This window comes from Centroberyx gerrardi, chromosome 24, assembly GCF_048128805.1.
Source record: "Centroberyx gerrardi isolate f3 chromosome 24, fCenGer3.hap1.cur.20231027, whole genome shotgun sequence".
In the NCBI taxonomy this organism is placed as follows: domain Eukaryota; kingdom Metazoa; phylum Chordata; class Actinopteri; order Beryciformes; family Berycidae; genus Centroberyx; species Centroberyx gerrardi.
In genome coordinates, this window is record NC_136020.1 from 11,988,000 (window position 1) to 12,113,152 (window position 125,153).

Sequence of the window (125,153 nt, forward strand, 5' to 3'; positions counted from 1 at the left end):
AACAGTGAATACAACAATAGAAGCTGAAAAATGCATCCGAAACCATTGTGAGTGAGTAAAAACTAATATTTCTACACTGTATGCGTGTAACCAGAATAAGAATCCTACTTCGCCACTGTAACTTCAGGAACCTTCACAATAAGAGCGCCCCCACTGCTGGATAACTCTCGAGCTTTTCACAGTAAGAGTCCTCCACTACAAGTGTAGCTCCAAAAACTTCACAATACTTCCACTCACTGATGTTTAACTCAAGAGCTTTTCAGAACAAGAGCCCTCCACCATGAGTGTAACGACAGAACTCTTCACAATAAGAGTACCCACACTACTGTAACGTAAGAGCTCCATACTGTAAGTTTAAATAATATTGCATTGCAGCCGCTGAGCAGTAGGTGTTCCTTACATAACATAATCTATGTAGATAAGAGAAACAGCAAAGTAATATCAAACTTCCATCGTGGAAATCATTTGAGGCTCAAGCAATTCCAAAGTGAAAATCCAGGATCCTAACTTCACCTGGCAACCAAAACAGCTCCAGCGAGTAAAAGCAGGCAAACACACTCTGTCAGAAATATTATTCATCCTTCAGCTCTCGCTTTAAAGTAGAAAACTCCACTCCTCTGACAAAGCAAATGGCACTGAGTTGGTGGCATCATTAAAGTTAAAGACTTAATAATGTATGATGAAGACTATAATGATCATAACCGTTGACAGAACTAAAGCAAAGTGGCTCAATGATTATTCACAGCTTCAACCAAACTTGCCTAGTAGTAAAAATGCTGCATTAATCCATATTATTCATGAAAAATGAAAATATCACAAAAACAGGCAAAAGCAATGTTTTTTTTTTGTTTTTACAAACTTTACAAAGAAACTTTTTTTTGTATTTTTGTTGTTTTGAATATCCAGAATCCAGCACAACCGTCCCAGCAAAAAAGATTGAGAATCTCTAATGTTTTAGGTTTTGAAGTGAATATCAAGAACTTCTGTACCAGATTTGTTTACTGAGGAGTGAAAACAGAAAACAGAACAGGGTGTCAAAGGCCTTGAATCCAGGTTAGGTTGGCAGTCCTTGTGCCGGACGCCATTTTCAACACCGCCACACCTCCATCATCATTATCACCACTTCCATCATCATCATCACCACCGCATTCATCGTCACTAACACTACAACCATCATCATCTCCGTCCTCAGCACCACCACTCTGACTACAACCATCATATCCACCATCGCTATCCTTACAATCATCATAACCGCCACTGCTGTTACCTCCACCATCTCGGGTAAAAATCACATGGCTGCAATTTTCTTTTGCTTTCTTAAATCTAAAGTTTTACACGGCCATATATGTGAATGAAACCTGTTAAACCCCAAATTGTACAGCTTCAAAAACATACAGAGGGAACAGGAATCAACGCTCATTACTAGAAAAAAACATGCAGATACATGCTTTCTTGCCCAACAGCATCAATTTATGTTAAGATGAGGAGGCGTTTCCAGTCCACTCTGTTACAAAGTGACAGTGTAGCGCTGCTCAACACACCGGCCTGATAAATGCGTTTTGATTACAGGTCGTCTTGTAAACTAGCTGAAGTCTTTCCTAGTGAGCCTTTGGTTGAATTCAACAAGAGATGCAAGATGACTCATGTGAGAGTGACTCCTAACTAACACAGTCCATCTAGTTGTGTACCTTTGTAGTCCGAGCAGTCTGTGATTTTTATGCAGCTTCTGACACCGTAAATGTGTCGCATCTGCCAAGTCTGTGCCTGGCCTATCCATCCTCTACTTGGTCTATTGCTAAGTTATGGTAACTCTATTGCAATTCTATGGAAAGTCTATGAATGTAAGTTCCTGGGTAAGGGAGTCTAAAGGGAGCACTTTGTTTCTCTGTGGCAAACATTTGGTCTCACTATTCATTGTATAATAATAAAATTGTGCACAAAACCAGGGCAGGGAACTAACTGTTTTCATCTAGAGCCCGCAGTGCCTGGTGAATCCCCAAACTCTCCAGCCACTCGCACTATTTCACCAGCCGACTGGATTTTTTACAACAGAGCAGGAGTCATCTTTCCATTAAGCTCACTTCAATAGACGCATGATGGAGTGAGAAGTCATGTGAGCCCGAAGGAAATGGCTCCTGCCCCGTTTTTGTCCAGCTATTGTAGATGCAAAGTTTAAAGTATTGGGGCGGTGAGCTGAAGTTAGTCTTTTATCCCAAGAAACACAAACAGAAGCTTAAAGTCTGTTCTTTTGCCTCGTATTCACGTTTTGATGTAAAATTTGTATCACACTGCAGATGAGTCGACATCAAGAAAACTAGCTTTAGTTCACTGTACCGACACTTCCACTACTGACGTGATGCTGCATGCGGGTCAGTGCCTCTAAAGTACAGAGTGGTCCAAGCTTCAACTACAATCTTCAACAACTCCCTCCTTAAAACTTAAAAAAATGTCTTCCCCTTTTCCCCATATCTACATTTAAAACCCTGATTAAAAAAAAAAAAAACTGAATGGCACTGATAAACTCTCTTTCTTGTTCTCTCCATCTTTCCTTCTTCGTTGGTGGCGGACCCAGGCCTCGGACACAGTCGGGGCCCCATCCAGGTAAAGCACTGCAGACGCACAGCATGGGCCTCACTTCACAGAAATACACACACTAGACTTAAACGGTGATCTTTCCCATTCCTTCTCATTCTCACTGAATTAAACGGTCGCCTCCAGAGCTGCAGATAGCAGAGTTGGGGTCAATTCACTTTCTATCAGTTCAAAGTGCCGAGTCAAAATGTTCATTACGGAGAAATCATTCCCATTCAACGTGGGGCATAGGTCTTTTTTGAGAAAATAAGATTTGCAGTTTTTGTACTATGAAGAAAATACACTTTGTGAATGGGGTTGAAAGGAAAGAGAATTAACCACAATGCAGTTTACAATGGCAGCCGTTATTACTGTACCTCCACCATCCTACTGCTGCACCAACTCATTCCCACTGACCTCACTGACAACCATTTATTTCAACAACCGTGTGTCCATTCTACGTTATTACCTCCGCCAAGGAGGTTATGTTTTCGGTGCCGTTTGTTTGTTTGTTTGTTTGTCTGTTTGTCTGTTTGTCAGTTTGTCTGTTAGCAGGATTACGGAAAAACTACTGGCCCGATTTTCATGAAACTTCGTGGAAGGGTGTAGCATGGGCCAAGGAAGAACCCATTAAATTTTGGAGTGGATCCGGATCCGACTCACGAACCTTGGCGGAGGTTTGCGCTCTCCGAGTGCCCTTCTAGTATTTCTATGCTTCCGACACCCCCAAACTCCACACAGCGCTCAAGAGTACAATAACATGCCGTCAACTGTGCTTACGTTAACCCAAGCCCTCGATGACCCCCCCTCACAAAAAAAGCAACAGAAAGGATGCAAGGCACTAGTAAGTACCTCCAGTATTAAATAGAGGTACTAGGGGTCAGGGGAAGTGAGACCAAAAACAAAACAAAAAAAAGAAAATAAGTTTTTCAAGTACATTAAAATGGACACCATTGGTTTATACATTCACATTCATCTAACAGAACCAGAGGACAAAGGGAAGGGAAGGGTTATTTAAAGTGTCTTATATATAAGTACTGTATTAAGGAAAAAATAGCTAGCATTACTTTATTATCTAAATATCAACTATCCTGCCGTTCACTCCTGTTTGTCTTTTTAAATTGGGCTTGGAGGTCAATTTACTTTCAATTCAATGAATTGAAAAGGTTAAGTGCAGTTCATTGGTAGATGGTAAGGCATTCATTTTGAATTGCGTCCTTAGTAACTGGATACAAGGACTTCTATTGAAAAGGAGCGTTTTCAATTTTCACATTTTGATGAGGATCCATTTGCTGAATGAGTTGAATTGAAAGTGAATGGACCCCAAACCATTCTCGGTGTGTTTGCTTTTAATTCTTTGATATTTCACCTAAAACTAACCAAACTGTCCAACATTTGCTAATAATAAACAACAATAATCACAGTGTTTCCACATCGTACAGCGATGTGTGAGTATAACAGGTCCATCGACAGAACACCTTTTTGTTTTTGTTTCTTTTTAAATAGAATAATAATCATAAACAACAATAATGATGATAATGTACATTTCAACCGTTTCAAACCAACCATTGAAACCAACCTAATGCTGACACTAAGATAAAGAGCTGAGGCATTAGTCTGTGAATCTATAGGTTAAATGGCTGCTACACGTCCCAACAATGTGTGTGTGTGTGTGTGTGTGTGTGTGTGTGTGTGTGTGAAGTACAGAGTCTGTGTATGTATTTACAAGAACAGAGTCTGCTCATGAGTGTGTATGCAAGTCTGTATATGTATATGAATGTTTTTGTGTTCACAACCACTGAGTTAGTTTGTTTGTGTGTTTGTGTGTGTGCATGCCAGAGAGCAAGCTGGGGGCAGCAAGCAAAACAAACCCAACAAAACAAAACAAAACCAAAACAAATAAAACAACATAATGGAATCATCATAGCTGACATTCTAAAAATAAACAACAGAGACACAGACTGTACAGGGACTCTGATATTATTCTGATAACAAGGCCACTTTTTCACGCTGAGTTCTCAAGCTCTCATGTTGGGGCTTTTTCTAAAAGGTTTCTGCTGTTATTGCATCACATGGCAACAGAGAGGTGGAGCGAGGGATGGAGGGAGAGAGAGAGGGATATATAGAGGGATGGTAAAGAGGTGTTTGGTATCCAGAGGGATCTGTCACACCCATGCAGCACACTATCAAGAGCGCACACAGCCAGTATGTTCCTTAATACTGAAGTAAACAGAGCAACAGGACACAGACAAGGTGTAATTCTCTGTAATAACATACAAATACTCTCAATTTCCATCCCTCCTTCCCTCTTCATCTCCTGTCTTTCCTCCATCTCCCTCCGTCCATGTTGGATGGTCTGTCAGAGTGAGGGGAGGATGGAGTGAATGTGACACAGAAGAAAACAGAGGAGTAGTCGTCACGTTTCCTCTCAAGCCGACTCGTCACAGCCCTGCCAAGCCCTGGACGATGCATACTCTAAACCTCGGGGTCGCGGTCAGCTCACCTCCATTTGACTCAAAATGTAAACGTACATTTTGCACATTCAAACTCGCAATGTGCATTCAATTCGTTGTGCTTAGAATGGATTTAAGAAACTTTTTTTAATGGTGAAACATTTCCACTTTTGGAATACTGAAGAAAAGCCACTTCCTGAACTGACGGAACTGAAAGTAAATTAACGCTCTTCTAGACATCTCTTCTTTTCTGCTCTCACTTGAAAACAAAGCTATTTTTCTGCCACCATTTGCATCCCTCCTAGTAAGCATTTGGTTTTAGTTGCATTGGGGATACAAAATGAGGCGATTTGCTAGCACAAACACTGCCACTGTTTTCTTTGATTTCAGAGTAATACAACCTCTCAAGCATTGGTGTGGGTAATGTGTAGCGTTTCAAGTTGAAACTGAGCTCAACTCTAAGCAAGAAAACCCGGATGTGACGGCTGCCTATGCTCCCCTCTGAGGCCTCGAGCTGTGTGTCCACCGGTGTCCTCTCTTTAGACTGCCGATTTCTTTTTCTCATTCAATTCAATGGAAAAGACGCACTGTTGCACATTCCCGACAGCGCTGAGAGCTTAGTATGTTTTTAGTGCTCAGAGTGAGTCAAAATATTTGAATGCTGCTGTGCTTCAAATAGATTGCCAAATAGATTCATTCAATGGCCACAACCAGCGCTTCTCACAAGCATCTGTAGCATTGCTAGCTAAAGAAGAGGTGCTTGGTGGACACAGGGGCTACAGGATGTTTTCTACAGGCTGGCCACTATACTCTTTCACTTCAACTTGATGTAACATCTCCCATCTACCACCATCTGGCAATGGTGACTGTGTGTTCTTCCAACTAAGGATCTGTTTCATTCAATTTAGAGCATGAAATGGAACAAGTGTGACCAAGCCATAGGAGCCTTTACACAACACCTCACACACATACAGTCATTAATACCAATCCCAAACCCTGTCAAAACCTCTTTGGCCTTGTAACATTGCACTCATGAGTCTTTTCCTTTGTCCTTGAGCGTTGGCTGGCTGTGACGAGCCCACAGTCAAACACAGCAGCAAGGGAGAGTGTGTGAACGCACATATGTGTGTGAGGGTGGGGTAATCCTCCCAGCTTCTCACACACACACATGGATGGAAGCGGAGGTGAGATGCATCACACACACACTGTGGAGATGGCCGTGTTTCAGAATCCTGACTTTTCTCTCCTGATTTCTTCTTTTTTCCTCTCCTCTTCTTTTCTCTTTGCACTTCTCGAACAGGTCAGCTTCTGTCATCTAACACTCCCACGGCCCTCCTCTCCTCTCCTCTTAGTTCTTCCATCCTCTCCAGCCCGTTACACTCCACACCAGTCCTGTCGGGCCGTGATTCAAACCAGCCCCGGTTCCCAGCCCTACGTGGTCCTCAGGTTGGGCCCTCCTGGGTTGCTGACCGACTTCTGCAGAGCGCTGGCCAGGTGGAAAGCCTGGAGCGGCCCTTGCCCCGAAATCTGGCCCTGTCCGCCGGCCACCGCGGGGGGGTAGGGGCCCAGGGGCTGGGAGGTGCTGACCAGGAGCGGTCCGGGCTGCGTGGGGCCCTGGTGGGGGGCGGACAGGCCGTGCGCCGGGCCGGACCACTGTGCGCTGTAGGCTGCGGTGGGGGGGTAGGGGATGAACTGGGGCGGCGGGGGCTGGGGAGGGGTGGAGGAGGCAGGCGGGTGGCACAGGGAGCCCTTGCGGACGGCCAGAGAGGTAGCAGTGGCGGGGTTGGTGGGGAGGTGGGCGGAGCCTCCCATGCTGCTGGGACACAACTGGCTGGGAGCCGAGTACTTCCTGCCCAGATTGGCTGACTGGATCACCTGGAGGGGTGAGAGGGTATTTTGGGTCAGGAGAGAGAGAGAGGATTCATTGATATGGTGATAACCATAGCTGTTCATTTTATTAGTATCCAGCAAATCACTTTTTTTACTTTTACTTTGTTTTACTTATGTTTCTACTTCATCTGATAGCTAACACCTTCTCTCATCAGTAGATAATGCAAGGTTTCTGCTGGAGACTGATACTACACCTAACAAAGTCATGTGTGTGGATGTGTGTGTGTGGTGTGTGTTTAGTCTAACCTCGTAGCTGTGTCCCTGTGTTGGGGCCTGCTGCAGCTGTTTGGCACTCCTCTTACCCTGAAAAAAATTAATTTTTAGTTTAATTTACTTACCAGCAAATACATTTATTAAACATAATAATAAATCACATAATCACATTCAAAAATAAAGTTTATTATTATTATTACATGACAAAATTTTTCTAAACATTAAGGATCGAAAAAAAAGAAAGGTTTGGGGTCCTCAATCAATCTAAGGATAAGGATAATGTGCTAAAAGTAACACATTGTTAGCAACTGCGTTCTGTGCTACTGTCTTGTCTGTGATGTTGCCCAAAAATTACAAAAGCTTTTGCCACACACACAACAAACAAGCCAACGAGTCGATTGTGATCAACAACAGCCAATGTTTCAATGGTTGTAGAAATGAATGGAGTTCCAGCAACAAGCCTCTGGAGTTACTGGTGGGGTAAATGCACAGTAAGAGTGGAGCCAAAAGGATATAGGACCTGGTTGAGGTTTGTGGCATCTCAGGCTAGGTTTGTTAACCAGCCACCAATTGGAGGTAAGTTTCTCTTCCTTTCTCTGTCTTCTTGGCTGGTGAGCTGATGAATCATTGTAATCCACAAGCCACTGTGGCAGGAAAGTTTCCTGTCCTGGAGACAACCTTTGCAATCAAAAAAGTTCAGCAAACCTGTGAGAGGTTCATGGCGTCTCTGGCCCAGTTGTCCACCAGTTTGTGGAGGTCATCAGTGAAGGTTCCTTTCCTCTGGTGGGGTGCTGACATGCTTTGGGGCAGAGACTGGGAACCCCCCTGGTTCTGACCTAAACCACCGCTCACTGCATTGGTGCTATTGGTCCCTGTGGAAAGAAAGAGTGAGAGAGAGGGAGAGAGAGAGAGTGAGTGAGAGAGAGAGAGAGAGAGGGGGGACCATAGATAGAGAGGGAGACAGAATGAGAGGGTGGCAGAAAGAGGGAGAGAAGGAAGGAGAGGGGAAACAAAGACAATTTAGAGTTTGATACAGTGAGAAAATGAAATGGATTTTATCTGAATGAATGGGAATGCACTTCCTGTCTTGGCCATCAAATGGTGACAGAGGTTGGTCAGGACTGGGCCAGAGGTTTAGGGCAGGTAGCTTTGCCACAGCAGTCTCAGAACTAGAGTTCTTAGTTGTGCTGAGGCAGATTACCATGATAAACCAGGAAGTGTCCACTCTGTCCCTTTGCATTGGAACATGGTCTGAATGCTACAGTATTACACCACAGATGGAAATATACTAATTCACATGATATTTATCTACTCCTCTGTAGTGGGAGCAAAGTTATATCTACATACTATGATACACAAGCAACATTTTGACACAAAGTACATGGGCAATTTTGCCTATATTTACGACAAGCACTGCTTTTAAAATTATACCATTGTTTCTTATAGAATATTATGCTACCCATGGTAATTTTGTCCCAGTTGCCAATTTCCATTCCTGCTGAAGGCAGCACTGTTGATTTGCAGTGTGTCAAACAGCTGCCCATGTGCCAGTGCCTTAGGGTGGTGACACACTGGTAATCTCTTGCTAGACAGGCAACATGCCCAGCAACATACTCCTACAAGATGCTCCTATGTGACTGAAGCAATGCTGAGCCAGCTCCTGGAGTGCTGCTGTTGACCAGAGTTGCCCTGTGTACCACTGATCTTAGGGCTGCAGTTCATTCTTTGACCATCAGATGGCTCTCATGCTCTATTACAGCAGGTAGATTGCTCTTCCACAAGCCTCAGCAACATGCCATCATCTCATCAAGGCAATTTCACTGCAGGTAGGATTAAGATGGCAGCTGGCTCAGAGTCAGACATCACATACAGAGAAAATCAGCCTTACATCAGATTAATCTGGGTGCCTGCCTGTGCTTAAATAGCCTACAGCCTCTGTTTGACATTTAGCACAACAGAGTGAGTGAACATCAAGTTCCATAATCATACCATGTTCAAATACTGTACTTTTTCATGTTAGTACCCGTCTATGAAGACAACAGGAAACTAATTCAGTACAAGCTGAGATGTGAAGTATGGAAGATTTTAAAATACTGCACTCACTGTGTTGGTGCAGAAACTGACACGAACCCTCAGAGCTAGTGGTTCCCCTTGTGTGTCTTTCACAAACACACTGTTTTATCATGTCATTTAGGCCAGTAAAAGTAAATTATTTTATAAGATTTGCAGTAGTAGGCGACTCTACAAAATATTGCATTCTAATTATTCAAATATTAATAAAATCCAGAATATAATTACAATGCAAGGAGTTGATGCATTTCCTTTGCAGACAAAATCAAATCCAAAGCCAAGATGAAAATAATTTGTTTGGATATGAGCTATTTCTATGATGTATTAGATTAGATTTTACATGAGAAAAAACATAATATGCAGAGATTAGCCACTCTAAACTAAGCATATGCTTGACAAAAACTGCCATGTCATGCTAACTAAAATGGAGGAAAGTAAGAATGAAGAGGCGCTGAGTCATGACTGTCTGCAGCAGCATGGAATTCTGGGGAATGTAGTCCAGACCACAAGCCATGACGAGGGAGGAGAGGAAAGGGAGGGGGCAGATGCAGCTTCCAGAGTGTTCGGGTATGTTTGTGAGTGTGTGAGTGTGTGAGTGTGTGCGTGTGTGTGTGTGTGTGTGCACCTGCACGTGCATGCATGTCGGAAGTTTCAATTCAGTCATTTCAGTGCTAAAATAACTCTTACTTTCCATTTGTCACTTGATTTCAATGAGGAATTTCCCTCTATGATAATATCCTGCAGGACCCTTGTATCTCTAAAAAGTTTCAAGAACCGAGAAAACCGTGTTTTCTATGCATTTTCAACAAATTAAAATGCACTGGTTTTGCTTGGTCCCATTGTCATGAAAAAATGAAGATACAATGTTCCTGTAGGATACTTATAATTTTCAGTTTATGAAATAACTGAATTGAGCTGACCCCTAATCTGGCAGGGGGTCAAATTTAAAATATAATGGGGATCAGAGAGCAGGAAGCAGCGTGGGGGAGAAAGTGCAAGGATGGAGGAGGGGATGGATGGAGGGAGGAAAGGCCAAAAAGAGAGATAGTTACTACAGAGCTGGTTGCAGGGGCAGACTTTTTTCACCATCTTCCCTGTGCGGCCGGAAGACAACGATTGGAGGATTGGGAGAGAGTCAGAGTTAAACCCCGCCCACAACACCCGTCAATCAAACACAATGCATTCTATTAGGACTATTAGAACTTGATGTAATCAACAAACAACGCTTTGGGTTGGGTTTCCCAAATAACATCCTCAAATTGAGATCAACATTTCCCCATTGGTCTATAATGGACCCTGAAGCTTGATGTCAGTACCTGTCACACAGTGCAAACTGATTAAAACGCTGGACAGCACGGTTACAAATAGAGATGCATGCATGTATGTATGTGCATCTTTTAAATGTATAAATTAAATGTACAATTGTGGTAAGCTGCTTTTTGCAGTGTCTTTTCATACATCATCTGTACGCTACACTGTGAGGAAGGCTGACCGAAGATGTCGAGTCACAAGACAGCAACTGAGTATGGATGCTCTTTTTGAAAAGGCCATGATATGTTGGCAACTTTCTGAGGTAGAGCAGACGGGCAATATCACCTTAAGCAGGGTTGGCTGGGAATTAATACATACAAATCAATGTGGATAACCGTTTAAGGACCAAAAGTGTAAGGAAAAACTGAAGGGTTTTATACCACAACGTGTAACATCCGTTCTAGAAAAAGACTGCTAAGTGAAATTCATTCATCAATACTTCAAGGCCACAGATGAGTCGATCCTAAACACAAGTATTTTGTAAGCAAAGGTCTTAAGATAATCCATGTTTAACAGTAAACCATATTGAGCTTTGCTTTAATGCCAACAATGATTTTGGACTATACTTTTTCAAATGGTGGATATCTTTCATATCTATCATTTAGGAACGAAGCTCTTTAAACACTGTTGGTCATAACTGCTGATAAACTTGCCCTTCTACACTGCCACAAAATGTTGCCCGTGTATCATGGCTTTAGGATGCTTTTGGGTAACCAACCCCTGGTTCTGAGGTGATTCTGAATCCTCTCTACAGCTCACTGGTCCGTTCCAGAACTGGGTCCAAAACAGGATTCAAACAGCAATCACACATTGTGTTTTAAACTGAAGATCTTTACAGTATCATGGATTTAGTGTTAATATTGTGTCACTTTACTTCCTCAGCTGCCTGTTTAACATGTTGTGAATCTCTCACTTAAAATCACTTGGTGTAATCTCATCCTAAGACCCAGGTCTGCCTCTCTCCCCTCCTGGCTACTGTGGCAGGGGGAGGGGTGAGGGAAAGAGGATGTGAGGGAGAGAGGGAGTTGAGGATAGGGAGTGAGGGAAGGAGGGAAGGAAGGAAGGAAGGGAGAGAAGTAAGGGTTTGAGCTGCAGAGGGTTCAGAAGCATTCATAAACAACCCTTCATCAAGGACAAAACAGTTTGCTAACACTACATATTATGATTATCTTCATATGACAGCACAGAAATTACAACGTACATAGTAACAGTATTTAAACAGAACTGTATTAAGCAACTGAATCATCATCATTAAAAATAAAACCAATTTCCTATTAAAAAACAACTTCATGACAGAAATCTCAAGTCATCAGGTCTGCACTTGTCTTTCCTTGTTAGTCTGCTTTTTCTCAAAGAGACAAAGATTAGGATTGGAAGCAGCCAGGACTTGAAATGAACACTAATGAACACACGCATACAAAACTTTTGTCATCTGTCCCTAGCTCTTACTTCTTTACCTAGCACTTCTCTATCCTACATGATCTGTCTAGAGAGAGAATATTGATTAAACCCATTTTCTGGGTGCTGTTTCTTTCACCCTTGCATTCCTTGCTATTTGTTGCTTACTGTGTCGGTTATCTGGGAACTGAAGTTTATTCTACTGTTGCCCTCACTGTAAGTTGCTCTTGATAACAGCATCAGCTAAACGCCTACAATATAAATGTAAATATAAAATGTAGCCACCAGCAAAACCGCTGCATATTTTGGCTGCGGTTGGTAAGTGTCAATCCTACCAGCCGCTATGGCAGGGAGTCAACTTGTGTTCACTCAGTCGTTTCTAGTCTTAACTGCTCTCATGGCTAAGAAATAGAATTGACTGGTGAAATTCTGTATCCTCTCACCACTGTGGCTGGTTGATGAAAAAAAGTTAGTTTCATGCCATGGAAGCAACGTTATTGAATGGCCATTTGGCTGGAACACTTAAGATGGCTTCCAGAAAGCTGATTATGTTGTAATGGCAAAGGCATTACAATTTTTCAGCTTTCTGAGCCTCATGCACTGTCCACACAGGAAACAATGTGAAAACACTGTGAAAACATGAAGCTTTCCTTGATAACATGACCAGAATCCTACAGCAGCCATTTAAGGTGCACATGACACACCAGGCTGTCCTTTCTATCCATTATAATTCTATTATTAGAAATGTGTTTTTGACGATGATATTTAATGCAGCCTGCAGGGCACGAGGTTGACACTGGATGTGAAGTTAGCGGATGTCTCATTTGCTGAGGAAGACTATGTCGAAAGAAAGAAAGAAAGAAAGAAAGAAAGAAAGAAAGAAAAATTGAAAAGAAACACAACTAAAGAGAAAGTAAGAGATAAATACAGAGAGAAAGACAGGAAGAGAAAGTGAGGACGGAGAGCTTGAAAGGAAGTGATGATGACGACTGTAGGAAGCTCTGGAATGTGAGGAAGATGATCTTTATCATTCTAGTTACTGTATGAACTAATCAATCAGAATGGGATAGTCAATAGCATAGTCAATAGCATACTACTGACTATGCTAGTACTGGGAGAGTGAGCTTAATATATTCTTTTTTTGCTGATGCCTTGTGTGCATGAATTCCACATTAAAAAAACGTAAGTAAATTAAAATAAAAAACAGCCAATCAACGTCTGATTTCAACTTCTACAGTCAGATCTACAGTAGTATTAGGACAGGGAGTAAATCCTATCTAATGATGTCTTAACTTCAGTGTTATATGAATTTAGTATTACACTAAAGTAGAGGGCAAAAAATGACTCTCTGGCTGTCTTTACTGGCTGCAAGTTTAAACCACATTAAAAGAACCCTGCAAACATACACAACTTCAGCTCAATGCCCCAGTAACTGCACTACTGACTACATACTGTTATGAAGAAATGTCTGCAGGTATGAAACAAAGCATCTGAATGATGTATATCGTCTGTGTCCTGTAGTAAACTCATATCTCTCATTTTACCCTTTGTCTTCTGTCCCTAAAAGCAGTCATCGTCTCCCACATGCACAATGAGGATGTATGGAAGGTTAACTAATACCAATTAACATTAACACCAATCAGCAGCTGAATATTGATAAATTTGGGCTGTGGCTGGTAACCAACAATAATTTAGAGGCCTTGTTCTATTCTAGAAATCTTGTTTGGTTGGTAAAATGGCCACTATGGCCGGTGGATAAAATTATTTTTTTCTGTCCTGAATATTGACAACACTTTGGCTTCAATGGATCATTTTTCTCTCAATAAATTAATTTTCAATGAGAAGTGGACATGTGGCCAGATTTGGCTGATTCAAATCCCTGGACTAACTTTTGGAAATCTGGGCGGTAAAGTGAACAAGTAATGCTCCAATCCTCAGCAACTACTGTCTACAGCAAGGTACTTCACCCCCGACTGTTGCAGTGGAGCTGCCCAGTGTCCACCATTAGAAGACTGTGGTTGTACTGGACAGCTCCCAGACGTGAAAGAGTGTAAGTGTAAGAACATGCTCAGCGAATTCTCCCTGGATGAATAAAGCTATTCCTACAAATTCCTGAAAATCTGACTTTTTGGAGACACAAGATTTCTGCAGGACACTGGTGATATCAGAAGCAGAGGATCTTTCTCCACCAAAGAAGAAGACCCACGGGAAGACAAGATGATACCGTGACTTGACGGATATAGGAAGAAAAAATGAGAACAAAAGTAAGTAAGGAAGACAGGTAAAAGAGAAGAGCAAAGAAATAAAGCGTTACACACAAAGAGCCAAGCAGGGCGTACTCAGAAAGCGCGTCCTCCTGCCGCCAGGCTTGAAGGCCAAACGCTCCGAACCCCAGCTGAACTTTACACAGCCTGAAGAGAGGGAGGAGGGAGAGAGAGAGAGGGAGGGGGGCAGGAGAGAGGGATGAAGAGGTAGAGAAACGGAAAGAGAGAGAGGGGGGGACAGAAATAAGGAGAGAGGGGGAAGGAGAAAAAAGGAGGGAGCAAGAGTGGGAGAGAAAGAGGAGGGGGGTAGAGAAATTTTGAGAGGAGAAGAGGGAATGAGAGGAGAAGGAGAGCAAGGAGACAGAGGGAAGAGAAAGAGCAAAACAGGGAAATGTAAGGAAAGAGAGAAAGAGACAGAGAAACCAAGGGATAGAAAGAGTGACGGAGAAAGAAGAAGAGGGAAAGACAGTGATGGAGAGGGAGGGAAAGAGACACAGGTAAAGGAATACACAGGAAGAATGTAACAGTCAGTTAGCCATCACACCGCTTAACATAGAGAGAGACAGAGAGAGAAACAGAGAAAGATAGAAAGAGAGGTGAGGAGTGTGTTGCTGTGAGGGAGTGAAGGTAAACCCACTGCATGCATTTGTCTTTGTCTGCATGCATGTGTGTGTGTTGTACAGAGGAAAGTGTTGTATTTACCGTTGGGTGTACAGAGCTTGAAAAGGAAGATGAGCGGTCTAAGCTCAAGGTTGAACATCGGTCGGACATTGTATTCATGAATTGATCTGTTCTTTAGGTATTTTTTGTGGTGGGGTAGCTACAGTCTGGGACTCGCAGAGCCAAGCCTACCTGGGGTGGGAGCGCACAGGCTGGGCACGGACAGCGCCGCCTCGCTGGTGTAGGCCGAACACAGGTTGTCGCTGGAGGGCGAGGGTTTCAGGGGCTGGAGCAGAGAGCTGCTGCCCGAATCGGCTAACCCTCCTGGGGTTAACAGAGCCAGCTGGCCGGGGTAGATGGTGGGGACGCTCTGGGCGGATAAAGTGCTGCCTGGAGATGGCACAAGGCAGAGGCAAGAGAGGACAGGACAGGAAAGACAAACCACAAAGAGGACGGACACACACACACAAAGAGAACAGACAGATACACACCCAACCACCCAAACACACACACAGACCCACATACCCACACACAGAGAAGACAGACAGGGAAAGCCGTCAGAAATCTTCAAGCTCCAAGCCTGCTCGAGCGTAAACCCACATGCATGTATAACCAAGCAGATGAACACACACACACACATATATGTGCACATGCATGCACAACACAGACACGGTTTAACGTTAGGGTAAATGTTTGATACTTTGACCAACCTGGCTGTAGTGGACTCATTTTAGGATTACATGCTTAGGGTAAGTATTTTGTACTGTGACCTACATGGCTGTGGTGAGTTACTGTTTAGACATACAGGGTTAGGGTTTGTGTGAATGTTTGGAACTAGAGCCTACCTGGCTGTAATGGACTCTTGCTGCCGTGTGTGGAGCTGGTTCTGGAGGATTTGGAGGATTTGCTCTTGGTGGGTCGTCTCCTCCTGCCAGCCAAGGCGACTACTGGAGGGAGAACTACAGCCGGAGGAACCTGCACACAGACAAAAGGCTCAGTGGTTCCCGTACAGATACTGAACTAGGATCTGATCATTTCTGATCAAAACTGAAACATACTGTACATAGTGTGCAAATAACATGTTAAAGATACAATGTATATGTCATGATATAATATTGTATTCTTAGGAAGAGTATAATCATCTTCTTAAACTGAATAAAGCCTCAGTTTTGATGTTTCTATGTGGAAATCCTTGACATCGGCCACATGCTGTTCCAGTTACCTTTCCCAGCCTGGTGAAGAGACAGTCAATCTCCTCTTTCTGACGGCAGTGGAGGGCCTGGATCTCACGCATGTGCCTGGTGGAGGAAAGAAAGAGAAAGATGGGATGAAAAAAAAGAGGAATGAAATATGGAAAGACAAAATGAAAAAAAAAAGACAAATAATAAAGGAGGGAAGAGAGGAAGAAAGAAAAAGAAAAGCAAAAGATTGAAGGAGAGAGAAGAGCCTACTTTTCTCAGAAACACTGAACATCCCTCTTCAAGGAGAGGAGAAAAAGAAGAGGCGAAGAGCTAGAAAGTGGAAGAGGAGGAGGAGGAGTAGTGAAGGAAAGTGGGTGGTTAACCTCATTTTTGAAGAACAGGAGAGGTGAAGAAGGAGAAGAGGAGTAAGTAGAAAATGAGAGCAGAACCTATTTTTCTCTTAGGCAGTTGACCTCCTTTAAGGAGTGGAAAAAGAGAAAGAGGAGGATAGGAGAGGGAAAAAGAAGAGGAAACAGAGCAGAGCCTACCTTTCTAGAGACGCTTAACCTTACTGAAAGAGAAAAGAGGGAGAAGAGGAGAGGGAGAAGAAAGCGAAGAAAGGAGAACAGAACCTATTTTTCTCCAAGGCAGTTAACCTTATTAAAGGAGAAGTGAGGGAGAGGAGAAGAAAAAGTAGAGAGGAGAGCAGAACCTAATTTTCTCTGGGGTGGATGGGAGAGAAGAAGAACAGGAGGAGGAATATGGAAAAAATAAGAGCAGAACCTATTTTTTACACCAACCCTGAGGCTGGGTGGGGAGATTCTTTCTTCATCTCCCTGCTGAAGGAGTAGAAGGGAAATGAGAAGGAGAAGGAGGAGGAGGAGGAGGAGGAGAAGGAGAAGGAAGGGGACTTACTTTTCTCTGAGGCGGTTGACTTCCCTTTTGAAGTCCTCATCCTCGAACTCGGAGTCGTTGTCACTGCTGACGTAGGAGTTGTTGAAGGAGTTGTTGTTGAGACTCGGCAGAGAGGCTTTATGAGTGGAGTCTGGACTCACGATGGACTCGGGCCCACTGGGTCCGTTAGCAGCCTGGGCAGCGGGTGCTGGGCTCTGCCCAGCCTCGGAGCTCTGCTCCTGGGCACGACTGACTGAGAATCTCCCCACTCTGGCCTCAGGGTTGGTGGTGACCTGGAATAAAAGAACAAATTATTGGATGAATTAATGGGTGGATAGAATGAGTGACAAAGGAAGGGGGCAGGAAGGGAGGGAGGAAGGGGGGGAAGGAAAGGTGGAGGAAGGGACAAAAAAGAGAAGTGAGGGATGGGGCAGGAAGGAAGGGAGGAAAGAGAGAAGGGAGAGAAGGATGGGAAGGAAGGACATAAATGAAAGGGTGAATATATGAACAAATGGATGAATAAATATATGAAAATACATGCATTATAATTACAAATAACAGAAACAGTTAGCTCTTACAGTATCTGCGTAACAACGCAGGTTCAGATGTTCTGGATTTGGTTTCACATTCATTGTACAGAGTACAGAGCCAAAACATCAAATCCAGATCCAGTCTTAATATTGTCATTCACATCATTTTGTCAACAAAGGTCTTCAGATATTTACTGTCCTTACTAAAAGCAACACAATTTGGTTAAATATTGATAGAACAAAATTATTTAAGAGTAGGTCACTTTTTACCAAATTGTGAATCTCTCAATTTGGAACAAATGTAATACTTTTGGAGCTCACTGCAACTTTACAGATAAACATGATATAAGCTATTCAATGGGTGTATTTTAAGTTTGGGTAGTCCGAGCGGGAATGAAACCCCTATCTGGCTGTTAGTGCTATGATCTACCTGTTAAACTACAGGAGCGGAAACAGGAAATACCTGAAAGCGTCCGATGGTAGTGGTGGGCTTGGGGGAGGGGCAGGGAGAGGTGTAAGGGGAGGGGTGGTGGGACCCCCCCAGAGTTCTTTGGGAGAGAGGACAGGGGGGTCCATCCACCACGTCTCCACCTCCTTCTCCTCCCCCTCTCAGAGGAGACAAGGAGGCCTTGTGCAGCGTGTTCTCCGGGCTGGAGAGACTGGAGGAGGAGGAGGAGGAGGAAGAGGACGAGGAGGAGGAGGAGGTGGAGGAGGATTCAGTGCAGGCGGGGCGGTGGACAGCAGGCTCATCAGCAGCCAAGGAGACCTAATCAGAGGGAGGGGTGGAGGGAGACAGCAGAAGGTGAAGGGGAGAAAAGGGAATGAGAGATAAACATTTTACTTGGCTGTTGCCATTGAACTGTTTAACAGAATTCCCAACGTAGCCCGGATGTAAATTCCATGACTTTTACATGACTTTCCATAACCGTCGGACAACATACATGACCTAAAATTGTATTCCTTCCTTTTTATACAATTCTCTAACTTTCCCTGTCTGGAATGCACTTCTCAAACTTCCATGACATTCCAAATGCAAACAAACAAATGCAAATTCATGTGAAAAAGTGTAAATATCACGAACTGACTGTGAAAACTTCTTGAACTTTTTCAGCCTGGGACGCAGTGAGAAATTGTGTATGTTTTATAGTGTGTATGTTTTATAGTGTGAAGAAAAAGCTGACTTTTACCTGAAATCTCCCCAGTTTGATTCCACCTGGAGGAGGAGAGGTCACTGTTTCCTCCTCTAGAGAGAAGGGAACTGAAAGACAGATGGTAGATACATTAGACAGACAGACAGACAGACAGACAGACAGACAGACAGACAGACAGATAGATAGATAGATAGATAGATAGATAGATAGATAGATAGATAGATAGATAGATAGATAGACAGATAGACAGATAGATAGATAGATAGATAGATAGATAGATAGATAGATAGATAGATTCATACTTGGTTGTCCTCCTGAAGGCATGCCAGTGTGAGAGGCCTGGGGATAAAATGGAGAGAGGAAAAAATAGGTTAGCAGGGCTGTCACAGTCTCAATCAATCAGTATACAGTATGTCAATATGAGCTACCAGACACACTAACAGTCTAACACAAACGGACATACACACACATACATATATGCTCTCTGTCTCTCACTAACACACACAAACACACACTCCCTATTAGTTTCTTTCTTTCTGTGTGTGTACGTGTGTGTGTAATGTGTGTGTTTACCTGTGTGTGTGTGCTGACAGGAACAGTCTCGGGGCTCAGCGCTCTCCTCAGCTGGGCGTCCAGGTCTTCTAGAGGCTGCTGGGACTGGAGACAGACAGACATAGTGTTAGATATTAGATATGCATACGCACTCACACACATAAGCGGTCTCACACGCACTTGCACACACACACAGACTTGTGCCAGTGCGTTTGAGCAGAAACACAAGCACAGAGCACCCACACACACATATGCGTAGACATACAAAGGTCAGTTTCCACATACGTCAATGTTTGCTCACATAGAAACACATTCATATGGTTTGAACTTGGCACTCATGGAGTCAGACAGCATGTAAGGTCTGTACTGTTATTCCCTGATCCAGACTACCATGAACATGTCATTCGCCACAAAAGATACAGGCACCCCTAGGGCCAATCAGTGACAAGATGCATCATCTATCCAAGTTTCATCAAAATTGGACCGGAGTTGCAGCAGTTATGGTCTTTCGAAGTTTGAAATTTTGACTTTAAATTATAGCGCCCACGTCAGGCCAATCTGTGTAATGTTTTTAAAAGCCAGAACATGGTGCCAAAAGGCATCAGCCCTCCAAGTTTTGTCAAAATCAGACCAGTGGTGTCTGAGATACTCCCACGCCACACATACACACACACACAGGTAAGATGGCGTAGAGGGCATACAGGGCTGTGCATTCTCCTGAGCATTTTAACTGCAATTAAAAAAAAAAATCATTAAAATCAAATCCTTTGTGAGCTTTAGCTACGACTGGATTATCTTAATCAAAGAGGACAAGTCTCTCCCATGTGAGTTACGTAAGAGACGAGAAATGACTGTCGGTAACTTGGCAGCTCAGATTTTTCGTAAGAGAACTACAGGTCATATCTCTATTGAGCGTGCTGTTCTGGTTAAATGGAGGGGTCTATTTTTAGATCGCAGCATTCACAGCCACGACAAAACAGTCTGGACATTTAAGCCAGCTTCAGCTCGCTGTCTCTCTGCCCTCAAGTACCCTGTTCTGGCAGCCTGTCTGTCTGCTCACTCCCTGTCTGCTCACTCCCTCTCTCTGTCTAATCCTGCTCCCATCTCTCTCCCTCGCTCTCTTGATCTCTCTCTGATTCTCTCTCTGCTGCATCCCACTCGCTCTTTTTGCCTCTGTCATTACTCCTGTCTAATATTCTCTCTGACCATCGCCTATCTTTCCCTTCCCATCTCTTTCTGCCTCTCTCAATCTTGCTGATCTCTGCCTCGCCTTCACTTTAAGTAAAGGCATTTCATCATGGTTTTATGCATTTGGTCGTTTTAGTTTTTATCCAAATCAGCGTCTTTGGCATCTTGATTTGTTTTTTTTGGTGGAGGGGGTTCTTTTGAGGCCAAATGGTTTTAAAGGCTGCTTGAGTTTTTTGTATTTGTTTTTCTTTCTTCAGTGTTTTATCATCCAGGGTTAGTTTTTATTGGATGTAGACATACAGTTATTTGTAACTGCTGTATGGTTAACAACAAAAGAGATACTGTATAAGCTGCAAGGTTTTTCTTAGCTTTTTGAAGATAAGATGAAAATTTTAAATTTAATATCCATAGCAAACTGTCTTTGGAATTTTTTATCTTCTGAAATCTCTGCTAAAATGAATGGTAAAAGCATTTCCTGTAACTTCGGTATAGACGGGACAGTGCTCTATGAAAAGCAAGTAAGCAGTAAGAAAGGCTTGATGTAATTACAAAAATCATAAAATTACATACGGCATCCTTTCTTGATTGAAATGACTGACACAATTCAGTTTTGACGTTTTAATCACAATGTGTACGATGAACTTTTAAGGTTATAGTTTATAACCTCATTTAAAACACCACTCTTCTGGTAAAGCTCATGAAGTTAATACTTCATGAAAAAGTATTTTGTATTTGTCAATGGGAAAATGAATGGGGATGGTTTTAGGAATGAACACATCTAGCAGGAGCGCTAGTCGTCACTTTCCCTACCCAGAACTAAGAAGGCTAGCAGCTCTATCCAAAAGTTCATAATACCTACTATTTACCATTTTCAGTATACTAGCTACTGCCTACGAATAAGTTATTATTTTCAGTATGCTATCTACTTTCTACTATTTAGAAATCTGCCTACTAGTTGAAAGGACTTAGAATAGGACTCAGAATACTAGCTAAGAGCATTTTGAATTTAACACTAATAAAAAAGAGCCAATTTCAGCACACACCATAACCACAGATGCTGATATTTCATTATCGATTAAGATTGATGATACTAGTTTATATTTATGTATTTCCAATGCAAGCTATGTAGCAGTATGCATTAGAAATATATAATGTAGTATGCTCTATGAGCTTTGACACATAGTGAGTCAGATAACAAGAGGAAAACAAATATCTTTGCCCAGGGCAGAAGTGTACCGTCCAATACCCATATTGGCACAGTACAGTATGCTTTTTATTTGTTTTACATGCAACTCAGTTTGGTATGGGTATGTTAGAAGCCTGCTATATTATACCAGGTACCATATATACAGGTACAAAATGGTATTGATACCGTACCATAACCATAGTAGGCTCAGTATGACTATAGTACTGTACTCATGCAATGGAAAAACTGAAAACTGTTAAAAAAGAGAAAAAAACACCTGTATTAGACAGGGTCCAGGGAAGGATGGCAGGAGTTCTGAAGAAGGAGAACTGGCCTAAACCCAGAGACATGAGAGAGAGTGAGAGCGAGAGAGCGAGAGAGAGAGAGAGAGAGAGAGAGAGAGAGAGAGAGAGAGAGAGAGAGAGAGAGAGGAGAGAGAAAGGAGGAGAGGTAGAGGAAGTGATAGCGAGAGATAGACAGAGAGCAAAGCATGATGTTCATTTAGGAAAATGTTAGAAATGTCCATGCCAGATGGGTTGATGTGAAGAAAGTTAGTAGAAATGGTTTGGAACACCTATTAAATAAGTGATAAACAAATTATCTGCGGCTTCTTAACCTACATCAGCCTCTAGTAAATACAGTGGAAGACTATTTGGCAAATAAAGTCTTTGATCGTTTTAATGTCAATGTCACTGGTCTGCTCTATGACAATAGAATGAAACTATTACTACTACTTGTGGTATTACTATATCTATAAAAATAATATTGCTATCTACTGCCAAACTGCATCACTCACCGGTACTCTGGATAGGGGGGTTTTGGATGGAGTGGTCTGGCCGTAGGATGAGGCAGGGATGACTGTGGAAATTGAAATTATGAAGTTTTATAACTGTCGAAAACATTGTTAGAAAAACACAGCCACCCTCACGCTGACACACACACACACATTCCTCCACCTACCGGTCTGAGCAGGGGTGGAGCTAGGTGTTCCAGGGCCCTGGATGGGGGCAACTGACCCCAACGCTAGGCTGGAGGGGGGCAGAGGAGAGCTGGCCGCTTGGCTGGAGCCAGGCGTGGCGACAGAAGTCGTGGAGGTAGAGGGGGGGCCGATTGGGGACGAGGTACCCGCCACGGGGGCTCCTGAGGCCGGGTCAGCAGCTGAGAGGTCTCCCTGGGCAGAGGGCACCACTCCACCGAGGTCCATGAAGAGGGAACGCAGCTTCTTATCCAGGGTGTGGATGTCGTCTGCTTTGCCCTGGGACTCTGTGGATGCCTCACACCTGATAATGATATTATTATTGACATTATTGTTATTATGGGTTGTGGATGGCGTCTTCATTGCCCTGGTATTGGGGAATGTTATTAGGGGATCTCAAATCAGAAAAATCTCCCAAATAGGACAAAATGAGTGCATGAAGCAGCTACCACAAAGCTACTGCATTATAACTTTTGTTGCCAGCATTAGAATACAAATAATTTCACTGATATATAATGATGAGAAAATACAGCATATTGAGTTGTAATTAATGATCATTAATGATTCAATTTTAGTACTTACTAATTTAGTCAGCCTAGTGAGAAATATATTGCCAGTATCTGTTTTCTGTACACACAGATAGATAATTGCCTTTGGACTGGCACATCATGAGTAAATGAAGACATCAAACACATCTCACCTTGCATCGCATTCCCCACAGTGGGTGTGGGTCTGCCCAGGCAGGGCTGCGGTCTGTGGCTGGGAGTGGACCAACGTTGGCTGCACCACAGGAGCACTGGTGGTCACAGGCTGGAGCCCCACAGAGGAGGAGGAGGAGGGGGAGGAAGAGGAGGGAGGGGGCTGGGAGGAGGCAGAGGGAGCGACCTGCGGGCCTGGGATGGCAGTAGTGGGGATGACAGCGGAGGAGAGAGAGGGAGGACAGGAGGAGGAGGGAGAGATGGAGGCGCCTTCACTCACCAGAGGGGTGGAAGAGGAGGGATGAGGAGGGGAGGTGATAGGGGGAAGGGTGGGGGTGGGAGAGGGGGAGGTGATGGGGGTTGCGGGGATGCTGGAGATGCTGGCCGGAGGCGAGGTGGAAGATACTGATGCAGTGCTGACAGCAGAAACTGCTGTTTGGGACTGTGGGAGGGGGCTCTGGGGCTGAGTGAAAGCCTGGGGCTGGATTTGTGCTTGCCCCTGGACCTGCGCCTGTCCCTGGGGTTGACACGCAGCCTGAACCCCTTGTTGTGTGGGTCCTTGTGACAGAAGGATGGGCTGATTCACCATAGGAGGAGGAGAGGAGGTGGACCCAGGAGGGGTGAGACAGACAGAGGGTACAGAGGCGGAGGTGGAGGAGGAAGGGGGAGGAAGGGAGGCATCCAACGCTTGCTCCTGTGCCTGGGTTAGATTAGAAGAGACAAGGCCAGCGGTAGCATCCACCGCAGGAGTGGATCCATTGGTTCCACTGGACTGTGAAGGGACAGAGGCAGCTAGAGGCTGTAGAGAAGGCAGGGTGGAGTGGATAGAGGCTGGGGCGGTGCTGGGTCCCGGGTCGTACTGATTCTGGCTCTGTTTGAGCTGGGAGAAGGCTTGCTGCAAGCTGATTGCTCCGGCAGACTGGGATAAACCCAAACCTTGGACTGGAGTCTGAGATGAAGCTGGAGCTGAGACTGGAGCAGCTGGAAAAACAGAAACACTGTTTGAATCCCCAAAGCCCATCCTCTGTCGTTGTCAGACAGTCCTGGGCCACAGAGTATCCACAAATACTTTTAAATATTTGTTTAATGTAGTGGTAAATCTAGATGGGTGAGGTTTGCCACATAGGACAATACAAGGACTGCCTGAGAATTAAGACATAGTACATAGACACGCACCATAGTACACCAAATGTTATTGTTAATAAAAGAGCTTATAAAGAGCCAAAAAGTCAAAGAACTCTTAACGCTAAATATGCTATGCATCTCCCTCTGTTTCTGTAGATCTAGAGAGTAATCAAAGAAAGCAAGATCTTGCCTCCATGTCATCTCTCAAACTGGAACAAATGTCCAACTGTTCGTAAGCGATTAGCTGTCTCTTCAAGGCTGTTTTCGAAGCCATTGCATTATTGCTTATTTTTAAGCAATAATGTTTGAATACCATGTAATTCAAACTCATGGCTGTCTTTGAAAACATGACATAACATGTTTTTCTAATATTTTGATACAATAATGGTTAAATTCCGCGTGAGTCACAAGAACAGATATTTATACTCCAGAAGATCCTATGGCATCAATTTAAATAAACGTCACAGTGTTATTGCATTTGGACAGGAACATTTGGGCATTTTCCTCTAAAATCATTACGGCTTAATCAAATAAGAGTGTGTGAGTGAATGTGTATGTGTGTGATTGAGTACACTGTGATTTAGTGTGTGTGTGTGTGTGTGTGTGTGTGTGTGTGTGTGTATTCCAAGAGCATTTGGCTGAGCAATTGTTCATTTCCTGCACCCAAAGCAAACTTAAAAGACTTCTTTGACATTTTAATTTTTAGCTAACTGTCTCTAACTGTCTTAGCTAACTGTGTCCTGGGATTTAAGGGAGGGATGCTATCGATGTGAGCAACAACAACAGCAGTACTCTTGTTATATGGGAACCCATCAGAAATAGAACGGCGACACATTTTGGATCTCAACCCATAGATTAAGAAACTCTGCTTTACCCAACTGTATCAGAAAAGTGGGGACAGGGGAGGTGTTGTAAAAAGGGGTTAAAGGATCTCACAAACACAATCCTTACCTGTATCGACAGCAGATGCTGGGACAGGAGAAGGAAAGGCGGTAAAGAATTGCTCCTTCAGCCTGGCTTCAGGTACTGGGCTGACGATGAACTTACGACCCGCTGAATGGACCACTTGGGCCGTGGCACTGGGAGGGATGTCTGAGGAGAGAGGGAGGGGACACAGCATCGTGATCTATCAATCTCCCATTGGATCATTATGTGAGCAGCACGGACCACAATACCCACTTTTTCAGGCCGGAAACCCCCAATTTGAGTTGATGTTGGTCCAGATAGGACTGGTGCTTTTAGATACAGGTTTATACAGAAGTGAGAAACTACAGGTGAGGAAAAGCAGTGGAAGAAGTGAAACCTACGATCAACTAATACTGATTCTAATAATAGTGCTAGTTCTACTACAACTACTACTGCTATTACTAATAATAATAATAATAATAATAATAATAATAATAATAATAATACATTCTGTGACTATACTAATTACTAATTATTAATTGCATTAAATAACAGTGAAATTTAACTATTCTTCATTTAGGTGGAGATCCCAAGGGCCACTGGAAGTCATAGACAGTTATGTTGGGAAACAGAGTATCTTAAGCCATGTGCATTTTTTGTTTTTACCTGGCATGGGGGTAGATATAGCAGGAATCTGCTGCTCCATGGCACCTGCCATCTATAGACCAATCAGAGAGGACATGTTACGTTTCGGACCAATGGGAATGGAATAGAACAGCGGTTCCAGAAGAAAGAAATAAAGAATCAGTCTGCTGTGTATTTACCTGGCTGTTTGTGTCTCTCTCCAGGCCTTTCTCATCTGCGTTCTCTATCACCTCTCTGACCTGCTCAATAAAAGACTCCCTCTCGCTCTCCAGGATAAACTCACTCTGGACCTGGACACACACACACACACACAGAAACACGAATGGATCACAAGCTGGTTTTCGGCACATCTGGGTATGTGTTTCTGAACGTGTATGTGACTGAGAGAGAACAAGGCCAGAAGAGAGGAGACAGTCAGAAAAAGAGTACATGAAGGAGGGAGGTAGTGAGGGAGAGAATGAAAAGAGAGGCCGTGTGTATACCATGATCTGAGCTATCTCCTCGGGGTTGTCTCCGTCCAGATCGAACCTGAAAGTCACCATCTTCCTGTTGTGAGTCTCCAGCTGACACTCTGCTACCCGGTCTCCTACGTTAGAGATCTACAGACACACAACACACACAAGTACACAGAGAGAGACAAAGAGACAGGGGGAGACAGGATGAGAAAGGGGGAGAGCGAGAGAGAGAGAGAGAGAGCGAGAGTGAGAGTGAGAGAGAGAGAGAGCGAGAGAGAGAGAGAGAGAGAGAGAGAGAGAATTAATTTTCACTTTGTCTCTGTGTCACTCATGTTAGAGATGAGGGAAGAAAGTCTGGTCTCATACTGTGAATGACTTATGGGGCACAGTTAAATTACCAGCAATATTACCAGTTTATTTTAATACCTGTTGGCATTATAGGGTTATTGACTTATTAGCAAAACTAAATTCTATTAAACAAAAGTTAAGTCTTGATTTACTGACAATCTAAAAGTGTGTGGTTTGGATAGGGATGTACAAACGTGTATGTTTATGCTTTTTTCCCTTTGTTTTCCCTTCACTTAACAATGACAAAGACTACAGGGGATTTCTTTTTCGATAATGAATATCTATGCATGTGCTCTTACATTGAGGACATTGAGCTTGGCCTTGCCGGTCTTCTCGTGACGTGATCGACTTCGTACGGAGCGTCTCTGGTGTCTTTTGGTGGAGCGGCCTTCGTGGCGACCTCCTCCTCCCTCATTCCCGTCACTCAGCCCTGACGTCTCAGAGTGGCCACTGAGATACAGGGTTGGAGGAAAAAGATAATAAGATAAAGACCGAAAAAGAGGCAGGAGCAAAATTGAATGAGAAAGGCACACAAAGATTAAGAGATCAAGAAATGACATTTTGTTAATCATTTGATTTCACTTGAACAAAAAGCCAATATCTAACTAAGAGAACATTTGAAGAATGTGGCATCAGCTTACTGTGTGTTTTAGCTTGTGTGTGTGTGTATTACCTCTCCATAGATGAGGGCACTTGAGGCGGCTGTAGCTGAGACTGGGACTGCTCTAGAAGCTGAGAGGCAGGCTGAAACACACACACACGCACACCACAATCAACATGATCGTCATCTCCGCAATCATCACCATCATCATCATCATCATAATCATCATCATCATCATCATCATCATCATCATCATCAGGGAAATGTTGAGGGAGGAAAATATAGCAGGAAAGCAGAAAATATAAGCACCAGAGAACAAAAGGAAGAGAGAATACTATGAATAGATAGCAAGTAATGTCTTCATGTCTTCAGTGTAACATGAACAGAACTGGGACCAACTACAGTAGAATTGGGACTAAAAAAGAATTAAAACTAGAACTTGGAACTACAAAAAGAACAAAACAAGAACTGCCACAAAAGAACATAGAAACTGTATCATATTCATAAGACTCACATCTCCAATAAAGGCATGCAACCTAAAGCACTTTGGCTGCAAATATGGAACAATGCTCTCCATAAAACCATAGTGAAACATTTGAAACATCAGCTGAAGGAAAATAACCAGTTACTCAGTAACGTCCATAGAATGCAAATGTGGCGCCAACATGGCTGCCATTGAAAACCCTGAAATGATCAAACTCTTAGGATATACAGGTAACTAAGTGACATGTCAGGTTTGAATCCAACTCAAGACTTTTGTGTCACCTCATTCACATTCTCCTATGTTCCCTTTCAAGTCCATCTATCTTAAAAATTCCATGAAATAACATACAAATCCAAATTCCTTTACTCAATGCCCCTAAAAAACGATTTCAAACAGAACCCTTCAGCATCTGTCTTATATGAATATGAGCACGGTGCGCAGGGACGTGACATGGGATTGGTGGGTTTGTCGGTCCATCACCAGTACCTGGGGAGGGGCTTCCATGGGAGGATCAGGAGGGGCGGAGGCTACACTGATGATTGGCACCACGGTGGCCAATGGCTGAGGCACAGGTGTGGGCACAGGAAGAGGAGGGGAAACATTAGTAGGCCCCGCCCCCACGGGGAGTGGCAGAGGAGAGGGAGGGGAAGCCACACCCCCTGTTGGCATGGTAACGGGAAGGGACGGCGATGGAGAAGGGAGGGTCACCAAGGAAACAGTAGAGGTAGACGGAGTTGCACTGGGCTGAGAAGAGGAGGAAGGGCAACAGGAGTAGAAGGAGGGAGAAGAAGAGAAGGGGGAAGAGGAGGAGGAGGAGGAGAAGAACAGAGAGAGGAAGAGGATGAGGAGGGGGGTGAGAAGGAAGAGGAAGGGTAGGAGGAAAGGGGGAGAGGAAGAAGAGGAGGAAGAATGTCAGAGAAATGAGGAGGAAGCATGAGAAGAGGAAGAGAGAGAGGAGAAGAAGCAAAAGGAGGAAGAGGAGCAGGGGGAACAGAAAGAGGAGGGGGAGGTGGTGAGGGCCATAGAAACAGGTTAGAGAAACCCAACAAGCTAGGTTTTCTAGTTGTGATCAGTTGTGATGAACACAGAAAAACTACAGTCAATGCTCTTGGTATTGGGACAGCGAGCTAAAGTTAGTCTTTTACTTAATTGTTGATTCATCTAAAGTAGGAGATGAATATGAGGGAAACAGACTGTCAGCATTTGATTCTGGGTCCTTATTAGTATCCATGATAAGCCATGTTAAAACAAGGACACCAGAAGAAGAAAAGGCCATCCATAGCTCACTGAGCCAATACTGACAGTATTGACTGTAGATGTGTGGGCTGACTTAGAGAACCTCAACAAACAACTAGAACAGCAAGGCAACTGGAACACAGATCAAACCGATTACCGACAACATCCGAAATTAGACAACAAACCGTGTGACAGGACAATGTGAAATACACACACGAGTCCGTGAAACAGAGGAAGACCATGCAACCACAAAGCAAACCTGGTAGTGGTAGACTAAGCAAATTCTTTGCACAATGTAGATGGGCAACACTGTCAACACCAGACAACAAACTGAGACACAGGGCCAAAAATCTATTCAAATGTTTCCTGTCAAAATATGTCGCTATGTGATTTAAGTAATGGTGCTGAGGCAAGTCTTTGGGCTCTGTTGCGCTTTAGAGTTGTCCAAAAAATTGCCCAGTGAATCGATGACTTAAGTCATGATACACATTTGGAGGCAATGTAGATGGGAGTGGCATATAGATCATGGGATGAGAATTTTTTACAAAGCACTACCATATACTGTCCTGAGGAAAATTCAGCACTGAAAATAGTGGACATACACAAGTGTGGACAACACCTTCACACACTACAAACATTTCAAGATACTTTTGTTTTAAACACCCTGCTGTTATCCACATTCACCTTGTGGAGTTTATCAATTCTTATTCCTGAAGCAATATTACCCATCTTCATTTCCTAAAAATTTGCCCATGTAATTGAGACCCATGCTTTTGATCAAATGGTTAGTTGGGGCATCTGGGGTGAACAAAGGGACACTGCTAACAACGGGCATCAACACACGGCAGATCTACACTCGAACAGGACAAAAACAAGAGGAGGGGCAACAGATTCTTCCAGAAATATTCTACTTCATGTTAAACAGATTCACAACACATAGGTTATGATTATGCACACAATTACTCAGTCAGATGCACATGCACACATGAACACACACACACACACACACACACACACACACACACACACACATATGGACACAGTTACCTACATCCACACCCACACAATTCTACCTGAACCAGAGCTATATGAGCAGCCTGGTAGAGAAGATAGAGGTGTTCTATACTGGGAGATGGACTGAGGTCACAAAACTACACACACACACACACACACACACACACACACACACACACACACACATATGTGCATACAATCACACATAAAAAATATGAATATACAAACAAACATACAAGCATACATGCATACATACACATACAGGCATATGAGTATGCATGTATGAACACATACACACAATCACACACATAAAAACAAACCCCGTGATAAACGCAGGCAGCATGCCGAAAGAAGGAAAGAAAAATAGAAGAAACAAATTGAGCTGAAGAAGAAGCAGAAGTTAAAGAAAAAATAGAAGCTAAAACATGCAATATTAACACATAATACAGATACAAGACCAAGAATGACAAATATGCCTATGACAACTATTTGGATAAACTGAATGGTTGGTTGCTGACTGACAACGTGACTAACTAGCTGGCTGAATGATTGGAAAATGAAGATACTGAATAAGTGAATGACTGGCTGGTCAAATAACTGAACGGATAACTGACTAAATGTCTGGCTGACTGAATTGAATGGCAGAATAAACAGCAGATTAGTTGACATCTGACTGAATGGCAGACTGAATTAATTATTGAACTGTTTTTGCCTGGGTGATTGACTGGATGTGTTGATCAATTGTGAGAGATGAAGTCGTCTTCAAGTCAATCAATCAGTGTGTGCGAGTTTGTGTGTGTCTATACGCCATATGCTTGTGTACAGTTTGTCAGTTTTTCTTCAGCCTGTCTCTGTGTGGGAAAGCCCATAAATTACAGAAGCTATTTGAAGTTAATGCCTCCCTACGATGTTTCCACAGACAACTGTAAAAGTAGTGCAATGTTTTCTTTGTGTGTGTGAATGGTTGTGTATGTGTGTGTGTGTGTGTGTATGATTGTCCATGTGTCAATTTAGCTGTCTATTTCTAAGTTGCAGAAAGTTGTTTAGAACTTGCATTAGCTTTGATGTGTTTTTATTGACGACTATAGAGCTAATTAACTTATCGCGTGTGTGTGCGTGAATCCGCATGTGTGTCTCTGTTTGCATCTGTGTTTCCATATATAAATACAAATAGTGTAGACTGTGTGGGAAGCAGGCGCTAACACAAAGTTGTTTGGAACTCACACAAACCCTGAGGTGTATTCATAAAGACTGCAGTGACTGTAATTGATTCAGCGTTTGTACAGATATTAATTTGGCTTCGCTGTGGAATCTATTGACACAAGCTAGGTGGGGCGTGAACTAGTGTTTGTGCATGTGGGAGAGAGTGTGTATACCTACTGTATGTATAAGTAGGTAGGTGTGTGTGTCTGTGTCGGCACAGATGAATGCAGACAGTTATGACAGCTCATGAATCAATCACCTGTGTGTGAGGCGCCAGCGCCAGCTTGTGTTTGTATTAGGAATGTATTTATTAAGTGTTGCTGTTTATGTATGTTGCAATTAGGGGTGTGTGTGTGTTACCTGTGCAGACCCCTGTGGCAGCAATGTGTGAGAGGGGCTCTGAACCGATGTAATGCTGGACTGACTGGATGGAATGACCTACAGAAAGAGAGAGAGAGAGAGAGAGAGAGAGAGAGAGAGAGATAGAGAGAGAGAGAGGAGGGAAGGAGAGTAAATAGCTAAACAGATAAATGCATACAGAGTGCAATTGACATGCACACCAATGTCCCATTCTGATTTGAGACATCCCAAGTGATATCCCAGGTACGCATCATTTCCTGTTTACAATAACCTGGATAAACTCAAATCCCAGTTATGAGAAAACCAAATAAGATACATAGATATGGAATATACCAACACCAACTGTGACATTCAATCTTATCTCATATTCTGTTGATTTCCTGATTTGTTGTTGGTATATGAAAGATAAATATATATATATATATATTTATATAAAAAATATAAATACAGTGTATATCTTATCCTAAATAATACCTAAACCAGAATATAAGCCATTATCCAGAATGCTGTGTGCATGTGAAAAGTTTTGTTCCAAAATGAGATATCAACCATTTTAACAAAGTGACAGCACTCTTACAAAATATTACTAGCACAAAATTAGAAAAATAATATTGCACTTTTTAAAAGGATAACAGGCAACATAAGACCTCCAACACTTAGTGATGAACTTAAGGTAATGCTTTTTTTCCAAAATGGGAATATAACAGTTTGGAATACAACTCTTCATGTAAACATGGCAAATATAACAATGTAGAAATGACTGTTTCACTCATTTCTAAAAAAAAAAAAAAAAAAATCCATGTCATTCCAGCCAAAACGTTTGATCTCCAATTAACATCCAATTTCATGCTCAATCAAATCAGTTTAGGGCTGCCATTAGTTCATAACAAGGTTTTGTGCTGGGGGCCAACACAATCCTTCAAAAAGACTGTGGTATCACTCTAGGCAAAGCGCCAGCGCCGTGGGACATCTTACTTTATGACTGGTTACCTTGAAGCTAAGGCAGCGACTTCAAAGAGAAAGCCAACTTGCTCGAGCAAAAGTTTATTATGGTATAAGCATAAAAACAGAGTTGAGGCATTTTGCTCAAACTCTTTCTGAGGCTTTTGACACCGCAGGAACATGGGATTAAAATGGTGAGAAAAGAGGGAGGGATAGCAAAAGAGATGAAGAGAGAGAAGGAGAGGGAGAGGAAGAGTGAAAATTGTGTTTGCGTCAAGTGTGTGAATATGTATACACGTCAAATGTGTGAATAACCTCCACACTAGAGAAAAAGAGATAGACAGAGAGATGCAGAGAGAGAGAGAGATACAGAGAGAGACTATTGTCATTTCACAGTCTGATGAAGAACAGTTGTTGACACCAATCGTGACACCAATCTTTCCTGTAGAATTTGTTGTACATATTTTGTACATTTTTTAGGGCTTGGGGTAATTTTGGTACCCAGGTTCACTCCTGGGTCCATTCCAGGATCAGTTCCAATAGATGTTGCAGTTTAAAAATGACTCTTATTTGAATATTTATATCATGATATATGAGCAATTGAGCAGCAATTGCAATTTCATTTGCTATTGTATTCTTTCTTGGTGGCGGGCCGATGTTTCTCTGGTTGTGAAAAAACACTGACTGGTGGTTACTGGGGTCTCCAGTTGCTATGGCTAGTCTTACCTGCTGGGGCGTCCCAGGGGGAGCTGGCTGGGAGGTGGGAGGTGCCAGTGGGGGTCCTGGACTGGGCTGGGGGATCGGGGCCTGAACCTGCTGCTTAGAAAGAGACCAAAAGAAAAAAGTACAGAAAGATGGACAGAGAGGAAGAGAGGGGGTATTGTAGGATAAAGAGAGGATGGAGGAGAGAGAGAAAGAGAAAAACACGAGAGAGAGAGAGAGAGAGAGAGAGAGAGAGAGGAAGAGAGAGATGGCCAATAAGAGGAGAGAGAGAGAACAAGAAACAATTAGAACATATTTCTAGCTCCTTGCTGCTGTGCATGTGAGTGCAAACACAAGGTACTTATTATGCTGCTCTCTAGTTTTTTGGTTTAGATTCTCATCTTGTGTATGCACAGATGCACGCACACACGCACGCACACGGACACACACACACAAATAGCTATTCACCCAGACATATGTACATCAATACAAACACACACAGTTTATAGTCTAGCAGGTACAACAGTACAGACACAGTACTGGGGTTAGTCAGGGTGTGAGTTAAATAGGTTTCCATGCAGGTCGAGCCCTAAGTGATTGGCAATGACAACAGGTGGATGTTATAACGGGTCAACGAAGCACACAACAGAAGCTGGTTGTGGTCTTTACAAAGGCAATACAAATCTGGAAAGCAAACATGAACTTAAAATAAACCTTAAACTTAAATTTGAAGATTTCTTTAAAAAAAAAAAAGAATTAAACCAGTGCTGTATTTTCCGAAAGCAGTCCAGCACATATCATCTTTTGATTTATTAGCTTCAGGCCTGGGTAAAATAATATTTGCAAATATTTGTTTCATGTTTGATTCTTTTAGCATGCTTTTAATGTCAGATGGGTGGGGTTTGCTACAAAGCCTAATACAATCACTACCACAAAGTTTCTTTTTTATATATACACTTTCTGTGATTAAGAACTTACCTGGCACTAAATGAACTGTCCTAAACCCCACCCATCTCGTACTCCAAGTATGTTAAAACATCCTGAAAATGATTTGCAAACAGTATTTAACCAGGGTTTGACTGGTTTAAAATAGAATAAAAATGAAGTAAGATTATTTGAGCTGTTAAACTTGAGCTTGTTTCTTTTCCATTGTCTTCTTTGGCTCCAAACCTATATATAATAAAGCTAAACTACAATCAGAAATGTACACTATAGAGGTACAATGCCTTTTTACTAGAAAAGGTAAACTAGTGCACTTACTGTACTGGCCAGAGCAGGAAGCTAACTTTTTCCACTAGACACAGTGGCTGGTGGATTCCAAAGTTTGTTAGCGCCTTTCACGGTTACCAGCCAAATACTTTTATAGAAAATAATCTCTGAAATATGGTTGGTACCTGTCAAAGTGGCTGGTTGATTGGATTCAAACTTAGCAGCCACCCACATATTTAATTTCCCATCCTAGTAAGGGGCCTGACAGGGCTGTACCTTTCCTCCAAACTACTTTCTACTTCTATTGTTGAACTGTATTGTTTGAGGAATCTATGGCACTACAGGACAACAGCAATTGAGCTAACAGACTAATAGTTATGTTCAATTTATTGTGAACCCTTAGAAGGCCGTAGGCAAGTTTATACTTGTCCCCAAGCTCTCCCTCACAAAGTATGGTGGGAGCTTACACAAGTATAGTTGCACCATACACGCTACCTACCTTCTTTTACCATCAATGCTCACAGAAAGTCACACAAACACACTAAAAAATTTCACAGTACGAAATTATAGAAGATAAATAAATTAAAATAAATGAAATGAAATAAAAATATAGGTAATGAAAGGTAAGAAACAAAGCTTGAAGAAATTAGAAGAAAGAGCAATGAACGTGGTTCAGAGCAAACTAAGAAGAAAGTTTGATTGCAGGGTGACACAGATGATGGCAGCATTCTAAGGGTTTAATGAATGTCAGCTGTGACCTTTGAACCCTGAGTAGGAAGCTTGACTTCCGGTCTGAGCGGGAAATGACAACACAATATGCTAAATTAAAGAACTGACTTAAAGCCAAGCTCTTTAGCAACACAACACAAAACAACAGAAAAAAATCTAAAATATACAAATGAATTGTCTATCTGCATGGTTACAGTGCTAGGTAAGTCTAAGTCCCCTTGGTTTTTGTTGTATGTTTCTGTGTGTTTGTCCATACAAATCAACAAAGTCACATGGCTTTATCTTGCTTACTATGATTACTTTCTTCAAACATATTTGTAACTTATGTCTAGAGATCTAAAATATAAGTTTGTATCTATATGATGGTCACCTTTCTAGGTAATTACTCTTACTTTCATAGGACCAAACGGACTTTGGATTTGTACGAGCAAAAATGCAAGTATACCACACACACAGTATACCCGCACAAACACACATTTCTCATATACAGTCATATATGAACATACAGACAAAATCTTACTTACTGAGAAGGACAAATAAATCAAAATAAAATACAACACAGAAAGACAGAAAGGAGGGGGCTTAGACGTTCTGCATGTAAAGCTTTCACACCAGAGAGTGTCTCAAGAGTACCGCCTTCAGAATGCCACCTTCAAAATAATTACTATTATTTGACTAACAGCACAGATGCAATTACACTGTGCCACAGAACAGCCTGGTGTCAGCTTAGGCTGATTTTTTAGATTGTTTCTTGAGAAAGGTTGAGACAATTTTGGATAGAAATGCATATTACAGTGAATTGTCTCAGTCTCAAGTATGGTTCTCGAATTTCCTATTCTACTTTTCATTTATTCAGTTTTTTATACAGCAGTAGCAGTATAAAGGCTATATTGTGTATTCTAATGGGGAATAAAGCCACATTAGTGTATCCGAATTTTAAATGATTTGCAGTACAGTATTCTCATGTTGGTCTTGGAATCAACTAAAGAGATTCTGGTCTTAGTTGTACCTAGACTCACTCTGGGCCTTGTCCTGAACCAGACTGAGGTGGTATTGACTAAAACCCTGCCCTTTACTTGCATTTTTAATTATTACCATGAATTCTAATCTGCAGGTAAACATCGTCAGAGGATGAATGATGTGAGACATTATGAAGGCAGACCATGAGACTCTCTCTGGAGTGTAGACATGGCTGGACGGGGTTAAAATCACAACCACAGGAACTAAATGTCTAGCCAAATCAGATAGTACGTCATGATAAATAAGGGTCAGCTGGGGCTGGCAGGGTATAAAAGATAATAGGGAGTGGTATAAGGGGCCCTGGGTCAAATTACCATTTTAGATTAAATCAGTTACTTTTCATGGAAGGATTGATTTTACCTGACTGACTGATGAAATTATTTCCTATCAGTCTACTCTGGCTGGTTGATTAAGAATAAATTTCTGTTTTTACAATCAAAGACTGGCAAAGTGCACAAGAAGGTGAAGATAAAATCAAGTCAATTGATTGCCTTCAAAAAGTAGAGGTATGATGACTATATGTGTAAAAATCTCAGCATAAAAAAACCTTGCCATTTTTCAGTCTGACTAGAAAGAATGAAAAACATAGGAATTACTGGGAATTCATGCATCAGTAGCTGTTTGTGGATCTCGGCTGAAAAGTAACTGAAATGATTTCAACTAGTAATTGACCCAGGTGGGTTTTTGGGGTCTAATCTCAGTACCAGAGCGGGGTTAGCAGCCTGCATGGCCAGCAATGACTCATGGTACGTCATATCGGGTTGGGCTGGTACCACCCCTCCGTGCCGGGCCCAGGCGCTCTGGATCAGAGACCCCAGCTGAGTCGACGATGCTCCCCCAAGAGGGAGCTCAGCGGATGGGGTGAGAAGGAGAAAGCTCTGCTGGGAGGGCGGATGTCCCTGTGGATCCGTGGTAAGCACTACCCCTGACGAATCATAGAGCGCGACAGAGGACGAGTGAGGGATGGACTGAGCGGCGGAGGAGGAGTCGAGTGGAGGGAGGAGAGGCGGAGGAGGAGGTGACTGGAACTCCCCTGCATCGGAGGAGGCCAAGGAGTCGCTGGAAGGTTCTGGGCTTCTGTCCCTTGCGGCTCCTCCTCCGTGGTGAAGGAGAAGACTTCCCGGAGGTAACGGGAGCTCGGGGCTGATGTATGTGTACAGCTCTTCTGTCACCGGCTGGAGGCGGCTGTACGAACCAGAGCCACCTGAACCGGACCCGGTGTTGTCCTCTAGCGGGAGGTCCATGGAACTCCTGCGGGCGCGGTAAAGTCTGGACGCCAAGAGGCTCGGGTCGCCGGCAGCAGCTGCAGCAGCAGCAGCCGCGGCTAAATGGAATTCAAAGACACTTCCGGGAGGCGGCGGGGTGTCGGCCATCACTGGAGGGGCGGAGAGAGGGAAGGAGGAAGGGGAGGCATGTTGGGGTGGAGGATAGCATCCGTCAGACAATGAAGAAGACACAGAGGCACCAGCGCTCATGGGAGGCAGGGATGGAGGTATCGGGCTGTGTGTGCTGATTCTTTGCATCATGTGTGGGTGCAAGAACCCCGGTTGAGGCGGGGGACCAGGGTCGTAGCCCAGACTAGCAGCCGCAGCCGCTGCTTGCATCTGCTGATGGAAACTCAAGTGACCAAGCTGGTGAGCAGTCATTGGGTATCCTCCATACGCCATTGCTTCGTAATGGTCCAATAGGGCAGCTTGGTTTAGGCTTAATCTCCTCACCGCTTCCTCTTGCTCCGCTCTCACATCCTTATATCCATACAAACTTGGGTCAGATTGTCCCGGGAGATGCAGGGGTTCTCCAACACCGAGTCTTTGGGCAGCTGCCGCAAAACCAGGGTTTACCATGTAGAGGGAGGGGGGCTCGACACCCTCCAGCCCAGAAAAGGGGTGCAGGCTGCTCCCATACCGAGGGTAGGCAGGCTGGAAGTGTCGGGTGTGGGCCTCGAGAATGGAGGTACTCTTGCGCCGCTGGGTGTTGTAGGCCTTTGGAGGGCCAGTGGGAGGAGGAGAGAAAGAAATGGGGCGCTCAGGGATGGAGGGGAAGAAAAAAGTAGGGGTGTCGGGGAGACCTCCTCCTCCTCCTGTGCTTGCTCCTCCGCTGTAGGGGTGTGGCATTGAATGCTGCTGCTGTGACAATGAGATACAATGGATTTAAGAACAAGAGACTGAGAAAGAGAGAAAAAAACATGAAATGGAGAAAATAGTGTCAAATAGAGAAATTAGAGCACCATTTCAAACAATAAGGAGAAAAGTGACACATTCTCCCTCCACACAACAAATAAAGAATGTGGATGAGATAAGACAGAAACTATCTAAAAGTTGTAGAAAGAAGTGAAGAGATGAGGGGAATGGTGATGGAAAGATAAAAAGATAGTGAAACAGGCAGACAGACCAAATTACAGACTGGAAGGCACAAAGACCAACAAGACAGACGACACAGAGAGACAGACAGACAGTAGGTAAAGGTGGGAGACACACTGATAGCTTACAGGTAGACGGAGAGTCGGGTATTAAATACGGAGAGGACAAAGACCAAATGCTCTAAGCTCAACAAAATCCTGATGCATCTGCAATCAGGAAAACTGTCTTTTGTTATAGGTTTCCCTTGCAGAATTTGAACCTCCTCACTATGTAGTTGGATTGCAGCTTGGAATTAGGAGATGCTGAACATGTGAACAACAGGGAGATATAGAAATGTACTTCATGTTTTCCTTATCCTTTTTTTAAATATGATATGATAATAAGGAATTAGTGACCAGAATAGTGACCAGAATAACCAGAATACAGTGTAACACACAAAAATACAATTAAAAGAGTTCTCTTGTGACCAATTGAGCCACATCATAGCACAATACACTGTTGTTTCAATCTGGGGAAGCGCTGAGGCAAACTAACATAACAAAATGTTCAAGTATTTAGTAAACAACTGAGGGCGAGATGAGGTAGAATATCTGGTCTAATATGGAGGACTGTGTTTGGTAAATATCCTGAGATGTTATCCCATTCATTCTCAATTATTTCTGCATATTTTGGATATGATGTTATCAAGCCCAAAGGTTTGTAGTGATATCATTGTGAAAATGACAATTTTGAAAATTCTGGCTGTAACGTGTATTTTTCCTGATAGCAGATGCACATTATAGCAGCTACTTGAACCACAGAGCAAAGTTAAGGGTCAGACCAGTCAATCTGTATTTAATGAGAACACAGGGTGATCTGCTCGAGGCAGAGAGAGGATGGATACAACGATGGGAAAAAACAGAGACTCGCACAGGTGTCTGAAAAAACAACAAGATTGAACAAACAAGATTTCCTGCATAGTTGCCATCTCAGCTGTTATCAAGATCAAAGTAGCCCTTAAATGCCTTAAGAAGAAACTCTGAGGTAGGATTTTTTCCACTGATTTAATATTGCATGATTAGATTTCAAGTCATCCTATTATGTTGCCCCAGACAAATTATGGTTGTTTCAAGAGAACTTGTTTGTATTTTACATGATCCCAGCATTGTTTGAATAACTAGGAAATAAAGAATATGTGAGCAATGGGACGGACAGATATATCAATATACTAGAAATAAGGCTGGGAAGGTAATTTTTGATCAGTTCAAGATATTTTCTAGTGTACATCTACCCTTTCAACTAATTGGTAAATAAATTAGATTTTCAGATTCTGCGTGGTTGTTTATGCGCTTTTGGTTTAGCTCCATATTGGTGTACAAAGCTGTGACAAACAACTACTTTGCGTCAGCATGGGTAATGTAATGAGCTAAGCAGTTTCATTGACAAGCCGTTCATTCAATCTGTGCCATTCACTAATTAGGACAAATCACTGGTAGATGTAAAAGGGACTCTGAAATTAAAATCAATGACATTTCAATATGCTATGATACTGGGATTCCTCAATGCATGATACAGAGAAATGTTTTAATTTAATGTTCTCTCTCATTACTCCTTACCTCTTACTGACCTTAGAGACAGCAACATTCCAAGGTACAGTAAGTCACTGGAAAACATTGTCGACAAGTTGTTCAGCAACTGCGAAATTTTTCATTTTCATCAATTGATAATCATTTTTGAAAAAAGTACACATCCTAAAATAATATAGTTTTATTTTGTCAGTGTTGGGGAACATGTTCAAACTTGATAAGATGCAGGTCCTAACACTCAAAAACAGGCATATTTGAACTTATCTATGCTTTCATCAACCCTTACTATTCTCAGGACAACTTAAAATCATGATGCATCTATTTGAGACTTTAGACTTGAACTTGAATGTCTTGCACATTACTGTGTCTGGCTCTTATGGCCTACTATATTTTATAATCTACAGTCACACCTGGGCCAAATAGTATTGGTTAAAACTTGTTAAAATTTGTGTTATTCTACCTTGGTGCTAGATGGGTGGGGTGCTATAAATTTTAACTTTAAGTACATCTACACAATGTTCTTGTTCTTGGCACAATTTTTTTTTATTGTGTTTTATGGTTTAATCCTTGCCAGCCCCAGTAAAAGAAGCTGATGTGTTCATCACTTTAATTTGCCAGAAAGTTTAGACGTAGACAAAGTATTTGAAAGACAATTTAGTGTACGTTTTTTTGTAACTTATGTTGCATTATCTGAATTGTCCTGATGCAGCAAACCCAACCAACTGATATTCAAAGTAGGTTAAGATGACCAGTAAGAATTATTGGCAACTACTTTTAAACGTAGGTCTCTAGTTATCATAAACCTATCTTCATCTCCATTACACATTTCCAGACACCAGTGATAGCCCCTATCCCCCATCTTTCTCTCTCCTCTCCCTCCCTGGTTCTCTGGAGGCAGAGGTTGTGAACCTACAGGGGTGGAGAAGAGGGCAGGTAGGCTGGCCCTCCGCTGCCTGGCCCGGGGCAGAGAGGAGGCCGAGTGAAGGGGCAGGACTGTCTCCAGGGCCTTGGAGAGACGCCCCGCGAACGTGTCCCTCTCGGCTGCGAGAGGAATGCAGGGGGAGGTGGTGGTGTAGGAGGAGGAGAGGAGGTCTGGAGGAGGGGTGGAGGGCTGCTTTGGAGGAATGGCCAGGAGCGGAGGAGCATGGGGAAAGGAGTAGGAGGAGGAGGAGGAGGGGACGCAAACGGACATGCTACGACTTCGACGACGGCGGAAGGCGGGCTGCAGGCAGGGAGGGGAGGGAAACACACAAACTGAAACACAAAACTACAAAACAATTTAACTGAACATAGCAAACAACAATAGTAAAATGACAACACAACCAAAGAACACATAAACAAAAACTAAACAAATAAATTAATAGTGTAAAAGGGAAGACAAATACCGTCTGACACACAACCAGAACAAAATACAAAAGAATGGTTTCATTCCAAAATATTCCAAATGTTATTCAATGTTCAGTGTTCAATAATAAAATTAAAAAGAACAAACAAACATGATTACATCTTCTAAAGGGCTCAGAATAAATAACTAAAGTTCAACAATATTCAATAGGAAATTTCCATTTAATGCTTCCAGCATTTAAGTAATTGTTGCAATTTTCCCAATAGTGAATATCTTTTTGAAATGAAACCTTTTGGATGTACATGTTCTATATCTTACAGTTAGAGATGTATAACAACGCAAAAAAATATGATAACACAAAAAATATGAATCAACTTGTGAGCAGATACATACATTACAGAGACAAAAACAACAGAGCAAATGAAAAGAAAGACAGACTAGAACAGAATGAAAGAATAACAAAAGAAAGGACTGCAGCAAAGTATCTAGTAGATATAATTTAATACAAAATGCAAATAAAATTAAACAATAATATCATTTGAAAGGGGAGAATTATAATGCAGGAAAGTGATCTTGGAGTAGCTACTTAAGAAGCTGAACCAAGCTGATCTATACAGAAAGTAGTTCTGAAGTACTTAAGGACAGCATCTACAATTTGCTTAGGAAAACTAAGGCAGTTTTTCAGAAAAAAAGTTGATTATATATTATACAGTATAGTACAGCAGTGTCATCTACACAGCTTTATTAATATATCATAAAGATAACCTGTAGTTTTACTTTAAATCATATCAATATTGAATGATCAATACTGACATTCCATCAATATATTATTTTGATATCAAATTATTTAGCACGGACTGTTTTTTGAATGATCTCTGAATAAGGTGGATTTGCTAAAACAGTTAAAGGGTTACTTTGTTCTTGGCTTGACTAAAAAACATTGTTGTCATGGCACTGTGTGAGTAAACATGTTGCCTAAAATGGCAGTCAATTGTGTTTTCCCCCTAGGGACCCAGACGCCTTTTTTTGTGGTGCAAAATTTACATGAAAAGCTTCTGGTGTTTTTTAGAGCCTAAAATCTTGTTATCTTCTAGACTGCTTTACATTGCATGGACTATGGAAAACAACATCACAGACAGTAGCTTTTGATAGTAATTACTTCATAATGATGTTGGAAAACTGTTTTAATCTTCCCATGACTCCCCTTTGGGTCCAAATCAGCCTTTGAGACCCGCAGGCCTAATAACACTGTCTAGTAGATTAAACTGAGCCTGCCTGCAGCCAGTGACTCATAGCAGATCAGCCCATCATGGCTTTGACCAGAACACACCCTGTGGTGTGTTCTGGCAGCAAACTGCTGATGCTCAGAAACACCAGGAGCATCTCAAGAGGAGAGCTGTGGACTGAAGTGTGTCTGAGACACATCCTGGCTAAACATTAATGTTCTCTTTCTTAGACGTCGGCTTGATACACAGTATCTGCCGGCTCTAAGAAGTGGACTTTGATCAGGAAATAAGCTTGAAGAGAAATGATCTGCGCAGTTTCAAAAGAAAAAAAAAACATTGCACACTTTCTAAAGGTATTAATGTTCTATTTCTGTGACAGAAATAGACTGTAACCATTTGAGCAGGCCAGAGGTATATAAGGGACATTTGGTGCATTATTATATTATTAAGAGCATGGAAAGTGAACAAATTGAATGATTATCTAATTGAACATGAATCAATGAATCAATCAGTGTGAGTGGTGGTAGCCTAAAAGTTAGAGAAGCAGACTTGGCCAGAAATTAGAAAGTAAGAGTAAATTAGAAAGAAAGAAAGTAAATGAGAAATTCTCTCCCCTCCCTCAATGACTATGGATAAGGTGCTCTTGCATAAGGGTCTTGCACTTCCCCGGGGTGAATGTGAGTAACTGTGTGAGTGTGAAGCAAGCTGTTGCTGAAAAACAGCATGTAGGCTCAGCAACCCCTCGCTGGATGAATAGAAGTTAAGAAAAGAACAAGATTTCCCCGGGCCATTAGAGAGTATTAGACCCTGCTGAAGGCCTGATAACACCAGACTACAACAGAACCAAGCTGATTCATACACCAACACAATGAACTCAGTCAACATTGTGATGATAACAGACAATAGATAACAAACAATGAATAAGCAGACAAATAAACAGCAACAAATGAAGGGTTTTCTTTGCAAATACTATATATCAATTTTGGAGAAAAAACTGTTACCTGATCTTGATTGCTGCATATTTAAACAATGCAGATGAACATTTTCTCCGCTGTCACTATTTTGCAAGCGAGCATGTTAAGATTGCTAATAACTTAAAGGATAAGGCTGGTGTTTTTTAATGCATTGCTTACCGTCAACAAATCCTATGAAAATAACAAAATCAACAATGCGTTTGCTCTACTCCCGTTACTTTCTGACTTCCCACGTACCGTTTTTAGCCGTCAACCTGGAAGTCATTGGCTCCAATTGTAAGCTAAAAACCTTGAAATACAGCTCACAAAGACATAGTTTCAATTTTAAAAATCGCTAACTGTTACCACGAAAAGTCAGGCTGTTGTAGTTATTACCAAATCAAATTCAAATGGGAACAAATTCTTCATTATGCCGGGGACTATTTTCGTTGCTATGGAACTACTTTCCTGAGATCGCAAACGTGTTTACAGCCGGCTTATTAAGTTGTTTGAGGAAAACGTCGGCTGGCCCGGTGCATCGCGATGATGAAATATGTTGCCCAGAGCAACGGCATGGCTCTTTGACGTGTTTTTAATCGTTTTTTTAATACAATGGAGTTCTATGGCTGCTGGGACATGGCTGCATTGGGCACCGGCTACATGGACGAGACTTGTTGGCAAAACAAAATCATTGCTGATTTTGTTATTTTCACAGGATTTGTTGATGGTAAGCAATGCATTAAAAAACACCAGCCTTATCCTTTAAGTGAGTTTTATTTTGAGCCAGAAATAAGTTTGTAAGTGTAAATTCAAATGGTGAATGTCTTCACTTTCAAACCCTTCATATAGAGCAAAAACAAAACGCTGAGCAGACTGCATGGATATTAACATCACTCCCAGGACATTTCACCTCACCGAAATAATGTAATGAATGAGGTAACTTAATTACACGTTTACAAGTAACTTCAATAAATGTTTTTGAAAAGAAAATGCCCTAATAAATGTTGTTTGAAATAACTGAATAAACTGAATACAATTTATTGAAATAGGTCACCAAAATGCCAAAAGGTGGCATGTGAGGGACAAAGTTCCACTTTACTCAAAGATCTCACACACATCATTTTACGCTTGTTGGCATAATCCACTCAGTGTGACGCTTTTGCATGAGCAAAGTAAAATGCATGGGGTTGATGTGTGTCCCAGGAAATATGCCCAGCAATCAATGTACAAAACAAGTTGAAAATAATATGAAAACAATGGAAAATAACATACAAAACAAAATAACAACTACAACAAAAATAACAATAACCAAATAAAAATACAAAGTCACAAAAACTGTGTAAAGAGGGGAATGGATGGTAACATACAGTAGGAGGATTGAGGAAAGGAGAGAGGAAGAAGGGACTGGTTGATAGGATGGAGGGATTGAGGGAAGGAGAGATGCATGACATGTGGGAGGCTGAAGAGAGAGTGACTGACAGACATCCAGGATGAAATACTCCAGAAACTGGCTGACTGGCTAGCTGGCAGACTAAGTGAGTGAGTGGTTGACTGGCTGGATGGCTAACTAACTGGCTGTGTAACAGATCGACTGACTGACTGGTTGACTTACTGACTGATTGACTGATGGACTGAATATCTGACTGACTGACAACTTAATGACTGACCGACTGGACGAGAGATGTGCTGACAGACTGACTGTTGAGAATAAGAGGAAGGAGAGAAGATTGTGTTGTTCTCAAATGTGTTGGTTTCTCTCTGCACTAGTTCACACGCCTGGTTGGAAAATATCAAATACCTGCTGGTACTCCTCTTCTTCAGGTCAAAGGTGCTCATCTCCAAAAAAACCAGCATGCTCTTGTGCATTTAGTTCAACACACACCCACAAGTCACACACACTGCAAACTCATTCCCACTCCAAAACAGTCACTTCAAACTGGGGAGTCATTTTCAACACATCTGTGAGTGTAGTTGTAGAGAAATGTAACACGAATGGGGGTGTTGTTAAAAAACACACACTCACAGATGCGTTAAACATGACCCATCCTTCATGATAGTGCATCCAAAACACATACAAACATATACTGCCTCATGCTGATGACATCACCACTCACCATTGGCTGCGGCGGCTGGGGGTAGGCCGGGTGCTGCTGTGGGACGGCTGAGGGGGTGGAGGGGTAGGGGGGCTGGGGCTGGGGAGGGGGCTGGGAGGAGGGGGGGCAGCTGTACGACATGGTCAGCTGACCCAGGTGGGGGGCTTCAGAGGAGAAAACTGAGGAACCCTGGCCGCTGTCCAAACCTCCTTCAGCTGAGAGAGGGAGGGAGAGAGAGAGGGAGGGAGAGGGAGAGGGAGAGACAGAGAGAGGGAGACAAAGAGAGAGAGATATCTGTTTAGGTCTCAGGATGGTAACCTTTTCTCCTGTCCCTTCTTATTCTACTACATGGAAGGATATGCAGAGAAAAAAAACTGTGTGGAATATGGTGATGGAGTGTTTTACTGAATTTCTAAAGAGCAGTACGATATGTCTTACATGTGTGTGAGAGGTTGGTCTGCTGATAGTGAAGCTGCTGCTGGTCCGCTTCAGTTTCCTCTGCCTCTGCCTGGACATGGGAACACAAGGAACAAACACAAGCTATGGTCAAACTAAGGGAAACTAAAGGAAGGGAAAAAAACTCCAATTTCAAAGGTTAGAAAAGCTATTTTTGATGTGTAGAACCAGCAGTGCCGAAATGTTTCTAATGGCTAAGGATTTCTTTTCTGCATTCATATACAGTATATATATTTTAAAAGCAAAATTAATACAAAAAAAAATTAATACACTAACAAAACTATCTAAAAAGTGTTAGTCCAGCAGACTAACACACTATACCAACCAATCAATCTTACAAACATACTAATTAACTCCAATCCAATTAATCCAATAGTCTAACAACCAGTCGATCTCACTTACAAGACTTACTGAATGACAACTGAATGACAAATTAACAACTGATCTTATAAACTTCCAAACATACTACCTAACTAACCAACCTGTGTGTGTGAAGGTTTGAGTGTCTCTTGTTGTTGCTGTTGTTGTTGTTGCTGTTGTTGTTGTTGCTGTTGTTGCTGTTGCTGTTGTTGCTGTTGCTGTTGCTGTTGTTGCTGTTGTTGCTGTTGTTGTTCCAGCTCTAGTCGTCTCTTCTCCTGTTCCTCTCGTACCAGCTGTCTCTGTTCTCTCTTCCTCCGGATCAGAGACACACGGTCCTTGATAGCCTTGGCCATGGTCTTATGGTCGCCCTCGGCAACATAGCCAGACTCAACCTAAAGGGTGGAAGTAGAGTCACACACACACACATATATACCCCCTTCAATAAATATCCCCCATGTCCACCCCATCAATCCCTTAATCACTCCTTTCCTATTCTCAATTGATCACTCTCTATAAAATTCCTCCCTCAATCCCTCCCTCCTCCCCCTCTCCCCTATCCATCTCTCCGTTCATCCCTCCCCTCCTCCCTGTGTACCATTTCCTGGGCCACATCTTCAGGGACGTCCTTGTTCAGGTCGAAGGAGAACTCGATGGCTTCGTTGTCCTTGTATTTGCCTAAAAACAAACACAGTTTATTGGTCAGTCAGCTGTTGAAGGATTTCCTTGGGAATAATAAGTTCAGTTCCATTCCTTCCATATTTACATGAATCATACAAAAAATGAATTGTTCCTTGCCTTTGAGCTTCTTGACGTCTTCTATCCTGAGCCAGAGTTTGATAGCGATCATCTCCCCATCATCCTCCTCTGCCAGCTCTACCCTGACTCCTGTCTCCTCCTGGAAGAACGCATGGTTCAACAGGATCTTTATAGCATACCTAGAGAAAAAACAGACAGAAAGATAGATAGTTAGATAAGAGAGGAGAGCGGAAGGGTGAGAGGGAAGAGGCAGAGAGATGTACTGATGGGGAAAGAGGGAGCATATATAAGAAAACAACATAAAAAGTTAACAGCATTTTCCTCTTTGCATGGTTAGGCAATATTGTTGTAACATACCTGGAGACAGATGAAAGAGATGGAGAAGAAGAAAAAGAGAGAGGGGTGGGGTAAAGGGGGAGAGGCGGATTTACTACTTGATTGACTGTTTAATGATAATAAGGTTTATCCATAACCAGCAGTGCCCTGTCAGCTGGATTCCAGTTGATAAGATAATAAGACAGACATGGTATTTCATTAAAACACAACATGTTGGCCACATTTAGCCCCAGTACACCCTTCCACATACACTTAACAGTGTTATTCAATCTGTGGACTGGGACCTAGAGATGGTTCTTGGTGGTGAGATGAAAATAATCAGCAGTCCTCTGCTAAAAAAAAGTGACTGATGGTGAACTATTATTGGATTTGGAAGAGAGGCCACCAATCAGAAGACACCACTCTGCAACTAAACAGAAGTTGAACGCCAGATTCTTTTTTCTTCCCTAGCCAAAATACTCGCTAGTTGTAAACAAATGCACAGGTTTTAACTGATAAGCTGAATGTTTTCAAATGTTTATAGATGAATACTGTGTGTGTGTGTGTGTGTGTGTGTCAGTATGTGTGTGTGCGTGTGTGTGTGTGAGAGAGAAACAGAAGCCACAACTAATACTTGTCAAACTTGTATTAAAGAATAATTGAAGCCACAATGCCAGTCATACAATCCTTCACATAACTATGAATCAGATGATGCTGAGCTAATGAAATCATGAAAAATGTAGCATGATTTAATTAATGTTTGTCATCTGGGTGTATCTGGATGTTGTGGCTCTGATTCTCGATCTAGGAATTTAAGGTTTCTACTGTTGCACTCATTGTAAGTCCCTTTGGATAAGAATGTAATTTAAATGTTTAAAATATAACTGCTAAAAGTAATTAGCCAAGGTCCAGCAGTGAAGAAACACTGGGTTTGGGGTTTGGGTCCTGGCCTGGAAAAGCTTAAGAGTTCCTGGTTAGGTGGTTTAGTTGGCAGACAGGTGGATATCATGCAGAAATAGTGAAGCTGAAAACTTCAAAAACCTTCATGGGTAAACAAAAAAAAGTCTGCTGGAACCCTTGCTGAATCTTACTGTAAGACATCAATCAAAAGCAATACACAGAAAAAACATGAAATATCTTGTGGTTCAGACTTTCTTTCAGCATCATATCCATGGAGGACCAGGTTTTTTGAGCAAGCGTCACTAAACAAATGCTTATGGGAAGATTCTGGGCTACTGCTGTTGCTACGTGACTATTGACAATCCACTTGAAGCACGTCAGTGCTTTGATAAAAGTTGAAATATTTTTAACTTCAGCCACTCAAAACTCTGAACGCTAAAAGCAAGCTAAGCTCTTAGAGCTGTGGGGAACATGAAACACTGCATCATTAAACCAGCGCTGTAAGGAGAAGTTCCCTGTGGACCCATAGCCTTAGGTGGCAAAAAGCACTTAAGTTGTCTACCTGTGCAGGGGAAAACTTTGGTTTCTAAAATCTGAACATGAAACACTAAGAATTATTCAAGCCATAATGCCCCTTGACACAGTCATACAAATAGCTTAAAAGAAAAATCCACCCTAAAACATGTGATGTACACCTTTCCTTTCTGAGTCCATTTTGATGTTTGGTGGTGTATTTTTCTTATTCCTGCTCATAACTGGTCAAACAATGTAACATCATGTTGAGATATTTCCAGCAGCTCCAATGGAGTTTGATAGCAGAAAATGTTCAACTGTCTAAAACAGCCACGGTAAACATCAGGCTTTGGTGTCAGTCCCTCAGAATCAAAGAGCCAGGGCTCCTTTCTAGACTCACCATTTTGCACTGACGTTCAACAATAATCCAGGTAGAAATCCATAATAGAAGAAGAAGTTATACCAATTTCTCCACCGACAGTAGCGACAATAGACCAGAAAGCACTGCTGCTAACAGCTTATATCGTTGTGGCACTGACATTGGTAGCGTATGAGATATTTCTTTGTAATTTGAACAACTGGGCATGGCACACTGCGACATTGCTCTGTACAATTTAACTTTTTCTCCACTGGAAAAACTTACTACGCTATTGCTATTGCAATAGTCATTCAATCAAAAGTCATTCTGGGAAATGTAGGAAAATCATCAAGTAAAAGTAGATGAGGCAGGTTGAGGGAAAGTGAGTACACCAAAACAATAAATAATTCTTCATACCTCAATACCTCTTGGAATGCACTGAACATCACAAATTGAGTGTAAAAGTATCCAAGGGTGGATTTTTCCTTTAAGTGTGCATCAGGTGATTATGTTTTGTGTCGTTATAATTGTGCTATTTTAATGTACTGTACTTAAGGGTTTTAGGGATTTCCCTAGATTAGGCATTGAATCTGTAAGTTCTGACCACACCAGAGTAGAACAGTGGAGAGCAACAGCCTGTTTAGAGCTGGTTAATTTTCTAAAGCAGAGAACAAGAGCAAGCGGCTGGATTTGGACACCATGGAAAGGGAGGGGAGGGGGGGGACGAGAGAGAAAGAGAAGGGTTAGACTTGGTTAGTTTTCTAAAGCAGTAGACAACAGGCTCTGGTGGATGTTTTGGCTGGCCTAAGGCATGCGGAGAGAGAGGAACACAGCTCTTCTTATCTCTGACCAAAAAACTGTGGAAGAGTTAGAGTAGGATTTAAGGGGGAGAATGATTTCTCAATTCTCTACTCTCTCTACTACTCACTCTCCGAGTTAAATCGAACAGGAAAAACTCACTGGAATTGTTCTCTTAGGTATTTTTGCATAGAGTGATGATAGTTTGATCATCTGTTTTATTTTATTAATCTCAGGAAGTGAACGCAAATCTGTAAGTCAACCAGAATTGTGACGGAGAGTCCATGGTACACCCAAAAATCCCAATAAGTCACATAATGGCATATTCAACTGACCTGGGTTCGGCTTTGATAGTCTGTGAATGTGTGTGTGTGTGTGTGTGTGTGTGTGTGTGCGTGTGTGTGTCTCACCTCTCATCCTTGTTCTGTCTGATGCAGCCCTCTATAATCTCCTTCACCTCAGGAATGGCAACCTTGTCAAAACTGCCAGGCTTCACTCCCTGCACACACACACACACACAAAGAGAACAATGGTAACGTCAGGGAATCTTTGAAGCAAGGCAAGGAACCCCACACACACACACACACACACACACACACACACACACACACACACACACACTGAATCTTTGCAGGAAGACAAGGAGCAAACTACACAGATAAACAGACACTCACAGTCACATTCAAACACACACATTCAAACACACTCTTTCTCACCAAGACAGTGGATGGGCTTACTCTGAAGCTGCCATCTATTAACACCCACACAAACATGACACACCATTTAGCAGCAGGGGTCAGTCTAGAGGAGAGATGAAGGAGACACGGGATCTAAAAGACCACAGTGGTCCAAGTCAAAGTGACGATTAGCCAGCTAGCCTTCTGTATAGACTGGACACCATCTAAAAACACACTACACAATGTCACACTGCAGCAAAACTCCTAACTAAATACAATAGGCATACAGATGAGATGTACTATATATTAACAAGAATCAAGCACTGTAAATTTCTTCTTTGAATCCATTAATGTAGACTAGTGTTTTTTTGTTCTAGGAAAAGTGAGAATGGAAGTGAATACTGCATGGTCCTATCCTGTTTGTAGGTTTTATTGTTTGCATCAGGCTATAGGTAAATGGAGGCTAAAAAAGTACAGGCTAAAATAGAAACATGTCAAAAAGATTTAACTGGCAGCTTTGACAAACTCCCATACAACTCAGCTGACTAATGATAATTTAATTGAAATAAACTGGATTAATATCAAGTTTGTGAGATGCCTATTTTTTGAGTGTTTTGCTCTGGCAACTCTGTATGTAAGTTAAACATCTGACCGACAAGTATTTCTGTTGATTACTATCATTCAGTGAGTAACCCAAGAAGACAAAAATAATTCCCCATCTCTAAGATGCCACGGTAGATAGTTGGAAACAGGAGACAGAAAATCTTTAAGATCACACAACTGTAGCAGCAGGAAGGCCCTGCAGTGAGAGAGACTGCATTGTAAACATTAGGTCCAAGGTTCAATCCTCCATGACCTCAACTGTACACCTTGGGGATCAGTGGAGAATCACAGCCATTAAGAGTAAAATAAAAATACTAGAACCTGTTCTGAGGGATAAAACTGAGAAAAGGCACCATATGAAACCCATTCTGAAGCTTAAAACTAAGAAAACACACTTCTGAAGCCAAATATTGGGAAAAAGCACCATTGGAACCAATTTAAAGGCCTAACACTAGGAAAAGGTACCACTGGATCCAGAGGCCAGGAAGCAGACAAAAGATCATATTTTGGAAGACTTGTGTTTCATATTTTTCATATATAAGTTCAAGTATTAGAAAACCCTTTTTAATGACTTTTAGTACAACCATTATCCAAACAAAGGTTCTCTAGGGTAGCAAGGTGCTTTTTGGTACTCCTTTCAGAAGCCCAACATTGAACAGAGGCTCTGTTATAGCGCTCGCTGGGAGGCATTTTAATGAACAGCCCATTAGTTCAATCACTGTTAGCCAAGGAATGAAATAGAGACTGAACAAAAGATGGGGAAGTAGGGAACTGAACCTAAATCCAAATTAAATGAGAGGGGGCAACAGAAAAATACATTAGCATCTTGATGTAGGCCTAAATTTTCTCTCTCTGTACCTCTCTCTTTCTCTCTCCATAATGTTGGCATGGACAGGACACTAAATGCTAACGAGCTTTCCAATCAGTCTTCCAATCAATTAACTCAATTTGCCTGTTCCCAAATTCAATTAACATAGATCAAAACTTAATTTAACAGAGATCAAACCTTTTTAAAACAGAAGAAATGAAGAGAGAGAGGATCTTCCCTCCAAAAGTCTGGAGATAACGTATCTTCTACAATCCCTATACCATACTCTACAATCCCTACATCAAAAAGAAAAGCACAAACATAAACCTCACAAAGATGAGTGCAGGCAGAGGGAAGAAGGGGGAACAACAACACCACCAAGGAAAGATTTGAGGGAGAAAGGGAAGAGGGAAGAAAGACACAGGAGGTAAAAGAGAAAAAAGAGTGTTTCCGAGAATTAAGACTGAATAACTGGCTGACTACTTGTTGGCCGGTTGACTATGGAATATAAAAATAGCTAACTGACAGACAGACAGACAGACAGACAGACAGACAGGTAAATAGAAGGTTTTTTTAATCAAATAAAGAGTGAGTGACTTACCTAGAAATAATTCAGACTAGTAGACTAGAAAGCTGGTTAACTAATTGACTTCTTGGAAGAAGTGTCAAAACTGGTTGACTGACTGACTGTCCGACTTGTCTGAGCCTGTTCCTCTCAGTAGTTCAACTGACCACCTCCTTCTCCTCCTCTTTCCCCCATGCCCTTTCTTCCCTACCTCCTTCCATGGCCTGTTTCTCTCCTGCTGCCCCCCCCAACTTCAACATTACATAACAACACCCCCCCCCCCACACACACACACACACACACACACAATTCTGAGATTCCAGGGCCAAACAAAGTTAGGACTGATGGAGGAAGTAATGGTATTAAATCTGAAAGCAGGAGAGAGAGAGGGAGATAGAGAGGAGATGCACAGAGCGAGAGAGAGAGAGTGTGAGAGAGAGAGAGAGAGAGAGAGAGAGAGAGAGAGAGAGACAGAGCGAGAGAGAGAGAGAGAGAGAGAGAGAGAGAGAGATCTTGCCTTAACAAGGCTGATTAGAACTAAGGAATGTTCTGGAGGGAGAAAAAGGCCATAAAGCGCGTCAACAACATTGTGTGCAGAGGTATTACCATGGGGTTATTTGACAGGGCATGATGGGAAATGTAATCCTCCTAGTTAATATCAACCTTCAAACGCTCGCCCCATCTCCCCTATAGATCTTATCTTAGAGATCTCAGCTTAAACAGTTTAAATGGAAGGGATAATGTTTGATAATATATATACTAGTACTGTAATACTGATAATGCCATAATAATATACAATAAATAAATATACCATTTTAGTTCTTCTTTATTCTTTATAGTTCACATAATTCACATCGAGGGAAAATTAAATTCTTATGTTACATTTGCCCTTCAATGAAAAGAGTTATTGGTTTTTTTTCAAAGGTTATTGATTGAAGACATCGGGCATTAATTAAGGCACGGGTCTGGATGGCTGGAATGTTGGGAAGATGGATAGAGCGAAGGATAAATGGAGGGATGGAAGGACGGGAAGCCGGAAGGATGGATTAGGCGGTGAAAAGAAAGGAAGCAGGTGACTGGGGAGCCCTGGGGCTGTCAGGAGTGTGTGTGTATGTGTGTGTGTGTGTGTGTGTATGTGTGTGTGTGCATGTGTGTGTGAGAGTGACAATAACATGTACGGACAGCCTATTACAAGCTGGTTGTTTGGCTAAATGATTTACTGACTGGTTAACTGATTTGAGAGGGAAACAGCCTGCAGTCTGCCTAGGATTAGCGCTATAGAGTAAGAGTGTACACACACAGAGAGAGAGAGAGAGAGAGAGAGAGAGAGAGGGAGAGAGAGAGAGAGAGAGAGAGAGAGAGAGAGAGAGAGAGAGAGATGTGAACCCCAAAGGCTGAGGACACTAAGATAATCAAACATGAGTGGTTCGATCAAATCAGGGATGTGGTTTCAATCTTGTGCGTGAGTGAGAAAGAGAAACAATGGAGGGAAGAGAGAGACAGAGAGAGAGAGAGAAAGAGAGAGAGAGAGAGAGAGAAAGAGAGAGAGTGTAAGGGTTAAGATGTGTTGGTGTTTTGTACTGATTCTTCAGCAACATAAAAATGATTTTATCGTGCCAACAAAGCTTGAATTGAATTGAGAGACGCAGAGACAGAAAAACATTGGGAGATAGAGAGAGAAAAGGGAGATATAGAGAGACAGACAGAGAGAGAGAGAGAGAGAGAGAGAGAGAGAGAGAGAGAGAGAGAGAGAGAGAGATATTTCTAGTAAATTCCTCTGGTCCATTAACCATCACTGTCAGCCTCCACAGAGCTGAACTCAGTCCCCAGAGGAGGGGAGGGAGACAGCTGTCTCATCTGCCTGTGTGTGTGTGAGTGTGAGTGTGTGTGTGATGGGGTGTGGCGTGTGTGTACGTGTGTGGGGAGGGGAAGGAGGGGGGGGGGGGTGATGACCTCAGCAGCACTCAGCTTAAAACACCCTCTGATTGCATCTGTTGTCCTCTCTGTCTGTGTGTCTCTCTGTCTCGCTCTTTTTTTTTCTCCGTCTCTCTCGACGTTTCCATCTAACTAAAAATCAAATGTGAAATAGGTGCATGTCCACCAGCTGGGTTGAAGTGAATAAACAGGCTTCCTAAAAGAAAAATGGAGAGTCAAGGACAGACTCTCTGGACTCTACTGGGCAAGTTATTGTTCTTTAGCAGCAGTTAATGTTGGTCATATTTCATGCTTTCATCCACAGACAAAAACAAAGAAATGTACTTGGCAATATGCTAATGCACCAACTAATGGCCATACAACCATGATGGAGACTGATGGGAAAGACAGTGGATCTGACACTTCTAGGGTTGTGGTGGACAGATATTTTACAGATGTTTCAGAACGTCCAGAGCCTTTTCAACTTCTGTACTGTAATGACACTGAACAAGCCATGCCAAGCCTATGTCATTATTTATTTGACAAATACTTTTCCATCGCCATTTATCACATCATTTCTTTATTGACGAAACATTCCCAATACAAGCAAAATTTTATTGAATTGTTCTGTCTCAATTCAGCTTTTCTAATTCAATAAAATATAATATATTAAAAAAAACAATACTTGGATGGAAGCCAGGCTCATGTGTCTCTTTGGTCTCTCTATATCTCTCTGTCCCTGTCCATCTCTCTCTCACTCTCTCTGCCCAGTATAACCAGTCGTCTGCCTTTGGCTACTGAGCAGCTCCACTGGAGCAGCGGAGGGTTAGAGTGCCTTGCTCAAGGGCAAGTCTGCAGTAATTGCTGAGGGATTCATTTTGGCCTGATTTGTGAGACAGAGCCTGCTCAGTATCACACTCTAGTGGTGGAGAAAAACAACAGCCAAACAATTCCCCCTCTAGAGACAGAGAGAGAGAGAGAGAGAGAGAGACAAAAAGATTAATTGATGGAAAAAAGAGAATCATATGACTGGATCTCCTGCAGCTCACGCCTGACTTATTAATACAGAGAGTAAACAAGTGGGTGGGGGAGGGGGTGTGTGCAAGTGGAGACAGAGGAAGATGGAGATTAGAGTTGTGGCGGTTGTGAAGGAACCACACAGACACACAAAGCCTGACTGACTGCAGTCTCTCTATAGTCTTCTAGCATTCACAACAGTCGGGCTGTTCAAAACAAGTAATCTCACTCTCTCTCTCACACACACACACACACACACACACACACATATATGTGGACTTACACTAGTAACTCGTCTGTAGATCTGGGCAGCATTCTGGCATTCAGAGTAGGGGTATTCTGATGTGGCCATCTCCAACATACACATGCCGAAGGCGTAGACGTCTACAGATTCATCATACTTCTCCTCATACATCTCCGGAGCCATGAACTCTGGGGTACCTGGTGAAAACGAGAGGAAAAACTATTACCTTATATTTATTTGGGGGATTTAGAGCCCTCAGTCAGCACATTACACTCTCCATCTTACAGTCTCTGTAATTTGGAATTTGTTTCTTCACATCCTCTGAGAAACACATGCATACTGTACATGCATTGCACCAGAAGCAATGGACACACCAGCTGTTGTGAGTATCAAAGCTTTGACCTTCTGGGTACGGGAAAGTCTCTCTGTAACCACCAGGAAGCCCCGTCTCCTTTTAGAAATCACCAAATAGATGGATGGACCGAAAACAAATGCTACATTGAGAAAAATCTTTGTTTGTCCTTCACATGCAATCAGACACTGCTGATTTTGACAAAACTTGGGAAAATGCATCTCACCACCACATTCCAGCCTTTTCAAAATCACACTGGCCTAAGGCGGTCATTACAATTACAGGTTAACACAGGTTGACATATTTGTTACTGATTGGCCAGGAGAGGAACTGCATCATTCGTCAGGGACAACATGTTTACTGTTGCCTTGTTGTATAATTATTCCTACATTATGATTATTAATTCATTATTTCTGAAGAGATCCAATTTCATATGTATAGTCTACTGTAGTCTATGCAGAGCAAAACTCTGTGAGATGTCAATATGTCAATTTTCACCAAGAAGTATTCATATATTATTTACTGTACTTGTGTGTTCCCAAAAGTATGATTTGCCTGTATAACATCAGTTTTTGTGATATTTCTGCTCTCTATTTTGTTCTAAATGTTGAAAAACTACACACAAACTGGACAATGTTGCATTTTTCATAACCTTGAGTAGCGCAGCAATAAGAAACAGCAAGGCTGTGATTTAATTTCCCTAGCAATACGGGCTCACGTGTTGCAGTGTTTTATCTTGGCCAGCACATCTGTTTTATAGCTTTATGTGAGACCTGTTCAGCTCTATTTAAGTCAGTTAAGCCTTATTTAACATGCACTCAGCAGTTATCTGGGAATCCAAGACAGTTGTTTATGCGTTAGCTGGCTAATGGGTTTCATATGGACAGAAACATTCACAGACTGGTTCTAGCCAAAATGGCCGCCCAGTATCACACTCAAAAGTATAAGGCACCTGAACTTTTGGTAAAATAGATAAATACAAATATAAAACAAAAACAAAATTAATATAATGAAGCTCTATTGGCTGAAGTTTCAATTTAAATAAATATGTAATTAAGTTGTAACAAAGCAAGTTCTGCATGTAGCCAGTACATAATCCATTATCCCTTGTGGGAATATTGGCTTGCAGCATCATACAACACAATAAATTCTATGGCAATCTACAATGTTTAGAAATCGACATCATACCTGACAAACCAACTGTCTCAGTCAGTCAAGTAATGCGTATTAAAATGGTTTGCACTATAAGAGGAGAAAACTTCACACTCTACACCACTACTCTGAATACAGACAGAAATGTAGAATTCTAAACTTACTATTGGTACCATGCACTAGCCTAAAAAAGATATTCTACTGCTGGCATAGTGAATTTTTTTTTGGGTGAGTGTGTGTATTTGTGTATGCATGCACATTTGTGTATGCATGGGCGTGTGTACATTTCTGCATGGCTCCAAATACCTGAGGTTCACTTTATTACTACCAAAAAGCATGCTACTGTAGATTTACCAAACATGTCACTCTTGCCTCAAATGCATGCATGTGTATGTGTGTGTGAGAATGTGTGTGAATACCAGAATAGCTGTGGTCGACTTTATTACTAGACAGAGGAAGCCAAGTTATTATACAGAACATACCAGCCACTTCTGACTCACTTGTGTGTGCATGTGTGTGTGTGGTGTATCTATGGTGTGTGTGTGTGCAAGAATCACACCTCCAGACAGCCTATTACCAACTTACTGACTGACTGACTGATGTGTGCCTCAGTGTGTCTAAATACCTGCGGTTTGCTTTTACTACTAGACATTTTAAAAGCAGTAAAATTAATGTATGTGTGTGTAGTGCAAACAGTGAGTGTGTGTGTTCATGTGCATATAGATGTTGGTGTGGGTGTGTGAAGCAGTTATTGTTGAAAATTTATAAATCATGTCGGTCTTTTCACTTTCTCCACCCTCACAAACCAAAACCCAAACATTCCATTCTAACATATTGCCTTGAGCCTGACTACCGACAGGTGTGTGTGTGCATGTGTGTGTGCGAGAGAGAGAAAGTGTGTGTGTGTGTTTGCCTGTCTTCAGTGTGTGTGTGTGTGTCTTTTACGGTTGTGGACATGCGTCTCCCTACCTATGACGCTCTTGGCGAAGGAGGCCCTCTTTAGCGTGGCTAAGCCCAGGTCTCCTATCTTCACCGACCCCGTAGGCCCCGTGATGAAGATGTTGTCGCATTTCAGGTCTCGGTGGATGATGGGCGGAGCTCTGGTGTGCAGGAAGTGAAGGCCTTTGAGGATCTGTCTGCACCACGAACGCAGAACCTTGATCTTCATCACCTTGAAACGCTTCAGGTAGCTGCAGGACAAAGAAAGAACAGGGCATGTCATTCAGCAGGCAAGATACAGTATACAAAAACATGTATAGAGAGCAGCGTAGTTAGAGAGACCATCCCAGAAGTTCACAGGTTCAATTCCTGCAACAGTCTATCCACTGCCATGTGTCCTATTGAAGTGGATGTACATGTTCACTCCTTGTAAATTGTTCTGTACAAGACCAATAGCTAAAAAGCCTAAAACATTTCCAACAACCGACGATTTAATCTTGCATTTCTGCTGTCAATTACACAGGACAATTTAAAGGAGCACTTCACTGACAAAAAAAACGAAGTTGATCTATTACATATCTCATGTCAAACATATCCCTCCACTATAAACAGTGCTGCACCACTATATTGGGGTTCAGGGTTATTAAGAGTAAATGACAGTTTCAATTGTTTTGAATTTGTTCTTCAGTAATGTCACTGCAGGACACTGAGCTAGTGTGTTGAAAATCAACCTGGGGGAATAAATTAGGAAGATACAGAGAGACAGACAGAAAAGCACATAGACAGACACACAGAAAGACAGACAGGCACACAGACAGTGAGATACAGACAGTGACGCAGTGAAGACAGATAATGTTTCAATTAAAGATGAAAGCTTTTCACAACCACAGTGTATTATAGTCAGACAATCCCAGCTTATACAGACGCATGATAAATACACACACAGCTCTACACACACAGATATGTGTACACACACAAACACATACGACAAAACGTGCACGTGCACAGGCACACACATAGAGAGAGAGAGAGAGAGAGAGAGAGAGAGAGAGAGAGAGGGAGAGAGAGAGAGAGAGAGAGAGAAAGAGAGGAGAGAGAGAGAGAGAGAGGGGGGGGAGAGAGAGAGAGCACTCATGCATGCAGACATGATGATGCATGGTTAGAGACTGCAATTACATGCGACCAAATAACCATTGGAACATAAGGAAAAACAGGAGTTACACTATTACACTTTAAACTCAATTGATCTCTTTGAAAAGAAATGTATTTGGCCTAATATGGATAACTTCAGACTGGAGGTGCTCAATACAAGAACAAAACAGTGGCAGAGCGAGGTGCAAAAGTCTCAAAAACCTGTGAAAAGTAGAAGAATAGCCGGCCCTCATGAGCTCTGTCTTTGTTCATGTAACCATGAACATTTTGTACAGATCTATTACTAACCAGCTAATTTGCTAGGTCCCTTATACACATACAAACACGCAAACAAACCCAGTAGTTTTAACTACTGTAACGCAAAAATACTATCCTATAGCAATCCCATGTCAGTGTCCCGTTGTTAGTCATTCTGATTGAACAGTATTAGCTGCACTACTGCCTATCCCTATAGATGTTACATATGGTGCATTAGTGTGAGCCATGATAGTGCAGATCCCCACATATCTTACATCTGGTACACATTAACTATATTACATTATATTTAGTGGCCTGGTCACATACAGTAAAATTCTTATAGACTCCTTATAGACTCCTTGCTGTAAATAATCTTCTAGATTGAAAACAACAAGGTACTGTTTAATATCATTGTCCCATTTAGGTTGTTTAGAAAGTCTATTCATTGTCTTTAACCATTTATTCCTATTCAGAGTTGGGGGTGAAGGCGATCCCAGCATGCATTGGGTGTAAGGCAGGGAAACACCCTGGACAGATTAAGGGATAACACAGATAGACAAACACTCAACAGTTTAGAAAAGGACTCTATAAAAATTACTATCTGTGAAATTGATTGACTGACTTTCAGTCAGTTAAATGGACTGTCAAGGCCAATAGTTAGCAGTATTTCCAGACAGACCAGTTCTCTTTCTCTATCAGATAGCTCCATAATAGCAAAAAGTTATACAAAAGTTGTAATATTATAATTAGTATTATTATTATTGGTCAAATAACATCCAATCATTTGATGAAATAGTTTCTGTCAAAACTGATTTGTTGAAGAGCTTGGAAGCTGGGAGCAACAGTATGGATACAAGTTGAACAGAAGGGTTGAACAGAATTTTTTTTGACTGTCACTGTCGATTAGTTCATTTAAAATCAATGTTCAAACTCTAAGTCAAATGTCTCCCATTCCCTATCAGCTGGGGACTTGTGTGACCTGCTCCCATCAGCTCTTCAGCTAAATTTGAGTGCAGAGTGAGGAGGAGACACAGTCAGACAGGAAGCAGGATGCACTTTGTCTCCCTCGACACCAGGAGTCATCTTCTGATCATTCAGATGATGAGGATGAGGATTCAGAGGAGGTCAACTAATCCATGACTCCTGACCATCAGGAACATCCCGTCAGATAAAATAATTTGATTTGAACTAATTTCTGTCAAGAATTATTTGTGAAAGTGCTTTGAATCTGAGGGCTCAAAATTCTCTGGTCTTCTCTGGTCTCAAAATAAATCTGCCCCACTTTCTCCCATCAGCTCAGCTGGGAGCTCATCTCAACTACTCTCCTCAGTTCTACAAATGAAATCAGAGTGAGGAGACACAGCCGCACAGCCGCACAGGAGGCTCTGAGTCGTCGTTTGTCAACTCTGCCTATGACTCTGATGAAGTGGTCCGAGCCTTCCTGGCAAATGACGGGCAAGCAGCAGAGCAGCTGACTGAAGCTCTCAGTGACTCTGCGATAAATCTCGTCTCCACCAGCACTGACCTCAGTTCTTCCGCCTGAGCCCTGACTGCTGACAGCTGCTCTCACGATGCAATAGTCTCTAGCTGCCCGGTGCAGAGCAGCACCAGTGAGTCTGGATCCAGCATCACTGGCAATTCCACTCATGCACAAATCCTGAGGGTCAACAGCTACTCTAGCAATGCAAAAGCCTACAACTGCAGCCTGTCTGACACAGAGCAGCTCCACAACTCTGGATTCAGTACGACGGACCGATCTGCTACGATCCAGATCTACACCACTGATAGCTGCACCAGTGGCACCAGTGGCACCACAGCTTATAGCTGTAACCCTGTGTCTTAGCCAGCACAGAGCACATTCAATAACCTGGTGTCCACACACAACACTCAACTCAACAGCTGTAGCTACTCTGTTGCCATACAGAACTGGTCTGTTCTGAACCCTAATTATGGCAACAATGCAATGGTAAAGAGCCATACTATAGGATATAGGGGCACCAAACTGGCCCGCAGCATCCCTGCTGACCTGTGGACTCATAAAGAAACAATATGCATTCTATAAAGAAACAATATGCACTCTGTCCTCAGCTAGTAGCTGGACTAGAATGAACCCTAGTCATGGTGGATTAGTGGATTTATATTAAAATGTGTTGTTCATGAAGAGATTTAGCTATATGTAACATCATACATCACTCTATTGCAGCAGTCCATGCAAATTAATACAGCAGATCAAGATCCAAGAAGTTCGAGCTCCCGGTCTTTGTCCCAAAGTTCATTTGCACACGAGAAGACGATTATGAGAGTTACGTGAAAATTGCAGCTAAGATGAGAAGATTTTAAGTTTTTAACTTTTCATAATAATACAACTATTAATTCATTGTATTAATTAGATACTGACTGACTGACTATTAAAGTTACAAACCAGAATTGATTTGACCAAATTATCTGTATGTATTCACATATCATCAGTTTGACTTAAGAAGATGGAAGACATTAACCGATTGGAAATAATGTTTTTGGAACTTTTTAAGACACTATATGCAGTTCTGCATGACTCCAATGTTCACAAACATTGCCTGTAAGTAAAACCTTTAACAGCCTCTCCCTCTTCATCCTCTTCATCCCTCTTTACATAACCTCTTCTATCTCTCTCCCCTTTCTTTCTCCCCCTCACATATCTCTGAAGACACAGCGCTCCCTTCAACTCTCCCTCCCTCTTTACCTTCCTTCCTTCCCTCCTCTCCTTTCTCTCTGTCCCCCTCTGAAGTCAGAACAGTGTTGACAGACAAGTTAAACCCCGGGGCGCTCAACGCTGGAATGACACAGCACAAAGCACCTCTCTCACACACATTCACTCATCCCCTCTCACTCTCAAACACACACACACACACACACTCATACGTAAACACAAAGACATACCTCCACACACTGAGAAATACGCATATATATATACATGTACATAGACACAAACAGATAAGCATGCACGCACATAGAAATATGGACACACATTCACACTAACATACACACACACAGGAGCAACACTAACACATGCCTTCCTCTGTCACTTTCTCTCTCTCTCTCTCTCTCTCTCTCTCTCTCTCACACACACACACACACACACACACACACACACACACACTCCCACACCGATAAGGGGCCTCTAATACCCTGAATCCACGCTGGTCAGTCTTTCCATCCTCTCCCCGTCTCCCACCTTCCCTATCACTCCTCCCTCTCTTCATCTATCTCTCTCTTTTTCCACCACTTCACTGTACCAGAGTCTCTCTCCTTTATAAGTCTTCAGCTGGACAACAGCCAAGTCTCTCTCTGTTGTCTTGGTTCTTTGCATGTATGCATGCGTGCACTAAACATACATGAAAACATGTATGCCGCGTGCGTAGAATTTATTTCCTACACATATCACCTACATGTTAAGCATGTACACCAATATTATAACAGTGTACACTCATGAGGAATTCTGTTTTTCAGCTATATACACATTACGTTGCTTGTTTGACTCTTATCCTGTTCATGGAAAATCTAAATAATATAGCTGCATTATCTGGCTTCTGCATTCTGAATAAGTTCGCTTTCCAAGGTCTTTTTCTGAATATTTCATTCCCTCATGTTTATTTCAGGAATAGCTGTCAGTGAGACATGACAGACGCATATAAACGGCTTATCCCAAATTGTGAGTGTGTGTGTGTTTTAGGTGAGGGGATGGGGGAGGCTGGTAAAAGGCTGTTTTCAAGGCATTTCTTCTCCGAGTGGCGGGGGGGTGACAGAGACAGATGTGGCTGGCGTCAAAATCTCTCATTTTACTGTGTGGTGTTTGCAACACGCTTGACTTAGTCGTGCTGCTCCACCCCCACTAATGCAGGATAGATGCAGGATGGGGAACTTCTACAATGGCTGCTGGTGTACATGAATTTACAAATTAAAAAATGATCTCAGTCCTCCAGTGGAGGGCGCTACTGTCCCAGAATGCATTGTGCTGCTGTCTAAATTATCTCACTGTGGTCACAGGTGGTTGATCAGTCTGTGTCAGACAGTCTGCCTGGCTGCCTGTTTACTGTGTATCTAGTTATCTGTCTATCTATTGATCTGACTATGTGTGTGTGTGTCTCTTTGACCGTCTGTGTGCCTGACTGTCTGTTGTTGTGACTGTCTGTTTCTCTGTCTCCCTCTCAGTCATTCTAAATCTGTCTGTATGCGACTATCAGTCTGACCATCTCATCTGTCTCCATCCCTTCCCCTCTCTCTCCCTCATTCTCTCTCTCTCTCTCTCTCTCTCTCTCTGTCAGGAATGAGAGGAATCTGCAGTAGAAGCAGCAGCTGGCAGGTGGGCTGATGTCCCACGATGCATTGCGTGGGGCACACGGTGCGCCACACTGGAGCGGCTCGCCCCCCATTTAGCTTTTTATTGTGGCAGGAGCTCAACAACCACACAGGCACACAGACAGACAAACAGACACACATACACACACACACACACACACACAAACACACCTATTCTCCACAGAAGAAAGACTGGCACGCGTTCAGGGTATGGACACACACACATCTACAGGCACATCAATTCTCCACAATAAATTATTGGGGGGAGAGATGAATAGAGGAGAGAGACTGACATGCACTCCTGGCATTGAGAAACACACACACACACACACACACACACACACACACACACACTTAAAAAGAAATACACAGATGTATATGAAATACATAGACAGCAGTCAGACAGACAGACAGGCACTCACTCACACACACAGATTCAATCACTTAGACACTAGCTGACCTACTAAGAGCTGCACTCAGCTTTGGGCTCATGCTGGGACGTGAAGTGCTTATGAAACTCTGTGAAAGGCCATTTGAATAGTTGAAAATAAGTCAGAAAAAATGTCTCTCGGTTTGAGAGGGAAAAGGATGAAACCTGTGTGTGTGTGTATGTGTGCCTGTGTACCCATGTCATGAAAGAATGCCAATCACTGTGTGTGTGTGTGTGTGTGTGTGTGTGTGTGTGTGTGTGTGCGTGGGTAATTTTCACATTTCAACAAGAAACTAGAGGTGACCCATCATCTGTAACGACTGTTCTCTGTATTTCTGCAGAACAAAAAGGAAGATAGCTGATTAAGAGTGTGTGTTTGTCTGTGTGTGTGTTCTGTTCATATGCACTGCAAAGAATGTCTATCTTATCAAGTCGTTTAAATTAAAAACCAAGAACATATCTGTCAACTTTCAGTTTTCAGTGATTGGCCACTTCACACCATCTATGTGAGTCTGTTCATTCAGGCGTGTTTTGATATAGATCATTCTATTTTTGTGCCCGCTTTCCCGGTGATTGGACAAATGGAGACTAGTGGTTAAAAAAAAACAAAACTATTGAATTCTGCGAACCCTTTTTTGATGAATAGAGGATTTTTAAATGTCACTGTTAACTCAACAACTAGTACAATACATGTTTTTCTCTTCATTGTGAAATACTGTTGATTCCCAAGGGGTAAATTTGCCTGTGTCGTGTGACGTGCTTGTGTGTTTGCACCCATTTATACATGTCTTCATGTATGTGTATGTATATGTGTCTGTCTATATGCACGTAGGAGTGTGTGTGTGCATTGTGTGTGTATTGTAAACATGCCAGACATCATGAATACACACATCTTTCCCTTGCTGTGTAGGTGTGCTCATAACGTGCAGGCGTGTATGTATGTTGTGTACTCACGTTTTAAGCGTGCCAGAGGTCATCAGCTCAGTGACCAGAACAATGCATTTCTTTCCTTTGCACGGCCCCTCCCAGGAGTCGTAGAAGCGGACGATGTTAGGATGCTGGAGACCCTTCAACATCCCAGCTTCCTCTTTGAAGCGCTGACGCTCCGACTTGGACAGCTTACGGTCCTACACACGGGACAGGAGAGGAGAATTAGTCATCACATACACAAAACTAAGAAAACTAAATATAGTGCAGCACAATGTTCAGTAGTGTAACAAATTAAATCAAGAAGGAAGAGGACGAGAGGAGAGGAGAATTAGTTTACTTAGTAAAGAAAACATAATGATGGTCCAACACAGTGATAATGAGTGTGATATAACCTAATTCATGTAGGAAGAGGGTTTGGGGGGGTGGAGAGGAATGCAAGCAAACAAATTATACGAGAGGAGAGGAGAAATGGTATGACAACCTGATTTCAAAGAAAGAAAACATAAGTCCCCTTCACATCTGACACTAATACCATTTACACGTCCTTTTAAAATCCCAAGGCACATTCTGAAACTAGATTCTGACTAAATAACGTACCAAGTTACAGAAAAACACAGCTGTAAACTCTAGAGAAAGATGTAGATATGGATACAAAGTGGACTCCGCTTTCATCACAACTTAAGGAAACTACAAACATCCATTAGAGTGCTTGAGACTGAATTTGTCCTCTCTTCTTTCTATCTGTACAGTACATCCCTCGTTGCTGGGTGAAGCACGTTCTTAATGTGTGTGTTGTTGGTGACTTCTAGTCTGTAACCTTAGCACCAAGCTTTAAGTGAGTCTTTATTAGTGGTGGTCGTAGCCACCCAGTAAGAGCTGGACCAAAACAAGCTAAGAAAAGAAAGTTACAGTCCACATTCTTCCACCCTGGACAAGCTTTTTAGAAGAGCTTTTACACACACCCACACACACATACACACTTCAAACATATAGATACAGACACACAGATGCAGACAAACACACACACACACACACACACACACACACACACACACACACATGTGCACATAGAGTTTAACAGGCATTCCAGCTCTACCACTCATACCCCAATAAACACTGATGCAAAGGGCACTGTGGCCAGGGCAGAACTTGTAAAGAAGTGTGCATGTGTGTGTGTGTGTATGTGTGTGTGTACATGTATGTGTCACCGTTCATTTCGAGTAAAAGAAAACCTAAATTAGAACGTTTTTTTTTTGCGGTACAGAAACAGTACAGTTAACAAAAAGTGACAAGTGATAACATTTTTTTTTTGTTAAGACAATCAGTTCTGTTGAGATTTATAAGGACTATATTCTCCAGTTTCTTAGAGGATTAGTGGTGCATGAACAAAAGGCTTGTGTATGTGTTTTAGTGAGCGTGTGTGTGCACACTTATGTGCTATTGTGTGAGTGTTTGCGCGTATTGATGTATCTAGCTCCATTTCTCCACCAGCTCTGTGTCTAACCATAGCTGACACATTCAGCACGTCTGCCCCAAAAATAAACAACAGGGCTGCCTGACAACGATAAATAAGATGATGAAACTCAATACTCAGAGGATTTTAGGCAAAATGTGGAAACAACTTCCTGGGTGACCCTAAAGTACCAAGTTGTTCATGCCAATAGAAAATCTGAATTTATAACTAGGTTACACCAGAAATGAAAAAAAAATTCACAAATAAACATTGAAACAAATATGGAAGGGATGATCTAAATGAACCTGGAACAGACAAATTTGTGAATCAAAATGAAATCACAAAACACATCCTGAATGTTCCACAATGTCTGTGACCTTTTTAGAGGATACAAGAACAGGCAAGGGAACAGACCAATAAGTCTACAGACAGGCACAAAAAAAGAGTCTGATAGCTGTGTGGGTTGTTTGGAGATTGTATAGATGACGGAATAACTGGAACACAGAGATTAGCAAGCCCGCAGCAAGGAGAAACCAAAAATGTCAGAGTTCCGGGTGCATTTTAAACAGATCAGGGGTTGGAACCAGGGTTGGACACGTATTTCCAGTAACACTATCAGGATTATCACCATGGTAACCAGTTTAGAGAAGAGGTCCTATGAGGGGCACACTGACTTCATCGCAACTGTTTCACTGCTTTATTCAAGAAGCCAACAATATTCTGACAACAATAAGTTTGTTCTACACAAATAAGCTCTTTGCATATTAAAAATGTAATGCTAACTATAAGGATTTTTATGCCAGAACATTCTTAGCCTAGGCCAGCAGAATCAGTTCCAGTGCCTGTTGTGTATTAATCAGTGTGTTTTATTTGAATACTTATATTATGGTGTAATGATTGACTTTGCGCCATTTGACACTTCTAGTACACACAGGGCCATTGAACTCAATTATCATGTCTAATGCATTCAGTGCATCTGGGCCTCATAAACCATCTGACAGGAAGCAGAAGCTTTGCGTCAATCATTCAAATTGTTGTTGTAGCATCCAAATCATCAGGTAGTATCCCTCACTTGATGGACACACTCCCCAACCAATCATCATTAAGTATTCTCCCAGGCCATGGTATATTTTGAAACATCATTATAAAACTATTAGAGAGCCTTTTTATGTCCTGCTCCTAAGATTAGGACAATCTCTGATGTGATGATCTGATATTGTATAACCTGAGGCCTCATCTATATCATATGATTTACAGAGAGAGAGAGAGAGAGAGAGAGAGAGACAGAGAGAGAGAGAGAGTCTATGTGTGCCTGAAAGCTTTAGCGTGTTTCTGAGTGCGTTAGTGTGTGTGTGTGTGTGTGTGTGTGCGTGTGTGTGTGTGTCAGTTGCTAATGGATCATCATCAGTGAAATGGTTGCTGCAGGATGAGGGGATAAGCTGATAAGAGTCCGAACACACACACACACACACACACACACACACACACACACACACACACACACACACACACACACAAGGTGAGGTCTTTCAGACACACACACACACACACACACACACATACATTCAGGCCTACCAACACCTACACTAATTCTCTCTCTCATAATATGATCACATGACCCCACGATCACGTGACAATAGGTCTAGGTCACCTGACTGACTGGAAGCTAACATTCCATTTCCCAGCAGCACTTAGAAAGGACCCTGACCAACCATATCACTGCTACACACCTCCCCTAGGGCACCAAAAGACTGCCTTTCTCAGTGTGTGTGTGTGTGTGTGTGTGTGTGTGAGTGTAGATGTGTAGAGAAAGCAGACAGTAAGTCTAAAGGGGCTTCTCAATCCATTATTAATGTTTCCTCCTTCACTCTATTGTACAAAATGGTTACAAATATCTTGAGATCAGATATATATAATACATATATAGAGAGATACTGTATATAAGAGATGAATATAAATGGACCACATTGCTATTAGGGCATGGATAGTTAGGAAATTAATGTGATCCACAGCAGATAAGAGTTGTTGTTGTGAGTGGATGTTTTCTTTCTTTTTTCTCTCCTTTCCTCTCTCTCTCTCTCTCTCTCTTTCTCCCTCCCTTTTCAGCTCCGGGCTTCAAAACATCATGAGACTTGAGTTTGTCAGACTCAAAAATACCCTCACTCTCCATCTAAGCCTCTCTCTCGCACACCCACGCACGCACGCACACACACACACACCAAGCATGCACACCAAAAGCAGGCAGGCCTACACACTTAAATCTGCAGTCTCTCTCTGACACATACGCACTTACACACACATATACCTCTACATGAGACTTTCTCACACTCTAAGCCCTGCATCTCTCTTGCACTACCTTTTTTCCCCTATCTGAGGACTTGAAAGAAGCCACCCACCCATCCCCACTTCGGTGATAGTTCTAAGTCTGCCTGTCCTATTTCTGTCCTGTAACAGGGAACGAAGACACACACACACACACACACACACTCCCACATACAAGGCAGTCAGACACACACGGAGAAAGCGAAACGCCAGTGTTAAAGGAATATGCAGCTTCCTGCAGAGAGGGTGAAAGCTGAAGCTCTGTGATCGCCTCGTCTAGTCTGGACGTCCCACTGTGCTTTAACACTCTGTGATCGTCTGCTCTGGTCTGGTCTGTTGCACCCCAGTGGGCTAGCATCATTCACAGCACCAGATGGATGGGAGTTGCAACATAAGATAATACCATGAGTGCCAGAAAATTTAGACAATCACAGAAAACTATTTGAAAGTCAATTTGGGATGCTTTTTTGTGGCTGACAATTTACCTGACACTATCTAAATAATCTGATGTGGTAAACACCAAACCAGCCGGTACTCAAAGCATGTTAAAACAAATCATAATACAATTAGTTCTGGTCTGTTGGCCTCACAGGGAGCCAGCATCATTCACAGGATGCTGTCCAAACTGCCAAATCTCTCCTGGGGACTGCAAAGTCCTAAATATAGTATAAATATCTGCACATCATCTTCTGTGTCCAAATTATGGTCATCTGTTTCTCAGGCCCTCTGTCTCATTGTATTTGCTTTACATAAGGGGCAAGTTTCATGGTTCTCTGTTGCTTCCAGAGCAGGAAACAAACTTTGTTCGTTACAGAGCACAATGTTTGGTAAATCCACAAACCACTTTTCAGCCACTTTCACTGCTTTACCAGCCAAATATGTTGGTTAACTCCGGTAGCGTAGGCAATCTTACCAGTCACAGCCAAACTGCTGCAGCATGTCTGGTGGTTGGTGTTAATTCCCCTCACTGATTGCTTCCCTGAGGATATTCAAGTTTCTTAATCTAAAAGCTTGTACACAGGAATATGGGCAATCAAATTCTGGGGAAGGCTTGACAGTAGGGCTGCACAATTAATCATATACCGTGATTTTATGTTTCCACAATTAATAATTATGGAATTTGGCGATATTGAAGTGTTTGTTGTATTTTCAGTTCCCCTGAATGTCCTGGTGTGGTATACCAAATGCTTTCATTACATGTGACAAATCACAACCTTTGAATATACACAATCACAAAATTTAGCAAAATAACCAAGATCTTCGTTTTTTGCCGTAATTGTGCAACCTTACTTGACAACCTAATAAAACCATTCACTTTTCCTCACAATTTCTGGTGACCCAATTTAATCTCCTGATCAACCTTTGGGTCCTGACCCTGTTTTGGAAGAATGCTAGTCTATAACACAAGAGTAAATCTAGACCTGTGAGTCTTTATTACATTAAGGCTTTTAGTTCAGTCAGTGAGCCGATTTGTTCTGCTGAAGACCAACAGTGGTGGTAGCTAGGGACTCATGGTGGGGTGGTGGGTGTGTGTGTGTGTGTTGAAAAAGTGTCTTCCAGTGTGCCAGTACTATGTAGCCTACTGTCTTGCCGACCCCCAGGACTCTGGAAAAGCTCTCCTGCAAAGAACCACAAACCCATGCACACGCACACACACGTCTCATAAACATGCAGACAAAAAGACACACATATATGCTTCACACACACACACACACACACAGGCAAGTCTCATGCACATGCACGAATGCACACACAAACCAAAACCTCTCCAAGACCTTTACCACAGCTTGTTATGGTTAGCCAGCACGAGAGAGAGAGAGAGAGAGAGAGAGAGAGAGAGAGAGAGAGAGAGAGAGAGAGAGAGAGAGAGAAAGAAAGACGGACCATCTGTTGTGAATAAGAATGATTGAAAAGTGAATGAATAAGTTCCAGCAAGGTTCAGAAGGGGAGAGAGAGGCAGAGAGAGAGAGAGATAGAGACTGATCTCGTAATTTAAACAGACATTTCACCACTGGCTGCCAAAGAGGGAAGGAAACATCAAGATTAGAGTTCACTTGTTCACTCCCTCATTCTATATTTCCCTCTTGCTTGCTTTCTCATTTTCTGTCTTCTTTTTCTCCTACTCTTTCTTTACCTACTTCTCTCTCTTTCCGACTGACTGACTCGCTCACTGATTCTGTAACTCTTTGTTTCTCTCTCTTCGCCCTCCCTCCTCTCCTATTTAGGTGGTTTTTGGTTTCCCATCAATCACCACTCTACATATTGCAGTAACCAAGGCCATGTGTCTGCCTCTGTGCTCTGTGTGTGTGTGTGTGTGCATGTGTGTGTGTGTGTGTGCGCGCGCATTGTAACCTGACCTACTTTTTATGGTTGAAAATCGGTCATGTCTGCAGAAAATGCGGTGTCCCATGGACATACATACAATATGCTCGTTTTTCAGAGGAAAATTAGCCTTAAAATAAAACTCACTTATATTATTTCTATTGTCTTGGTCAGTCTTGACTTCGAACACGAGCCAGTCTCTCACCGCTGGAAACAAGGACTCAATGAATGTTTAGAGATTTTATGTGTAAATTCTTGGAAGAATTAGCCCTTATTTGTCAAGTAATATAAAAACAAAATCTAGGCTAATAGCAAAACGTTTTAATACACATAATAAGTAATGAATATTGCTCAATCATGTTTTGTTGGTTAACTTAAGCTGTAATTAGATATTTAGATGTCTTCTACAGGAGGGAAATACTGATAAAAGCAGACAAAGAAGAAAGTAAGAGTGTTTGTTTCTCGACACAATCAAACCCATTCATCAGGATGGTTTCAATAACAACCTCTGTGTGTGTGTTTGTGTGTGTGTGTGTGTGTGTGTAACAATAGGTGCCATCTCAGGCCACCACTGACTGCGCACTCTATTGTCCTATCTCTCTGTGCCTGGCTGTACAACACACACACACACACACACACACACACACACACACACGGACAACATGTGGCAATGCAGTCATTACCCTCTGCTCTCCTATTCACTCCTCATCTTTCCCCTCCTGTCCCATCTTCTATTCCCCTCCCTTCTCCTTCACTGTCCTCTCCTCACCACTCCTCCCTCATCCTCTTCTCTCATTTCTGCCCCTTTCCTGCTCTCTACCTTCCTCTCCCCCCCTATTTTTTCCATCTAATTCCTCCGCTCTCTACCTTTCTCTCCTCTGCCCTCTTTATTCCTTTCTAATCTTCTTGACTCCTCTCCTAACCTTTCCTGTCCCTTTCCGCTCTTTTCTCATTCCTCCCCTCTCTATGCACGGGATTCCCCCAGAATAAAAAAGGAGGATGCATTTCAAAAATGGCCTCTCTCCCACATCGCACCCTACAACTCAGCCACTTGATCCAAGGGTCTTAATCCGGGGATAATGAGAGGAAATCTGAGGATAATGAGAGGAACTTCTAGAGTAAAGTTCTTCCCCTCTAAAACGTTAATCCTTAACCCGACAACAGGCCGCGCATGGAGAATTATCCCTGGCATAATCTCAATCTGAGCAATCAGACTGGCCATGGACTCGCAAAAAGCTTACTCTTTGCTGCACACTCGTCCTACCTGCCCAAACACACAGACACACAGACACACACACACACACACACACAGAGCACCAAAAATTATGAAGCATGTCACGCTTGGCCCGATCATTTGTTTAATGGTGGCTAAATCTTGCTAACTTTGGAGTGTGAATTACCAGAGGATCAAAGCATGAATTCCCAAGACTCTCATGGACACACCTCTCAGCAAATAACTGATGATCATCACACACAAAGCTACAAACACTGAGGTGACCAATTAGGCTTTGGGACATCCCGCCTGAGGAGCTTAGGCTGGCAAAATCAGTGTTGTCTTTTAACCTTCGCTTTTTACAACACATTTTTGCAGACAGGCTTTTAAATGCCTCAGTTTTCCTATTTCATTCTAGTATTTGACTATTTTTTACTTTTAATTAATTTGAACAAAAAGTGCTATACAGATAATGGCTATAATTAGTATAATTAGTTATGGGTTGCTGACTATGATTCATCAACTCCTATTACTGTATGTGCAGTCAAAAAAGAAAAAATGTTTCACCAAAGTGAAATACCACTTTAAAGATATCTTAAGACATGTTTGACCTCTAGCTAGAAATTTGGAGCTAATTAGTAGAAGGTAAAATGCCAGACTTCCAAAGTTCACCCATATACTTCACAGGAATAGCTAGTAGGCAACAGATGGGTAACTGTAGATCTCAAACCATTTTACATTTATATTTCAAGCATTTGACATTTGACAGTCAGGGAGCAGGTAGGGGTTTGGTACTTTGCTCAAAGACAAGACAGGACACACTGCTGTTGCAGGGATTGAACCTGTGAGCGTCCAGTTACAGGACAACCTCTCTTATCACTAGGCGGTGCTGCAATACAAACTCATACCAAACTAATATCCAAATCCTAAATCAGCTGAACCAACCGGTTCCAATATCCAAGATTCCAATAAAGCCCTATTCATTGATTGTGGTTTGGATGGAAACTATTACCAGTGCATTTTAACAACTAACAATGGCTCCCTTTGTTACTAATACAGGATACAAAGATCCAATGAAATCACATTAGGAAAACAGGGACCCAAAGTTTTATGGTCAAAAGGTCATCATTAGCCTCATAGGAAGGCTTTTAATTATTTGCTTTAGCTGATCAGCATTACAGGAAGATTATCAGCAAGAATCTTGACAAAAAACTTTAGGAGGAATCTGAACTCAGAGTTCAGGGGATTCCATGTGGATATCATTAATCCTAAGAAGAACTGAAATCCTGAGTTCAAAGTTTACAAGTAAAACAAAATGGTTCAAGTTTTAGCAAAACAGGGTGTGTGCTTTCATGCAGGTGTGTATGCTGGTGTGTATGCTGGTGTGTGTGTGTGTGTGTGTGTGTATTAACAGAACAGCACAGCATATCCCTAAAATTAAAATATTAGTCCAAATTGTCTGCATCCCAAAAGGGTAACTCGAGAAAATATCAAGCTACGTTTGTTAAGAGATATTTTTCCGTGTTGTTTCATGAACCACTTTCTTTATAAAATGCACTGAGACATGATGGCTCATTGTGTAATACCTTTAAGTAGGGTGGGACGCTTGCCTAACACCTATTCAAAACATACAACATGCATGTTAATGTTTGACAGATTCAGTAGTTTAATTTGTTGGTGAAGTGGGTGTGATTGCATCTATAAAAAACGATTTGCGTACATTTTTTGTGTGTCTCACTTGATTAATTAGGCTGTAAAATGCCCTTTGAACTGTAACAAAGATTAATTTGAAACTTGAGACATTGCAACATAATGGCTGTCATATATCATAGCATTCCTGTCTGCCTTGAATGGACGAAAAAAGTCTTTGAACTTTTTAAGGATTTGACCCCTTCAGCAGAGGAGGCCACACTATGTTCATGCAGTGTATGTGTGTGTGTGTGTTACGTTCATGTATGTGTACATGACGGTGTGTGTATGTGTGAAATCACATGCTTTTGTGTGTGTGTGTATTTATGTGCTTGAGTGTGAGATTTTTAGGTGTACATGTGTGTGTTTCTGCGTGTGCACGTGAGTTTGTTGGCATGTATAAGGTTGCAGTATAAGTCTTAATATAGTGTCTGTCCCTCTGCCTGTCTATCAGCACATCATAAACAAACAGATCATGTCCATCAAACAGCTGATGGACATGATCCATTCCAAAACGATCTACTGTTCAGACCTTGTATGGCTGCGATTCATTCCGAAACACGGTATGTGATCGGAAACACAAAATAAGAAAAAAACAAAAAAATTGTATCTCCCATTACAAATGAATAAAGAGTAAAATACCTCAAATAAATCTGACCAACTCGTCAGATCCTGACACAACATAGTCACTATAAACACAGCAGAGAGAGAGAGAGAGACAGATACGCTTATGTCATTGTATTACTGTGCGGCTCTGTACAGCTGTCAAGCGATAGCAGAGGCTCCATACAGAAAGATCATGGGGCCAAAATGCCGACAGCAGATGCTGCTGAAAGCGCACTGGAGTTCATTAATGTCTGTGTTGTTGTTGTGTGTGTGCATATGTGCATGTCTCACTGGATTCCACAGTGTGTGAGTGACATGGTATAGCGAGGTCCTGACACTGTTACAGTAACTGCTGATCTAAAAGAGGGCTTGGCTGGCGTTAAGAGACGGGGCGAGGGCTTCTCCTCTCAATGGCTCCATGTCCCAGATAAGACTATTACATAATGTGGGAGGACTATCCCTTTACACTCCATTAAATCTAGGCCTTAACTATTAACGCCCTAGCTGAACTTTATCACTCCTTAGGTTTCACTTAAAGCAGCTTCAACAGCCATTGGCATCCAATCACGTACGAGCGCTGTATATGCCCCGCCTACTACTGCTAGTTTCAATCAGCCAGCAGACACAGACATAGACACTGATGCACAGAGCAAATGTTTGGGCAATAGTGCCACAGGAGTTGGCACACCATTTTCTTTAATGAGCGTGGGCAGTCCACTCACCTTTGGTATTTGTTATTCTTTATTTAGAAAGTTGGAAAGTAGTGAGGCAGAGAGAGTAGGGGAGACACAGGACTGAAAGTTCTGGCACGATCTGATCCTAGACCAGAGGGCACACGTGGTTCCAGAGGTAGAAAACGTAATCTTTCAACTATTTTTGTTTTAACTACATAGGAACTTGCGATTTAAAATGGGAACAACTTTCTGCAAGGAATATGAACAGATTACTGACCCTGAGTCTCACATATTTGCCTGTTGCTATGAGCGTTATCTACATCGGCCACATTGTATCACCGCCTTGAAGAACCAGATTTAAGCCTTTAATGGAAACTGACATTGTGAATTGCAGCATATTAGTCTGACTATAGAGGAATGTTATTAATGTCAACACACCATATATTTAACAGTTTAGAAATAGAGAAAAAGTCAGACTTTTTGGTGATGAAGGTCCTTGATCATGTTAACATTGTACAACAAGATGACTGCTACTAGTTTCACATCTATTAGTTATTCTTCTTTACCAGGCACATGCCCGAGGGACTTTTTGCATGAGCTAGCAAGCAGCTAGCTGTACCCATTAGTTTCAAATGGGAATTCTAACAACGATACACACACATTTATTTTTTATCTAATCAAATTAGTCACAGTTACAGGTAGAAAAAAAAATATCCACAAGTGAGACAATCTAAAAGATTGAAAGAAAAGATGAGAGAGGAACAAGAAGGGAGAGAACTAAATAATTAAAGCATTGTTTAAATAATTAAAGCATTGAAGATTTTCAGTAGATTTAACTTCCATAGACCTAACAACTGTTTTAAACTCACTCAAGAGTAACCAGCCTATTATACACTTTTGGTACCAGAAGCTGCATCCACTCCCATTGTCAACAGCCTGTCAGAGCCGCTACAGAGCTTTCATGCATACTGTAGCTCTGCCACAAACATACACTGGCTGTGAGAATACTATACACACTCTGTCAATGTTGAAAAATCAGTGTGTTTGTGTGTGTGTGTGTGTGTGTGTGTGTTGTGGTCTTGTTTTTAACTCCTCCGCAAGCCTCCAGGGTTGTTGAGAGATTAACAGAGAACGTGTGGGGACACACACAGACACACACAAATGCATGAAAACACACACCCACACACACACACACGTGCACATGTATACACACATACACACCACTCAACAGCTCCCGTCTATATAATAAACATAATAGGGGGATTAGCTCATTTCAACATGAGAGAGAGAGAGAGAAAGGGGGAGAGAGATGACAGAGGGACAGAGAGAGCGAGAGTGAGAAATTAGGGGAAAAGGAGGGGGGGGGGAAAGAAGGTGAGACATGGGAAAAAAGAAAAAAATCAAAAAGAAAAGAATCACAGAACAAATGACATCCAAGTTGTAAGCACACAATTTCCCCTGTTCCTCTCCCTTTTCCCCTCCCTACCTCCCTCTGTTTCTCTTTTCCCATCTCACTCCCTGTGTTTTCCCATCTCTCTCTCTCTGCCCTTTTCCTCCCTTGCAGTGGCCTATATTTCCTCGCCAGCTGGTTAGTTGAGAAGTGGGAGAGAAACTGATTTAGGCTCCAGCTCTGACAGGGTAACCAGAGAAGTTAAACAGATACAGGCTACCGATAGAGCCGCGCTACACACTGAAGAAACCTGCTATAGACAACTGGACAGGCTCCAAAAACCCCCGGCAGCCAAAGGTCTGTGTGTGTTTTGTGTGCATGTATACATGTGTGCCGCAGCCTTTAGTGCATGTATCACTGTGTGTGGTGCTCTGTGTGAGTGTGTGTGTGTGTGTGTGTGTGTGTGTGTGTGTGTATGTGTGTGTGTGTGTGTGTGACGGTCTGTCTGACCAGTGACTGAGGTTGTGTTACATGCAGGTTTTGGGGTTAATTTGTTCCAGATGAGAGTCCATTACTGCCAAAAACACACTGCTAAAAGACATTAGCCTAGTTTTTACTCTTTCTTTTTCTACGTTTCTCTCTCTCTATCAGACACACTCACACAAGCACACACACACACAAGCGTGCACACACAAGCGCACACACACAAGCGCGCACACACACACACACACACAGAGACTAATTTAAACTATAGAGGAATGTCCAAAACATAGTTAAACATCTATTAGATTAACAATTGGTGCTTACATAAGGTGATATGTTGAAAAGTGAGCAAAATTTCCATGTTCCGATTCAAAACTGTTTACACAGGTGAACTGCCCCCTCCCACACACACACACACACACACACACACACACACACACACGGGAATAGTTTTTCACTTTTCTCACTTGAGAGATGCTGAACAAACACAGGCCTGATAGATATGACGTTCACAACGCAGTGTTTACAGATAGACACATTGATACTGTGCAAACACACACATGTGACAGACGGAACAGGGGAGGAAAAGAGGGAGGAGGGGAAGGAGGAGAAGTGAGGGCACAGGAAGTTAAGTCACAGGAAGAAGAAATGGGCATATTTGTCCTCTGAAGTCTTTCCTGTTTCCTGGAAGACACAATGCAGAAATGTTCCGTACGGTGCCATTACAACATCTCTCTCTCTCTCTCTCTCTCTCACACACACACACACACACACACACACACACACACACAGCATGAGCAGGAAACTACTATTCAACAGGATGACAATATTGCACATATTTACAACCATCCTCTCTTACACACACTTTAGCCTACATATGTCAAAATCACCAGGAAACTGGGCATGAATGACTTATTCCAAAGCATGACTCAGTCATGCTTTGCGCAGTTTAGATGATTGATAGCATTTCACAAAAAATCACAAGGAAACCAGACTGGAATGTGCAGGCCAAAAGCACACACACAAAAAATGTAGCATTTGGTCCCAATAACAGTGAGTTTCCCTGACAGCTACAGTCAAGCCAGTCTTACTAGTCTAATCACAAGGACAGAGTCAGCTGCACAAACTATAGGAGATATAGGTAAATATGTGGATGAAGGACATACCATGGATGCCAAATACACACACACACACACACACACACACACACACAGAGGAAAGTGATGTAAATTAACGTAATGATGGTAGGGAGGAGAGAAGAGAGAGAGAAGAAGAGAAGAGAAGAGAAGAGAAGAGAAGAGAAGAGAAGAGAAGAGAAGAGAAGAGAGGTGGGAGGAAGGAACGGGAGGTCGGATTATATGACACAATGATGCAATCACTGTATGAGAACATCGTGCTCACACACACACACACACACACACACACACACGGTGTGGGGTAGGGTTACTGCGGAGGTGCCTGTCTGTCTCAGTAATGCCTAGCAGAGAGACAGAGATGTCAATGTCACCAGGCCTGAGTCAGTCTAACACTTACATCAACTAGAAACACACACTGCCTTTGTCAAGGAGAATCAGTGCTTCGCAAACATGTTGTGAGGACAGGAGTAGGGATGGGCATTCTAAATTATTTCACAGATGGATTGATTGCATGATGTAGTCGATCACTGATCGATTACTCACAGGAGGAAATTCTATTTTTAGAACGCATCTATTCTGCATGCAAAAACAACAGTCAATTACTTAATGCTTAATTGTAAATAAAAACAATCACAGTGCCATTACTATTAATTGTGAAGAATGTATTCTCAACTCACAAACATTGTGACGCATGAAACAATGACATGACACACGTACAAAGTGTACTGAAAAGGCACTAATGATTCTGGTTTTTCAAACAATATAAAAAGGAGGCCTATGTGAAAATGTCACTGAATGACATTGATTGCTATTGCATGATATAATCTATTAACGAACAACACAATATATAACAATAAGCAATAAGGCAATAGTGCTTAGGCAAGCATTACGGTAGTGTAAAATATAGCTTTGACGCTGATGAAACAATGACACACGACACGGGGAAAGTGCACTGAAAAGGCAGTAATATAATTGTGGGCAGAAATTGAACACGGTATAAACCTACTCCAGCGAGTTAAATGAAATAAATAAAAGCACACTAATTCAAAACACAACAGAGACATTAGTGGAAGATAAAGTCACCGGTAAATGATTGCCTAGGCTACGCTGGCCTGGCCCCACAGAACAAAACTGAATGAACACTAGGCTCCAGCTAGTAGAATAGATCAGTGGTTCTCAACCTGGGGGTCAGGACCCCCTAGGGGATCACAAGATAATTTTGGGGGGTTGCGAGATGATTTATGGGATAGGAAAAAAACATCTATTTTTTCAGGTTTTTCTCCAATTTTTGCTTTGCTTTTACATTGCATGCATTCGCACAGTACTTGTGGTGGTATGGTGGCATGATTTGCACAGTTTCCTTCAATTTGATAAAAGCATTTCCACACATTGCTATGTTTAACTGACATCGCTCCACTGATTGTTGTTGTAGGCCCATAGCTCTCCACTGATCGTTGTTGTAATAGCAAAAGCAGGCAGGTACACCCCATACTGCCAATCAAGAGCATTTGCCATCAAACTTTTATTTCTTTTAACTTTTTTTGAATGAAAAAGAAATGCTGTATGTTTTTAAATGGAGCAAAGTTACATGCAGCCTGTGCCACATACCTGTAGACTAATTGACTGATCGAATACTTGTGCCCTTCCCTAGACAGGATCATATCCAACTCCAAAATCAATGCTGCTGGATGAAAATATAGTCATCCACATTTACGTTTTGTTTTGTTGAATTGAAAGGTAATTATAGTTTACAAAAGAATGTTTATTATAAGATAAAAGGAGAGAAGGAAAAGGAGAGAGAGAAAGATGAGCAGAAGTGGGAGGAGACAGAAAGTTATAAAGAGAGATATGAGAAAAGCAGAATGTAAGAGGAGAGGAGGAGAGGATGAACGGGGGGGAATGAGGTGAGATGCAAGGAGAGGAAAGTAAATGAGGAAGGGAGGAGGGAAGGAGAAGAATGGAGATGAGAGGAGAGGTGACAGGAGAGGAGTGGAAAATAAGGACAAAAGGATGTGAGGGGGGCGATGCAAGGAGAGATAGGAGGAGAGTAGAAAGGAAAAGAGGGGAGAGAGGGACAGATGAGGAGATGTGGGAGGAGAAGACAAGAAGAGAGGACAAAAAGATGAGAGAGGGACAAGAGGAGTGAGGAGAGGACAAGAGGCTAAGAGGAGGAGGAGAGGATTAGAAAGGGGAGACATGAGGAGAGGTGGGAGGAGAAGACAGGAGGAGAAGACTGGAAAATGAAGAGATGAGGAGAAGTGGGAGGAGAAGAAGATAATGAGCTGTCAATTGAGACAAAAGCAGATTTCTAGAACTTCATAATGAGTCTCATTCTCTGGAAACATAATAAGTGTAATAATAATAAGCCTATAACAATGACGCCTCACTAATGAGACTACCACACTAGTTCACCCACAATGCATCAACCTTTTCCTGAGCAAACAATTATACCAAGATAACCAAGAGCCCTGATTAAAACTTTTAACAATGAAACTTTTTATAAAGGACAGATTGGAAAGTTTTATTCATACAGCGACAGTTAAAATCTGTTGCACTGTTTAGCTACAACTAAAGCTACAGCCTTTGTTGAAAATAATAAAACGTATGAAACAAACTTTTTTGTAACGTTCAAAAAACGGGCGATGGTCAAGGTTTACCCATATTATATAGCTGCTTGTTTCTTCCACTATGGTTTGAGGAACTACAAAGGGTCATGGGCCAACTACTGGCATAACTCATTTCATTTTCAACTCATTTTAAACTTGACACACTGTGTAATTAAGAAACTTGTTTCTTTGCATATTTCTCTGAGACTCACATACATATGTGTACACATAACAGCAAGGTCAGAGTGCAGAGGCAGCCAGAAACCACACTCTGGCTGGGATGAACATAGTCATAGTCATAGTTGAAGGAATTAAACCTGCGTCTTTCAATATGGGATGTTGTCGCTCACCATCCTGCCACCCTTTCAGTACTGACTATATTTCTAATTTGGATTACGGGCTAGAAAGGTTCCCTTGTCAAAAAAATATTGCTACTTTTCTCATCTAGAGAGTGACCAGTTGAGCCTGTGACCCATTTTGGGTCCTGACCCATAGCTTAAGAAACCAGGGACTTAGCTATTTCAGCTGCCTCTGCTTTGCTATAATAGTTGACGGACTTATTCATTCTTTATGGGGAGCAAAGCTGGATAATTGCCATAATGTACAGCTCCGTCGCCTCTGAAAGGAAACACTATAATTTATCACAAAGTACATCTGGCTACAATTAGCTTTACAAAACCCTGTACAATAGCTGAGCTGCCGTAGCTGTCATCACACGCACGCACGCACGCACGCACGCACGCACGCACGCACGCACGCACGCACGCACGCACGCACGCACGCACGCACGCACACACACACACACACACACACACACACACACACACACACACAACTATAAGCAATCACGTACACACAGGTAAAAAAAACCATTCAAGCACATACACACACGAGTGTGCACACACATCCGTAATTGTCATAGCTTAACTGTAACAATAGCTTCATAGTGCCCATAGCTACTTAGCACCTTGATAAGGTAGGCATGTGTGTGTGCGTGCATGTATAAAAGATGTCCAACTGTCTTTAACCTTACATTGATAATAGGAATTGGGTCAATAACATTTTTGCATAAAACATCCATACAGTGACATGTGTGTCCTTTTAAGTTTTTGCAGTTTTTTTCTTATCAACGTTCAAACCAGCAAACTAGGGAAGAAATTTAGTTCTGTGGGACTGAATAACACAGTGACACAATTCTTGTCACCAGATCAGATCCCTGATATATTACAGCAGCACTTGCCTGAAGGTAAAAGAAGCAAGATAAATGTTGTTGGTTCGAAAACCTGGGTAGAGGAGTAATGTTCTCAACAGCCTCAAAATGCCTTTGAGCGACTGCTCCAGTGGAGCTACTCAGTGGCTCCACAGCAGACTGTAGTTGTACTGGACAGCTACCAGGTAGGAACGGGTGTGACCTTTCCTCCCCCTTCTAACTACTCCCACAGGCCTCAGTTATACATAAAAATGTGCTGTTAGTCAACTTTCCTGGTTAAATAAGGATTTTTAAGGGACGCTGCAAAAAGATTTTTGTGAGCTCAGAACCAATCAACAATCTCAGGCTGTTTCAATCGCAATTAGCTTCATAAATTAACACAAGCCACCTACTAAATGATAGTATATTGGTGACTGTGGCCAGCTGTTGTTGGTCCAAAACCATATTTGTCTGGTAAAACAGTTAAAAGTTGGCCTGGATAGCACACGGAAATGTGACTCAGCTTCTGATGTTTTACCATGATGACAGGTTGGCAAAATATAGATAATAAGAATGTGGGAAACAATGGCATTCATAGTATTGCAAAATCAGGTTAAAGCTGTTATTCAGTTTCATAATTGTATAAAAGAGTTAACAACAGAACCCTGTGATTCTATAATAACATCAGCATAAAGGGGCAAAAATGTGAAAACAGCCCAGCTTGTTAAAGGTAAGCCCAACTGAATTGCAGATTTAATGCAGATTTCATGTTGACTGATGATATCGGAAATAGTTTGGGATTAGCTGTAGTGCTACTGCATGTGCAAATGATCAAAAAAAGAAAAATTGAGAAGATGAAGAAGAAATTGTGCAGGTGAGATGAAGAAACTCAACGTCACATCCCAAAAGAAAAAGAGAAAAAAATCAAGATAACACACACAGACATGGGTGAGCTGGGCAACAGAAACCAAATGACATCAAATCTCAGCAAGGAGAATGATACAAAAACAACACTCATAAATAAGAAAGAGAAAAAAATAAACAAAAATAACCCTGGTGCAGAGAAGGTGAGAGTGTGGGAGGGTGTGTGTGTGTGTGTGTGTTTGTGCATGTGCATTCAAAGAGAGAAAGTGGGAGAGAATGTGTGTTGTGTTATTGATAGGGTGTTGTGTGTGTGTGTGTGTGTGTGTGTGTGTGTGTGTGTGTGTGTACGAAAGCTGACAAACTGAGGGGTATTCTATTTAGATTTCTGAATATAACAAAATCACTTAATGTATGAAGCCAAAGTGGAATCTATTGGATTCTCTTTATTTCCACAACTTTTATTTTTCAGAATAAAAGTTAGGCTATATTGCTTCAGCATGCTGTGTGTGTGTGTGTGTGTGTGTGTGTGTCTGTGTGTGTTTGTTAGTTGGTTCTGTCAAACCACATGCTTCCAATTGCAAACGAAAGAAAATAAATATCACTCAAACATTTGACGCCAGTGTGATGTGCAGGGTGTGTTTGTGTTTGTGTGTATGTGTATGCCAAGTGTTACTATGACAACAGGTACCAAAATAAAAGATTGTTGAATCGTTTCCCTGTGAAAGATACGTGAATAAATCATTAACACACACATACACACACACAGCAATGGTCAGTACTGCCTCCAGATACACACATATATGTGTACACACACAGACACAGAATACAGAGAATTAGTTCATCAACAAAACTTGGCAAGACAGGAGAGAGAGAGAGAGAGAGAGAGAGAGGGGGGGGGGGGGGGGAGCGAGAGAGAGAGAGAGAGAGAGAGAGAGAGAGAGAGAGAGAGAAAGAGACAGACAGAGAGAGAGACAGAGAAAGACAGAGTCAGAGAAAAGTAATAGAGAGGCACAGACAGAGAAAGAGGGGGTAATGTAAACAGAAATGCCACTACTAGGCTTGTTGGCTGAGATAAAACACACACAAAAACACGTGTATGTACACACACACACACACACACACACACACACACACACACACACACAGATTACATCACCCTGCTGGAGGTTTATGAGAGGTCAGAAAAACAGGGTTGAAATCAGAGGGAAGGAGAGAGTGGGTAGTAAGAACGTTCCAGAATAAGGCAGAGAGAAACAGAGAATAAGAGGCAAGTCAGACATACAGTATAAAATCATATGTACTTAGGCACACACACACACACACACACACACACACACACACACACACACACACACACACACACACACAGTGTATGTACAGTGTGCAGAGCTGACTGATGTGCTGCCAGGGAAGGATGTTTGCATTGATGAATAGATTTGGTTTCTGATAAGGCTGCTTCAACATGACTGGCTGACTGTTCAAACAACTCCAGGGGGAACACACACACACACACACACACACACACACATATATATAAAGCTTGCTGGGTGATTTGACTACTGGAAATAATCCAGAAACATTCATGTGCAAAGCCCTCACAGAGGAGAGAGAGAGTGTGTCCTATGATAGTTTAAGTGACATACGGGGAGAGGATCTGTCATAACCATCCACACACACATAAACAAACCTCTTCTCACACCTGCTAATGCCAAGTGCTGTGCCAATGCCAACACATATCACTGTCATGCGTGCATGTTATGATTGGAAGCCCAGTGGAGGGAATCGAGGGGACTCAGTCACTACTCTGATTAAAACATACTCTCCCTTTGTCAGTCATGTTCTGACAGAGTTATTATGAGCAACTTTCCCCTGACAGTCATGAAAAGGTTGAGAAAGAGCAGGGCTGTTTAGGATTTGCAAAAGTTCACACATGGGGCACTCTTCGGGTCAGCACAGGCACAGGGTATCTAACCCCTAACTAGGGCTGCAACGGTGCCTGAACCCCTACCTCAGAAAAACGTCCTGCCATGCTCCACCCATTCAGCTACACAGGGAATGGAAACCCTACTGTATTACAGATGGGGACCAACAAAAGTGACACACTTACAACACTTTTGCTTCCTAGAACTTAATTTTGTTGTTAAGCAATATTAACATGACATATGCCATTTGGTGAACGCTTCCATCCAAAGCACCTTACAATGCCATGAGTGCATATATTTTTAGCATGGGTGGCCCAGAGGGAATCAAACCTCTAAACCTGACTGTTAGTGCCATGCTCAACTCAACAATAAGAGTTGCTAGAACAACAACGCTACAACTGAGTGAATATTGTATCATGAAGCATTGGGAACGAATCATTCTTCATAAATCTGTCACAATGTACCAGTCAAATTGTTGCATACTGTGCCACAGAACTGATTGTTCTACTGTCACTTTGTGCACTATCATTACCTAGCTATGTATAAATAAACAACTGGGTCATAAAAATACCTTTTCTAATGTTGTGGAACTCTTACAGGTGTGCGTGCATACATGCCAGCTGTAAGCCAACAGAAATCCACTGTGTGTTTACCTGTTTGGATCCACCTGTGTTTTCTATGGATACAGCAGTGCATCTGGTCCACCGACCAGTTAATATGGGAGCATAGCTGCCATGGTGATGATATAACTATGGTGATGAAGGTCAAAGCTATTGGTCATGGAAATTAGCACGCTGTAAATGGAGCCATTCCCTACTGACTTGTACCATGTGTGCATACTAAGAGTTTTTTTGCCAGTGGATCAGGTGCATAAAGATGGCACTCTCCTAATTAGATATCATTATCTGTCCTACACGGGAAGAGGAGGAAGAAGGAAGAGGAGAAGAATAAGGAGATAAAGAGGCAGAGGTACTGTAGAAGCAGAAGCAGAAGAAGGAGGAAGGAGAGAAGAGGATGAGGGACATGGAGATGAAGAAGTAAAAGTAGCAACAGAAGAAGAAAATGCAGAAACAGAAGCGAAAGATGATAAAAAAGACTTTATTACATTAGTTTAGAAGGAACAACAAGGAGGGGACAATGTCATCGCAACCTTGTACTCTGTGCATTTGTATCTGCCTTGTGATTGAGTGTCAGAGTTGCTTGTAAATCCCGAAATTCACCAACCACTTTTGCCATTCTATCAGCCAAGTACAACATCCAGTTTGAACAGGGGCTCTAAATGGTGGTTGGTTACCTGTCAAAGTGGCTGCTACAGTAATTTATGACCATGTTGCCGTTCATGTGCTTCTCTTACTGCAGATGGAAGCAGCGAGCAGCCACAAACACACACACACAAAATAATTTGCCCTCCATCAATTCTCCATAGGGCCAGACAGTGATAAAGAGAGTGGAGAGAGATTGGCATGTGCATGAACACACACACACACACACACACACACACACACACAATGAGACAGCACACTCACATCCTGTGGAGTCAGCAAGGGACATCAGATATGATTCATGTGTTGGGGTGAGCTTTTCCTCTCTTTTTCTTCTTTTTCTCTCCATCTCTGCTAATCTATCATCAACTAGTGGTAAGTACCCATCCTGACCCCCTAAATGACCCAAACACTGACCCTAAATTTGACCTCTGACCCCTCTCCTCAATGGGAGTCTCAACCCCTCTCCCTCTGTGTGTGTCTGTGGGCTTCTATGCATACCAATTGCTTGTGTGCGTGTTTTCACACATGTCAATGTGTAAGTGCATTCATGTGCATGCTTGCCTGTGGCCTTTATTTTCACATGTGTTTCCAGGTATGCATATGTATATTTAAGTCCATCTGTATTTGTGTGTGCATGTCTCAATTAGTGGTTGTGTGAGTGTATGTGTGCGTGTGTGTCCTTATAACTTGCAGCCATTGCCAAAGGCATACGTGTGTCTTATCTATGAAATAATCCCTGAAGAAGTTAGGCAGACTGCACGGCAAAACACATGGAACAATAGCAGAATTTACAGGTATAGTATATAGGCTGTGATAGACAGGTAACATATTGAAAGATTAGAAAAGACCACAGATTTGGGAGAGCTACCTTGTACCAGAAATGTCAATGAAAGCAATCAACAGGTGTTCTTCAGCATGGATACTACAAGAATGTATTAAAAAACAAAGATGGACTCATGCACTTTTAACTTTTGCTATCACAACAGAGCGCATCAGACCCTCTTTGGTTGTTTTCACATATTAAAAGGTTATTTTTTAAACTACCTGTCTGCCTGTCTATGTATACATCTATCTGTTTCAGTTCCTCTCTCCCTTTTCCTCTAATTGACACCTTTTATTTCTCAAGGTGTCCAGGGCATTCACACTCTTTCCAATGAGCAACATAAAAGAGCTATTTATGTATTTCTTGTTAGCATCTTATATGCAAATTGGCCCCACAAGAATCAAACGTCTCTCACTAATCTCCCACACTACGTTCACACATTTAAGTCGCCAAGTGTTGCCGACAGTTTCTACAAAACCCTCAGTGTCACAAACGTTCCAGAGGGAAGACACACACACACACAAACACACAAAGGAAAGAATAGTGATTCAAATGAGGACACATTCCTGTCTGCAAGGGGGTGTGTACATACATGCAAACACAGACATACGCAATAAACATATGCATGACTGTAACTATATATATGTCATATCTGTGTTATGCAGGTAAAATGTTTTATACAACAAAAATGAATGAAGTAGGGAGAGAGGGAAAGAGAAGGAGAGGGTAAGAGAAAAGAGAGCAATCACACACAGATGCATTTCAGTGACTAGTGAATTACAGCAGTAAATGTGTCAAAATGAGAGCGAGTGAGAAAATGAGAGCGAGAGAGAAACAGATAAGCAGGGAGGACAGGACAGCAGTGAGGTACACAGATGTCCAGCCCAAGTCGTACGTCAGCAAATTGGACAGCATCAAATACGTCAAATGTGTATCAAATATTTAGCACTTATGACAGAATGAAAGAGAGAGAGAGAGACGTCTGTAACATTTTGTACCTCTGCTGCCTGTAAATCTGTCAAATACAGCAGTAAACATGTCATGTGTCTAGACACGAGTTTTATTCCAAACTGAGAAAAACAATTTTTGTAGGTAGCCATTTTAAGATGACAGCAAACAAAATAGTAACTTTTTTGGGCTGTCATCATCTACATTTTTGAAATATTGAATAATGAAATTCAGGCAACTTTTTGTGAGAAGGAACACTCCATGAAAGCAATCCAAGACTGAGAATGTTGTCTGCCAAACCGCTCATGTAGGGGCGATACCGATTGATTAGTTGATAAATTGACTTGATTTACGTGATTTGCACTGTATGGGATCAGTCCACAACTGACACATCACTTTGCACTTTCTGCTAACAAACATATCCCTAAACAAACTCAGGTTTCACTCAAGCTAAGTGCATTGCCATTTTCCCAGGGTTTACAGATAGTTTGCCACATGTAATCCACCTTTTCTGAAACAAAGTGTTTCATGATCATCTAACTAAAAGAAATTCGCAAATATAGCAATATTTTGCTATAAAGTACGGCTCTCAGCTCAGCATACAAAAGGACAAAATGAATTTCATTCTCAGTTTCTCCCACACCACATGGCAGACAGAGGCTGACTATCAAATCCAAGAATGCCAAGTCGATACTTGTGACCTTGTGGAGAAAGTTCTTGGCAAGTCGTCTTGGCGAGAGCGATCTTCTCATGAAAGTAAGCACAGACACGCTTCCTTACAGTTTGAGATGGACCGTGTGCTTCACTCAATTAAGACGCACAGCTGTTCACTTTCCCACCCGTTTCAACTGCCTCTGTACTATAGACTACAGCGCCGCTCGGACGTGATGAGTCGTTCTCGCAATGAATCTTAGGGCTTCTCATTCGTTCTCATTGGTCCAGTCACCATCCGATGCATCCTCAGCTAGCAAGACAACTTCCAGGGTCTTTATACATCCTCCGTCCTCGCATTCTTTGTCATGGAGGACACAAGAACGCACATTGAGAACGCATACTGAGAAAGAGACAGGTTCTGTCCTCTGGTTTACCACTGAACCTTCCTGTTTCTATATCTGATGGTAATGGACCTGACCTTAAATATACACAGAGATCTTTGGCTTCTGGACAAGATTTGTGTAAAATACGGTTCTGACATACAGTATAGCTCTGTGTGTGTTTGGTCGATGAGGTGAGAGAAATAAACTTCGCTCAGCTGTAAACACTGCTGACAGGGTCTCTCTCTCTTTCTCTCTCTCTCTATCTATCCATGGAAGATCTGCTGAGTTTGAATGCTGTTTTTCAGCATTGCCCTGCTTCATATTCATGGTTACACACATTCACTCCTGGGAACTGCCCAGTCTAACCTTGACCATGAAACAGTTACACTAGAGCAGTTGGGGGTTACGTTGGAGTCTAGAGAGGATATTGCTTGATGAATAGAGGCCACAATTGTTCAAACAACTTCAGCGTGCACACACACACTCAAAGTTTACTGGAGTGAGAGTGATAAGAGTATTATCAGTGATCCAGATGCCTTCATGTGTAAAACCCTCAGAGAACAGAGAGAGAAGAGAAGAGAAGAGGAGAAGAGAGGAGAGGAAAAGCAAGAGAGGAGTCCAGTGGAGGTAAATAAAAAGGCAGAGAAAATATGAATCATGCGCTGCTGTTACTGCTGCTAACACCTCCAGCCCACGAGACTGCTATTTATAGACAGAGAGAGAGAGAGAGAGAGAGCAGAAGGATAGGAGGGAGAAAGGGAGGGAGGAGAGCAATACAGCGAGGAAGAGAAATTGAGAGAGAAATAGTGTAACACACAGAAGGTAGACAGTGAGGAAAGGAGAGCAAGATTGAGGGAAAAAACAAGAACAACAGAGGGAGAAAGAAAGGGGAGAAAAAGGGAGGGCTAGGCAGAGGGGGAGAGTAAGAGAGGAGCAGGAGGTGAGAGAGCGACACAGACAGAGAGAAAGAGAGAGTAGAGAGATAGAGGGATGTTTGTGCACCAGACTGAGAAACTATCAGGGTCAGACTGCAGTCGTCTGGAGGATGGATGGAACGACAACCAAAAGTAATGGAGAGAAATAGAGAGACAGAAGAACAGAGAGGAGGGGCTGGGTGATAGAACGCACTTCAAAACAGTATTGTCCCTGTGTGCGTGTTTGTGTGTGTGTGTGTCTCCCCTCTCAGACAGGTGACTCAGTGCTTAGTCAATGGGAAAAGGCAGTCTTCCAATGACACACACACACACACACACACACATTTTCTACCTGGCCTCTCTCACCACATTGGCAGCAGTTAAATCAGTGCAATTCCCTTTGAAGTATCAACCCAACCAGTTAGCCTGTTCATGACAAATGAGAAAATGTAAATTTGTGTGTGGGTGTGGGTGTGTGTGTGTGTGTGTGGGGGGGGGGGGGACATACATGTGTGCATACTGTGGGCCAAATATTGCACAATGTTGCATAAAACATTAGATCACAAATCATTTTTGAAATTCAATTTTGATTGTCTGTCAGGACTTGGCCTGCCTGACTAAATAACTGACTAGTATAACTTAGATCAAAGTAATGAAGTAGAATTTCCTTTTCTTTTCCTGGCCACACTGCTTGGAGACTGTGATGTACTTGTTCTATCACTTGTTCTTATTATGCCTTATTTTATTATGAGGTGTTTTTTTTAATCTGCATTTGTGTCCTATGTTGTCTGCAAAACACCTTGAGGCAAACCTTCTTGTTAAAAGTGCTTTATTAATACATTTGACTTGACTATTCCAAAAAACAACTGCAGTGGTGTTTGGTGTGGTGAAAAACAGACTGAATGAAAGCACAGTAAACAGGTTAATTCATCAGACTGAACACTTAACCTAGTCAAACAATTTGGTTTGCTGGTTAGGCTACTAGGGTTTGTGTGAAAAGACTTACTAGGTGAGGTTAGACGTATGCAAACAGAATGGGGGAGGTTGTCCACACACACATGCACCTCACACACACGCACGCATACACAAATGATGCATCTGTCTTCTGAAGCATCAAACAGACACTTTACAGTTGGCTCCCTAATGGCAAACAAACTCTCAGCTGAGGCCTGCCAAAGCCCCTGACAAAGGCAAGAGTGTGTGTGTGTGTGTGTGTGTGTGGGTGTGTGTGCGCGAGCCTGACCGTGTGTGTGCGTGCATGTGTGCACACTGTTTATTCTTATTATATAAAACGTGGGATGACAGAAGAGTAAATGACTACCGCTCATTTTGTCTGATAGGCCTATACACTTGCTGGCAAGACCGGTTTTGGGTGATGAGAAAAAACACACTCACTAAATTACAAAGACAAATTTATGATCTGGAGAAAAGGGAAAGCTGCAATAAACAGAGTTATAAAACAAGAGAATGGAGTCTTCATTGAAAACAAATGGACGCTGTGTGTCCAACAAAACTGGAAAACCTGGACATAAGAAAAAGAAAAGCTCATTCCTGCAATGAGTTTGGCTGACAATAACATAATCAAAAAATTAAAGACATGTTGGTGCAGAGTAAGTGACAAAATATGAAAAGTAATATACAGTCATACTGTTTGGCTTGGTTAAAAGCCATTCCATGGTGAACTGCTACGTGCTCACTCTCACTCTCCAACACACACAAACACACACACACACACACACAAATAGATAAACACACAGACACATTTGGCTATTGCTTAATACTCAACAAAACCACACAGTTGGATTTTTTAGTGAGGTTACTCCATGGTGAAAGGATATAAGCCTGGTGGAAGACATGCAAGTGCACACATACACACGTACAGAAATTTTCCACAGACCTGTGGTAGAGAGATTGGAGACAGACTGACATGCTCATGAGACACATACACAGAGACAGATTAACAGATAGAACAGAGACATACACACAAACACATTTGGCAAACTCATTTCCTGTTTAATTTATAGGTATAGGGAGTGGTTTCATCAGAGTCTTTGGTAACCTCTCGTCTCTCCCTCACTACTTTTCCCTTCCTACTGTCTCCTTTCCCCCGTCTCCCCTCTCTACCCACTCCTCCTCTAGGCTAGTGAGCTGAAACAGAGCTAATGTTTGGGCTAATTAAGGACATTCCCCTCCACAGCAGTAAGAGCAGATTTGCTGTTTCAACAAAAAAGGCCCTTCTAAAGAGTTTAGAATCAAATCCTCCCTAAAATGTGCTGGAAGATACTTAATGGAAATGCCAGCAGTTCTCAGCCTTTTCAGCTCACAGCCCCTCAAAACAAAGCAATGCTCTGTTGCAAGCATAGCCTAATCCTGCAAAATTGGAAAAATTTAACACCAAATGATTTTTATTTCCTCTTTTCATGCCATTTTACTTTATTAATTTTGGAAGAAGCTGCAGATAGTCATTTCAGCAGAAAAAAGTATTCATCACAAAACATGATAGCAAATTCAGATATTGGAAACAAACACCCAAATAAATAAATAAAAAAATAAATGAAGGTAATCTTGCAACACCCCCACGCTGAGCCACTGACACAGGCCAAATATTCTTTATTCCAGGGAAGCTTTTGAGAGCAAACATGTTTTAGAATATGAAAGCCAGTTTAGAAACGTCCAGCAGTGTTTCCGTTGTGACAGATGGAATGGATCACCCTGCTTAGAAGAGCTGCAAAACCTGCCTCAAGGAATTTCATCACTACAGATACACACAGAGGGGCGGGGCTACATGGGGAAAACACATTTGAGGGGCGCACACTCATCCATGGCTAGTAGATCCACACCCACGCCATGGATTTTAAGATCAGCGGTGAAACAAATCTAAACGTCCATTCTGTATTCTGTCATGTCGTCCGCAATGTTGACTTTTACATATTTGGCTCTCTTTGCTGCCAACATACTGTACAATTATAACAAACTAACTTTGCAATGCTAACTGGCATACAGACAGACTAGTAGCACCACTAGCCAGTAATCTGTATCCCACATGAGCCTGGAAGACTTACATGTAAATATCAGTTCCAGTGAAGAGTATTATTCACGTGGTCTACAGTAAATACTGTTGGACGGACTCTCCAAGCCAAGGCCCTGCCAAGGAAACATTTCTAGGAAAATCACTGGTTTATAATATTTTCTCTTGAAATCTAATTGAGCTAATTATGTCAAACTAAATATTTGCAGGAGAAGACATAGGGGTAGGTAGGGGTTAAATGTGGTCACAAGCCTGTAGTGCCAATCTGTGTTGGAAAGTAGGTAACAGAGCAGTGCTTGTAAATGTATACCAGGGCTATGTAGATAGTCGCACAGATAGTAGATAGCTGTTGACTGACCACAATGTCTGAAATGAAAAAGTGTGTGTGTTTGTTAACATACAGAAATAGCACTGTGTAAACTGTGTGTGTGTGTGTGTGTGTGTGTGTGTGTGTGTGTGTGCACGCAGTAACCACAGTGTACGGATGTGCTGCAGACTGTAGCATGGTTTACTCCACCTGCAACTTGAATTGCAAGGCTGTAAGGTTTGGGCCTCTCTAAATCTCTTTCTCTTCTTATACATTCATGTGTGGTGTAGTGCGTCACTTTCTCTCGCTCTATCGCACAGAAAGGCAAATACAAAGCCTTCAACAACAAACACAAACAACCCTGCAGAAGGCAGAAGCACATGTGTAAACTCACATATATACTGAATGTACAAAGTATTAGGGAGTTCTGAGCTGCAGTCCCTTTTGCACAATCCACATCTCACTTGACTCAAAGCTTAAAAATCCTTCTGTAACTCGTCTGCTTCTCTTTATCTACATCTCCTTTGTGATTGGTATAGATTTAATAAAAGGAAATCAATAAGGGATAATGGCTTTTACCTGGATTCACCTCATCAGTGTACTTCATGAAAAGAGTAAGAGGATATTTTGTACATTCAGTTCAGCGTATGCTATCCACACACACCTAAAGCAGAAGTTTCTTGGTCACCATCCAAAGCTGCATCAACAACCTAACCTGTTCTACTGCAAACAAAAGCACATGGCTAGAACGCATGCATACATGGCCACACACACACACACGTACACACACACACACACACACACACGTACACACACACACACGTACACACACACACACACACACACACACACACACACGCACGCACGCACGCACGCAGACTAGGCTAGCTAGCATTATGACTCACAGACATATTGGCACCAGGGCCACCTTGAGTTTGGTAGACTTTTTTGTCAGATGTTGTAGACTGGAACTGAATAGGTGTATTATAACATAAAAACCCAACCAAAATTTGAATTTTCCAAATAATTCCTCTCTGATGTGCAGCAACAGTGCAGCAGTATTTCAAAGTGGGACTACGACAGATACATCTGTGTCTATGTGTGTATAATCAGAACTGAGGTGAAAATAAATCCCCAAACTGGTGCTTTAAAAGGTCCAATCACAGATCCAGGTCTTACCACAAGGGAATCCCCGTCACAAGAGTTAGATGCACTAATGAAATTCAACTCACAACAACAGAACACATGCCATTTGGTGGATGCATATATAAAAAGCACCTATCAGTGATACAGTATCTGTTCCTACATTTTTAATATGGCTGAACCTAGTGGAAAGGGAACATATCAGGAGGAAACCCTAGCAATGTAGTGACATCATTGTCTACCTAAACGCTTCACAGGACCAAATAACTGCAAAATGTCGATTTTTGAGTGATTATGTGTGCAGAAAATCTAAAGTTATTTAGGGACGCTGTTGTCCTGTATTTTGCTGCACCTCCACAAGCTACATGTGTGTGTAGGACACCATAGTCTTACTGAGTTTAAAAATATTTGATTAATTTTCAAATTGAATGACAGAGCTCTTGATGAAATGTTATTTGTGGCTTCATGCCTGTCAAAGATGATATAACGTAGCTAAAACATTTTTTGTTTTAAATGTAGGCCTATAGTGTAGAGCTGAAAGTATTTGCTTGTTGCAGCACCAGTTTAGTGAAACAGGCCTGGTCTGAGTGACAGCGGTTTAAAGCTCCACAATAATTATTCACTAGTGGAATTCAGACTTATCAAAGATCTGAGCAAAACATGCTCTGTGTGTTTTCCACTGTACTGGTATAGTTTTTCCACTGCATAAGCGCACCGTGCCGTGGCCATACTGGCACAGTACAGTATGTTTTTTTGTTATGTTGTGTGAGCAGCTTGGTTTGAGGGACACTCAGAGCCTGATGGTATGGCCAAACATATTTGGTACTGGTCCACTTTCAAGGGTAGTGGCAGGATTATCTTCATTACTCCTGCACAAACAGAACCACACTTGCTCATTCTTCCAATAGAAAACCAAAGGGTACCGATACTATACAATAGCCAGAGATTTTTCCCCTTTATTAACTATTATTTATCCACAGTTTACAGTGTATGCATGCTCTTTTTCAGTATCGCCCTGCTTCACATTCAGATAGATACATTCACACCTGGGAGCTGCCAAGTATGACCAAAGTCTTTTAGTGTTGGCCACTGAGCAGCTGTACTGGAGCAGCTGTGAGATTAGTGTCTTGCTCAAGGGCATCTAAGCTGTTGGGGTTGGGTGTGGTGGGGGTGCTCACTCACCCAGATTTGCCTGACTGCTCACAGGTTATGAACCAACGACTCTCCAGTCACAAGCCCATTTCTGTAGTCTCGAGGCCACCGTTACCCTATACTGTTGTGCAACATAGAAAAACTGCTGGGCTGGAGAGCAGTTGGATATTGAATATACAATAGCGCAGACAATGCCTAAAGTACACAGGTTGAATGGGGTTACTATCAGACCACAGGGGATATACAGTCCATTACCTCCTAAAGCTCCCCATTAACTCTCTCTCTCTCACTCTGTCTGCCTCACTCTCTCTCTTTGTCTGCATCTCTCTGTCTGCATCTCTCTCTCTCTCTCGTCCCGGTTTGTTTTTTGTCAGCCCTTTCTGTCTCTCTTTTTTCTCTCTGCCCTAATCGCTCCATCGCTCTCTACTTCTATGTTGCCCTCTCTCTTTTTCTGTCTGTCTCTCTCTGTCTGCCCTTGCCTCTGTCTCTCTCTGTCACTCCGTGTACAGCTCTTGCTCTTTATTTATCTCTCTGGCTATTTTATTGTCTGCTTCGCTCTGCGTCTAGTCTTCTTTGAGATCCTGCATCTGGTTCTGCCTCATCTTTCTCTCTCTGTCTTTATTTTTCTCTCTGCCCCTGTTACTACCCATTGCTGTCTTTCTGTCAGTTTCAGTTCAATTTTAGTTAGTTGGCATGACTGTTAATGAGAAACACATATCCACTTACTCTCATTTCCTCTCTCTGCATCTCAATCTATGTCTGTCTGTTTCTCCATACTTTCTAATGGAGGTCAACTGTACATGGATCCACTTTCACAGTGAATACACAGCTCATCAGTACACTCACAAACACACACAATCACACACACACAGACTTAAGACATACACAACCTGACTGTACACACGTAATGTACCCACACAAACGTACACACACATACATGTGTATACATAACCAAACTGCATTTACCACATACATAACCTACTGTAAAACACATAAGCACACACATGCACAAACACACACATGCGCACTCAGCAAACGGGGAATAGCATGAGATGTTTCCAATCAAATATTGATGAGTGAGAATGGATGGAGGCTTTCAGACATGTTCAGGGACACGCTGCACACACACACACACACACACACATACACGCACACACACCCCGAAACAGACAAAGATACACACACACAAATACACTGGAGTATCTTGGGGATTTCATCCTCCGTCTGCTCTGTCCAGACACAGACAGACAGACAGACACACACACACACTTGCCACTCCTCAAACAAAAGCAGCCCTATAAAAAAAACATCCATACAGGTCAAACAAAGGAGCAGCATAACTGAGCACAAAGATAACTGTCTTTCTCTGCCTGTCTGTCTCCTCTATTTCTGTCTCTCTCTCATCCATCTTTCTTGCCCTCTCCCTCGCTGTATCACTCTTTTTTCCACATCTTTCCATCTTTTTCTCCATCTGTGCCTCTCTCGCTCTCTCACTGCCCCCCTCCTCTCAGTGTAACTAGGCTAGAGTCAACAACAGGGTGACAGAGGTGAGCTGTTTATCACCCATAACACAATGAATAGATAACAGAACACTACACACACACATTGACACACACACAAAGGCAGGACAACAGTAAACAAACAGGCCTGACCTTTCTTTCAACCCTCCTTTGTCAGAATTTATGTGAGTGTGTGTGTGTGAGAGCGAGTGAGTGAGTGAGTGAGTGAGTGAGTGAGTGAGTGAGTGAGAGAGAGAGAGAGAGAGAGAGAGGTTACTTTGTGTGTGTGTGTGGGTGGGTGTGCAAGTGTGTATGAAAGACGGGGGACACCGTTTGTGTTTGTATGTGTGTTAGGGCTGCACTATTATGGCTAAAATGATAATTCCAATTATTTTGCAAGATATTGCAATTGGAACTATTAATCATGACCGTTCAGTTCTATGATGTGCGGAACAAATGATCTTACTGCACTTTTTGCACCTTATTTCAACATCTTGACTATTTACAGCCGACATTCTAAGTAAAATGAGATGTTTCAATTTTCTACAGTGATCAATTATGGAAACCAAAGTAGTGACATACAATTTATACAAGATTAATTGTAAAGCCCTGGTGCGCATGTGTGCGATAAGCACAGTGTGTGTTGCTCTGCTCGAGTTCAACAGAGCAACCCAGTCCTCTAAGAGAGTATACACCCAATTCCCCCAAGAGGATCATTGAAGTTTCATCTTATCTTAAGCCCTGGACAGATAGAAAGCGTCAGACGCTAGTGTCAACAAATGCACCTATTGTTTTCAACGGCTGCAGGCAAACTAGAGGTGTTAAGTGGCTCCCATCTTTAGTTCAGTTCAATGTTGGAGTGTCGACACGGCGAACAGGTCACCAAAACACAGCCTTTTCTGGTATCCATTAACTGCAGGAGTGACTAGCTGATCTTCTATTTGTGCTCCTGTGTCAATGCTTCAAATCTCCCGAGTGCACTAGTGGCATCACATGCTGCGCATCAAAAGATGATACACTATACAAAATTTGGTTTGTGCCCACCGCCGCATAAAAACATAATTTTAGTGTTTTTGGTTACATTGTGTCAAACATCATGTATTTCTGTCCACTGTGGGTTTTTCTTGTGATTACACTATTAAATCATGTCATATAAGGTTGTGAGTCCATTGCCGCAACTTGACAACTCCGGTGGCAAAATATTCTCAGATTTCATTACATTTTTAGACGTGACATTTTATCCACAGTAGCTTACAATGAGCGAGCAGACAGCTTCATTTTCTTGTTAAGGGACACTTCATCAGGACACATGGCTGTGAGATCAAACATGTGAATTTTGGATTACAACCACAGATAGTCTCTCTAACCACGAGGCCACCCTGCCACATCTCATCTTATTCATCTCATTCATCTGACTCATTGGTTCAACTGAAATTTCAGGGGACAGCATCTAATTTCTCAGATAAATGCGACACCACAGTAATGGCACGTACCACTAGCCATCAGCTGGATGCTAGCATACACTTCCTGCCTCCAGAGAGTGGATCTCATCATCTTAGTGAACTCAGTGACTCCAGCTGAACCCTCCGGCTTATCACAATCAGCATGGACAATGTAATGGTTCTATAAGAAAACAGAAGTAACGTGAATAAAAAGCTCTTGTCCATAGTTATTGGGATCAAGCGGGGTTGGACGTCTATCAAACTGATACCAATTTCAATGCCAGTTCAAAGACCAAACTTGTATTTCCCATACCCTTCTTAGTAAAATGAAAACAATATATATATTTATTTATATGATTGAGTTAATTATTTACTGTGTAACATTTATATATGCCAGCTGCTTTTCTAAATACTTCAATCCTCCATTAAAGTGTCCATAAACTAGAAGAAAAGGTAAGTTCTCATTGTAAGAATCCAACATTTTGGAGCTTTTCAAAGGTTTTCAACACGTGGTACTTTAAAACCAATACTGACAACAAAAATCAATACTGTATAGATAGATCCCGGTTTTTGGACACCCAACTCATTTATACTGCATCTTAGCCTTAAGGAACAAAAGTACAATGAGAGCCTACTGTTGGCAAACTGTCCATCTACACTAGCTCAAAATGTTATATCACGTCATTAACACTTTTTAATGATTAGTGGGGGCAGTGTACAAATCATGCAGTCCTTTAGTCTTGTACTCCTGACCACAGAATTAAAAAGGACAGAAGGGGCTTTCCCATTCGATTCAAATGGCAATAAGCATCGCATACCATCTATGTGACCTTGCTCTGTGGTGATTACATCATACAGACTGTGGCTTATAAGGGATTGACTCCTAATCTGGTGGAGAGAACTTCCTACCTCACCGACCACAGTATGTGCGTGTGTGTGTGTGTGTGTGTATCCTGTTCCCATTTACTCAGCATTTAGTCAGGCAGACTCTTTCTCCACAAATTGAGCATGAAAGTTAGAAATTCTAATACATCCAACTGTCTAACACAGTTCTAAGATAACTTATCAATAAGTACCATTCAAGCATGTGAATTCAACACATCAGGGCTAGTCCGTACCAAACTGTGACAAATGAACAGCTTCAAAGTGTCATTGGAATACAAACGCATATAAGCCATATTGATCAAACATGCTGCCTACTTAATAACTGCAGCAACCAATCCCAGCAAACATTTTGACATTGAATAGATGCTGATAGGACAGTCTGCACCAGCATTGAAAACCTGTGTAAATATAGTGTTGAAATGAAAGTTGAGACGACATCTGTAGTCGTTTGTAGCTGCTACCTGTATCATTTTGTGAAATCGAGACCTAAATATCTTGCTAATATCAGTTCAAAACACCTTCCAAAGCGGTTTTTACATGAATTTTTACCATGCCATAATATAATACTGCAAACATGCTGTGCTTGTTTGGGCTGACGTTGAACTTGATCACCTCCTGGAAGCTGCCGTCTGTCCAATGCTTGGTGGGATGCGTTCCCTATGCAGCCTTCGAATTTCATGGCAAAAGTAACAGAAGACTTCCATCCAGGACACCACAAAGATACTGAACACTACCAGTGATCATTTGGATAAAAAGGTTTAGATTTTGGGGGGGCTAAAACTAATAGGTTACATGTTTGATTTAGCCAGTAGACTTCAGTAATTTGATCTATTTTTAGTATGTGAAGTCTCTTGGCATTGTAACTCTACTTGCTTAACATTTAAGTATCATTTTTTAAACATTTCTCTAATCTTAGTTTGGTCTGACATGTCTCCACTATGGTCCTCGTAAGAAGAGTTGTACCACACACACACACACATACACACACACACAGTCTCCACTCATTCTGCTCTAGTTATGACTGAGCAGATGACACTCTCTGCTGCTATTTATAGAACAGAAAGAAAAAAATTAAGGGGGAAAAATCCCTTCTCTCTCTTGCTCCCTCGCTCTCTGTCTCTCTCCCCCTCCCTCTACTCTTTTCCCCAAAGGCATTAGTTAAGGTCATGGAGGATAGAGACAGAGAGAGAGACAGAGAGAGAGAGAACAAGAGAGTGAGAGAGGAAGCCAGAGACAGAGACACAAAATAGGAGGGGAGAGTGAGAGAGAAAGAAGAAAAAAAACAGAGCGCGACAGAGCGACACACACACACACACACACACACACACACACACACACACACACACTAACACAGAGCATCAATACAACACTTTGTTCTCTCTGCCTCGCTGTTCTTCAGTTCTATTTCCAGAAGTAATACCAACTGAACCTGTTAAACCTAAAACAATGTCTGTTTGGTGTAATTTTTATCTCAATCATCAACTTGTTTTATTTGAACCCTCTTAATATAGACACATCAAATATCAAAGACCAAAGAGAACAATGATAACCAGTCCGTTCGCCTGCTTGTCTACCTTTTGGTTCGTATGTCTGTCATTCTTAGCCTGTAGGTGCTGTACTCCACTGTAACACATACAACAACAAGCACTCCTTATTTTTGGTTGCTTGTAATGTTACTGATCTAAGAATCTAAAATAATAACATTTTCACATAAATAAATGTCCGTTTTGCTACTCTGTATTACTAACCGATGTAACTCATTAATTCAACCTATTCCCAGTTGATGAAAGCTTATACATGAAAAATCCTCTGGCGCATATCAAGTGATGCATTTTACGTTTCTGGCAGCAGCAACAATGGTTTGTTTAGAATAGATAGAAGAAAACTGGGTAGTTAGCATGAGCAGCGATAGCCGCCATGGCTGAACAGACAAAAAAAAAGAGCGCCACCTACAGAAACTCAAACTTCATTAACAGAAAATCCAAGGAAAAAGACGTCACAGTACTGGACACACTGTTTGATTGACAGGTGATCTATGAAGTGCAGTGCAGAAACACCACAGCAGGAACTCGTGGATTATTGATTTAGTTTATTCTAGGGTTGTCACGATACCAATATTTTACCCTGCGATACTATACCAGCCAAAGTATCACGATACCAGGTAGTATCGTGATACCGCGGAGAAATCTATTTTTTGTACAATCACAGGTATTAGGGACTTAGTGGGAGCAAAACAAGTGTTTAACATACATGCATTAAATGGTAACTACAGGTAGGTAAGTTAACGTAGAAAAAAGGCACTTTTTGTTAAATAGAAGCAAGACTATAGTGGTTATTTGCATAAAAACACACAATTCAAATGATTAGAAAATAAATGATTGTATTTTTATTTAAATATTTGCTTTGATTAAAAAAAAATCTTGGCATTAGTAGTTTTAATTATGTATTGCTGCTTAGAACTAGTGAAGTTAAACAGGTTATAATTCCCTCTCTAATATCTATTATTTTATATTGCTGTGAAAACATCAACAAATTTCTCCTTCAAACAACTGTATTTATTCAAGTTTCTCGCCAAAAACTAAATTTTAAAAGATTACATTTGAACACATCATGATAACGTTATAATTTACCTTCGCCCAATACTCATGTTTACTGAATAGAGCTTGAACACATCATAATGTAACTCAATGCAACCTAACGATAACGAGGAGCTGACAGCAGCTCAGTGAGGGTCAGCGACTAACGTTACGATAACCTGACATACAACATTAACGCTAGCAAGCATTTCCTTATAGCTGATGACAGCCACTCCGTTAGCTAGCTAACGTTAGCTAGCAACAGCACACACTTTAAGAAGTTCATTCATTCATTTTTAATGGCAAGAAAACTGCTAGCTAACCTCATTAGCTCTTTGCAATTCCAGTGCAAGGTCTGGGTGACGACATTGGAGATGCTTCAGCAGATTAGATGTGTTGGCTCCTTTGCCTGTATGCGATTATTGCAACGCCTGCACATCGGCTGCCCATCATCTACAGCTTTGCCTTCCTCATTCGGTAAAAAGCCAAAGTAGTTCCAGATCAAACTTTTAGTATTAGGCTTCTTAAGTAATATTAAAGTTGATGGTGCGGCGCTAAGGCTAGGGAACGCTTCTGCCATAATGACGATGCTGATGAGAACAAGAATGGCTCGCACACACACACACGTCACAGCGCTACTAGTTGCTTCCACAAGAGGGGGCGCTAATGTCAATATAATATTGTGACTGCAGAAACCAGTGAATTTGGGAACCGAGGTAAAACATTGTCCCGCTGGTAACGTATTCCGCGGTAGTAGCGTATTCCACGGTAGTAGCGTTGTATAAAGCATATGGTATAGTAGGCATCGTGACGTTTTGGCACCGCGGTACACCGTTGGTACCGGTATAGCGTGCAACCCTAGCTTATTCTACTGCTACACTGATTGCAAGTCGCTCTGGATAAGAGCATCAGCTAAATTCCTAAAATGTAAAATGTAAAAGTAAAGAGACTGGGAGACATTCACACACACACACACACACACACACACAGACGCATCCAGACAGATACCCCCCCGCAACACGCACGCATACACACTCACTGTGGGGGTTGTCCCACCAGTGCACAGACTCAGTATCCCCCCACTCCACCAAGTCAATGACGTCCTACCAGGGGAATGTGGGGAATGTGGGAGGGACACAATGAAACCAGGGAACTGCCCCCTCCCCAACCACACACACACGTATGCCCGCACATACGCAAACACACGCACACACACACACACACACAGGAAACAAAGACACACAGAATAAGAGTTGAACACAAAGACTGAAAGAAATAGGAGCTCACTTGCACGTGCACACACACACACATATTCTATAGACAGACTAAGGAACATGCAGGCACACACAGAGAAAAATGTAAAGGCAGTGCACAGACAAAAGCAAGGGCAGACATACACACACATAAAGAGAGAGGTGTGCTCACACACACACACACACTGTTATAGAGCAGCAGTCTAGATGGTGAAGCCTAGGTCAGTTTACGCTGATGCAGACGACAGTCAGTTTAGAGACTTGATCTATTTTAGACTGAGATCACACTCTCTCACTCACACATACACACACACACACAGTCCCCTAAGCACTTGAGCGAAAGAGAGAGGCTGACAAACACAGAGGGAGCAGAGAGTGAAATAGAGGGAGAGATTTTGGCTCGAGGGGTTAAATTTTTCCCCCAAAATGAATATATAGCATTTTGGAAATTAAATCTTTAATGTCTTGTTCTTTCTCAAATTACTGATACAGCAACATTACTGCAGCAAGAGGAGCAAGTCAGTTATAGCCGAAATGTTTGCACTGGTGTGCTGATAACCCAGATTACTCAACTAAGCTGCATGGAAACACGCAGCCTGGTCACTGCCTGTGCATCCAACAGCCAGTTTTCTCCTTTTCCAGTGAATGACGCAACTTCTAACCTTTTTTTTTTCTAAAACATAATAGACTCTCCACCCCATGTTCCCACTTCCACTGTTGTTCAATCTATTGGTCTTTCCATTGTTTCATTCAGTGTGTGCGTTAATGTTTAATGTTCCTGTATTCTGTTTATTGTGACTATGTATTGTGCTGTATTGCTTGCTGCGAGCCAAATTTCCCATTAGGGGAAATAAAGTCCTGAACTTAATCAACTCTTTCTACTAGGGCAGCAAGTTGACGTAGTGGTTAGAGACACCTGTAGTGTCCCGTAACTGAAAGGTCAGAGGTTCGACCCCCCCCAGCAAGAGTCAATGTGTCCTGTCAGGGGCAGCAGGGTAGCCTAGTGATTCCTCAGCTGAGGGAACTGTGTTTAAGCCCCTGTTTTGGCAATCATCCATCCTGACGTATCCTTGAGCAAGACACTGAATCCCTCCCAGCTCCAGCTCCAAGCAAAAAAAAAAAATTCCCTATGGCAATCAATAAAATATCACATTACATTAAAGTGTCCTTGAGCAAGGCAGTGAACCCCCAAACTGTTCACTCAGTGTAAGTCACTCTGAATAGGAGTTTCAAGTGAAATGGCTGCAATATAAATGTAATTTAAAGTGTATTAGGTTTTGCTTGGTGCATGGACTGTAGTTTCAGCATTAGAAGCTGTCCATCTGATCCTAGATTTGTGATTTCTGGCTCAAAACAACGTGACCCAATCCCCTGCTTCTGATCTGCAGCTGTCGGCCAATCGTGGCTGTCGATTTCCAGGAAGTGATTATTCTCACAATGTCAGTATTGTTCAGCTTCCTGGCGAAAAAATATAACAAGGGGAAAACCATAACCCTCTTTTCCCTAATCAGGCACACACTTGCGTTCAATCAGTCTACTGTGTGTGTGTGTGTGTGTGTGTGTGTGTGTGTGTGTGTGTGTGTGTAAAGTTGAAGCAGGGGTAGTATTTTTAACTGTACATTCTGAAGGAAAATAGAGAGACTGAGGGATTCCTGGAGGTTTAGAGGACTATGGTGCTTACAATGTACAAGTGATGTTGTGGGTTCAAATGCAGTTCCTCCATTGTCTTTGTCTACCACACACACACTTTCTGTTCTTCTCTCTCTACTATGTACTACCTAACAAAGCAGATAGATGTGCCTTAAAAATAATCTTCAAAATGGAGAGATTACAAAGGAGATCAATGATGGAGCGAGAGAGTGAATGAGTAAGCAGCGGTGGAGGAGGAGGAGAAGGGGGAGGAAGAACCAGGCAGGAAGTTACTCCTCCATTTTAATCTGTGTGAAATCGTGGTGCTGAAGGGGGAGGGGAGAGAGATGAAAAGAGGGAGAGAGAGAGAGAGGGAAGGTGACATATTAAGACGGAGAGGGAGAAAGATGAGAGGAAGAAATGATGAGAAGAGCAGAAATAGATGGAGACGATACAGAGAGGGAGGAGTGGAGAGAGCAAATCAGAGGTGGGAAGAGAAAAGAGAGTGAGAGTGAGAGAGAATAGAAAAACAGAGAGAGCATGAGCCAAGTCATCATGTCTCACTCAGCAAGTCATCCAGCATCTGCCTGACGCACTCACTGTCCCCGATTCACCCCAAAACACACACAATCCCCAAAATAACCACACATATGATCAAATACACAACTACCAACAAACACACACAGACACACACACTTGCATATTCTCTCTCCCCCTCTCTACACACAAACACACACAATACCCAACTTAACCCCAGTTAGACACACAAACAGCCTATCCTCAGCTCACCCTCAGAGGTTTCTAAAGCATCTTTGGGTCTCTCTCTCTCTCTCTCTCTCCCTGTCTCTCTACCCTCTCTCCTCTGTTCATTCACTGGATGACTTTATTTAGAACTAAGTGCCAAAACACTTCTCTCTCTCTTCATCTCTCTGACTGATATGCACACACACACACACACACACACACACACACACACACATACTCTTAGTTAAGGATTGGAATTGCTTCTTTTTCCCTAAATAAACACAGAAAGTGGGAGAGAGAAAGGTCAGAAAAATCTTCCTCAACACTCACACAAACACACATACAGATGGTTAGTGCAGATATCTAAGGCCCCAAGGCCAAGCAAGTCAGATTTATGTGTGAGTGATGAAATACTAAACTCCCGTGGGTGGAAGGGCTAGACAATATGCCATATTTTAAAATATATTAGAATGACTCCACACAAACATATGCATTTTTAAAATGGCGACCTCAGTGTCTTTTTGTTTATTAGACCTATTACACTTTTACTCTTTGAAGCATTGTACACTAATAACAAACAGCACTTAGAGCATGTGACACTTCAACTCTCCACTGAAATCAATACTAATGAAATTCTTGTAGGCAGGGTGGCCTGACATTTTTATTCAACATTAGGGGAAACACACACACACATACACACAGAAGGAAGGATGGGGATGGTTTGCATATGAGGAAGTGTCAGCCTCTCTGTCTCCCTTCCTTTGTTACTCACAGCTGGCTACTGACAATATGAGAGAGAGAGAGAGAGAGAGAGAGAGAGACAGAAAGAAAGAGAGAGAGAGAGAGAGAGAGAGAGAGAGAGAGAATGAGCAACTGAAAGAATGAAAAAGAGATTTCCTCCTTGCCCTCTTCTTATCCTCTGTCATCTCTAGATTATCCAACATCAGAGCTGAACACTGGACGACCTCACCCTGCGGCATTTTACTGTTTTATCACTCACACATAAATCTGACTGGCTGGGCTTTGGGGCTTTACATATCTGAACGAAACATCTAGCTGTGCTGGGTGTGTGTATTTGTGTATGTGTGTATGTCAGGGTGTGAATCAGGGGAATGCTGTGTCTGTAAAACTTTTGTTGTTTATGAGCTTCGGTGCCCTGCAGACACTTTGGAGGAGCAAACCCCTATGTGTGTGTGTGTGTGGTTCTACATATTGCGTGTTTGGGTGTGGGTGTGTGTTTGGGGGGGCATTAGCGGCTACTGCGCCCACACTTTGACACTGTGTCTCAACAGCTCCCTCACACACCCTCCAGTCCTACAGTATACAGGGCAGGAAAGTATTTTGCCCAGCAGCAACATTGACTGATGGATTCCAAAGTTAAGCAGCCACATTCACTGTTTTACAGCCAACTAAAGAATACGACCTCTAAATGTGTTTTGGTTACCTTAAAGGGCAATTCCAGCGTGATTGGAACTTTTTCTCATTTCTCTCGGGGTGTTCCCAAATGTGTGCATTAATATGACATGGTGAACGGAACTTCTTTCAAAATGTAAAAGTTTAGGCTATAGCCTGATTTTAGCATTCTGATACAACTTCTCAAAACTCGGTCATCTGGTTCTCTTTCACAGTGATGCATTGCCCTTACTGACCGAATTAGAAGTCTCCAGAGTTGTTTTCTGTGCCATTTGGAACTGAAAGGGAGTGAATGAGCTTGAGAGGTATGGCAAAACCGATTTAAAAATATCTTTAATCGTGCCGCATGCATGTAAAAGCTGTCTCAATTAATATTAGAGGGATGGAAAATGTAAAAAAATAAGCAAAAACTCAAATCACACTGGAAATGTCCTTTAATGACGGTTGTCTGCCAAAGTGGCTGATGGAGTAGACAAACTGTCCACCTGAAACCAACATTTGCCAGCATCTGTGTGATGGCTGGTGGTAATTTTCCACTCTCATCCTATGGTAGAGAAAGTGTCACATTGCTCAGTCCAGCCATATATTTGGGTTGGTTTCAGCTGCTTGTTAAACTGCTGTCAGTCCATAGAACCATCTGTCTATCACATTAAAAGACAGGAAATATCCGGAACGTTTAAGAAATGTTTGCTGGTTTCCCCTTAAAAAGTTTTCCATAATTAAACAGTTGAGCTCATCTGCAGAGAGGCTTAACCTAATGAATAAGTTAGCAATCCCCAAAGATAACTGCAGCATGTGCACACACCCATACGCTGCATACACACACACACACACATATATATATATATATATACACATGCAAACATGCACACGCACACACGCTGTAGCCTAATTGCTAATGAGGAAGAGGAAACGATGAAATTATTTTTAGCAAATTTTTAAAACATTTACAAGAAAACATTTAAATTCAAACACAATTTCCATTCAATCTAAGCGTATGTATGTGCGTGCGTGTATGTATGTGTGTGTGTGTGTTGGGGGTTGGCTAATGCAGACTTTATAGCAGCTTCAAATTCAATCAGCAGTGAGAAGCAGTCTTTGCCAACGGCTTGACACGGCTGCAGTTTGCTGTTTTGTCAGGGAAATCTGAACCTCTGGACAGTCTAACCGTTTCACCTCAGCACTACTGCCATGGAGTAATCTATACATATTTATCTTTCAATACAACACAGATTGCAGCTTTTGCTACATTCTTTACAGCTGTATCAGTATCAACTCCAACTCAAGATATTTACATGTTGGATTTCATCAATTCCAACAATGTCATTTGACATGGAAATTGGGTGGCAGGGTGGTCTAGTGGGAAGTGAGACTGTCCAGTAACAGTGTCCATCAACATGTGACCAGCTGAAGGCTTGGGCAAGACACCTACTCACCCCTTGTCACTCTGGATAAGAGTGTCAACCAAATGCCTAAAATGTCAAATATCTTTTTGGAGTAACTATGTTTTCAAATTCTAATAAAAACCCAAATTATACAGATACTTGTTTGGCAACAGGGCAATCTCAGGACAAGCCTGGTAATATGCATAGAGACAGAATACAATAGACTATTTATTGTTTAGTGGACTTGCCTTTGGGACATAACACTTTTGCAATGCCTGGTAAACAAACTTGATAAATATCCCAAATGTCAAACTTGATAAATATCCTAGTGGCCTCTCCCTTCCTCCTCCTCTCCCTCTCTGTATGCCTTCCTACTTTCTACATGTCCTTTTTCTGCCTCCCTCCCTCCTTATCCCAGCAGATGGACAGATACCAGGCCAAGATACCAGGCCAGTTCCAGGTTAAACGAGGTTATCAATATCAAAGATTTTCTGCAATGCTAAAAATGAATACTATGAGCCATACTTGAGCCTTACTGGATGTAATCCATTCATCTGCCAGGGGACCATGTGATGATTTAGGTATAAAATATTTTATATACATAATAAAATGTAATGCAGCTTTTATGATGACAGATTTATGTAGAGGCACACACCAAACATTCAGTACCAGTCCTATATTTCCACATGCCAACAGAACTTTCTGAATTGAGAGGCCAGCTTCCCTCTTATGGCACCGATTGAATGACTGCTATTGAGGGAGAGCCTTGAAGCCCCTAATGTGTATGTGTGCGTGTGTATAGGGGGGCTAATCCGCCTTGTGTTGCTGTTGAGAGAGAAACACAGGGTCCCTCTTCCCTCTGTCCCCATGAGTTTCTCTGCTCCTAACCCTCTTCTCCCTCCTCCTCCCTTTTCATTTCCTTTGTCTTTTCTCTCCCACTTTTCCTCCCTCCTCCCCATCTTTCTCTTTTCTCCCTTCTTTCTCTGAACTCCCTCCTCGTTCATCTCCCTCTTCCTCCCCCTTCCTCCCCCTCCTTCTCCTCATCTTTCCCCACCTCTAGCCTCCACTTTCTCCACCAGCCCATCTCTCTTCCTCCCCCTTCCTTTTCCTCCTCCTCCTCCTCTCCAACCACCTGTACAAAGCCACGAGTCTCTCTGTTGCTGCATTTCTCTCCTTCCAATCCCCTCTTGCTCTTTACTTCTCTCCGTCTCTGTCTCTCTACCCCCACACTCCCCGAACCAAACGTCTAACACTAGACAGGCTCCCACTCATCACCTCTGACACAACAGGGCTGAACTTTGACCTTCACCCCTCCTCCCTCCATCCCCTCTTGCAGCGCTTCTTTTCTCTCCTTTCCCTCTGTACTTTCTCCTTTCCTTTACTCCTTCTTACCCACTTTGTACTTACCTCACACTCTTCCCTTCATCGCTCCCTTCTATTTCATGGAGCATGTTAATCTTTGTGTATGTGTGTGTGTGTGTGTGTGTATAATTCTTTTGTCAGTTACTGGGGGATGCTGGGACTGTTTTCCTAATCCACAACAGTTCACTTCTGTCCTCTAGTTCTACGCATTTCAAGCGGACTAGGAAACTAATTTTCTTCTTCCACTGACCACAATGACTGGTGAATCCCAATATTCATAGCCACTTTCACTATTTCACCAGCCACATGGATAGAAATCATCTTAAAAATGATGGTTGGTTACCTGCCAAAGTTTTACCAGCATCAAGCTGGAGGTAATTTCCCACCTGATTTCAACCCAAATGAGGGCTTTCAAATAGTTAACACAAAACATAAAAGCTATTGTTAACAACTTCATAATTAACAATGAATTTGTTATATCTGTTAATGTTCCGAGTAACTAAACCGAGATGAGACTGACCGCAAACCTTAACTCTTTCACTCATTCCAAGAAAAAGACGTCAGCCCATCATCCATCCATTCTGTCAAACAAGGCACCTTTAGATAAGCTACTGAGTGCTACATTCATTCAAGCTTAAGCAACATTAGGTAAGTTACTTCATGACCCTTGACCCTCTCTACCTCCTCCGCTCTCTCTCTTCACCCCTCCATCTATCTATGGATTCTGGAACAGAAGTTACCTGCTGTGGATCAAATGCCAAAGAATGTAAAGACATGACCCCTAAGAACTGTCTCTATCACACACTGACACACTCACTCAAGCACACACACACACACACGCAGACACATGCACACCAGAATTCAAGCAACCCCCAACTGACAAACACTGTTACACATGCATATTACCGACACTCAAAAGGATGGAAGCACAATTCCACCACACATACACACACACATAGAAAACCGACAAGTTCCAGATGCTCCTGACTCCCACAGCTCTCCAGTTGCCATGCCCACCCAGTGAGTGAATGTGGTTGGTTGTCAATGCGTGTGTGTGTGTGTGTGTGTGTGTGTGCGCGTGTGTGTGTATGTAACTTTACTCCCACCATTCTGCCACATGTCAGCAGTTGCTCAGTCAGCTTTGACACACACACACACACACACACACACACACACAGGATTACAGCCAGGCTCTGTAGATAACTGCTTATCTCTGAGTGTATACAGTCACCATAGGTTTTCGATACCCTTACATAACATATAAATATATTAAGCATTTAATTCCAATCATCCACAGAGTTTAAATATAATAGTAAGATTAAAGCAGTGTACTGTATGTGTGAGCCAGGTTACTCTGCATTCATTCAGCAGTGGGTCACCACAGCAGGAAAACCACCAGAAAATGAGACTTCTGTAGTAATACTGTTCAGTATTAAGTGTGAATGTGTGTAATGTCTGTCTCCCCCATCTTTTCTTGTCATTCTCAACTTGATACTGTCTAATAAAGCAAATATCATGGTAATTAATCTTCAACAATCACCTTTAAAATCAATTTGAGGCCTGAGTTTGACCCGATAAAGACCCTTTGGAGTCAGAACATTGTCAAGAATGACAGGATTTCCTTGCCTTGATAAGCAGAGAGACAGAAAGAGACTGAGTAAGAAAGAGAGAAAGAAAAAAAAGCATGTGTGACGAAGAGAGAGTAAGACAGAAAGAGACTACAAGTTTGTTTCCTGGCAAACAAACAAGCGTCTCCTAGAAGCAGGGCATCAGATGAAACTGATTTTAGCTCCTGGGATTCAGGAGGACTCGAGGAGCGTCTCGTGATGGGGCTGACAGAAAAACAGCCATGGTTTACAGGAAACAATCATACACAGAGAAATATAGATGCATACAGAGATTTTCATTGAATTATACAGTCTTAACTCATCTGACTAGTCTGATTTATGGTTGATTTGGGTTCCACTTAAGGGCCAAATAAGACTAGTATGGTTTCCACTAGAGGGATAAACAGGACTAGGCTGGTTTCTAATACAGGGCCAATTAGGTTTGGCCTGGTTTCCATTACAGGGACCAAACAGTTCTAGCCTGGTTTCCACTACAAGGCATGGCAAACCAGGGCTACTCTGGTTTCCAGGGCCACATACTGGATCAATTTCCACTACAAGCCCAAAAACCATCCTGGTTTCCACTACAGGGTCAGACAGTGCTAGCCTAGTTTCCACCTCAGGGCCAGGCAGGGCTAGCGTGTGGTTTCCAGTCCATTACGTTCAATGAGCACTATTAACATTTACCATTAAACGTTAACCATTAGTTCAGGATAAGACATGTCTAACATTCCTCTGTGTGAAAATGGAAGAAAGTGTATTTGCTTTCTGGCTCATAACCTTTGGTACTTCCTCTCTCTCTCTCTCTCTCTCTCTCCCATATTTAATTTCACTCTCCACCATCTAGAAAAAATATCATGGAAAAAAAAACAGAGAAAAAGGTAGGCTTGATGTATCAATACTCAATCTTATATGTTTGTGTCTTTGACCCAGTAAACAGTATTTAGACATCAAGGCAAGCAGTTCCACGTGAGTCCATGTAGCTGTTTTCCACTAAAACCTCGGCTCAGTCAGTACCCTGAATGTCATATGACCAGCCGAGACCGTTAGCCTACATCTCTCTCTGGAACGCACCTCTGTCTCTGCCTAGTTGTCAACAAGGCAAGCTGCGAGGGCTCTCTCCATTTTCTTCACTTTCTCTCTGCCTCAACCCCCACACACACATAAACAATTACTGTACCTCTATGATCTTTCTCTCTCACCCTCGTTCTGTGTCACACACACACACACACACACACACACACACACACACACAGCAGAAGTTGCACCAGTAGACCGGAGTGTAGCAACAGCATCCTGTGGTGAACTGCGTGCCATCCTGTCTCATGTTTCATACTTCACCAGCCTCTAATTCACCGTGTAATAATGACTCTGTCTGTTTGTAACCTTTATTTATCTAGAGACGGTTTGCTGAGATGAATGCTCATTTTCAGTAACGCCCTGCTTCACGTTCATTCAGTTCCACATGTTCACACTGGGAGCTGCCCAGTACAACCACAGTCTTCTACTGTTGGCCACCAAGCAGCTCCACTGGAGCAGCTGAGAGGTTATCTGCCTTGCTCAAGGGCACCTCAACTGCAGTGGTTGAGAGATGGGATAGTACTACTCATTCACTTTCCCTACACTGATTTTCCCCCATGGTATGGGAATTTGGGCTTCTGGTCACAAGCGAACTACCCTAACCTTTAGGCCACCATCCTACAAATTCACAGCATCCTGCAGACATCCTGAACAGAAAACAGGCAGGTTTATGAGCCATCAGACAATCAAACCCACACATTCACAGTTCATTTCAGGGCCCGTTTGTTCAGCATCCTCCTCACCCAATACTGATTTATGAAACCTGTGGTAACGGTAATCTGACACACCACAGCATCCGTTCACACAAGTTAACTCAACCGTTAATACCAGAGACACGGAGCAGGTTAACTGCAGGGATGCAACAAGGAAAAAACAAAACCGTAAGCGATAGGAGAAAAGCACCTGAGCCACAGTGAGGGGATAGAGTTACCACAAATCAACAAATACAAGAAGTTACCCTCTAGCTCTGAAACTATAAAAGAGAGATGTACAACAGTAAAAGAAATCTGAAATCTCAAATGGAAACAATTTTGGCTAGTCCTCCACCACAATGAAATTATGGGGGATAAATTGGGGACTATGGATCATTCTCCATCCATTTGTTTGTTTGTCTGTCAGTCACATGCAATACCTCAGACACCACTGGTTGGATTTTGATGAAACTTGGGAAAATTATACATCTCACCACTGCATCCCAGCATTTTCAAAATTACGATTGGCCCATGGGGACGCAACAATTATAGGTCAAAATAAAAAAAAAACTTTAATATCCAGTCAGCCAAGTATATTTCAAAAGATACAGTCCACTGAGTTACAGCTCCTCTTCAATTAGTCCTGTCCCACACTATATACCACAAGGCAACATTATTTGTTACTGATTGGCCCTGCATCATTCATGGGGTAAGACGATGAATGAGCATCTTCCCCCTCATCCTCTGCTGCTCTGACGAAAAGTATGAAAGCTGTGGTGATGCCAATGCGACACGCATCCACATCCGTTCACAGCGAAAGCTAAACTTTACACAAGAGACACATGCACCAGGGTAACTGATGTCTCAAACTCAAAGCAACTCAAAAAGACGAATAAACCAAAACCTGCTTCATCTGAAAATCTCATCAGTAACCTTAAGGCAGTCACACACAGGGGATGTTCTGAACACCAGTTGCCTCGATGTTGCTGCTTTAATCACATGAATATCTTGTTGCCAGGAAACATATGAATACATTTTTGACTCCATGTCTCACTTCGCTGTCTGCTAAGGACAAAAAATTCCCTAATGAATCATCACCCTTTATCTATAATGCAGAAAAACACTCTTCTGACATATCCACACATGCAACTTTGTCACCTGAGACGCAATCAGTGCCAATCTCCAATTTGAATCAGATTGTAATCACATTCCATGAACCTTCACATTTACACAGGAAAGCAGCTGGGTTAACAGGAAGTTCTCACATATCAGGAACCTCAAGAACGCAAAGTAAAAATAGCACGTACAGTAAATACTAAAAAGAGATAAGTAAAACTCCAATCCCCGAATGGAATTAAGACTCCTCACAGACTAGTCACTTTGCAGTCACTTCACAATCACAATCTCAAAATGAATGGAAATTTAATTAAGACTAAACTGATAAACGGAAGAGAAAGACAGCGCATAGACACTGAAGGGGTGTCAAGTTTTGAGCATGGACCTACCTGTAGCTCACACCAGGCCACCTCCACAGTAGTCTCTGTATCCAGTCCCTTATACACCGTCTTAAAGGAGCCTCTTCCGATCTCGATGTCAAACTTCAGGAAGCGTCCATCCGGCGAGGTCCCTACCGCTTTGGTCTCCACCTCCTCTATATCCTCTTGCACCCGTTTCTCTGCCTCTCTTTGCTCTGCCCGTGCCTTTGCTAGCCCCTTCTCCTCCTCCGTCTCCCTCTCTTTCTCCTCTGTAGGACTACTACTACTGCTACACTCATCCACGGGTTCTATCACTTTCCCGCCTTTTACCAGCTGTCGTTTGTCCTCTGACCCTCCAGGGGGCAACATAACATCGGGCTGTTTGCCCACTGTCTTGTCGGTAACATCCAATACTGTCGGGCTGGGCTCTTTTACTGCCCCATCTCCACTAACGCCAACGCTGCTATCAGTTGTAACAGCGCTTGTTATAACACCAACGCCTAAACCGTCACCAGCATCTCTTATGTGCCCCTCTGCAACTGCCCCGCCAAGACAGGGCTCAAGTGTTGTACTTTGCAAAGAGGGGCCTCTAGGTGCCTCCCCATCCTCAGCGTCTCCTGCCCCAGGTCCAGGCCCCGATGGCTGTGGAGGGAAGAAGATGGGAGGCCCCTCGCAGTCTGGAGGCGAGGTGAGTATCACGGCCGCCTTGCTGGGCAGGTCCAAAGCTGTGGCATTGGAGTCGCAGATGACGCTGCGCCGGAAGAAACGGTGCTCGGCTGTTTTAGAGTCTCGGTCCATTGTATGGCGCCGACGTCGGACCTCCGGGTGTCCGCCGAGCTTTTCCACCACGTGCGTGTCTGAACTGGCAGAACCGTTCACATTCTTGTGGGGGGTCTGGGGTGACAGACAGGGGTTGGAAGAAGGAGGAGGGGGGGCAGGAGCAATGAATTTCACCGCTTTGCTGCTGCTATTGCTTTCAGACATTCTTCTCCAAGACCCAGAACAAAAAAAGTGAATTCAAAAAGTATAAATAAAAACTTTTCTGTGAGTAATCAGACCAACCTATGTGTAAACTGCGTGTATGTGTGCGTAAATCTCGACCAGCAAGCTTCCTTTTCAAAGCGGAAGTCTTCCAACTTCCAATCAAACTCAAACAATCAGTAGAAAAAGGGAAGAGGATGGGTAATAGAAAATATTCAGATATATCAATGACTCAATCTTCGTTGTGCTCGGGAGTTTGTTAGCAAAGATTTATTAACTCTCCTTCCTCTTTGCAAGATTTGTTGTTTCAACAACACAACCTACAGTTTCTCCAGGGCCCTTCTCTGCAGCGCTCAGGGGCAGGGGGGCCCCGGGAGAGAGGAAGGGGCTGTCTCTTAATGATCGGGGAGGAAAAGGACGAGAGGAAGAAGAGGAAGCAGTCAAAGGAGGTGGGGTGCGAGCGCTGCAACACGATGACACCCGTCAAATCAACACCCGCGTCCATCCTGCTGCCAACATCCAGAGAGGGACCACCACGACATGGAAGGACTGGAGATGTAGCAGAAAAGCACCACCTCCCAAGACCTGATAAGACAAAATATGATCGGAATCCAATCTGTTGCAGCTGAGTTGGAGGCCTGGTAAAGTACTTTTAAGAACAGGCCAAAGCCACCTCCTCTGGGTGAAGGTAGGATTCCCTTCAGAGGTCCTTGGCCTGGCCTGGCAGGGCCAGAGAGAAGGCTAGGTAGGCCTAGCCTGGCCTAGCCTGGCCCCACTTGGTCTGGTTCGGTCCCAGTCACTGGAAAGAAAAGAGAGAGGGGTCAGAACATGAAACAAACTTTTTTTTACGTGCAGGCCACAAGCTGGTAAATTGCAAAATTCACCAGCTACTTTACCGACCCTGACCAACTTGATAGAACCTCCAAATGATGGCTGGTTACCTGCCCAAGTGTCTGGTAGAATACACACACTGACCAGCCGCTGCAAAAACTGGCCCGAGTGATGGAGGCCGGGTGGGAAATGAACACCAGCCAAACACTGCCACAATTTTGGTTGTAGCTGATAAGTTTCTCAACTCTGGCAAGCATTAGCAGGAAACAAACCATCATTTGAAGGTTCTTTTCATAAAAAATTTGGTTGGTAAAATAGTGAAAATATCTGGTGAAGCATATTCCTCACACTTGTTTTGGGCAGGACATTTTTGAGTTCAGGTCAAGTCTGGCTCAGATTTTAAAGCCCGAGTCAAGCTCTTGTTAACAAAAGAGACACCCCCATCCCACCCAAATCCCCCCCCTCCAATCGCCTCCAGTGTGCAGTGGAGTGACGCAGTGGAGTGTGGGCCTAATTGCTCCATGTTCCAAATTTAGCCCAAAGTCACCACAGCCTGACTGACCTCAAGGTTAGGCTACTCTGTGGCAATTCAGCAGCTTAACATGAGAGACTGAGAGAGGGGGGGAGACAGATACTGTGTGAGAGAGTGCAAGAGAGAGAGAGAACTTCCGCAGAAACTAAATGTAAGTCTGAGGACAATATATAAGTGCACTGCATTGCAAATTACATTATGGGTTTATGCAAACATTTTCAGTAAGAATTTTGTGATTACCTCTGAAGGACTGAATTGGCAGTTTGCCTTAAACACCGTAATAGCCTACAGATAACTCATATTCCATTTCCATATTGGCATTCACAGAACAAAATTTGCTATAAAGTCATATGACTGTCAAAAACATCAATGAACAGCGGCCGCTTTGTTGCGTTATGTCAGAAGTAAATTATGTTAAACCATTTTTAAAAAACAACTTATAACAAGTTTCCACAAGTCTTACTGACGCTGGCACACAAAGAAATGTGCAGGATAGTTTGATGTGTCACATGTGTCCGCTTAGTCATCAGTAGAGAGTGCTTCAGTAAGATCTGTCTCTCCTGAATGGGACTTAAAGCTGCACTAGGCAACTTTGCACATTAGCAGCTCCAAATGGCAGCTAGAGGTAACTGTTTGAAATGTTTCACTTCAATACCCAGAAATCACGTAACGTGACGTCAGTAAACTGCACACAGCAAGCTCATGTTTACCAACCCGACCGGTCTGTGATCATTTCATACCAAGGGACACCAAAAGGGACGAGAGGAAAAGACCTAACGTTGGTGAGTCCAGCTTTCTGGGCGGAGCACTGCTCACTGCTGTTTAGGGGACAGTTCAGTATTTCACTCTGAAGTTTCCTTCGTCACTTTCTGTGGGTCAAAAGGTTTTCCTGCTAGTGACCATACCTAGCACCAGAATTTAATTTGGCCCAATATGGCAAATCTACGGTGTCTCAATTAGGGGGGATGGGACGTTCTTCTCCCATTTTTTTTTTCTGTTTTTTGGGGGGGATTTTTTCCTTAATTGGATAGGTCACAGTACAGAGAGACAGGAAATATTGGAGGGAGAGAGAGAGAGAGAGGGATGACATGCTACAAAGGTCCCAGGCCAGATTCGAACCCAGGAAGTCACAGTTACATGGTATGTGCCTCAGCCGAGTGAGCTTCTCCTCTCCCATTTTTACATAAGAATCTGCCTAGTGCAGCTTTAAGTATCACACTAGGTGAAGAGAATAAAACAATGACAACAATAGCATTCAGTTGTCTGTATAATGATGATCTATGAATGGTTTCTAAAGTCTTTCCTAAAATAATCCCTCAGATTATGCAGCCAGTCAACATTGGGGCTTTAAAGGCGGCTGGGTGCCCTAGTTATTAGAGAGAACGTTTTTCAACCAGATGACCTAAGTTCAAGCTCCAGTATCAGCAAGTGTCCGCCTTGCTGAAGTGTCCTTGAGAAAAACACTGAATCCCTACAGCTGCATAGTCACTGTTCTGCATCTGAGCCTGACCTCTGACCTCCCTGTGGAGGAGGGCAAGCAAAATGAGGATTTCCCTACAATGATCAATAAAGTATCACATTTAACATTGAAATTACTCTAGTTGAAAAGAGAATTAGACTGATGACTTAAGTAAGGGACAAGTATCCCATTGAACTGTATTGTTTATTTTGTTTCCTTTGATATGTTTGCCATCAATCCTACACTTCACACAAAGTCACAAAGCAATCTCTCCAACCCAAAATGAGTGGACAGCAGTGCTCTCCCAGTACCTACCCCCTGTGTGAGAGTGTGTGTTTATTTAGGCTATGTGTGTGTGGCCTGAAACATGAGCAAGAAAGTTGGCTAGCTTACTTACACACGCCTTGTGTAGTTTGGTTTGGTAGCCAAATGAAAAAAAAAAATAATAATCTGTTTATAGTTTAAGATAAGATTAAACTTAAATGATCTCCTGGGAACATTGGGCTGATAATTACATTCATTGTGTTTGAAAATAGACAAAACGCCTCCCTCTTGTTGTTGCTGTTATTAAAATGACACATGTAGCTAAATACACAATAAGCCATGAGAGGCTGCATTTGACAGTGATTAAGGTGCGTTGTTAGGCACAACACAAAGTAGTGTGTCTTGGCTGTTCTACAATCACTGTAAAGCACAGCCGCTCACGACTTACAGCTTTTATAAAGTGGCAGTAACACTCGTAATTAATCAATAATAATAATTGTCATTCATCCACCAAGCAAAATAGTTCATTAACAGTGGCTAAACTAAGTGACACAAAAGTGAGGTGTGACTGGTGATTTTTGGTTAGCCTTAATATTTTTTACCGATATATCGCCAGGAGTATCCACCAATATCGGCTTTAAAAAGCAATATTGGTATCAGTCTGATATCATTTTTACTGCCAATATTTGGCCGATTGTGGAGTGGGCATTTTTTGTGACATTTTTTTGTAGGAGTGTGTCACTTAATACAACCATCAAATTAGTGACAAAATGAAACTAAAACCACTTAATTATCTTACAGGCATGTCTGAAAAGCTTAACCTGTTTTGCATCTGCATTTGTACTAAGATTCTTTAAAAAATGCACATTGGTGTCAGTATCGGATATTGGTATTAGCCTGAAAAAACCATATGGGTGCATCCATAATTTAAATTAACTGTTATAGTGTCACAGGTGTGCATCTATATATTAAATATTCTATATATTCAAAAATATATTTAAATATTTGATTTTGCCATTTTATCCATAAGCTATACTAAGTAATTTATTACCACATGTTTAACTAATGCTGTATGTTTTTTACTGGTCTTTACTGGAAAACATACAGGCTATGCAAATCCATCTGTTAACTTATCAAGCGCGCATGTGTAACTCTAAATACCGGTAGTTCCATGGCCAAAATCTAATGGTCAAATACATTCTTTAAATATGTGTATGTACAGATGTGTATTATTACAGACAGACAGACAGATGGGCTGCTAAGATGATAAATATCATAGAGGCTTTTTTAAAACGGGAAGGACGGGATTTGTTAACAAAACCAGCACATTATTGATAGAGTCCATATGCCAAAACTTAAAAGAAATAAGGGAAATTTCCATCCTGTTAAAATGAACACAGCAACAATTAAGACTCCCGGGAAACAGGCTTGAGGGAATGACGGTGACTATGGCATTATGGGACTATGATGATTATGTTATTGATATATAACATTTTTAACTGTTAATTGTGTAAAAATGTTATTTTTACATGGGTGAAATGGAAAAAGGATGTATTGACATGTTTTACGGGGTTTGAAACGGATTAAGGTTTATCCTTCAAATTCCCTTTATCATCAGCTTCGTGACAGTTGCGAGTACGAAACCGTGCGCTGTGCAGAGAGACACAGTCACTGCTTGCCTGTTGAGGAACTCAGGCAAGAAAACGAGGCTATGCAGCTAACTTTGCCTACAGGTAAAAAACAAGAGATAACCAAACAACCCAGTCACGTTTTGGAAAAAACATTATACTAAAACAAAAGCATGTACTGTTACCTCTTACATCGGCGTGGATATTACTTGTACCGTAGAAATCTGAAGGGTAGAAACTTGATTAACAAGCCTTTAACTCCTCTGCAGTGGGGGTCCGCTCCAGAAATACAGCACAAATGTCAAATTAGTGCGTCACATTCAAGCTACAGTTGGTTGTTGAAAACCCCGAAAAAGACGTGAAAGCTATTTACAAAAAAATACAACCATATCCCCAAAAGCTCCGAGCTGGGACGCGGTAGCTGGTAGCGGTATGCGCAGAGAGCCACGGCCGACAGTCAAGACACCTCCCATAGGGCAGAGAAGCCAAGTTCGCTCGCTGGTGTCGCGGTAGCTCCGGTACTTCTCTCTGTCTCTGTCTGTGTGTCCGGGTCTGCAACGACAACGAAAGGCAACAGCCTCACTCAACCATGCAATTTCCTCATCCGTATCAACCTCCAATCCGTTCCTACGACCTCTATTTCACTCCTCTTGTGTTCTATGTTGCAATAAATCCGGTGTAATCCACAGTTATTCCAGGTTTTGAAGCCGCCAGACAGCGGCTCTGTCTGCTCTCCGCTCTCGACAGGCGATGATGACTCGACAAGGCGACGGTTGGCTTTTAGAACGCAGAGCAGCGCCGCGTGAAGTCAGGCAGAGTTAACCGAGATGATACCGGATACTGGGCGAGTTTGCCTTCAAAATAAAAAAAATAAAAATACAAACGATCATCCTTCGAAAAGACTTGGGGTGTGTGCAAAACAACCAAAAGTCAAATTGAAATCCCATTACATTAAAGATGGAGTGAAACCATTGGTGTACTGAAGGGTAACCCCACATAAACGTGTTTTATCCATCTTTTTGTTTGCACAATAGAATTTACTCTCATGTTTTTAGGCAAACATAAATATTTCTGACTCAAATTCATAGTGGAGTCATTAACCTATATCATTGCAAGTTGCATGATGTAGGTTAATGAAGATAGGAAGCAAAAAAAACATGAATCAATGCTTTTCTGAAAATATAATTAATTTGTGTTTATAGTGGTATATTGGTTGTTTATCAACCTTTATATTCACCACTACATCACTGAGTGAAATTATAGGCATCTTGCCTATATGGTCATGGATGCTGTGACAAATAGCCTAATTTTTGGAAATCTAACAACAAATCTTTACAAAATATGAACATTTTGTATAGAATCCTCCTTAGATATAGGCTATTGTTTATTGCGTTGGTACTTGGCAATACTGAAAAATACAAAATGTTGCAACGCATTCGTCGATAGGGGTTTTATTTTGAAGGTTCTCACCGGAACTATTATTGTTTATTCTGGCTACCTTGACACTGGTAGCAGCAGCAGGCAATGACAACTCAGTTATTCTACCAAACCAGAGGCAAACTCCAACATCCCAGGTTGGTGTAGTGCACAGCTGCAACGTAAACCACCATTTTATGTCGTTCATAACCTCATGCTGTTATCCTATGTCCCGTTCTGTGATTTGCTTCATCCACAGTTAACGACAAATAGTTTATTTTTTAAATGATGAAACCTGTGTGTGTGTGTGTGTGTGTGTGTGTGTGTGTGTGTGTGTGTGTGTGTGTGCGCGCGCGCGCGCGCGCGCGTGTGGCCCTGACTTGCTATCTCTCTCTCTCTCTCTCTCTCTGACGCGCTGTGCTCGTCATCACTGCTTTTATCACTAGAACTATTGAGGGAGTCTCATACAGGCCCTTTAAAAGCTCAATCCTCATGAAAAATCACTGTAATATTCCTAGAAAATTCCTTTTAGGAACTTAGAATGCGTCTGTGGTACTCAATAGTGATTGTTGTGCTACTTTATGGAATTTTTCACAACATTTCTATAATAATCCTAAGGGATATCATGTATAGTTTAGAGTTGTGCTGTGATATTGTATCCTTCTATTTATAACAAGTTTACATAGTTCTCATTTTCATAAGGTAGTGCTGGCTACAGTAAGAAGAAGTAATGATTCAGACTGTAAGTATCCTGGGCTGATTTTAGTTATTTTATCTCTGTAATCCATTTTCGTTCTAAAGGTTAAAGTCAGTTCCTAATAAAGGCTGTGCTATACACCTGTCATGAGGCTTTTAGGATTGGTGAGGATTTGGGTAATTGTATTGTTAACTAGGCAGTAATGAATATGACATTTTTGTCTATCACAGTCTATCAGAAATATAATACAGGCCATGTTCCAACCCCCACCCACCCACACACACATACACACCGTAGTAATCATTAGCCTATAATAAATCCAGCTAATGCACTATTGTTCATTTTTATCTCTATTTCTTCCTGTTTGTATTTTACGGCAGGTGATCCCAAACCTTTTCCTGTCACGGCCCCTCAGATAGATTCTCATTAGGCCACGGACCCACATTTGATAAGACTTACCTGAGAAGTTTTTAGTTGTTGGATATTGCACAGAACTGGGCCAGTGTCATTACTGTAGATAGTGGGGAGAGTGAACCTCTGTTCAGAACAGTCATTCCTATAACTTTCTCTCACTGACCTAACTCCAAAATAAGTGAAATGAAACTATTCTCATGGGACCCCATCAAGGACAACCAGTCCGACACGTTACCACCACATATCCAGCACCTGTCCTGTGTGTGTTAGGCATCCAAATGTTGGCTTCGTGGATTCATTTAAAATGGTAATTGCTTTTTCATTTGATATTCAGATGGAGAGATTAAAGTGGGATATAATATTAGAATATATTAGGATAATGTCGTGTCACAACCTAAGATTTCTTTCCTGAAATCCAGACAGCCTCCATCAATCCTTCTTATTTAGAATTATGACTAATGTTCTCTGTTGTTGCTATCAGAAATACTGAGGACTTGTGGGTTAGCAGCTTGAGAATAAAGTCCAATGTGCTTAGCCCAAACAATAGCTTTCCACTGTTCCTTTTATTTAACAGAACTTTGTATCTTTGTCAAGAAAAGTACTATACATCTGCTCCTTCTCCTTATTCTCATTGTTGATATTGTTTCACAAAAATACTTGTTATGAAAATGCCAGTTGCCAGAAATAAAGTTTGGAGCTACAGGCCTAAAGCCTATCAGCCATAGAAGTGCCGATTAATTTATACAGTCACGACTGTATCTTATCAAATATAGCTTGTTATCTAAGCTGGCTCTGTTGATAGCAGGATAATTAGGCTTACTGTTTGTGCTGCTCAATCTGGTAAACACTACCGGAATGATAAAGACTTGTTGAGAATTATTTTATACCTGCAACTCACAGATACTCCAGCATTTATTAAACTGTGGGCGGGGACACAAACTGGGTCATGGGCTTGTTTCTTCTGGGTCTTCACATGACCGCAGCACTGCTAGTTTAGTATTCTAGCAGTATGTGACGAGCCTGTGTCCCAGAGCCCAGACTAAATTATTCAATTTGGTTCTGACTCCTGACCTGAAAAGTGTGTGTAGCCCTGCAGTGTGTGTGCGCACATGTGTAAGTGCTTACGTGCCTGTGTGAACACATACATGTTTATCCTACACTTTACTCCTTTGCTTAACCCCGGCGGTAAAACAGTGTGTGAGGTTGCCACGGCAATATGAGGCCAAGACATGAGCCAGTAGAGCACAGAATTAGAAAGGATAGAAAAGATCCTCGCTGGTGAACAAATAAAATGCATATTCAATGCTGAGTGTATAACTACAGAGTGATATGTATAGTCTATCTATTGTTTAACTTGCACTGTCCCTTTGAAGTGTATGTGAGATCCTATTGTCCTTGTACTACGCACTGTGAACCTCTAAAGTCTCTAAGTTTTTAGTATGTCTCCATATATTTGTTAGTAAATGGAGTGATGTGCAGTTTTCAAATCACACTCAAATCACAAGATAACAGAGTCAAACTCATTGTTATTTGCCAAATACTGTACATGTATGAAACATTTAATCATGATAATATGGTACTTTACTGATTCTCGTAGGGAAATTCTGTTTTCTCTCAGCCCCCTCAACACCTCTTCAACTTCTGTTCCTAAAAGTTAACATGTCATCAACTTATGGAGGATGTATCAGATAATAAAAGGAAAAGTACAGAGACTACGCTTGATCTTATCCAAAAGGCTGAAAAGCGAGCTACCTTTATTTTGTGTTGCTCACTGATGTATATAATATGTTTTCCATTACCCATGATGCAGACTGCTCACTCAGAGATAACAGACAGCATCGGATGTCGTATTGTTTTATAGTACCAATGTTATGTGCTTGGC

At 42.1% G+C, this 125,153-nt stretch overlaps 1 protein-coding gene across 2 annotated transcripts; it reads right to left on the minus strand.

Moving 5' to 3' along the window:
• Positions 1-3,910: 3,910 nt before the first annotated feature.
• Positions 3,911-121,479, minus strand: wnk1b (WNK lysine deficient protein kinase 1b). Of its 2 annotated transcripts, XM_078281858.1 has the most exons (34): positions 120,930-121,479; positions 115,080-116,829; positions 65,546-65,718; positions 58,465-58,685; positions 56,031-56,188; positions 50,574-50,662; positions 47,319-47,458; positions 47,119-47,198; positions 46,646-46,915; positions 46,146-46,215; positions 45,729-45,922; positions 33,232-33,321; positions 31,564-31,641; positions 27,339-27,409; positions 26,965-27,115; positions 26,345-26,461; positions 26,042-26,152; positions 25,884-25,935; positions 25,263-25,403; positions 23,189-24,167; positions 22,473-22,792; positions 22,309-22,370; positions 21,790-21,846; positions 19,160-19,243; positions 18,889-18,925; positions 18,623-18,693; positions 17,899-18,201; positions 16,927-17,198; positions 16,053-16,128; positions 15,676-15,805; positions 15,023-15,220; positions 7,833-7,999; positions 7,161-7,217; positions 3,911-6,899 (listed from the first exon to the last, which is right to left on the minus strand). In XM_078281858.1, the coding sequence occupies exons 2-34, from the start codon at positions 116,031-116,033 to the stop codon at positions 6,456-6,458; spliced, it is 6,417 nt and encodes a 2,138-aa protein (XP_078137984.1). In that variant the 5' UTR covers positions 116,034-116,829; positions 120,930-121,479; the 3' UTR covers positions 3,911-6,455. The 2 variants fall into 2 exon arrangements, with proteins under 2 accessions (XP_078137984.1, XP_078137985.1); XM_078281859.1 differs by lacking the exons at positions 3,911-6,899; positions 7,161-7,217; positions 7,833-7,999; positions 15,023-15,220 and adding an exon at positions 15,265-15,410.
• Positions 121,480-125,153: the final 3,674 nt, after the last annotated feature.

Coding starts and splice junctions, on each gene's coding strand:
- wnk1b (XM_078281858.1), bottom strand. CDS start 116,033: ATGTCTGAAAGCAATAGCAGCAGCAAAGCGGTGAAATTCATTGCTCCT. Junction 56,189..58,464: donor CTTCGCCAAGAGCGTCATAG/GTAGGGAGACGC, acceptor CGTTTTCACCAG/GTACCCCAGAGTTCATGGCT. Junction 33,322..45,728: donor CCCAGCCGCCGCAGCCAATG/GTGAGTGGTGAT, acceptor CTTTCTAAGCAG/CAGGTTCAGGCCCCGATCCC.